Source organism: Coregonus lavaretus (assembly GCF_964263955.1).
Source record: "Coregonus lavaretus genome assembly, chromosome: 2".
In the NCBI taxonomy this organism is placed as follows: Eukaryota; Metazoa; Chordata; class Actinopteri; order Salmoniformes; family Salmonidae; genus Coregonus; species Coregonus lavaretus.
The window spans coordinates 46,126,980-46,270,006 of record NC_139989.1 but is presented as its reverse complement, the minus strand read 5'-3'; the positions used below and the strand labels follow the sequence as shown (position 1 = coordinate 46,270,006).

Below are 143,027 nucleotides of genomic sequence, written 5' to 3'. Positions count from 1 at the left end.
TAGGAAATAACTGAATACTGAATGAGTTTTCGTTTCACCAGTAAAATGTGTCTTTATTCTACGTATAATAGGCTATTGGTTACTTTGCAAGTTTGGTTATGGGAGTACTATATATTAGTGAGGTTAGGAGTTTTTCCTGGTCAACTGGTCAGTATATTAATAATAACACCTTTCCTATTTGCAGTGCCCTCCCACTCTGAGGACCCCCATGACTCCCAGAGGCCAGTGATGTTGGCCATGCAGCACTACAACTCCTCAGGCCTGGCTGCCCCCCATCTCCTCCCCAACCAGACTAGGGGGGTGGAGGGGGTGCCGGCCATGGCCTGGAGGGCAAACATCACAGAGAGGCCCATGTCTCCCCCCAGTAACCCCACGGCAGCCGGCCTCTCCATGACCCTGGGCATCCTGTCCAACATCGTGGCCCTGGTCATCCTGGCCAAAGCCTACGCCCGCCTGCGCCGCCGCTCCAAGGCCACCTTCCTGCTCTTCGCCAGCTCCCTGGTGGCCACGGACTTTGCCGGCCACGTCATCCCCGGTGCCCTGGTGTTGAGGCTGTACTCAGCTGGGTCTGCGACTGGGCCCTTAGCTCGCGCTGCCACCGATGCCCCCTGCCAGTTCCTAGGGGGTAGCATGGTGTTCTTCGGCTTGTGCCCATTGTTCCTAGGCTGTGCCATGGCTGCTGAGCGCTGCCTGGGCGTCACACAGCCCCTGCTCCATGCCTCACTGGTCACCACGGCTCGCACCAAGATGGCGCTGGCTCTCATCTGGCTGCTGGCTCTGTGTGTGGCCCTCCTGCCCTTCTTCAGGCTGGGGGCCTACACCTACCAGTACCCCTGGACCTGGTGCTTCATCAGGGTCCTGGGAGAGACTCAGGAGACGGACGTGGCCTTTGTCATGCTGTTCTCTGGACTGGGCCTGGCCTCTCTGACTGTGGCCCTGGTGTGTAATACCATCAGTGGGGTCACGCTGGTGCTTGCCAGACTGCGTAAGAAGTGTAAGACCTGCTACCGTCGCTCAGCCAAGTCCCACGACATTGAGATGGTGGCCCAGCTGGTGGGCATCATGATCACCTCTTGCATCTGCTGGAGCCCCCTGCTGGTGAGTTGGAAAGATCAGTTCACTGAAGCTCACAATTCTGCATGAATCAGTGGAGGGGTCAAAACTATCTTTATTGTGTTCCATTCGGGAATTAAGGTCTCTTTTCAATCCTTATCATGGAAATTGAAAGGCAATGCTCCCATGTTAGCGGGGACTGCATTCATGGTAAACGCTGCATATGTCTGCTCAATTGGAAAATCCCATATGAAAAAAGATTAGTACACTACGGTATCAATCAGGGCTCTCCAACACTGTTCCTGGAAAGCTGCCGTCCTGTAGGTTTTTGCTCCAACCCCAATCTAGCACATCTGATTCTAATAATTAGCTAGTTGATAAACTGAATCAGGTTAGCCTCAACTGGGGTTGGAGTGAACACCTACAGGAGGGTAGCTCTCCAGGAATAGATAACCCTGGTATAAATACTATCTTAACAGATAGTTTAACACTTCTGCTTTTTTATGTAACCTGTAGGGAACACAATATGGTCTATACTTGGCATGTAGGTTTCTCACTTATGGGTGTCACAAATTGGGCTATGGGGGAGAGGAATGGGTAGGGTATATGCAAATTAAATACTGTCGTCTTTACTATAGTAAAAAACGTTTCGTGTTTTTGCGGACTGTAGTGTTTTTGTGGACATCACGGTGGTATTTACTACAGTGTTCTTTTGCGGATAATACTGTAATATTAACTGTAGTATTCTACAGTACACTACAACATTCTATAGTAAGTACAACACATGATTCAGGGATACTACAGATACTACAGAATTCTATAGTAAACTGTAGTAATTTTTCATGTGGGTTACATTTACATTTCTATTGCGCAATCTGTAACGCTTCAGCGATACAGATTGAATAGAGCCCTTAATCTTCATTCACTGAGATACTGAAATGGATTTGACTTCAACTATGGAAATGAAGAGTTAGAGCTCTATAATCTGAAATGATCCAAGTCATCACCTACCACTGAGCTGTGATAGGAATGACATGCTCTTCTGAATGTTCATGCATCCCATTCTCAGGCTGTGTGAAAGTGCATGGTGATTTATCATCAAATAAGAATGGTGTACATCAGCACTTCATGTAATCCTTATAAATAATAGTAATGTTCATAATTGTTTGTGGCTCGGAGGAATGTAAATATCCAAGATATTCTGACCTATAATTGTTTATTAATTATTTCAATTTAACCCTTATTTTACAAGGTAAGTTGACTGAGAACACATTCTGATTTACAGCAACAACCTGGGGAAAAGTTACAGGAGAGAGGAGGGGGGATGAATGAGCCAATTGGAAGGTGGGGATGATTAGGTGGCCATAATGGTATGAGGGCCAGATTGGAAATGTAGCCAGGACACCAAGGTTAACACCTTACTCTTACGATAAGTGCAATGGGATCTTTAGTGACCACAGAGAGTCAGGACACCTGTTTAACGTCTCATCCGAAAGACGGCACCCTCCACAGGGCAATGTCCCCAATCACTGCCCTGGGATCTTTTTGTTTTTGACCAGAGGAAAGAGTGCCTCTTACTGGCCCTCCAACATCGCTTCCAGCAGCATCTGGTCTCCCATCCAGGGCCAACCAGGACCGACCCAACCTGCTTAGCTTCCGAGGAAAGCCAGCAGTTGTCTGCAGGGTGGTATGCTGCTGGCTAAAACTCAAAAGCATAAAATAATATTGTAAAAATTATCTGCTAACAAAAGTAATTCATCCTCTCAGTACATCTCCAAGATATTCTGCCCCATAAACTCAAAGGCCTGAAATAATATAGAAAATCTCTGCTAAGAATCCAGTAATAATTCATCCTCTTTTTGTATACCTTCTGAAATAGACACTTTCAGTTCCCAGTCATTAACACTTAAAACACATGGAAAGACAGGGTGCACTGCGCCAAGGGTATAAATGAATAGTCATGGTGGGCCATTGTATTGACTAGATGGAATAAATTATAAATGATTTAAGGGCATGCCATTATGAAGGGCTTGAATAGCCCTGGCTATTTCAGATTGGATTTCTGAAAGTCAGTGGTGCGTCAGAGTGGCTGACATTGAGAATGTTAGCCCTGACAGGCATCGTAGCTTCTCTCCTTTTCCAATATTCTGGGAAAGAGGAATATTAGCCAACAAAAATAATTTCATACAAACACATGATGATGGTTTGATGATTTTACTAAGAATTTGGTATAAACGGTTGATATGTCATATCAATTATTCAGGTCCACTATAAAAGTAACTATTCATTTTGACACATAAACTGTGAGGAGTGAAAGAGGACAGACTATAAACCATGCTTCAAATTATGGTGGCCTGTTACTTGTCACCACTGGGTCTGTTCAAACTTAGAGTAGCCTTGAGCAACCCCCCCCCTCCCCCTTCTCCCTCCCCAAAAGTATCCATTGTTCTTTATTTAGAACATTATGTGCATTAAAAGTGTCTATTCATGGATTTCTCACCTGGAAGACATTAAGCCCATTAATGTTAGTAGCTGACCTGTTGATTTGCACAATACTGCACAAAAGTTGGGCCCAAGTATAATTACTAATGTGTGTACTAAATAGGAAACGCTTAGCATTTATTTTTACTGTTGGGGAAATGTGAGAACCATTAAAGAGGCATTGTTTGTGCTTAAAATCTCTTAATAAGCTGTGGCTAATTGTTATAAATATTGCAATAAAGATTTATCATGCTACAATTGAGATTTTAGAGCCTGTGATTTCTTACATCAGTAAAGCTATTCATAGGAACACGTAATGAAGATGCATTTTGACTGCTCCATTTATTTATTTATTTGTTCGTATGTGGCATACTACAGTGGCAGGTAATGTAGTTATATTACTAGCAGTGTATGCAGATTGATGCAAACATATCTACACCAGCTGAACATCTCTATATCCTGCATAACCACTGTAAAATACTTTGCTAAACTAACCTAGGTATCTGTGTTCCTTGCAGATCTTTGGCCTGATGTCAGTCACACGGTCCTACAGCGGTTCCATAGGCAGTGACCAGGACACATACAGGAGGTTGATGGTGATGGGCGTCCGGCTGGCCTCCTGGAACCAGATCCTGGACCCCTGGGTCTACATCCTGCTGCGCCGGGCCGTGCTGAGAAAGATCTACCGCATCACCAAGAGCCGAGCCAGCTTCAAGAACAGCACCTTCCGCCACTGGGACATCAGCTCCTTCCAGAACTCTGAGAAAATAAACACTGTCAACAGGATCTGAGGGAGAAGAAAAGACAGACAGAAAGAGACTTCTTATCAGGTCCTTTGTTGTTCTTGGTGCTTTATTTACCACCCAAGGAGAAAACGGAACATCCAGCAGTAGGATCTACAGCAGTGTTGGTGTATCACACAAAAGGAAATACCCATTGCCTATAAGACCTATGTTCCTTTATTGAGAACTGTGTGGGTCTGCCTGACTGTGAAAGTCTATGGGGTTTGGGATACATCATCCTCCAGATCTTGGATCTCTTTCAGATTGATTTCATTGGCCAGTAAGACCTGATTTTGACTGTTGTGTGGTGAAGTCTCATAATTCGATGAGAAACAGCCAAACCAGACTATACTCAAACAAAGAAAATGTCATAAACGGATTTATAACAAAAAATTCTGACCAAGTAAGGACAGTATGCCTCACCTGGATACTGGACACATAGCACAGATAATTCTGGCCATGGAGAAAGGCCTGTTGTAAAAGTGTCTGGTAGGTCACGCAACATGAATCTTTCTCTGTGTATATAACAGTACATGAAATGAAACTGCCTATAAGATCTCAACAACAAACATCTCAAATTATATATATATATATATATGTATGTGTGTGTGTGTGTATGTGTGTGTGTGTGTGTGTGTGTGTGTGTGTGTGTGTGTGTGTGTGTGTGTGTGTGTGTGTGTGTGTGTGTGTGTGTGTGTGTGTGTGTGTGTGTGTGTGTGTGTGTTACTGTCAGTGTTTTTTGGAGTTCATACTTTGTTTGTTTGTGGAAATGTCAAAGTGCACTTTGATACATCATGAAGTCAGTGGCACTATATCAAAGCAAAGTAAAGGCTGTGCTTTTACCTGTGCTTGAAGATGTGAAAGACTTACAGTATGTGTCAAACCTGTAATGCTATTGATGTGTGAATTGTGTGTGTGTATTTATTACTTCTATTGTTTCCCCAATTGTCTGGGGATCTAAATGAAGTTAAGTGTTCCAAAAGCTATCTAATAAAGTTTGTGTTGCCTGTTACCCTTTTTTTACTGAAAAACACATATGATTTTATTTTACTTCAAATGAAACCACAAAATGGCCTGTCAGGGTCATAACACCATGGTGCTAATCCCAGGGGAGATCAGAGGTGTGGAAAATGTCATCTGACAGGGTGAAGTAGAACAGAAATGATCTCAGTATAGGTATGAATTGATGCAAGTTTTCACTACTCCATCAATTGCAATAGTTGTAATGAAGGTTACAGTGAGGGAAAAAAGTATTTGATCCCCTGCTGATTTTGTACGTTTGCCCACTGACAAAGAAATGATCAGTCTATAATTTTAATGGTAGGTTTATTTGAACAGTGAGAGACAGAATAACCACAAAAAAATCAAAATGTCAAAATTTTTATAAATTGATTTGCATTATAAAGAAGGAAATAAGTATTTGACCCCCTCTCAATCAGAAAGATTTCTGGCTCCCAGGTGTCTTTTATACAGGTAACCAGCTGAGATTAGGAGCACACTCTTAAAGGAAGTGCTCCTAATCTCAGCTTGTTACCTGTATAAAAGACACCTGTCCACAGAAGCCATCAATCAATCAGATTCCAAACTCTCCACCATGGCCAAGACCAAAGAGCTCTTGCACTTGTCATCTCCCGTCTGGATTACTGCAACTCGCTGTTGGCTGGGCTCCCTGCCTGTGCCATTAAACCCCTACAACTCATCCAGAATGCCGCAGCCCGTCTGGTGTTCAACCTTCCCAAGTTCTCTCACGTCACCCCCCTCCTCCGCACACTCCACTGGCTTCCAGTTGAAGCTCGCATCCGTTACAAGACCATGGTGCTTGCCTATGGAGCAGTGAGGGGAACGGCACCTCCGTACCTTCAGGCTCTGATCAGTCCCTACACCCAGGCGAGGGCATTGCGTTCATCCACCTCTGGCCTGCTGGCTCCCCTTCCTCTGCGGAAGCATAGTTCCCACTCAGCCCAGTCAAAGCTGTTCGCTGCTCTGGCACCCCAATGGTGGAACAAGCTCCCTCACGACGCCAGGACAGCGGAGTCACTCACCACCTTCCGGAGACATTTGAAACCCCACCTCTTTAAGGAACACCTGGGATAGGATAAAGTAATCCTTCTACGAAGGTTTGCTGTGTCTGTCAGCGTAGTGTCCAGAGCATGGAGGCGCTACCAGGAGACAGGCCAGTACATCAGGAGACGTGGAGGAGGCCGTAGGAGGGCAACAACCCAGCAGCAGGACTGCTCCCTCTGCCTTTGTGCAAGGAGGAGCAGGAGGAGCACTGCCAGAGCCCTGTAAAATGCAGCAGGCCACAAACGGTCAGAAACAGACTCCATGAGGGTGGTATGAGGGCCCGACGTCCACAGGTGGGGGTTGTGCTTACAGCCCAACACCGTGCAGGACGTTTTGGCATTTGCCAGAGAACACCAAGATTGGCAAATTCGCTACTGGCGCCCTGTGCTCTTCACAGATGAAAGCAGGTTCACACTGAGCACATGTGACAGACGTGACAGAGTCTGGAGACGCCGTGGAGAACGTTCTGCTGCCTGCAACATCCTCCAGCATGACCGGTTTGGCGGTGGGTCAGTCATGGTGTGGGGTGGCATTTCTTTGGGGGGGCGCACAGCCCTCCATGTGCTCGCCAGAGGTAGCCTGACTGCCATTAGGTACCGAGATGAGATCCTCAGACCCCTTGTGAGACCATATGCTGGTGCGGTTGGCCCTGGGTTCCTCCTAATGCAAGACAATGCTAGACCTCATGTGGCTGGAGTGTGTCAGCAGTTCCTGCAAGAGGAAGGCATTGATGCTATGGACTGGCCCGCCCGTTCCCCAGACCTGAATCCAATTGAGCACATCTGGGACATCATGTCTCGCTCCATCCACCAATGCCACGTTGCACCACAGACTGTCCAGGAGTTGGCGGATGCTTTAGTCCAGGTCTGGGAGGAGATCCCTCAGGAGACCATCCGCCACCTCATCAGGAGCATGCCCAGGCGTTGTAGGGAGGTCATACAGGCACGTGGAGGCCACACACACTACTGAGCCTCATTTTGACTTGTTTTAAGGACATTACATCAAAGTTGGATCAGCCTGTAGTGTGGTTTTCCACTTTTAATTTTGAGGGTGACTCCAAATCCAGACCTCCATGGGTTGATAAATTTGATTTCCATTGATAATTTTTGTGTGATTTTGTTGTCAGCACATTCAACTATGTAAAGAAAAAAGTATTTAATAAGATTATTTAATTCATTCAGATCTAGGATGTGTTATTTTAGTGTTCCCTTTATTTTTTTGAGCAGTGTATATGGACGAGCGATGTCAGAGCGGCATGGAATAAGATACAGTAGAATAGTATAGAATACAGTGTATACATATGAGATGAGTAATGCAAGATACAGTGGGGAAAAAAAGTATTTAGTCAGCCACCAATTGTGCAAGTTCTCCCACTTAAAAAGATGAGAGAGGCCTGTAATTTTCATCATAGGTACACGTCAACTATGACAGACAAAATGAGGAAAAAAAATCAGGAAAATCACATTGTAGGATTTTTAATGAATTTATTTGCAAATTATGGTGGAAAATAAGTATTTGGTCAATAACAAAAGTTTCTCAATACTTTGTTATATACACTTTGTTGGCAATGACACAGATCAAACGTTTTCTGTAAGTCTTCACAAGGTTTTCACACACTGTTGCTGGTATTTTGGCCCATTCCTCCATGCAGATCTCCTCTAGAGCAGTGATGTTTTGGGGCTGTCGCTGGGCAACACGGACATTCAACTCCCTCCAAAGATTTTCTATGGGGTTGAGATCTGGAGACTGGCTAGGCCACTCCAGGACCTTGAAATGCTTCTTACGAAGCCACTCCTTCGTTGCCCGGGCGGTGTGTTTGGGATCATTGTCATGCTGAAAGACCCAGCCACGTTTCATCTTCAGTGCCCTTGCTGATGGAAGGAGGTTTTCACTCAAAATCTCACGATACATGGCCCCATTCATTCTTTCCTTTACACGGATCAGTCGTCCTGGTCCCTTTGCAGAAAAACAGCCCCAAAGCATGATGTTTCCACTCCCATGCTTCACAGTAGGTATGGTGTTCTTTGGATGCAACTCAGCATTCTTTGTCCTCCAAACACGACGAGTTGAGTTTTTAACAAAAAGTCATCTGACCATATCACATTCTCCCAATCCTCTTCTGGATCATCCAAATGCACTCTAGCAAACATCAGACGGGCCTGGACATGTACTGGCTTAAGCAGGGGGACACGTCTGGCACTGCATGATTTGAGTCCCTGGCGGCGTAGTGTGTTACTGATGGTAGGCTTTGTTACTTTGGTCCCAGCTCTCTGCAGGTCATTCACTAGGTCCCCCCGTGTGTTTCTTGTGATCATTTTGACCCCACGGGGTGAGATCTTGTATGGAGCCCCAGATCGAGGGAGATTATCAGTGGTCTTGTATGTCTTCCATTTCCTACTAATTGCTCCCACAGTTGATTTCTTCAAACCAAGCTGCTTACCTATTGCAGATTCAGTCTTCCCAGCCTGGTGCAGGTCTACAATTTTGTTTCTGGTGTCCTTTGACAGCTCTTTGGTCTTGGCCATAGTGGAGTTTGGAGTGTGACTGTTTGAGGTTGTGGACAGGTGTCTTTTATACTGATAACAAGTTCAAACAGGTGCCATTAATACAGGTGGAGGACAGAGGAGCCACTTAAAGAAGAAGTTACAGGTCTGTGAGAGCCAGAATTCTTGCTTGTTTGTAGGTGACCAAATACTTATTTTCCACCATAATTTGCAAATAAATTCATTAAAAATCCTACAATGTGATTTTTTGGAGAAAAAAAATCTCAATTTGTCTGTCATAGTTGACGTGTGGCTAAAGTGACTAAGATACCGTATAATAGTATAGACTACAATATATACATATGAGATGAGTAATGCAAGATATGTAAACATTATTAAAGTGGCTAGTGTTCCATTTCTTAAAGTGGCCAGTGATTTCTAGTCTATGTCTATAGGCAGCAGCCTCTAATGTGCTAGTGATGGCTGTTTAAGAGTCTGATGGCCTTGAGTCTGATGGCCTTGAGATAGAAGCTGTTGAACTTGAACTCTGTGAAGCATTTATTTGTGCTGTAATCTGAGGTGCAGTTAACTGCCGATTTCTGAGGCTGGTTAAATCTAATGAATTTATCCTCTGCAGCAGAGGTAACTCTGGGTCATCCTTTCCTGTGGCGGTCCTCATGAGAGCCAGTTTCATCATAGCGCTTGATGGTTTTTGAGACTGCACTTGAAGAAACTGACTGACCTTCATGTCATAAAGTAATGATGGACTGTTGTTTCTCTTTGCTTATTTGAGCTGTTCTTGCCATAATATGGATTTGGTATTTTACCAAATAGGGCTATCTTCTATATACCAACCCTACCTTGTCACACAACTGATTGGCTCAAACGCATTAAGAAGGAAAGAAATTCCACAAATTAACTTTTAACAAGGCACACCTGTTAATTGAAATGCATTCCAGGTGACTACCTCATGAAGCTGGTTGAGAGAATGCCAAGAGTGTGCAAAGCCTTCATCAAGGCAAAGGGTGGCTACTTTGAAGAATCTAAAATCTTAAATATATTTTGATTTGTTTAACACTTTATTGGTTACTACATGATTCCATATGTGTTATTTCATAGTTTTGATGTCTTCACTATTATTCTACAATGTAAGAAAATAGTAACAATAAAGAAAAACCCTTGAATGAGTAGGTGTGTCCAAACTTTTGACTGGTACTGTATCTGTGACAAGAAAGCCAAGGATAGGGCACAACTGAACTCTCAGTCTGACTGTATAAAATCTCAGTCTGACTGTATAATATTATTTACTGTGATTCATTTCAAGAGGCAAAGTGTCTATCAGAGCAGCAAGCATGTATAACTTGACTATGGGAGAAAGGCCCCCATTCAATATCAGCTGTCTGTAAAACCCTGCATCTTGATTTTAGGAGTTCTCATAGGCAATAGACTCTTCATTATACTACAGTTACACCTAGTGAATTTTTTGGGGAGAGCAACAGCACAGATGTCACATTCCCAAGAGCTGCAGAGAAATCCAGAAAAATACATACTTTCCTATAGTCTACTGATCTACATTTTATCTTCATCGTGGAAATGAATATGTATTCGTTCCAATGACTGTGACGGAAGCACAAGCATTCTTGCCAATCTGTTCCCCATCAAATTGTAACATTTAATCGAAACAGATTCTAGGCCCATTTACAGGGATATAGTCTGAGACAGATATGAAAACAACAAGCAGTCTATTAAAGGCTCAAGGTTTAGATTTGCTTGTATAGTAGTAGGTAACAGTACAAAAGACATTGACACAAGTACACAAATGGATTCTTAGATCTTTGCTCCTTTCTAAAGTGAAACAGTGCTTTCACAGGACTAGATATGTTGCTGACAGTTACACAAAACGGACAAAAAACAATTACAAACATTGCTTCTTCATGAAAGAAAAGAAAGAACGCTTAGCCACTGCATTCAAACATAAATAGTAAATATTTTATTAATACAAATATAATGAACAAACATATAAACGCAACATGTAAAGTGTTGGTCAAATGTTTCGTGAGCTGAAATAAAAGATCCCAGACATTTTCCATATGCACAAAAAGCATATATCTCTCAAATTTTGTGCAGAAATTTGTTTACATCCCTGTTAGTGAGCGTTTCTCCTTCGCCAAGATAATCCATCCACCTGACAGGTGTGGCATATCAAGAAGCTGATTAAACAGCATGATCATTACATAGGTGCACCTTGTGCTGGGGACAATAAAAGGACACTCTAATACGTGCAGTTTTGTCACACAACACAATGCCACAGATGTCTCAAGTTGAGGGAGTTTGCAATTGGCATGGTGACTGCAGGAATGTCCACCAGAGCTGTTGCCAGAAAATGTCATGTTTATTTCTCGACCATAAGCCATCTTCGTTTTAGAGAATTTGGCTGTATGTCCAACCGCAGACCACGTGTATGGCGTTGTGTGGGCGAGCGGTTTGCTGATGTCAATGTTGTGAACAGAGTGCCCCATGGTGGCGGTGGGGTTATGGTATTGGCAGGCATAAGCTATGGACAACAAACACAATAGCATTTTATCAATGGCAATTTGAATGCACAAAGATACCGTGACAAGATCCTGAGGCCCATTGTCGTGGCATTCATCCGCCGCCATGTTTCAACATGATAATGCATGGCCCCATGTCGCAAGGATCTGTACACAATTCCTGGAAGCTGAACATTTCCCAGTTCTTCCATGGCCTGCATACTGACCAGACATGTCACACATTGAGCATGTTTAAGGATGCTCTGGATCGATGTGTACGACAGCGTGTTCCAGTTCCCGTCAATATCCACCAACTTCTCACAGCCATTGAAGAGGAGTAGGACAACATTCCACAGGCCACAATCAACAGCATGATCAACTCTATGCACGAGGCAAATGGTGGTCACACCAGATACTGACTGGTTTTCTGATCCACACACGCTATAAAAAAAAAAAGGTACCTGTGAACAACAGATGCATCTGTAAACCCCCTTCCCCCCTCCAATTTGCCAGTTACCCACGGATATGTATAAAAGGGGCCTGCAAGAAAGTGGTAAATAAGAGGGCTGTTTGAAAGGGGGTCATATAAACATTGCCTCATATTTTTAACAGGTATTATAAACTGGGTGGACGCAACGACGCAACGCGGAGTGCTAGGACACAGCCCTTAGCCGTGGTATATTGGCCATATATCACAAACCCCTGAGGTGCCTTATTGCTATTATAAACTGGTTACCAACATAATTAGAGCAGTAAAAATAAATGTTTTGTCATACTGATGCTATACAGTCTGATATACCACGGCTTTCAGCCAATCAGCATTCAGGGCTTGAACCACCCAGTTTATAACAGACCGTATACCACTGGAATGACAAAACATTTATTTTTTACTGTTCTAATTACATTGGTAACCAGTTTAGAATAGCAATTAAGGCACCTCAGGGGTTTGTGGTATATGACCAATATACCATGGCTAAGGGCTGTATCCAGGTAGCCGTGTTATATTGGCCATATACCACAAACCCCCTCGTGCCTTATTGCTTAAATATACCACATCTTCTGTCTGAAATGTGTATGTTGTGTGTGTGTTTGGTCACATACTTTAATGGAATACGCAGACATCGAATGATACCTCAGTTTTATCCTGGATAAAAAGACCACGGTGAATAGAGTTGTGAAATAATGATTTACAGTAGCTATGTCATTTGGGGAAAGTGGCGTTTGATTATCCTACAGTCCGGTACTGACTCATGAACTAGCTAGCTAGCTATTAATTTACATTTCAGACCAGACAGACATCGAAAGGTGAAACGGGATTGGCTACTTTCGTCCAATTAGCTTTCAGAATTTGCTGTTCAGCTGTGTGTAGTCATCTCTGCTCCTCGGCGAAAGAGTTGGAGTGAAGCGTTGCTGAATTGGTAAGTCTAGAGGTATGTTTCATTTGCTGGGTTTTATAACGATGCATATTATATTCAAATTTATGAAATGAATACTACCGTCCCTATGAACATGAATTTAGCAACTATATTACCGGTAACACTAATTTGGCGTTGTGCGAATTGTGTCGCAAGCTAACGTTAGCCTAGCAGCCCTCTTTGTTCAGAACAGAAGGCTTCCTCAGCTCGAACCACAAGCAAGGCAGCATGCTAGTTACCTTACGTTATATTATGGGGGAAAGTATTTGCAAGGTATGTGGCTAGGAATTGAAAGGAAATGCAGGATTTGTCCATCGTTTATATATTTTTAGATTGCCTACGTAGTTATGCCTATGGCTTCAGTGAAAGTGCTAGTCAACGTTAGTTAGCTAGATAACGTTAGCGACAATGCGAGGACACGACCATCTTGGCTAGCCACGCTAGATAGCTAGTTCCATCTCATGAAACGTTATCTAGCTAACTGGCTAGTTATCACAATATCATGGCTATCACCTATGGTATTTACATGTAACTATCTAGGTAGACCCACATATAGTTAACTGTCTAATCGTGGTGTGACTAGTACAGGGGGCATTTTCCATACTGGCGCACTGAATTGAGGCTTGAAATTAAAATGGCGGTTGGAAGGATTCTCTTAGCCAGCAGATCCTACCCACTTGGTTACAGATGCACTAGGGTCAGACAGCCTTCCATTTACATTTACATTTAAGTCATTTAGCAGACTTCCAGCGAATATTAAGACACCACAGAGCCTGCGCAAGATATTGCTCTGAAAACATGCCTCAAACCAGGGATCAGAAATGTGTATGCCGAATTGTCGCATTATTGAACAACAGGTAGATTTTCCAGAAAACTATCATTTTCTTCCTCATGCTAGGTAGCATAAGCCACAGCATCCATTTTGGAATATCAGTGTCAGCCAATCGGCTACGTTGTTGTTCAACGTGACATACCATTCCATAATGGCTACTGCTAGCTAGCATGAGGACAAACATCAGTTTACTTAAAATCAAGCAGTCTTTCAATCTTCTTGGTGTAACAGTTGTGATAATGGGACAATTTGGAGTACAACACAGTTATCATCCCAGGATTGAGATGTTTTCCCAAGCCAAAACTCAGGCCGGGCCTGCAGTGTCTTAATCTACACAGGAAGCCTGTCCGACCCTAGTGCCATTAAGCAAGCGGGTTGGATCTGCTGGCTAGGCCCTGGGTAGACAATAGTCTGATTAATCAGGCTGTAATACACAATTAATTGGTGTATATACAGCCTGATACATTTCTGTGCAAAACCATGTAAGTGTTGCTTACAGGCCAGACTGTTGAGTACAATTAGGCTACATTTAAACTTTACTGCTTGTCTGTGTGCTTTGTCCTTCAGCTGCTTGAAATTTGAGACCATATCAACAGAAAAGTATTGTTTACCCAACTTTTTAGAGAGCTGTAGGTATATGGTACGTTCAGCACCTATGTAAAGTTAGTTTTATATTGGATATTTGGTTTGCTCTCGTCAACAGGGTTCGCACAAGGTGCTTGAGGTACTTGAAATTGAAGTACTGGAATACCTTCAAAATCAGACATTTTCTCAAGTTGGTACTTGAAAAGTACTTGGATTAAAATGAGAGAACAAAACATTATCAAATATGTTTATAAAAAACCGAAACGTCACATCAATAGCCAAAATGGCAGGAACATTTCGATTCAATCCTGCCTTTTGTGCGTATGGAACATTTCTGGGATCTTTTATTTCAGCTCATGAAACATGGGACCAACACTTTACTTGTTGTGTTTTTATGTTTGCTCATTGTAGTTTACCCACCCTTTTTTACCACTACATCACTGGACCCAAACCAACCCATTCTGTGTTAAGTGCAAAAAAATGCATCAGACTTTGACATTACGCGCATGGGTGAATCAGCCCTGAAGAGCCACATGAAGGGGGAAAGACACAATGCTGCATCCTGCGCTGGCAGTTCTACAGGGACTCTTCCCTCTGCAGCAACCTCCAGAGCTTTTTTGACACTCGCCTCATTCACCGGGCACCCTTCTGGTGGCCGTTCACATGCCGTTTTCCTCACACAGCCCTCCCGACCGACGACACTAAAGCTGCCAGTCAATAGCTACAAAAGTGTTTTGCTTCTAAGTAGTAGATTCCCAAATGCCCAATAAAAATACAATACAGCCATTACGTTGGAATTGTGTAGTAAATTATGCCAATAGGAAATGTGTGTTCACCAGTAGGCATGTCCCAAAACTCTGCTCATCGCTACTCAAGTTAGGTCAGTACTCACTTACCACTCATGTATGTAGTGAAACAACATTGAGTAGAACTTGTGATGAATAGTAAGTTGTTTTTTTCATGAGGTTGTGGCGATATACTACGATCTGGTGGCGACTAGAAACAATTGCATAATAGGAACTATTACAAATTGAGGGTCCTTGAAAATAAATATTAGTACTTGAAAGTCCTTGAATTTGACTTTCCGCTGTCTGTATGAACCCTGCATCAATAGCTATTGAACCAAGCATGCCATGAAAATGGTATATGCTGAATCAGGGGAGGATGGAAAACAATCAACACCTTTTTTGTGAGAATTTTATATTTTGTCTGTCTAAATTTCCCAGTCTGTTTCTGCCATAGCTCCCCTAGTAATGTAATAGTATCTATGTCATAAACCCTCAAAGTGCCAGAATAGTATGATAATGGCAGCCATTTTGGTCAGGGAGAAATCCAAACCAGTCAGTTCTCAGTACCGTTGTCTTCTTTACCCCCATCGCTAGTTGTAGAGGGAATGTTTGAATTTAGAAAATGCTCCTTAAATTAAATCCACTGTTGCTCCATGAGATAATCCAATAATGTATACGCCGCCATCTTAGAGTATCTTTGTCTTCTCTCATTGATCAAAGCAGGCGAGTGTCATTCAAAGCGACGCTTTATTTCCTAGTAGATCACATGACGTGCAGAACTTTTTGGTGGACACCCACCTGTCTTGAACAATGAGAAACAAAAATACTCTAAGGTGGCGGCGTATACATTATTGGATTACCTCATTGAGCAAAAATTAATTAAATTTCATAACGGCGCATTTTCTAAATTCAAATGTTTCTCCCGCAACTAGCGATGGGTTTGGAGAAGACTATTAAGTTGAGAATTGAGGAAGTTATCGCCTTAAAGGTTAGTTGAAAAATTGCTCCTGACACTTTTCACAAGCTAAGGTGTAACGGCTGTATGGAAGCATTCACATATCGCCGCCTTTACAATGTGTGGCTAGTTTCCTGAATGGAGGGATTTTACATTTGATAGAAATTGTTAGTTTGGTTGTGTGCATTGGATGACTTCTCAGCCAGGTTTGCTGTCAGAACTGAGCGGGTCAAGCCGTGGGGGACTGCCAGTTTCTAATTAGTGTCAACTGCAATGAACCATTAATAGATTTTAACTGCAGGGCACTCGTGTTAAATCCATTTTGGCTTTGGGACTGTCCATGGACAGCAGGTCTGTCTGGTTACTGATACCCTTTACCACATCATTCTGAACTGTACGCTGGCTCTGAAATGTTCATTTCACACTCACGGCTGACTGAAGAAGGATGTTTTTAGGTCGGCATTGCTCTCCGTGAGTCATACTGGTATACAGGGGCAGTAGCCCAACTTATCTTCCTTGGTAAAGCTATGTTTTAGTTACTAACATATCTGGCATCTGCAGAACTGATTCATAATCAAACTGAGTGAATCAGTGTTATGAAAGTAGGTTTTGTTGATGCCCTGAAGGATTGTTCTACAGTTGTCCTTGCTCTGGCACTGCTTCAGCCCTGGTCCAACTTTTCCTATCTTTATTTTTGGGAGGAGGAATGCGACTGGTGTCCTGCTTATCATCTGTAGGCCTACTTTTGTCCCAAACTGAGACAAGTTGACAATGATAAAGCTGCCCATTTGAAATCAGCAATATTGATATTGGATCACTTTTGGCGCTGGGTTTTATACAGTGAGGCTCAACATGGGATAAACGTGGTCCTCTGTAGCTCAGCTGGTAGAGCACGGCGCTTGTAACGCCAAGGTAGTGGGTTCGATCCCCGGGACCACCCATACACAAAAAAATGTATGCACGCATGACTGTAAGTCGCTTTCGTCTGCTAAATGGCATATTATTATATTATTATAAACATTTTGACGCAGAGGCGCAACCATGTCCAATAACAATGCTCATTGTCATACCCCCCCCCCCCCCCCCCCCCCCCTTTCGAGCCTACTGAACACAACCCAAGTTTGCAACAGGCTGCAGTAAGAACAACCTTGTTGCTGCTGGATCAGCACATCCAGCCTATGGGCAATTCCATGGTATTGGAATTATGCTGAGACTCCTACTGTGTAAATTGTTTGAAGCAGTCATTGTGCATAGTTGGTTTGTTAAACTTAGAAATCAATGGTGTTTGTTTGGTATACATTTTAAAGTGAACAATCAGTCTCCCTGTGATTCAGGATAACAACCTCTCCCTCAACGTGATCAAGACAAAGGAGACGATTGTGGACTACAGGACAAAAAAAGAAGTCTGCGCATGCCCCCATTCTCATCAACGGGGCTGTAGTGGAACAGGTTGAGAGCTTCAAGTTCCTTGGTGTCCACATCACCAACAAACTATCATGGTCCAAACACACCAAGAGGGCACGACAAAGCCTCAGGAGACTGAAAAGATTTGGCATGGGTCCTCAGATCCTCCAAACGTTATACAGCTGCACCATCGAGAGCATCCTAATTGGTTGCATCACCGCCTGGTATGGCATCTGCTCGGCCTCCGACCGCAAGGCACTACAGAGGGTAGTGCGTACGTCCCAGTACATCACTGTGGCCAAGCTTCCTGCCATCCAGGACCTCTAACCAGGCGGTGTCAGAGGAAGGTCCTAAAAATTATCAAAGACTCCAGCCACCCTAGTCATAGACTGTTCTCTCTGCTACCGTGCGGTACCGGAGCGCCAAGTCTAGGTCCAAAAGGCTTCTTAACAGCTTCTACCCCCAAGCCATAAGACTCCTGAACAGCTAATCATGGCTACCTGGACTATTTGCATTGCCACCCCACCCCAACCCCCTCTTTTACGCTGCTGCTACTCTGTTTATTATTTATGCATAGTCACTTTAACTCTACCCACGTGTACATATTACCTCGACTAACCGGTGCCCCCGCACATTGACTCTGTACCGGTACCCCCTGTATATAACCTCCCTACTGTTATTTTATTTTACTGCTGCTCTTTAATTATTCGCTTCTTTTTTTTTTTTTTTTTTTACTGCATTGTTGGTTAAGGGCTTGTAAGTAAGCATTTCACTGTAATGTCTACACCTGTTGAATTCGGCGCATGTGGCAAATAGAATTTCATTTGATTCCGTTAGCTTGGAATATCCCCTCTTGTCATGCAAAGCCACCCTTCACTTTAGTAAGGAGCATCCTTAGGGATTTCTTTGAACAGACCAATGTTCTGTTACCCTTAAATACCATGTTTTTATATTATCAATAAAATCACGTCTGCTGTTCCAGGGAAATCTGGCATTTTATTGCTTTGCTCATTTTAAACGTGTCCCTTTGTTCTCAGCAGAACCAAGGAGCAGTGTTGGTGTTCTGTCTCAGGAAGACCTGTCCTTGTATCACTGCCATATACACACGTTTGAAGACTCCAAAGCAACTATGGTACCTCTTTTCTTATACACTCATTTTAAGGAACGTTTAGGCTGTTTTGTGCAATCAGTTTCTATTTGGTAGTGAACATGGAGCACTTTAATTTTACTAGCCTCACCACTATAATCATTTGCCTCTGCAAACGATCAGCTGTATTTGTCTGACACATAATCTTCTAAATCAATTATAAGTTAACAAGGACACAGCGGCATTAAATAATTGCAGAGCTGTAGCGGCATACAAGTAGACCTAAATAAAATCATTTCCATCAAATGTCCATTGTAAGGGTAATTCAGGTTGCTGCCAGACAGAACTGCCTTGGGCATTTGGAACACATGCTCCTGCTTGCACTTGATTGCACTCCTCTAATTGGGCATGGCTCTCAACCAGCAGTAGTCCCCAGATACTTATGTAAGGACAGTGAAAGCTGACTAAGGGAAATAATCCTTGTTAGTCATTACTGTATATTGAGAATTACAGTGGGGTGAAGGTTATCACATTGACTGTTTCTTCCTATCAAAGCCACTTACTGCAATTTGTAAGTCGCTCTGGATAAGAGCGTCTGCTAAATTACGTAAATGTAAATGTTACTGACTACAATTGTGACCTGCTGAAGTCAATTCCTTAAAATAACTCTCCTCTGTTCCCGTCCAGCCTCCTCCCCTGCGCCACCGCTCCATGCGTATCTTCATGAACGACGACCGCCACGTGATGGCCAAGCACTCCGCTGTGTACCCCACACAGGAGGAGCTGGAGGGTGTGCAGAACATGGTGTCCCACACGGAGCGCGCCCTCAAGGCTGTCTCCGACTGGCTGGATGAGCAGGAGAAGGTGGTCAAGTCTGAGCCAGACGGAACAGAGTCCGATAAAGAAAGGTAATGGAGGGGGAAATTGTATTCCAAATGGTGCATGGTGTACAAAATGTCAGTTGCACCATCATGGCTGGGGTGTTGTTGGTGAAGGCAGCATCACTTTCAGCTTTGAGTTTCAAAAGTAATTGACCTGAGTACCCATGTCTCCTCTCCTTTGTCAGTGAGCCCAAGGCGTCGGAGCAGGCCACACGGTCCCTGCGTGGGGTGATGAGGGTGGGCCTGGTGGCCAAGGGCCTGCTGCTGAAGGGGGACCTGGACCTGGAGCTGGTGCTTCTGTGTAAGGACAAGCCCACCATCACCCTGCTGAAGAACGTGGCAGACAACCTGGCTGTGCAACTCAAGGTGAGTCCATTCACCTACTGGTGTTTTCTGTGAATTAATATTCAGTTGGCTTTGTGAAGTTGAATTGATTATTTTAAGAATATATTCTCCTGCATCATTTCTGTTGTGGGGTGATGAATGAGTTTGGGAGGAATAGTCACAACTGAATTCAGTGGCAAATAGTTATTTTGTTATACTTGGGTGTACATGACCTTGTCTGCTTGGCGGGATAGCCACATGGCTATTGTATTAACAATCCCTCCTGTTCTACCTGGCAGACCATCACAGAGGACAAGTATGAGGTCACTCAGGTCATCCGTGAAGCCACCATCGTGATCAAGAGCACCAAGGAGCCTCCCCTGACCCTGACTATCAACATGACGTCCCCCCTGGTCCGCGAGGAGGTGGAGAAACAGGCTGCCGGAGGTAGGCTGCCACACAGGGGCAGACGGTTCACTAGCGCCCCCTTAGGCAGGGAGACTAAATAGGCAGGCAGCCAGTCTAGACAGATATTGTTTATTGGGCCTTCAATGGAGCTAGGGGATGTGAGGGAACTGTCATGTAATGAAAACATGCTATGTTTATAGCTCTTTAGACTCTCGTAGTTCCATGTAATGTGATGTACATTTTTGATGGCCCAATACACAGTATAGAAAGGATAGTTACTGACTGAAAAAGGTTTTCTATTCCCTATGGAGTCCAGACATGAACTATATGAAGGCTTACTGAGAATAACAAAAAACAAACACCACTTTGTTTGCATGTTTTCTACTGAACAATGATGAACGGTTTGCATTGCAGCAAAAATGAGTTGCAAAGTGTTGTCAACTGTTCTGGTTACTAGACCCAGCAGTGTGCTATTGACTGATGTTCATCAGCAGGGAGGACACGGGTTACAGATAACGCCAGGGGCTTTTTGACTCTGCATGGCTGAATGCCACTTCACCCAGTCACAGTCAAAATCAGGGAACAACTGTGATCGCAGTCTTTGTAAATCCAATCCATGGGGGTTGCTCTTTGGTTTGTCCGAAGCAGAGGGAGTCATCAGTTCAATAATAAATGCAAGAAATATCTACAGTGCCCTCTGTAATTATTGGCACAGTGAAGCGTTTTCTTCTTTTGGCTCTATACTTCAAAAGTTTGGATTTTAAATCAATGACCGTGAGGTTAAAGTGCAGACTGTCAGCTTTAATTTGAGGATATTTTCATCCATATCGGTGAACCATTAAAAAAAGTACAGCACTTTTTGTACATAGTCCCCCCCCCCCCTCCCATATTAGGGGAGCAAAAGTATTGGGACAAATTCACTTGTTTATTGAAGTAGTAAAACGTTTAGTATTTGGTTCCATATTCATAGCACACAATGACTACATCAAGCTTGTGTCGTTTTGGAGTAACCTTTATTGTAAATAATAGAATACGTTTCTAAACACTTCTACATTCATGTGGATGCTACCATGATTACGGATAATCCTGAATGAATCGTGAATAATTATTTGAGAAAGAGACTCACAAATATCATACCACCCCCAAAATGCTAACCTCCCCTGTTATTGTAAGAGGTTAGCATGTCTTGGGAGTATGATATTTACCCGTCTAACTTTCTCACTCATCATTATTCACCATTCATTCAGGATTATCCGTAATCATGGTAGTATCCACATTAATGTAGTAGTGTTCAGAAACGTATTCTATTATTTACAATAAAGATGACTCCAAAACGACACAATACATTATTTACAATTAATTTCTATTGGGCACAAAACAATCTGAAACACAACCAAAACAAACAGCAAATGCATCCAACAAATTTGTAGAGTCACAAGCTTTATGTAGTCATTGCGTGCTATGAATATGGGACCAAATACTAAACTTTTGACTGCTTTAATACACAAGTGAATTTGTCCCAATACTTTTGCTCCCCCAAAATGGAGGGACTATGTACAAAAAGTGCTGTTATTTCTAAACGGTTCACCCCATACAGATGAAAATACCCTCATCTGACAGTCTGCAATTTAACCTCATAGTCATTGTTTGATTTCAAATCCAAACTTTTGGAGTGTAGAGCCAAAAGAAGACAAAATGCTTCACTTTCCCAATAATTACGGAGGGCACTATATATTATGGGAAAGGGTAATAGTCAGTGGCGGCCCATGTTCCTCTCAGACGTTCTAAACAGGGAGTTGGATGTACCCACCAGGCATCAACCTAGCCTTATCTATAACTGTGTCAACATTGAAGGCCATCAGTTTTGCTGCAGTGTGGACTTGTTTTGATAATTTTGTGCATCTGATTCTCTCTGTCAAGCCTTCTAGTTTGTCAATTTTTAGGGACGCTGGACCTTTGACCAACTGGACGCTCTCTGTCTCGGAAGGGGCTAAGCAGTACACCCAGTAAAGGGGTGAAGGGGAGGGGCTCTACCTCTCATTGTGATAGCAAAGCACTCAGACTTCATAACTGGACTGAGGCATACGAGTTGACATTGAGTTAACATAATGGAGACAACCTCCCTTTTGATAATTTACTCCCACTGTAATCTTACATCATACACATTTTTCTCCATATAGTCCTACCGGGAGTGATCTTAAGAAATCACCCACTTAACAGCAGTTTCTGAAGTGGGTTGAAGTTACATGTCTTTAGTGTAATTGCAGTTTCACTGGGAGGTTCAGACCATTAGTTCTCCAGGTGGGGGGGTCCCCCTCCCCTTCCCCGTCCTGCCTGTGGTTTGGGAAAGCTGCCTGCTCCCCCTGGCCGTGTGACAGAACCCCCCTTGGTCAAACTGTACCTTGTCTTCTTATTCCACCCGCCAATAGAAACGCTATCAGTCAACGATCCCCCGGATGTTCTGGACAGGCAGAAATGCCTTACTGCCTTGGCGTCTCTTCGCCACGCCAAGTGGTTCCAGGTTTGCATCTTGTCTTTATTTGTCTTAAAGTAGTTGAGTTTTTTTCATTTGACGCAGTTTCTTTCTTTGGTCGTTTTCTGTGTTTTTAATTCTTAAATGTCCTTTCGAAGTGTATCTATCACCTGTAGTAGACTTCTTACTTTATGGTTTTTATAGCGTTTCCAAGGAAACCTTTGTCATTACCTTGTAGAGATGCTCTGCTGACTTAACAGGTTTGATTGCAGTGTCATTGAAAATGTTCAATGCTGCTTTTAGAAAGGACGTTCAACAATCCCCTCAAAGCAACCATTGTCTTAATTTTGATCAGAGATGTGGAACTAACTTGCTACACTCGGGTGCAATATTTCTCAAATATTATCAGTCTATCAATCGACAACCCTTTTCTGTACCATCATATTGTGTTGAGGTTGATTCCTCGTTGTGGACTACGTTGATTCTTAGTCATCATAGTGAACTGTCTCTCGCTCTTAACTGTAAGCGCTCCATCTCTGCAGCCTGTTCTTGTAGAGTGTGTAGCCACCAATCCCCCATGCTCTGGCTGTTTCAGCTTTCTGTGTGCCACAAAAAAGGAATATTGCACCTTAGTTAGAAATTTACATTCACTAGTCAGTCTTCTGGGGCCTCATTTATAAACGTTGCTTACGCACAAAATATGCCCCAAAACATGCGTGTGCCAATTTTTGCTCCAAAGTTGGCATTTATGAAAACTGAACTCGGTGTGAGAATGGGCATATTTCCTATTTCATTTACACGATCATTGCAGAATAAATGCACCTTTTCTGACTGTCGTGATTTCATAGGCTACTTGCGAAATAGCCTAAATGCCTACAACAAGTTAGTATAGGCTACCATTCTTCCCATCTCTCATTTAATTGGACTTACGTCACAGTAGTAAATAGATAAGCTATTTCAAGTATTTTCTCTGTGAGCCATTCCAAAGCGCAGTTTAACTGTAGAACACTCTTCACCTTTTCATTGACGTTTGTAGGCTTACGTCTGAATATTGTAATGTCAAATTTTTCGTGAAGACAATATTTCATTTAGAAGCATAAGATATATAACCATTGCATTATACATTTCTCAACTTTTCTGGCCATGTTAAGATGGTTGAGTTCATATTCCTGAAGTAGCCATACAACAAATTACCATGACACATCTCTCATTTAATTGGGCCTATTAGACGGGCTATTATAATGTCAAGTTTTTGCTCTGCATCCAACAGGAGAATTTAACAGGTGAACAGACAGTTGACCTTTTGCATTGAAGTTTGTAGGCTACCACTATAAGTAGGCCTACTGTAGTTTTCATTTTTTCCAGAGTAGACATTGTTTCAGAATTCGCGGGCAGAGCTACATATTTAGGTTTGGAAAAAAGTAAATGCAAAACATTATTGCATTCAAACTATCTGTTTACAGGTCCACAACAATTTGCAATTGTTTTTGTCTTTCAGAAACGGTCAGATACAGCAAATGTCCCTGCAAAAGAAAACATTCTGCCAACACCAAAGACATTTGATTACGTTCGCTATTGCTATTCCCTTTAGATACTGTCTTGGCCTAATTCCAATATTAGTATACAGCAAATAAGGGCGTTATTGTCACCATAAAATGTGATTTATGGGCGTTTTTAGGTGGAGTTATACTGCTTGTTCACTCCGGTTAACGTGCACACTTTTTTTTTATGACAGGTCTGATTTATAACGGGGAAAATGCATATGTTTGTGCGTGCGCAGTCTTTTTTTTTCTTTTTTCTTTTTTAAATGGTGCAGATATTTAGTGTTACATTTACACAATGGTTATAAATGAGGCCCCTGGTGTACCCCATACAATAACCCTTAGAGCTGCTGTAAGGTATCACCACTCATTAAACTAAACAGATAGTAAAAACTGTCCTTGTCCTACATTTTTCCCTTTCAGCATTTGGCTTTACATTGACTCCCCTTCTCCCTCTAATCATTTATCAGAATCACAAGTTGAGACATTTGATACGGAGCTGCAAGAAGCACAATTGCTCAACAATCACCACTCTAAGGACATCTGTCATGCCTATTACTGTACCACTGATCAAATCTGCTTTCTACTTCACACAAATGGAGTTGTATATTAAATTCAATAACCACATCTGCAGACAGAACAAATATCAGATTCATGCTGCACTCTTCCCATACTGTACCACAATAATGACAAAGCAGAGCCGTTAGTCTGTGTGGCTTTTTGATGTAGCTGCTTCTTCATGTTTTTGTGAGTTCTTGTTTGACTAAGGCTCCCTCTCCCTCCTCCCCCTCCCTGCTTGTGTCTCCAGGCCAGGGCCAATGGGCTGAGGTCCTGCGTCATCGTCATCCGCATACTGAGGGACCTGTGCTCCCGCGTCCCCACTTGGGCCCCACTGCATGGATGGGTGAGTCACCAGCAGCATTGTCTGCCAGCTGGTTCTTCTAACGCCCCCTGACTCCTGACATTTGGTTTGAGAAATGTCATCATAATTACAGTGGTCAGATTTGATGTGTAAGATAGGAATTTAAGGGGCTTTGTACATCAAACTGCAACAATTTCTTAATTACAGCTAGTTTTAGCCTTTTTATCCAATTTGCCAAACATCTGGACAAAATTAAACCATTAACATTTCTTCGCTTCACCCTTTATAGCCAATAGAGCTGCTGTGTGAGAAGGCAATCGGCACAGGGAACCGGCCAATGGGGGCAGGAGAGGCTCTGCGAAGAGTTTTGGAGTGTCTGGCTTCTGGAATCCTGATGGCTGGTGAGTAGTCTCAAAGAGCGGAGACGACATGCCCTCCCACCTTTGTCCCTCTACTTAATATAGTAGTAATTCCACATCACAAGCCAAAAGATGTCATAATTTGCCTGTGTGTTTTTAGATGGAGCTGGAATCTGTGATCCATGTGAGAAGGAGCTGACCGATGCTATTGGCCACCTGGACCTCCAGCAGAGGGAGGACCTCACACAGAGTGCACAGGTGAGTCACGTCTACACCTACGACAGGGTGTGAATATGGTGGCTGTTCGCAGCAGTGAATGGAAAAAATCACCACCTGTTTCTGTTTTCAGCATGCCTTAAGGCTGTCTGCCTTTGGACAGCTTCACAAAGTGCTAGGGATGGACCCCCTTCCCTCCAAAATGCCCCGGAAACCCAGGAGCGAGACCCCCATTGACTACACAGGTAGGCCAGGCTGCAGACATTTTACATTTTAGTCGTTTAGTACACACTCTTATCCAGAGCGACTTACAGTGAGTTTTTATTTTATTTATTTTTTATACTTCATACTTTTTCATGCAGACATGTGCATACCATTTAGTGTCCATATTTTGGAGAGGCTAAACAGTCCCTGTGTTTTTGTTGCAGTCCAAATCCCCCCCAGTACAACCTACGCCCCACCAATGAAGAGGCCCATCGAGGAGGAGGAAGGAGGGGATGACAAAAGCCCAAACAAGAAGAAAAAGAAGCTGCAAAAGAAATGTAGGTGTTGCTGACTAAGTTCTTCCTGTTCAGCACAGTTCTTCGGTGTTAGCATGGAAATTCGACTATTCTGTTTAATTTCCCCCTTGGCTTGATCAAAACAATGTATTAAAACATTTAGTAAGTGGCAGTGTTTTTAATCCTAATATTCACTCCCCCCAGCCCCAGATGAGAAGTCGGAACCTCCCCAGGCCATGAATGCTCTGATGAGGCTGAACCAGCTGAAGCCTGGCCTGCAGTATAAACTCCTCTCCCAGACTGGCCCGGTGCACGTACCAGTCTTCACCATGGCTGTGGAAGTGGACAGCAAGAGCTTTGAAGCCTCAGGCCCATCCAAACGCACTGCTAAGCTTCACGTTGCTGTCAAGGTGAGTGGGTGTATATATGTTCTAAGCGTTTGGTGTTTTGTCATGAAATCGGAAGATTGAAACTATTGTCTGCTGCGCTTCACATATTTTACTTTACAATCTTCTGCCTGGCCCAATCATAGGTCCTCCAGGACATGGGCCTCCCAACAGGTGTGGAGCTGAAGACTGCTGAGCCAGTGAAGACTGAGGAGGTGGCAACGGCCATTGTGGAGGACGTGAAACCCTCCATCACTCCCATCGCGATGGACACCGCAGCCACAGGGGCGGACAGCGTAGAGGCCACAGACGGTGCAGAGGTATGGGTCCTCACTCTGAGTAGAACTCAACACAATGTTTTTGGACATGGCTTGGTTTTGATACCAGTTTCATGTTTTGGTCTTGTTTGCAGAGAAATTACAATGTCTGTCTCTCTTTTTCTTAGAGTGCTCGTCAACAGGGACCAATCCTGACAAAACATGGGAAGAACCCTGTGATGGAGCTGAACGAGAAGCGACGTGGCCTCAAGTATGAGCTCATCTCAGAGACCGGAGGCAGCCACGATAAACGCTTCGTCATGGAGGTAAGTGTCTCAGGAGTGGAAGAAGTGCCCATCCACCCTGCAACCAGACTGATGCCTTTTAGGATCTATCCAGCTGCTTCAATGAACGGAGAAGTTCACTTTATATGGACCAAATCTAAATTGTATGTACATTTTATAGAGGTGTCTAGATACTTTTTTTTGTTTGTTGCGATTACACTTGGTTTTGAGAAACGTACCCCTGCATCACTATACTGAGAGCTTTGTTGTTTCTAAAAATACATTTGGGTGTTTTTGGAGCTTTGTTCATGTTTATCTGTGGCCCCCATACTGCAGAACGAGCAACAAGGAAGTCTATTGGTGGGGTACGTTTCTCAAAACAAAGTGAAATCCATAAAAAAACTTTATGGACACTAACAAATAAAGTGAACTTCTCCTTTTTAAACATTGACAACAACAAAATGAGCTTGGCTTTGACACACATTCTTGGTCCCATGCTTTATCCTGTTCTTGTCTGAGTCTGTGTATTGACCTGTCTTGTCCCCAGGTGGAGATAGACGAACAGAAGTTCCAAGGGACAGGCTCCAATAAGAAGGTGGCCAAGGCCTACGCTGCCTTGGCAGCCCTGGACAAACTCTTCCCAGAGGGCTCTGTGACTGAGGCAGCCAAGAAGAAGAAACTCCCAATGGTAAGATTCCCTATGCCTTACTGTAAATCTTTGCTTGCTATTGTTTGTCAAATATATTAACTGAGTAATGATGGTTTGCTGCTGACCAGTCGGTCCATTCAGTCTTCTCGTGTTTTCTCCAACAGCATGGGTTTGGCATGATGGGTGACCCGACTGGTGACCTGGTAGCCACTCCCAGGGGCAGAGGTAGAGGGCGTGGCAGGGGGAGGGGCCGAGGGTTCAATAATGGTGGCGGCTATGGTCAAGGTAAAACAGCTATATTCTACCTACAGTGCCTTCAGAAAAGATTCCCACCCCTTTACTTTTTCCACATTTTGTTGTTACAGTCTGAATTTAAAATTGATTCAATTTATATTTTGTCACTGGCCTACACACAATACCCCATAATGTCAAATTTTTGAATGACTACCCCACACATAAAATTATTTGTTAGGTTCCTCAGTTGAGCAGTGAATTTCAAACACTGATTCAAACACAAAGACCAGGGAGATTTTCCAATGTCTCGCAGAGAATGCCACCTATTGGTAGATGAGTTAAAATAAAATAAAGCAGACATTTAATATTCCTTTGAGCATGGTGAAGTTATTAATTACACTTTGGATGGTGTATCAATAAACCCAGTCACTACAAAGATAGGCGTCCTTCTGAACTCTGTTGCCAGAGAGGAAGGAAACCACTCAGGGATTTCACCATGCGGCCAATGGTGACTTTAAAACAGTTACAGCTTAATGACTGTGATAGGAGAAAACTGAGGATGGATCAACAACATTGTAGTTACTCCACAACACTAACCTAATTGACAGTGAAAAGAAGGAAGCCTGTACAGAATAGAAAATATTCCAAAACATGCATCCTTTTTGCAACAAGGCACTAAACTAATACTGCAAAAAAGTGACAAAGCAATTCACTTTTTGTCCTGACTAAAGTGTTATGTTTGGGACAAATCCAATACAACACAATACGGAGTACCACTCCATATTTTCAAGCATAGAGGTGGCTGCATCATGTTACGGATATTCTTGTAATCGTTAAGGACTGGGGAGTTTTTCAGGTTAAAAAATAAACTGAGTGGAGTGAAGTACTGACAAAATCCTAAAGGAAAACCTGGTTGTCTGCTTTCCACAGACACTGGGAGACAATAGCAGGACAATGACCTAAAACACAAGGCCAGATATACACTGGAGTTGCTTACCAAGAAGACATTGAATGTTCCTGAGTTGCCTAGTTACAGATTTGACTTAAATCGGCTTAAAAATCTATGGCAAGACTTTAAAGTGTCTGTCTAGCAATGACTAACAAATGACCAACAACCAACTTGAGAGCTTCAAGAATTTAAAATAATGCAAATATTGTACAATCCAGGTGTGCAAAGCTCTTAGACTTACCCAGAAAGACTCACAGCTAAACGCTGCCAAAGGTGATTCTAACATGTATTGACTTGGGTGTGAATACTTATGTAAATGAGATTTCTGTATTTCATTTTTTTATGTGCATAAACATGTTTTCTCTTCGTCATTATGGATTATTGTGTGTAGACTGTCAGGAAAACAAATACAGTTAATCCAGTTTGAATTCAGGCTCTAATACAATAAAATGTGGACTAAGTCATGGGGTATGAATTACTTTCTGAAGGCACTGTACATGTCATTATAGTTTATATTAATGTGTATTCTGTCCCTGAATTTACTTGAAATACCTGTAAATGCTGTTCTTCAATATATTAAATGGTAGGCAACATCTCACGTCAGCTAAGATGTAATGGTTGGTTTGTTTAACTCCTCAGGTGGCTATGGAAGTTATGGATATGGGAACAATGGAAACTCTGGAGGCTATAGTGAGTATTGATTTTCCCTTATACTTATCTTCCAATCCATGGAATAGTCTTGCGACTCCTAGTCTTTGGTTTTTATTTGATATGTCCACCTTTATAATGAGGACACTACAAGAGGGGTTCTCACTCTACTCGCGTTGTAAATATTAGCAGAAGTTCAGTGTGGTTTGATCAGAGCACAACATGCTCAGCCATCTTGGAGGAGAGTTAGTGGCATACATCGTGGTCCTTTGTAGCTCAGCTGGTAGAGCACGGTGCTTGTAACGGCAGGGTAGTGGGTTTGATCCCCGGGACCACCCATACGTACAAATGTATGCACGCGTGACTAAGTCGCTTTGGATAAAAGCGTCTGCTAAATGGCATATTATATTATTATTATTATCTGGAGGTTCCCAACAATACAAGACCTGGAAAAGTTATTTTTTAAATATTTTTGTATCTATACTCAAAGTATATTATTTGTGTTTTGTTTGTCATTGAATGTCATCTAAACAAACTACCTAAGAAGGAACCTGAGTGCTCTTATTCATTTTACATTTTAGTCATTTAGCAGACGCTCTTATCCAGAGCAACTTAGTGAGTGCATACTTTTTTTTCATACTTTTTTTATTCCTGGTTCGATTATGATTTTACATTTCTCTGCTTTGTTAAGCCACAGGACTCAATCAATCACTTTTTGACCCCCCCCCCCCATATGAGAGACCCCCTCCTACCAGCAGCCTGTTCTGAGGAAACACCTTCTTGAGCGTGACAGGAGCAGAGAAATCTAAAAGTCCAACAAACAAAAAAGCTGTTTTGAAAACAATTTGACCAAGTCATTGACACATGCCACTTTTTATGGCAAAAAACAAACCAATCTAATTTTATTTTTCCTTCTCTGCTCTGTCTCATTCTTTAGGTGACTTTGTCTCAGACTGCTATGGCTACCACGAGTTTGCGACATAGATCATCCCAATCTTTTAAATCAAAACAAAATGTAGAGAAAGAGGAGCAAACTATAGTGTTCCCGCAACATGAACTCCAATCACGCCCCCGGAAAAAACGGTCCCCTTTGCTTACCCCCAACGACTCATGTCCCAACGCCTAGAGAGATGGGAGGCCAGTGAGTGCATGTTGCCATTGGTCACCTTCCATCCCCTCTGCCAACCCTCGGACGTACCTGGACAACCGGATATGCCAAAAGCCACAGGCACACTTTCCCAATAGATTGCCTTCCTTAGTGGAATTGAGACCAGATCATTATGGAGAACTGTGGTTGTCTGATGGATAATGGCCCACCATGATGTCATGCACATTGGAGTGGGTCAGACTGTGGAGATTGATCCCATTGTGGCCATCCACAGAGTTCTGTCTCGAATGTCTACTCACAAAAAAGTTAAATTTCTTATGATGTGAACAGCCTTTTATTTCATTTTGTTGTCTGAAAATGTATTATCAATCATCTCATTGTTAGGCAGTTTTTTTTATTTAGCAGTTTATGGGATCATAAGGCTGCTTTGAATATGTGCAGTTTTTTTATTCTAATGGCAGAATTGCTAAATCATGTCTATTGATGCATGATGGTTACATGCTAGTCTTACCTTGAAAATGACAATGTTCACAATGCCCCTCATTTACCTCACGTGAGGCTCCTTTAGGCATGAAAGAACCACGGTGTTGTTGATACCTGCACAAGACTAACTTTGACATTCTGCATTATGATTGTGAAGGAAAAAATATAAAGTCTTGTATGTTTTTTTAAAATAAATAAATGTGATATCCCATACAATAATGTGGTACTACAATTTTAGTGAAACACTTCACTTTCTTGAAAATGCTATGTATTCATCTTAGTGCCTTTACAAGCATGGGTGTGACAGCAGTAGAAATGTCTACAAACCCCCTCTTAATCTAATGCCTCTTGCTTTTAGATTACTACAATAGTGGAGCAAATGGTGGAGCTGCAGCTGCTGGCACCGTTACTGATGGCCCTGCGGCCAGCACTACAGGCGTGGCAGCTGCAGGAACCTACGGTTCATACTACCAGAACGATGGAGGCTACTCCACCCCTCCTCCAGCCCCCAAAGCCCCTGTCAAAAAGGAGGCCAAGTCACCCTTCCCTGGACCGCCAGGAGTTGGTGGGGGGGCCCAAGGGGCCTACCAGACCACCCCTGGCCAGAGTGCCTATAACCAGTATGGCCAGGGCTATGGGCAAGGCAATAAAACCTTCAATCAAAACCAGGCAGGAGCAGGGGTTTATCCTTACAGCACTGCCTACCCCAGCCAGGTGACGGGCAGCGCTGTTGCCAGCCAAGACTACAATTACGAAGGTTAGATGGATTCTCGGCAAAGGGGAACACAAGTACACCGTAACCTAAGCTGTTTTATCGACAGTTTCACTAATCCACTTCCTCTTTTCCATAGGTTACGGAAATCAGTCAAATTACAACGCACAGGTAGGAGCCAACCAGAGCTATGGTGCAAATCCAGCTCCATACCACAACCCAGTAGGATACGGCAGGGGAGACCCCACCATGAACTACCAGTACAGATAGACTGAATCCGCCCTCGGCATACCCCCATCTGAGCCCCACAGTACCACCCCACAACCCTGTCACAAGCCTTCTCCAAAGAAGCGATGGTGGCTGTCCTATGATCCATGGTTTTTCCATGTCTGCGTGCATTTTTTTTTTTTTTTTTTACTTTAAAGTAATAAACTGGATTTATTAGTTGGCAGCTCCTCATGGCTGAATCAAATGGTCTATTTCATCAGTTTGGCCAGTGTTAAATGTTGTATTTTCTTTTCTTTGTATGCACTCCACCAATTCCCCCCACCATCACCACCACCCCAAAAGAGGGAATGGCACAGTTATGATTTTATTTCTGTCCATACGCAAACAGTTAACTATGTTGACATCTAGTTGTTTTTGGCTGAGAATTTGTTTAAATTTTCATTTTACAATACAATGGGCCTGGAGCACTGCTTGCTTGTTGAAGTATTTGCTTGTAATTTTAGACATTTATTTTTCAATGTTTTACTTGACGTATTTCTGTAGTTTAATTTTAACAAATAATGTAGGAAGTTACTAGAAAGACATTTTTAAATGTCAATCACATTTCTGGTCAAAGTAGATTTGGGGTGGTGGGATTATTTTTTCTCATAACCGTGTATAAGAAAGTGTGGTGTTTGTATCAATAAAGGACTTTTATTTTGGAGGAAAGTACATTGTTTGTGTGTTGACCAAGCATTTCACTTCATGAAAGATGGTCTCTACTAACCTTATGTTCCCTCCCAGATATCGGAAAATACATTTGAAGCCAACATTGTGCAATGAAATTGTCCATTTGGAGACGCTGCTATCCAGAGTGACTTAATTAGTGCAGCTTAAGATGGCTAGGTGGGACAACTGCATCTGTCAAAGTACATTTTTCCTCGAAGTAGCTATCAGCAAAGTCAGTGCTAGTAGGGAAAAGTCAAGGGCAGGTGTTATTTCACGAGTCAGTGTTTGCAGTGCTGACAGCCTCCGTGGCAGAGGAGCGCAGTCTCAGTTGAATGACCCATCTTGAAGCATGACTCATTAGGGACAAGAAGATTGCTCTGAGATGAGCGAGTTGGTCAGAGACTGCACGCTCAAGTGTTTCGAAAAGATGGGATACCAGTCTGTAGTTTGATGTCAGAAAGGTTGAGTATTGGTTTCTTGAAGAGGGGAGAGACTGGCCATTTTGAAGTCTGGGGGGGTAGCTGCAGCCAGTGGTCAGGGCTGAGTTGAGGAATGGGATGTCTGGAGGACGGGATAGGGTCGAGTGGGCAGGTTGTCAGGCTGCCGGACAACACTGGTAGCAGCATTTCATCTGGAGAGAAAGGTCATGGCGTACGGTAGCTCTGTGTGGGTCCAGTGGACTCAAGGTTGAGTGAATGAGTAGTGGACGTTCTCAACCTCCTTTTCAAAGTGGTTGACAAAGTTGTCCGCGGAGGTGTTAAAGGCAGAAGCTTGAAATTGAGTGATAAGTGGCTTTAGCGGCGGATACAGAGGAAGTGAGGATAATGGGTCCTTCGGAAGTTTAGTTTTCTCTGTTTTCACTCAGCTGCCTACGTAAGTTTTATTGATTGTCTAAACATGTTTTTAGTAATTCTGTAATATGAGGTTGATCATGTTCAGCTGTAGCCTGAATGAGGTGAACGTGGTGGATTGTGATGAAGTGTCATGCTCCGACAATTTAATCAGAAACCGGGATATCAGCCTATTCCCTTACAATGCTGGGGCTTCTGATCCAGCTCTTTGGTTTGTGACCAACTCCTACAAATTACATGACATTAAGTGTCAAACAGATTGGAGGAATCTATGAATCGGGTACTTGAAGTGTTAAAATGTGTATTGATACAACAAGGAAAGACAGTTTACAACCAAGTAGTACTTGGTTGGGTATCAACTGATTCCTCATCAGAGTTGTCTGTGGTAATTGTTTGTGCCACAGCCCACTGAAAGCAGAAAAGCAATGGCATTACATTCCAAAATGGTTGATTCGATTAATACCATTTACAGTCTAACCAAAAGGCCTTTCCATTTGTGGTCAGCATACTCTGCTTACCCTATTTTGAGCTGATCTGGATGTCTCCCTCTGCCCCTCTCTTTCTGCTTCAGCACTGACTGTCAGTCTCGAGGAGCCACGGTGGGATGCCAGCTAGGTGTTTGTACCTACAGATGGAGTGGAGACGGGCTCTGGTACCATCACCACATCAGGAATTACCTGCTCAGTCTTGATGTCTTTCGATGGAGTCGGAGGAAGCTTGGAAAAACGCTGGACTGTCAGCGTGATCATGTTAGCCACCACCAAACACCGTTCTATGTCTGCTATGAAGGTCTCGATTTTATGGCTATTTTCCAGGGGGAACAACTTTGTGTAATCGTCGTACAGCATGCCAGGTATCTTGTCATTTGTGCCATGAATCTGGTGATACAGTTTTGCCAGATCTCACAAATGCTCTGCTCATATGAGCTCTTGACACGAAGCCCAGAACCAAGGTAAGCAGGTGTTCAGCTATAGCTTTTGGTCTGTGATCTGTGCTTCAGGGTAGATCCTCCCTACAAATCTGCACAATATGTATTTGAGGACAAACTCATAGCTAAAACCGCATCTTGCAGGGCTAGTTTGTTTCCCCGGTGTACCAACAGTCTCTTATGGACAGAAGTTGAAGTTACAAATTCTACAACTTGCCTTGGTTCAAGACGGAGGTTGGCCATCATTTTCAATACTGTGACTCCTGAAAATAAATCTAGCTTGCTCACAACACAATCAATGAGCTGCCACTCATGCAAGTCTATGATTTTGTCTTTTTGGGTGTCATCGTAGATCTGAATGAGCAAGAGAAAGACATTGCACCTCACAGTGTCTGAGTGAACCAGCAAGACCTCTTCTTCGGTTGGAGTCCTATTCCTAGTGGCCTCTGATAAGAGGCTGAGGGTAGTGCTGACTGTTACAGGGAGACTGCTGGGACCCTTAAACACATTCTTAACTTTAGCTGTGATCTCCGCAGTAATGGTGTTGACCAGGTGTGCCACCTGTGTTTAGTTTGTAAGTCAGGAGTTTAGTAGTGCCAAACAGGTGCTCTAGCTTCCTGAGCATTTGTTTGGATGATCTTCTCAGCAGTAGGTATGGAAAACTAGAGGTGCATTCAACAAGGCTTCCGTTTCCAAACGCTAACTATGTTTGTTTTCAACAGAGTTGAATGTTCAATTTCTTTGCAAAACTGAAATGGATGCGGCAAGAAGAGCAGTTGTGCTTGCTGCAGCTAGAGCAATTGTGGATGTTTTATTTTATTTTGGTCCCCATCTAATTTAAGCACTGCTTCCCCTACTAGCAGTCGCTATTGATGGGATTGAAGATGATTCCGGGAGAATACAATCTCAAACTGTTAGCTAACGTTAGCAAAAAGTAACGGTCAACATCAAGCTAACAGTGTTTTTTTAATATGTTAGCTAGCGTTCGCAAATGTGAACGCACCTCATGCCTGAGCGGACTTCACAGCAACACTGAGGTTTTCCAGTACAGTCAGCACCATATCCACGGCTGTCACTCAGGGCCTTTATAGGAAAGTTATGGGGATTGAGGTTTGATTGGCCGAACTGCCAAGCCATTATGGCCGAGATCAGCTTGGTGACAAGGGCTACCACCACCTCAGATGGAGACTTCAGGCTAGAGCAGGACTCGTAGGCCAGGGAGTGTTTGATAATTATCAGAGCTCTTTGGACCATAATGTTGGCCCAAAGAGCTCTGATAATTATCAAACGCTCCCTGGCCTACGAGTCCTTGGTCGTAGATGCTGGGTGGATCCAGAGATGATAAAGACAAGGCTGATTATGCAGATAAGAGGTATGAAAAAACAAACATGTGAACCTCCCAACTACAATTGAGGACACTAGGTAGGCTATAACATCTGTTACATTTTTCTGTAAAATGATGCAAGTAAAAAATATAACTACTAGAGAGTGAATGTGGCTCATAGATTAGCTTGACTTGTTCCCCATACTGGTGTCGTGGTCATCACTGGAGGAGGATATTTCACCTCTACCTCAGCCTGATTTTTCATTTAAATCATTTTAGGTGTTTGTACACCTCTCAAACATGGTCTCGGAGCATTTCGTATTATTCTGCACGTAGATCCGAGACACTCCATTTAGTATGATATGCTACGTTTCGTATGGTATGTATTCATTTGTGGATGTCCCCTCAAAATAACTCCACACACAGCCATTCATGTTTAAACCACTGGCAACAAAAGTGAGCACACCCCTAAGTGAAAATGTCCAAATTGGGCCCAATTAGCCATTTTCCCTCCCCGGTGTCATGTGACTCGTTAGTGTTACAAGGTCTCAGGTGTGAATGGGGAGCAGGTGTGTTAAATTTGGTGTCATTGCTCTCACACTCCCTCATACTGGTCGCTGGAAGTTCAACATGGCACCTCATGACAAAGAACTCTCTGAGGATCTGAAAAAAAGAATTGTTGTTCTACATAAAGATGGCCTGGGCTATAAGAAGATTGCACGGTGGCTAAGACCATACAGCGGTTTAACGGGACAGGTTCCACTCAGAACAGGCCTCGCCATGGTCGACCAAAGAAGTTGAGTGCATGTGCTCATCGTCATATCCAGAGGTTGTCTTTGGGAAATAGACGTATGAGTGCTGCCAGCATTGCTGCAGAGGTTGAAGAGCTGGGGGGGTCAGCCTGTCAGTGCTCAGACCATACGCCGCACACTGCATCAAATTGGTCTGCATGGCTGTCGTCCCAGAAGGAAGCCTCTTCTAAAGATGATGCACAAGAAAGCCCGCAAACAGTTTGCTGAAGACAAGCAGACTAAGGACATGAATTACTGGAACCATGTCCTGTGGTCTGATGAGACCAAGATACACTTATTTGGTTCAGATGGTGTCAAGCGTGTGTGGCGGCAACCAGGTGAGGAGTACAAAGACAAGTGTGTCTTGCCTACAGTCAAACATGGTGGTGGGAGTGTCATTGTCTGGGGCTGCATGAGTGCTGCCGGCACTGGGGAGCTAGAGTTCATTGAGGGAACCATGAATGCCAACATGTACTGTGACATACTGAAGCAGAGCATGATCCCCTCCCTTTGGAGACTGGGCTGCAGGGCAGTATTCCAACATGATAACGACCCCAAACACACCTCCAAGACGACCACTGCCTTGCTAAAGAAGCTGAGGGTAAAGGTGATGGACTGGCCAAGCATGTCTCAAGACCTAAACCCTATTGAGCATCTGTGGGGCATCCTCAAACGGAAGGTGGAGGAGTGCAAGGTCTCTAACATCCACCAACTCTGTGATGTCGTCATGGAGGAGTGGAAGAGGACTCCAGTGGCAACCTGTGAAGCTCTGGTGAACTCCATGCCCAAGAGGGTTAAGGCAGTGCTGGAAAATGATGGTGGCCACACAAAATATTGACACTTTGGGCCCAATTTGGACATTTTCACTTAGGGGTGTACTCACTTTTGTTGCCAGCGGTTTAGACATTAATGGCTGTGTGTTGTTATTTTGAGGGGACAGCAAATTTACACTGTTATACAAGCTGTACACTCACTACTTTACATTGTAGCAAAGTGTCATTTCTTCAGTGTTGTCACATGAAAATATATACTCATATTTACAAAAAGGTGAGGGGTGTACTCACTTTTGTGAGATACTGTAGTTGCGATATCTCTGCATTCAAATTGCCATCGAAAATGCAATTGTGTTCAATTTCCGTAGTTTATGTCTGCCCATACCATAACCCCAACGCCACCATGGGGCACTCTGTTCACAATGTTGACGTCAGCAAACTGCTCGCCCACATGACACCATACACGCTGTCTGCCATCTGCCCGGTACAGTTGAAACTGGGATTAATCCGTGAAGAGCACACTTCTCCAGCATGCCAGTGGCCATTGAAGGTCAGCATTTGACCACTTTAGTCGGTTACAACGCCGAACTGCAGTCGGGTCAAGACCCTGTTGAGGACGACGAGCACACAGATTAGCTTCCCTGAGACGGTTTCTGACAGTTTGTGCAGAAATTCTTTGGTCGTGCAAACCCACAGTTTCATCAGCTGTCCGGGTGGCTGGTCTCAGACGATCCTGCAGGTGAAGAAGCCGGATGTTGAGGTGTTGGGCTGCGGTTGTGTTGCCGGTTGGACATACTGCCAAATTCTCTAAAACGACGTTGGAAGCGGCTTATGGTAGTGAAATTAACATCCAATTCTCTGGTAACAGCTCTGGTGGACATTCCTGCACTCAGCATGCCAATTGCACGCTCCCTCAATTTGAGACATCTTTGGCATTGTGTTGTGTGACACAACTGCGTATTTTAGTGTCATTTTATTGTCCCCAGCACAAGGTGCACCTGTGTAATGATATGCTGTTTAATCAGCTTCTGTCAGGTGGATGGATTATCTTGGCAAAGGAGAAATGCTCACTAACAGGGATGTAAACAAGTTTGTGCACTAAATTTGAGAGAAATAAGCTATTTCTGTGTATGGAACATTTCTGGGATCTTTTATTTCAGCTCATGAAACATGGGACCAACACTTTACATGTTGTGTTTTATATTTCTTTTCAGTATACTTCCATCTTTGGTACAGCTATCCATCTGGATTTCTGTCTGTTTCCATTTGTCGTTTTTGAATCTCTCAACAAGGAAGATGTGCAGTAATTTGTTTTTGTATGAAGTAAAATTGTATTATATTTAAATATTCGTTCCAATTCCAGGCAAACACGTTTATAGTCTCCTTTTGTGGGACAATTCTGTATGATTCTACTTCCATTTAAACTTCACCTACCTACAGCAAGCACAATATTTCCAAGATACATCAGATCAGTCATTCAACTATATCCATTCATGTGAAGTGCTAATCATTCTCATCCTCAGTCGCAATTCAGTCACTGATAGTACATTGCATGCAATGCATGGGATAAATCAAGTGTGTAGGGGATTTTTTAAAATTCTTCAAGATGTCAATTCGGGTATTAATTTTCGCTTGTTCTGAGGGGTTTACGGTATTTGAAAATACTGGCTCTTGTATTCCAGTACTTTCGACATATGCAATAATGAGCTCACTACCGGTCTCTTCGGCTTCGCTGTGACAAGCATGGCTGACACTGGTCTTGTAGAAACACTTCTTCGGCGGGTGGAAAAGGTGGACGGTGGTCTCGACAGTCAGGATGTTGCGACCAGTCTTGGGGTGGACCACCAAGCCATCGTCGGAGCTGTGAAGAGCCTACAGGCACTTGGTGATGTGAGTTTACCTGCCGGTGTTGAAGCGGAAGTTAAGAGACCGTCCACTGACTGTGTTCATTCGGCAGACTAGGACAGGTGACGCTTAAACCGACTAACAAAAACTTAAAACTGACCCTTACCTTAACCAAAACCTCATTTTAATTCTGAAATGAAATATCGGTTTGGGAGTCAAGCGTGTCCATATAGCCCTTTCATGTTCATTCGATGATGATGGGCGATTGGATAGGAAAGTGATGCAATAGGGACGTAAACGGGATCATGTTAGCCAGCTAGTTAGCAACCTTCTATTGTGAAGAATAAATAATTGTAGATCATGATGTATGTGTGTATATATATATATATAACATTTAGCTACCCTTATTGAATACAGTCACAATGCTATTACAGACTTGCGTCCCTGTCAAGAGACACAGGGCAATCCAATCCAATCCAACAATGCAATGGTGACTACAATCCAATGCAGTGGTGACTGTTCCACTGCACTGCTAGTCAGCAGACTTGACCAAAAACTTGTAGACATTTGCCTTAATGATGATTCAATAAAAGCTATCTACCAACGTCTGATACGCCTAGCTGGCTACTACTTGTATAGGATGGTAATTGAATGTCAACATTGAGAAATTCGACTGAGCTAATAAATTGGGAGCTGTTATTGTCACTGGATGTAAAACATTTTCCATGGTAAACGTATAATATGCAGTGATAGCTAATTCATGATGTGTACACCAGTCAGACCTTGAGAAGATGAGAAATGCGTGGTCCTCTGCTTCAAGGCTCCATTATGATTTTGATCATGGTTGTTTGTTTCCCTGCGCAGGTTATCTCAGCTGAGCAGCGCTCCTCGAAGCACTGGGAGCTGACTGGGGAAGGCTGTGAGATAGCCGAGCAGGGCAGCCATGAGGCCCGAGTCGTCAGCTCCATCCCAGAGGAAGGGATGCCTCAGAGCCAGCTCATGGTGAGAGGACCTGCAGGGTGCCTGGATAAATATATACCATGATGTTGTTGTGATGTTTATTTGGATGAAAAACATAATGTAATGAAAGTTGAGCTTTACATTGTGATTTTGGGTCATAGCAATACAGTATATGCTCTCTACTTGGAGCATGGAGGCAGTGTTTACGGATTGTTTTGTCTCTGTCTGTTTAGAAACTAGCCTTTGGGAAGGTGGGTTTCAGCAAGGCCATGTCCAACAAGTGGATCCGTCTGGACAAAGGCCACGAGGGCGGCCCCAGGATCTTCAAGACTGTGAGTTTATCTTCACATCTGACTAGGTGTGCTTTGTGATTGAGTGTTGCTTTTATAATGGAGAAAATAAGTATGACACACACAAACATCAATCTCGTGTGTGTGTGTGTGCGCGTGTGTGTGTGCGCGCGTGTGTGTGCGCGCGTGTTTGTGTGTGTACCCAGGTGGAGAGCTTAGAGGACTTGGTGAGGGACAAGTTGCTCCTGGTACAGAAAGGCCAGGCGTCTCAATTGGAGGAGAAGGAGAAGAATGAGCTGAAGAAACGCAAACTGCTCTCTGAAGTGTAAGAATCAGACCTGTTGATAATATTTGACTACTGTGAAAAGTATGTGAAATGTTAAATATAGGCCTAACTGATATCTACCAGTAGATGGCAATAGATGGCATTCAGCAGTACAACACTGTGTTCACTCATCTGGCATCCAGGCATGTTCAGGATGCCCCAGTCACAACTAGCCTCAGCATAGTCCAGCTGGAACTTCATACACACTCCTATTTCAGCTTATTAATCATGCTGATGATGTTCTCTGACTTGTTGACCCCTAAATCTTTAGTTGAATAACAGCTGAGAAATTATATAAGATTTGGATTAGAATATAAATTCTGTCTTACATCATAGTTACATCCTACTTACATAATATTCACAGATCAGATGTGAGTCAATGTTGTCATCTTGTCTGAGTCGAGATGTCTAGTTCACCCAATGATACAGTTGAAGTCAGAAGTTTACATACACCTTAGACAAATACATTTAAACTCAGTTTTTCACAATTCCTGACATTTAATCCTAGTAAAGATTCCCTGTTTTAGGTCAGTTAGGATCACCACTTTATTTTAAGAATGTGAAATGTCAGAATAATACTAGAGAGAATGATTTATTTCAGCTTTTATTTCTTTCATCACATTCCCAGTGGGTCAGAAGCTTACATACACTCAATTCGTATTTGGTAGCATTGCCTTTAAATCCTTTAACTTGGGTCAAATGTTTTGGGTAGCCTTCCACAAGCTTCCCACAATAAGTTGGGTGAATTTTGGCCCATTCCTTCTGACAGAGCTGGTGTAACTGAGTCAGGTTTGTAGGCCTCCTTGCTCGCGCACACTTTTTCAGTTATGCCCACACATTTTCTATAGGATTGAGGTCAGGGCTTTGTGATGGCCACTCCAATACCTTGACTTTGTTGTCCTTAAGCCATTTTTCCACAACTTTGGAAGTATGCGTGGGGTCATTGTCCATTTGGAAGACCCATTTGCGACCAAACTTTAACTTCCTGACTGATGTCTTGAGATGTTGCTTCAATATATCCACATAATTTTCCTTCCTCATGATGCCATCTATTTTGTGAAGTGCACCAGTCCCTCCTGCAGCAAAGCACCCCCACAGCATGATGCTGCCACCCCCGTGCTTCACGGTTGGGATGGTGTTCTTCGGCTTGCAAGCTGCCCCATTTTTCCTCCAAACATCACGATGGTCATTATGGCCAAACAGTTCTATTTTTGTTTCATCAGACCAAAAAGTGCTATCTTTGTCCCCATGTACAGTTGCAAACCGTAGTCTGGCTTTTTTATGGCGGTTTTGGAGCAGTGTCTTCTTCCTTGCTGAGCGGCCTTTCAGTTTATGTCAATATAGAACTCGTTTTACTGTGGATATAGATACTTTTGTACCTCTTTCCTCCAGCATCTTCACAAGGTCCTTTGCTGTTGTTCTGGGATTGATTTGCACTTTTCACACCAAAGTACGTTCATCTCTAGGAGACAGAACGCGTCTCCTTCCTGAGTGGTATGACGGCTGCGTCGTCCCATGGTGTTTATACTTGCTTACTATTGTTTGTACAGATGAACGTGGTACCTTCAGGCCTTTGGAAATTGCTCCCAAGGATGAACCAGACTTGTGGAGGTCTACAATTATTTTTCAGAGGTCTTGGCTGATTTCATTTTCCCATGATGTCAAGCAAAGAGGCACTGAGTTTGAAGGTAGGCCTTGAAATACATCCACAGGTACACCTCCAATTGACTCAAATTATGTCAATTAGCCTATCAGAAGCTTCTAAAGCCATGACATCATTTTCTGGAATTTTCCAAGCTGTTTAAAGGCACAGTCAACTTAGTGTATGTAAACTTCTGACCCACTTGAATTGTGATACAGTGAATTATAAGTGAAATAATCTGTCTGTAAACAATTGTTGGAAAAATTACTTGTGTCATGCACAAAGTAGATGTCCTAACTGACTTGCCAAAACTATAGTTTGTTAACAAGAATTTGTGGAGTGGTTGAAAAACAAGTTTTAATGACTCCAACCTAAGTGTATGTAAACATCCAACTTCAACTGTATATATACCCTAACCCTGTGTTTATATACAATATTGAGTTCACCCAAACAGACTACACGAAAATGTCCACTAAATGAATGCACCAGCTAAAAGACCACAAGCACTTTTCTGGGTCCAGTGAGGCATGATCCCAGTGGTGAGGTTTATACTGTACCTGGTGATATTAATGTTGGCTCCGTCACTAGCTCAGGCCATTGTTCCCTGAGGTAAATCTCTCTCGGTCTCGCTCTCTCTCTCGTTTGCTCTCTGTATATCTGTGCCCTAAATGGCATGCTTCCAGTGCCAAGCTTTGTTCGGTTTTAATATCACAAATGGACAGCAGTATGAGAACTCAACCCTGCGATGTTCCCCGCGTCCAGAGTTTAGACACCCTGAGCAACAGATTGTTGATTGTCTACTTCCTATTTGCTTAATAGTGTCCCAATCCCCAATGTTCACCAAAATAAGACCTCTTGTGGCCTTTTGTGACTCATCTGATATAACACATTCAAATGACCACATTTATGAAGTTTGAATGAGAATTATTGTATTTAGTATTTATTTCTGTGAATTTTAGGACGGTCAAGTCGTACTGGATCACTAAGGGCAGCTGTTTCAGCACCACCATCACCAAGCAGGAGACAGAGCTCACCCCAGAGATGATCGCTAGGTGAGTCCTGCTCTGCTTTGCCTTTCCTGTTAAGTTTGTCATGGTCGCTCTATGATTGCTTAGATGGACTGGGGATTCCTCATTCTGTATCTCTAACCTGGACGCTGCTGCTAAGGACCCTGTCCTAAGGCAAATGTATGTTAGCCTAAAGTGGTTAATTCTCTCACAGTGACGTCTGTGTCATTTCTATTCATATCACTGCCTGTTCTAGTGAAATTGGCAGTGTTTTCATCAGGTACCGCACATGATCCAATTAGTTTTACCTGGAAACTACAGTCTCTCTCAAAATGCAGCTGATCTCTTGACCAAGTCTGGTTTTCATGTGATTGTCTGAAACAGTTTGTTAGTTCTCATACCCCAAAACAGCTTAATGAAAATGCACCATCTCCTGGTCTGCAATATCACATGAGGGGATTTGTCACAGAACTGAATTCAGGTGTCCCAAAAATTAAATGTGTTTTTGTTTATTTGCCTCCACGTTTTATCTGCACACAGACTTTGCTTGTGTTTGGCATATACACTCATTAATTTGATGTTCTCTAGAACATATTATATGTTCTCCTCCAAATTGACCTTTCTCTGGTCGGTGACAGTGGGAGCTGGAAGGAGAAGAAGTTCAAGCCTTATAACTTTGAGGCCATGGGTGTGGCCCCAGACTGTGGCCACCTGCATCCACTCATGAAGGTCCGCACGCAGTTCAGACAGATCTTCCTGGAGATGGGGTGAGTGTCCTATCCTCTATTCTGCCCTTGCAGGACACCATCAGTATATACACACAGTACCCTATATCTAAGACCTGTGTGTACTCACTCTTCCTGTCTTCTTCAGCTTCACTGAGATGCCCACCAACAACTTCATTGAGAGCTCCTTCTGGAACTTTGACTCCCTGTTCCAGCCCCAGCAGCACCCGGCCAGAGACCAACACGACACCTTCTTCCTGTCTGGTGAGCGACTGGGTTTCTCTGTGTGTCTGGACTTGATGCCCAGATAAGATACAATGGTGCATTATTGATGATATGCTGAAAGGGAAATGTGATTTCCCTAGCTAAAACCGACTCTAGATTTACATTAGATATAACTCACCTGTTTTCATCATATACCATCAGTATTATTTCCAATTAACTATTATATTTCTCAGACCCAGCTCAGGCCCATGAGTTTCCCCAGGACTACCTGGAGAGAGTGAGGAAGGTCCATTCAGAGGGAGGCTTTGGATCACAGGGGTGAGAGCTAATCTTCCACACACATGCATACGCATGCATTTACACGCACACTCACCATGACCACAACCTGTTCTATTTTTAACGCTGTCTGTGTTTGACAGGTACAAGTATGACTGGAAGATTGAGGAGGCTCAGAAGAACATCCTCCGTACTCACACCACAGCAGTCAGCGCTCGCATGCTGTACAAACTCGCTCAGCAGGTAACCCACTATATACATTTTTTTCATGAATTAGAAAGCAATTGCATGAGGGTGATGTTACATTCTAACTGTGCAGCAATTGAGCAACTTTCCTCTGTAACTATTTCAAATGTACATTTCTCTCTACCAGGAAAAGTTCACCCCTGTCAAGTACTTCTCCATCGACAGAGTGTTCCGTAATGAAACTCTGGACGCTACCCACTTGGCAGAGTTTCACCAGATTGAGGGAGTGGTGGCCGATTATGGCCTTACCCTGGGTGACCTCATGGGCATCCTTCATCAGTTCTTCAATAAACTAGGTGAGGGCTCTACCAGTCAGGGTTGGGGCAATTCCACAAATTCAATTCTAATGCAATTATCTCCCAGGAAATGTAATTCAATTCAAATTCCATGTCAGTCTTTGAATTAAGAGAAAATTCAATTCCTCTTAATTCCAAGAATTCAATTCCAAATGCAATATTATCCCCAACAATTCCACAAATTCCAGTTCGAAATTCAATTCCTTTAGGCTTTCAGGATGATCATGTCCCTGTTCAGACAGCCTAGCTATAGTGGAAATATCGGAATACAGATGGAAGTGATTCAAAACAAATCCTACAGTAAGTGTTTCATATTATATGCATTAATGCCATTAACTGGGAAATATTTAATTCCAATTCAATTCCAAAGATGAAATGTTTTTACAATTTCAACCCAATTCCATAACTTGAAGATTTGTTTTACATTCGAATGTAATTCAACGTACATTCTCATGAATGAGTGAATTCAAGAATTGAATTGGAATTTCAAATGAAATTGGAATTGACCCCCACCCTCCTACCAGTACCTCATTTCTTATTTGATTATTATTATTATGTATTTATTTTACAGTGGGTTCAGTTGTCTGTACTGAAGTGGCCTCTAATGCATCTGAATGCCTGTAGTCCAACATGAGCTTATTTCTCTGTCTGTCAGTTATAGTATTTCTGAGAAAGTAAATATTTTTTCAATTTTCTCCAGGAATCACCAAATTACGCTTCAAACCTGCCTACAATCCATACACCGAGCCGAGCATGGAAGTGTTCAGCTATCATGAAGGTACAGTTCTTGTGAATATCCTCAAACCCTGGCATTTGTCACATTTGAGTGATGTGTGTATAAGCCTTGGGCTTTTGTCTCACTCTCAAACCCAAAAGCCCATAGATGATGCAGTCCTATCCACACTGAATCCATCTTAATTTGTCCATTCCTGCTCTCTCCAGGGCTGAAGAAGTGGGTGGAGCTGGGGAACTCTGGGGTGTTCAGGCCAGAGATGCTGCTGCCTATGGGGCTCCCTGAGGGGGTGACGGTCATTGCCTGGGGGCTGTCTCTGGAGAGGTGAGTCAATGACAAAGAAACACACTGCTCCTGGTGATGTAATGGAATTGACTGACCGACATTTGTCTAATACAAGAGTGGCATTACACAACCCCTTCTGCCTGGCCTGGCCTACCCCACTTCCACTCTCGCTGACCCCTGTCTCTAGCGCTGGGAAGTGCCAGGGACCTCACGATACAATATTATCACGATACTTAGGTGCCGATATGATATGTATTGCGATTCTCACCATTTTCACAATTCTATATCTATTGCAATTCGATACTGCGATTTTATGTTCCAAACATACACTGTGTACAAAACATTAGGAACACCTGCTCTTTCCATGACATAGACTGACCATGTGAATCCAGGTGAAAGCTACGATCCCTTATTGATGTCACTTGTTAAATCAACTTCAATCAGTGTAAATGAAGGGGAGGAGACAGGTTAAAGAAGGATTTTTAAGCCTTGAGACAATTGAGACATGGATTGTGTATGTGTGCCATTCAGAGGGTGAATGGGCAAGACAAAATATTTAAGTGCCTTTGAATGGGGTATGCCAGGCGCACCGGTTTGTATCAAGAAATGCAATGCTGCTGGGTTTTTCACGGTCAACAGTTTCCCGTGTGTATCAAGAATGGTCCACCACCGAAAGGACATCCAGCCAACTTGACACAACTGTGGAAAGCATTTAAAGTCAACATGGGCCAGCATCCCTGTGGAACGCTTTTGACACCTTGTACAGTCCATGCCCCGAAGAATTGAGGCTGTTCTGATGGCAAAAGGGGGGGTGCAACTCAATATTAGGAAGGTGTTCTTAATGTTTGTTGTACTCCGTGTATGTCTGCTGCAGAGAGACGAGAGAGCATGAGAAACTGTTAGTATACTGGAATGGGACATGGGATTTCAGTAGGAAAAAGTGTCCATAATGTGAAAATACACAATGTTATGCCTGTAATCCCAGTGTGATTTCCCATAAAGGGGTTAAAGGTGGACAGTAGTGCGGTGTCTGGTCAGTATCTGACATCATGTCCCCAGATGTGCAGCCATGCTTCTAGCACACGCCACCAGTCTGTTGGCCCACATGTTGACATGTTTACTTCTGGATTGTTATATCTGAGCAATGAGCATAAAACACCATATTGCCTAATGAGCCTAGAATAATGGTTTCTTCAAATGCAGGTCAGAACTGACCATTTAGATATATTTGTGCTCTACTGCGGGTGCTTGATCCCTGGTGACACTGAGGAGTTGTATCTATGAGAACAATCACTGCTAATGGTTATAGTCAGTGAGCAGGGAGGGACCATATCATCTACTCTGTGTAACCCCCTCCTCCATCTGCTCTGTCCATACAGACCTTTTCTCTCTATTTTGTCTCTATCCCTGTTTGTCCCCGCTTTCTCTCTGCTCTCTTCTACCTCTCTTTATAATGTACTATGTCATCTTCCTGACACTCTTTCCTCTGCCCTCCTCTGTCTCCTCCAGGCCCACCATGATCAAGTATGGTATCAACAACATCCGTGAGCTGGTGGGACACAAGGTCAACCTACAGATGGTCTACGACAGCCCTGTGTGTCGACTGGACTCTTAGATTCTGTTCAGGCTTCCTCTTGGACAGGCTCACATTACCATACACATCCCATCCAAGGCCTGTGTCATCAGGACCCCTTTGCTCCCTAGTAACCATATGAACACTGAACAATCCCATGAACCCTTAATGTACCCTGGCCAGAGACTGCCAGAGAGACAGATCTGTCTGTTTGAGAGGGAGAGAAAAAAGAGAGGGAGGGAAAGAGGACTTACTTTTCTCCTTATAGCTTGTCTGGGATGCTAGCTGGATTATTGCCATTGTTTAGCCACGTGATACACAGGTTATACTTTAAACCTATTTTATGAAACATAACTCCTCTTTAGTCCTAACCAGCAGCTATGCATGTGCTGAGGGGTAGTGCTAGTACTGTTTCCTCTGCTGATGTGTGCACTACATCAGAGCATAAGAAACTTCACCAGTGAGTCTGTTTTTTAATTTAAATGTTAGAAAACTGCACAGAGGCTACCTTTTGAGCTCCCATGGAATGAAATGCTTGTACAATAAAGATGCTAACTTGAAGCCCTTTAGCCTTCCATACAAAACCAACCAACTCTGTGCTGTGTCCACTCAGTTCATGAGACAAATTAGAAATGGTCAAATAAAGATGTTTGAAAGTACCACGATTTATGTTGTCAATCTAATGTAATCACCACTGGTAATGCTGAGTGTTTGTTATTCTGCTCTAGCTGTGCTAGGTCCGGTTTTAACCTGTCAGAATAACATTCTTGTTCTCCTTGTTGTGGCTGGTGCGTAACGTGGTTTGGCGTGTTGAATGATGTGTGACAAGATTTAACCCAGAGGATTTAGGAGTTATTTGTGTCATTCCAGTGAATGTGGGATTACGAATCACCTTCATTGCCTCTAAATCTCATGTCATCGTACACAGGGTAGTCTCTTAGCTTTGTGTGTGTACCGTGTGTACAGGAGATAATTAGTTTAACACATTAGAGCACTTTGGTTGTAAGTGTAACCTAAAATAATTTGCTATGGTACTGAATGGTTTGCAATGATACTAAATAAAGATTCAAGTCTATTCCTGTTAGTTTGTTTTAGGCAATGGCACGTTGGATATCTTTTTTGCTGGTAGCCTAGTTCATTCCCAATCCCTGCAAGATTCTGAATAAATGTGCTGTTGTGAAGATGAGATGTTCTATACTTTACTGTTATGTATAATGTAAGTGTTCCGTAGTCTGAATCACAGACTGTACGTTGTAATGCAAATCAGTATCCTGCTGAGGAGCATTATTGAAGTTGTACTTCAGCCATGTGTAATCCCTTCACTGGAATTCTTTTTCTTGAAAACTTGTGCTTCCTCCAATGAACCTGGCACAGCAATGTCGTGGTACATGCACATCTTCCTGAGCATCCTGTGCTGTCTTTAGACACTTACATGGAACTGAATTTCTGAATTCGGGAGTCTTTAAAAAACCTTGCATGCTATTGAAGCTGACTTGAGTGCCCAGAATAGATGCTGTTGAAAGTTTGTGATAAAGAGAATGTTGTTGTGTGCTCTGCCAAGACTGGGAAATCTTGTCGGCTGCAATAATGGACAGACAGGATTAGGTGTTGTTTCCTTAATCAATTGCAAGAACTCCTTAAGTCTTTCTGTTCGGCTAATCTTTCAACGTCTGGAAATAACATTTTAAACCAGAGTCTGGGAGTCCAGCTAAGGGTTCCCCAGAACAAAACAATCTATATACAGAACAGATCAACCAAGTTTCTCTGTAGAACCTCTAATTCTAGTTGGAACATACTTTTGGATGCAATTTTTTCCTACCTGGTCCTAACTGTCACAAGAGTCCTAACTATCTTCACAAGCACTGGGATATAAAAAATGCTTCATAGGTATTTGAATCCAGTTTTATATGCATATTTCAACTTATATATTTTTTAATCCTGCGCAATCTGATCCTGTGTGTTCACCTGCATCATATCATGTTTGCACTTTCTAACTTGCAGAAGTTACACTACATACCCAAATCAATAATAACAGATGTAATAGCCATTAGTTTGAACTCAGTACAAATATTTACTACTTCAATGAACATCTCAGCTTTGATGTGGTACTGTAAAATTGTAGTCCCTTTTCATATTATGTAGGTACAGACCGGAAAGTCAAGTTTCTTAGTTGGCACAACCAGTGGACAAACCCATTAGCTGGTCCTTAATCTTGTTCACCCTCATACTCTCATTCTGGGAGTCATTTTGCACACAGTTCCACATATATCACCATGCATGCAATGATTTGCATTGATCAGAAAATCAATCATTTTGTCAAGTCAATGATTAATACATTTAGGAGTTCTCAAAACATGATCTACCAAGTCATGAGACTTGCTGAAATCTTTATTTAAAGTAGTTTAGTTCAGATTTAGTAATAAGCAGTTCCCTTGTTTAGCCTTCACCCTATAGGTCTCATTATTCCCCTTTGATCTTGAAATGAAGCAGCTCAAGATTTTTATTACAGAGGAATAGTAGTTTTTAGAGGCCCCCAAATCTCTTCATGTTTTGATGGATACTGAAGCCGTATTTAAATGTTATATAAGAAAGGGGGCTGGTGCAGGCAGGTGACTGTGATAGGTTTGGGATGAGACATGGCAAATCCTTTTCCATGGGATCAGTCTGGATCATTTTGAATGTGTTGCACGTCTTTAAATCATCTTCTCATGGCAATAGCCACTGATTAACCCCTCTCCTGCACATGGTCCATTCAGTAAACCATGGGTTCTTAAACTTTTTCAGCTCGAGCCCAAAATTAGAAATTGACCGTCCTCCCATGACCCAAATCGTCCTCCAACGACCCAAAATAAGAATAAATAGTGTGTGATTGTAGATGTATTCTCATAACTTGCAACCCACCTTTCACATACCCAGGGCCCACTCAGGGTCCCAACCCATAGTTTAATTTAGAAACCCTGCAGTAGACAAATCTCAGTGTCAATACAGGATGATACTGTATAGCACCAGCATGAAAGTAATCTTCAAACTCTCCTTTGTCAAGCTTTGGTTGCTGTGGGGTGTTAACATAACAACCCATTTAGTTGTCTTGTTAATAATCTTAAGTAGGTCTGTTGAGTCCTGTGACGTGCTTGGTGTAATCAGAACCAACCAGTGACCACAGGGCTGGAAGGAGGTGGTGCTGGCTCCTTTCAGATCTCCCTGGGGAGGGAGTTAGAGTGCCCAGGCCCGGGGTTGCTGTCTATGGCCAGGGCAGCAGGGCTGTTGTTGTTGCCAGTGCCATGGGTGGGGAAGAAGGGGATGTAGGGGATTAAAGGAAACAGCAAAGGGCTGCCCGGTGGGCTCTCATCCAGGGGCATGGGGAAGCCCACATCATCTGTGTCCCACACGTGGAAGGCATTGTGGGTCAGGACTATGGGAGGGTGTCTGGGAATGAAGCACTGCGGGTTTCTGTTCTTCTCTAGGTCCTCCTCAGTAGGGCCAAGAAGACATTCTGATGAAAGGGGTTAAACAGAGGGGACACAGGAGAGATAAGCACTTTTGCTTCATGACTGGTGCCCCTGATCATCTCTAATGTGTTAGCTAGTCATGTTGCCATTTTGCAAAGAAAACCTAGGCCTAAGCCTATTTGTCACAAGTTATCTGGTACACTTATACATTGCGATGGAACAGCCTAACAACTACATAGATTAGTTAAATTTCCACCTGATTTTAAAACATTTTAAATTCCTACCTGTTATATCAAGGGCCAGGTCCTTGATCAGATGTCCAACAATAGCATAGGCGACTCCTACCACTACCAGTGCTGCAATCAGCAGGTACACCACTGCCTTTGGCAACGGAATGAGGTCCCGGACCGCCGGTTTATACTCCTTGTACAGCGGCTCTTCCGTCCCGACTAGTACGTCGAATTTGGAGACTAGTGGGGAAGCATGTGCCTCATCACTGAAATTAAAACTGGTGAAATTGAGGGCATTCATTATGGAAAAGTAGCCTAAGCGATATAGCTATAATGATGATAAACGCGCAGATGTCCGGAGATGAGGCAATGTTTCCCCCCCCCAACACCAAGACCAGGACTTGATTGGTGGTGATTCTTGTATCCGTGCAACGCTCAAGTCTCAAATTCATTGATGTCTCAGTTCGAATGATCCTAAAGGAGATTGAAAAGCATGAAACATGTATATATGTTAATGTCTCAGTGGAGTTGGAGGTGAACACAACTCCACCAAATGTAATTTTCTTTTATGGAGATATTACTTCCAAACAATTTCAAAATGTTGACAGTACAAGCGTTAGCCGCATACCTTGATTTTGGACGATTTTGGACGACTGCTGTTTTGATTAAACAAACTGGCTTTGCTTTGATTAAAAAATAAAAAATAAAAAATAAAAAATTTGAGAAAATATAACTTTTTGATGTCTATCTGAAATTAATTTCCATGTTCAGAAGTCAATCCCCCTGGAGTTTTCCTTCGACGCGCTTCTTTGTCATCCCTCTGTCTCTGTCCTTGGTGCTTAAGTGAACCCAACCAACTTTCACGCTCTCAAATAGTAAACCGTAGTATTCCTAGACCGCCCACTGTTCAACACTAAAGGGATAAACTTTAACCCGCCTCCACTTAAACAGCCAACTCGTATCAGCTAGATGTAGTTGATAGTGTGCCCTTAATTCTATAGTTGATGGATTTACATTACCAAGAAATGTTGTCTCCTTAAATTTACTAAGGAGGCATGGCGTGAAGATTCTCATGCGAATTAGAACCTTTCCAGGAGATAGTTAATCGACACACGATCGCATGTAGTGGGCCTATTTGGTTAATCCATGTTGTTTAGGAAATACTGAAGAGCTCTTCATATTCAATATAAGCCTACTATCATCTTTGAAACATGTAGTTGTTCACCTCCACTAGATTATTTTAGAGGGAATATACTTCTCCATCCACTGGGCATAATTCAGGGCACAGCCCTGCCCTTTGACCTTCAATGCTTTCCCACCATAGACAGGATTAACTAATTGTAAGCAGATTTTGAAACTCATCCTCATGAGCCAAATCCTAACTGGAAATAAGGACATAGTTCATGGCCTCGATGTGTCAATGTAGGCTGTCCCTATCAAATAAATATATTATTATTTGGCTCCCTGTTAAAACTAATCATTTCTACCAAAATAGGAGCTATGTTGGTTCATGTTCAGTTACAGACTTCTATTTCCTTATGTAGAGAGCAGGCTTGGGCATGTATAGGGATTTATTTTGTTTCATAATTCCCTATTTCAAAGCAGCAGTAGACATGCAAAGAAGCAGAATCTGAAAAGATTAGAGGTTGTATTCCCTTTATGAGACAAGCCTTTATATGCCTACCCCATTTCCCTCATTTCCTGATGGATTTAAACTGCTAGAGCCACTGGAAAACCTCCAGAGATTATCTCCTGAACTTTGAGGGCGTTTTGTTCTGTTGGTTCAATATATCTACATATTGCAACAGAACGAGGACTTCTCACATTGTGTATGCTTCATGTACACGTGTGTGTGTGTGTGAATGCACGTGCCACCTGCTTTCGTTCATGCGTGCCAAAAGCCGAGGGAAGTATGGGTGCTGATGGTGCTGCAGTATAAAAGTAGTGCACTGGGCCTTTACTAGTCCTGTATTAGCTGACCGACATAGCCGTCTGTAGCACTGGCAAAAATGATTTTTCAGCATTTAAATGTCAAGCGCGCTATAACACTGATCTTCCACAGTCCGGATTGAATCTGCTTTACTGAGAATGGAACTGAAAGGACACTGCATGGGTTAAATTACCGCTGAGCCCCTGCCAGGTCAAATCACTGTGCAGATGACCCTGCCAAATACCCTTTTCCCAGTGTTTGCTATGGAATTATTGCAATACAACACCAATCATACAGTTGAAGTCGGAAGTTTACATACACTTAGGTTGGAGTCATTAAAACTTGTTTTTCAACCACTCAACACATTTCTTGTTAACAAACTATAGTTTTGGCAAGTCGGTTAGGACATCTACTTTGTGCATGACACAAGTAATTTTTCCAACAATTGTTTACAGACAGATTATTTCACTTATACAGTGGGGAAAAAAAGTATTTAGTCAGCCACCAATTGTGCAAGTTCTCCCACTTAAAAAGATGAGAGAGGCCTGTCATTTTCATCATAGGTACACGTCAACTGTGACAGACAAATTGAGAATTTTTTTCTCCAGAAAATCACATTGTAGGATTTTTAATGAATTTATTTGCAAATTATGGTGGAAAATAAGTATTTGGTCACCTACAAACAAGCAAGATTTCTGGCTCTCACAGACCTGTAACTTCTTCTTTAAGAGGCTCCTCTGTCCTCCACTCGTTACCTGTATTAATGGCACCTGTTTGAACTTGTTATCAGTATAAAAGACACCTGTCCACAACCTCAAACAGTCACACTCCAAACTCCACTATGGCCAAGACCAAAGAGCTGTCAAAGGACACCAGAAACAAAATTGTAGACCTGCACCAGGCTGGGAAGACTGAATCTGCAATAGGTAAGCAGCTTGGTTTGAAGAAATCAACTGTGGGAGCAATTATTAGGAAATGGAAGACATACAAGACCACTGATAATCTCCCACGATCTGGGGCTCCACGCAAGATCTCACCCCGTGGGGTCAAAATTATCACAAGAACGGTGAGCAAAAATCCCAGAACCACACGGGGGGACCTAGTGAATGACCTGCAGAGAGCTGGGACCAAAGTAACAAAGCCTACCATCAGTAACACACTACGCCGCCAGGGACTCAAATCCTGCAGTGCCAGACGTGTCCCCCTGCTTAAGCCAGTACATGTCCAGGCCCGTCTGAAGTTTGCTAGAGTGCATTTGGATGATCCAGAAGAGGATTGGGAGAATGTCATATGGTCAGATGAAACCAAAATAGAACTTTTTGGTAAAAACTCAACTCGTCGTGTTTGGAGGACAAAGAATGCTAAGTTGCATCCAAAGAACACCATACCTACTGTGAAGCATGGGGGTGGAAACATCATGCTTTGGGGCTGTTTTTCTGCAAAGGGACCAGGACGACTGATCCGTGTAAAGGAAAGAATGAATGGGGCCATGTATCGTGAGATTTTGAGTGAAAACCTCCTTCCATCAGCAAGGGCATTGAAGATTAAACGTGTCTGGGTCTTTCAGCATGACAATGATCCCAAACACACCGCCCGGGCAACGAAGGAGTGGCTTCGTAAGAAGCATTTCAAGGTCCTGGAGTGGCCTAGCCAGTCACCAGATCTCAACCCCATAGAAAATCTTTGGAGGGAGTTGAAAGTCCGTGTTGCCCAGCGACAGCCCCAAAACATCACTGCTCTAGAGGAGATCTGCATGGAGGAATGGGCCAAAATACCAGCAACAGTGTGTGAAAACCTTGTGAAGACTTACAGAAAACATTTGACCTGTGTCATTGCCAACAAAGGGTATATAACAAAGTATTGAGGAACTTTTGTTATTGACCAAATACTTATTTTCCACCATAATTTGCAAATAAATTCATTAAAAATCCTACAATGTGATTTTCTGGATATTTTTTTCTCATTTTGTCTGTCATAGTTGACGTGTACCTATGATGAAAATTACAGGCCTCTCTCATCTTTTTAAGTGGGAGAACTTGCACAATTGGTGGCTGACTAAAACCTTTTTTCCCCCACTGTAATTCACTGTATCACAATTCCAGTGGGTCAGAAGTTGACGGTGCCTTTAAACAGCTTGGAAAATTCCAGAAAATTATGTCACGGCTTTAGAAGCTTCTGATAGGCTAATTGACATCATTTTAGTCAATTGGAGGTGTACCTGTGGATGTATTTCAAGGCCTACCTTCAAACTCAGTGCCTCTTTGCTAGACATCATTGGAAAATCAAAAGAAGTCAGTCAAGACCTCAGAAGAAAAATGGTAGACCTCCACAAGTCTGGTTCATCCTTGGGAGCAATTTCCAAACGCCTGAAGGTACCATGTTCATCTGTACAAATAATAGTATGCAAGTATAAACACCATGGGACCACGCAGCCGTCATACCGCTCAGGAAGGAGACGCGTTATGTCTCCTAGAGATTAACGTACTTTGGTGCGAAAAGTGCAAATCAATCCCAGAACAACAGCAAAGGACCTTGTGAAGATGTTGGAGGAAACAGGTACAAAAGTATCTATATCCACAGTAAAACGAGTCCTATATTGATATAACCTGAAAGGCCACTCAGCAAGGAAGAAGCCACTGCTCCAAAACCGCCATAAAAAAGCCAGACTACAGTTTGCAACTGCACATGGGGACAAAGATCATACTTTTTGGAGAAATGTCCTCTGGTCTGATGAAACAAAAATAGAACTGTTTGCCCATAATGACTCTCGTTATGTTTGGAGGAAAAGGGGGTGGCTTGCAAGCTGAAGAACACCATCCCAACCGTGAAGCACAGGGGTGGCAGCATCATGCTGTGGGGGTGCTTTGCTGCAGGAGGGACTGGTGCACTTCACAAAATAGATGGCATCATGAGGAAGGAAAATGATGTGGATATATTGAAGCAACATCCCAAGACATCAGTCAGGAAGTTAAAGCTTGATCGCAAATGGGTCTTCCAAATGGACAATGACCCCAAGCATACTTCCAAAGTTGTGCCAAAATGGCTTAAGGACAATAAAGTCAAGGTATTGGAGTGGCCATCACAAAGCTCTGACCTAAATCCTATAGAAAATGTGTGGGCAGAACTGAAAAAGCGTGTGCGAGCAAGGAGGCCTACAAACCTGACACAGTTACACCAGCTCTGTCAGGAGGAATGGACCAAAATTCAGCCAACTTATTGTGGGAAGCTTGTGGAAGGCTACCCGAAACATTTGACCCAAGTTAAACGATTTAAAGGCAATGCTACCAAATACTAATTGAGTGTATGTAAGCTTCTGACCCACTGGGAATGTGATGAAAGAAATAAAAGCTGAAATAAATCATTCTCTCTACTATTATTCTGACATTTCACATTCTTAAAATAAAGTGGTGATCCTAACTGACCCAAGACAGGGATTTTTTACTAGGATGAAATGTCAGGAATTGTGAAAAACTGAGTTTAAATGTATTTGGCTAAGGTGTGTGTAAACTTCCGACTTCAACTGTATATAAGTTTGACCCAGACACTGCGTCAAAGTCGCCAAAGCAGATTAGGCCACTGCACATGTGAAGCATGATAGCTCTATTGACTGTGGGGAAGGGGAGAAAACACCCCTAGAGTGCATAAAATTTATAGAGTTCAGGTCTCAGACTGAAGACCCTATAGCTTCCTCAGTCTGTCACACCATCTGCTCTGCATCATCCTGTTCACCCTTCTGGTGCTAGGTGTTTTGTCTATTTTAGGAACTGCCTTACATGAAATTCAGCCCTTGGTTTGACGTTGTTTTAACTTCTTCCCAGCTCCCCCTCTCTTTTCTGTATTTTTTTCAGTTTGCTGATCACTTCTGTTTAAATCCCACTGGCATAACCTTAGTAGGCCTAATCCCCAGATATCAAAACCTTTTCACATTGTCTGAGCTCAGATTGGATGCACTTTAAAGTTTGTTTGATCACACAAAGTTCATCCTGAAAATACCACATCTCTGGTGCTCTCTCTAAATGTTTTCCCCCACTGTCTTGACCAGACCCCAGCCTCACAGTTTACATTTAATTTGAATATGTCATATGTTTGATAACATTTGTTTGTTTGAGAATGATTTGAAAGAATATGCATTAAATCATTCAGAATGCGTGCGGGTGCGTGATGCATTATTGTTCTGAGTCGACTTTGACACTAGTTGAACAGCTGACCATTTCACAGCACGTGTCCTCCAGAGCGCATTTTCGCGCGCATTTTTCGAGTTGGCCAGACAGTTCTGACGAAAACCTTTATGAGACAGTGCAACTGAATAATATATATTTTTTTTGGTAAGTAGCCAGCAACAGTATTTTGTTGTTTCCAATGGAGTTTCGCTAAATATTCCTAATATTTTGGTTACCACCACATGAGTTACCCTTGACAAAACTCTGTGGAGACTGGATACCTACTTGGTTTTGTCATGATCAGATCAGACTGAGGTTAGCTTTATGCCTAGCTAGGCTAGCTGGCTAGCATAGCCTAATGTAACGTTAGTTGAGTCAGAGAAGGTTAGAGAAAGTGGTTTTGGTTGAGATGTTACAGAATTAGCTAACTTCCATATCGGTTGCATTTATTTTTCCTATGCACCATTTTGCTCATAGAAAATGTCCCAGCTCTTCTTTGGAAAGCCAGCCCCTACCTCTCAGTCTACACCAAAACCCGGTCATCATCATCCCTCATCACCCATGGTAAATGAAGGAAAAAATTAGAATGTCCAGCTCAAACTTGGGCGGCAGGTAGCTTAGTGGGTAAGAGCGTTGTGCCAGTAACTGAAAGGTCGCTGGTTCTAATCCCCGAGCCAACTAGGTGAAAAGTCTGTCGATGTGCCCTTGAGCAAGGCACTTAACCCTAATTGCTCCTGTAAGTCGCTCTGGAAAAGAGCGTCTGCTAAATGACAAAAAAAAAAAAAAAAAAAAACTCTGAATGACTGATATCTTGCACCTGTGAATCCTTTGCTACTTATTGTTGACAACTGTATGCTTTCAGAAAATGTTATGGTTTGATTGACATTTCTCCCTGTATCCGTAGGACCCTGATAAAGGACATGGGCCAGACCAGGACATCCCTGATGAGACATTTTCGTTTGTGACACTGGACGATAGCCATGGACAGCAAAGGTATGGAGTTACTGGGTTTAAAGTATTATTCATTATGTGTTCTGTTCAGTATTTAACGTTGTTTTTTTTCATGGAAGTGAGGACTCCGGCATCAACATTTCAAACATCTCCGATAGAGGTGATGTACACAACAGTACTTCCAGCGAGCTCCCAGGTGAGGAGACAACGAATGTTGTCAGTTCAACGATAGAGGAGATAGGGAAGAAGGCCCAGGATCTGATAGAGAGAATCAACCAGAGCCGAGCCATGGACCAGGAAATCATGACCACCTTCGAGAACAAGTTAATTAATAAGGTATCACTGTTCTACTGTTGAGTAAAAAGCACATGGTCATATTTTTCTGTAGTTAAAAAAGAATGCATTGAGATTGAGTCTTAATGTTTATGTGGAGGAGTGTGACTGTGACTAGTGTGTATCTGCGTGTTTGCCGCCCTCCCCAGGTGAGTGAGGTGTGCCAGCAGGTGAAGGAGCAGATGTTCAGCAGCTATGAGGAGCATGGCTGTGGGATGGAGGCTAATCTGCAGGAGCTGTCTGAGGTGCTGGAGAGGAGCAGTCAGCTCAGTATGGAGCTGCAGGGAGCCAGTCAGACCTTATCAGCCATCAACAACAGCCTGCAGCAGACAGCTGAGCACTGACATCTACCCAGCCATTAATTTATTTTAACTGCCTTATAGCATCCCCACTTCTGGGAGGTCTAGCATAATTAAAGCAATGCCTTGTGTTTGTTTGACTGTGGTATATGTAAACTAGAACATAAAACAGTGGTTGTAAACTGAGCAGGTGTTGGAAGAAGCTTTTGTTTATAAATTATTTATTACATAACTTGTGTGGATATTTTTGTTCATACCTATCACCATGTGACCAAATAGCATTATAGAACAATATATTTAATGGGCCAGAATATTTACTTGTGCCCAGTTTAGAATCCAAAACATTCACCTTAATGCATATGGGTCACATATGCATTAAGGAACACAGAGAACTTAATAAAAAAAAGTTTTTTAAATAAATAAAAATACTATAGTAAGTGCATATTAAGTGCCAAATAAAGTAACAGGGTGGACCATAACAGGGTTGACGACATCTTAAATCAGCCATAAATTCCCTTGTGACGGGGAATGGAAGCTTGTGTGCAACAGTGGCAATTGAATGCAAGCTTCACCCAACAAATTAAATTGTTAAAACATTTCTAGTCTGTCTATCCATGGTAGGTAACAGGGTTGACTTGTTATGCTCGACCCACTCAGTTTTCCATCACAAAACACCAGAAAATTGCCAAAAAGAGTAGAACCTACTCACCTTCTTTTACACTATTTGACTTAATGTTCAATGTTTAGAAAAAATATATAAAACGAGTTCAGTTCACGTAACAGGGTTGACCTTAAAATGTACAGATATAAATTAAATAAATAATAATCTTCGGGAATGACCTTGTCAAAGCAACAAAATAACTAGGGCTTTACAATGATGGCGAAAACTTGGGAGACATTTTGGGGTTAAGTGAGTTAAAATCTTCCAGAAGTCACAGAGTGCACAGAGGGACATGTCAACATGCTGAATCTAGGCAATTTAGCAAGTCTTTATTCATAATACAAATCAGATTTATTGAATTCTCCATGTGGTCTATATTAAAGAGCACTTCATTTCATGTAACAGGCTTTTAAAAATCAATATTGGCGTACAATTTATATTTAAAATGTCAAAGGGACCCAAAAGACACTTTGTGGAATATCCCCCCCCTAAAAAAGCAATGGCATGATTATTTAAACTGCTTTAATATAACTTATATTTGACTTCAATTGATTTAACTTATTTTTTAAAACTCTAACAGTAAATGCAGTATACATTATTTGGCATTCAATGACCAATAATTGGTCATTAGTACCATCACAGTTCTAACAACTCAGGACATACATATTGATCTTGACCTCATTTTAAAATGTTTGTCCAACAACCATTTTACTACAATTTCTGTGAGGAAACAAGCTATTCATTCTGAACCATCTTAACTTCCACCGTATAGTGAACTATTACAAACACATTGTAGTCCGAAATTGTGCAAAACAACCAGTAAGCACTAGGGTTTTATGACAAAGTAGAAAAATAGCTTTGTTTTTATAAATTGAAATAATTACACTCATGAATTGTCCATGAGACCAATGATAGACTTGCCTTTAAAACCCTACCTGGTCTTTTGCATAAAATACTGGTTTGCCGGACACAGATTAAGCCTAGTTCTGGTCTAAAAAGCTATTTCAGATTCTCCATAGAGCATGCTTTTTAGTCCAGGACTAAGCTTAATATGTGTCCGGGAAACCGGCACTCAATGTGCATATTCTCAAGAGACAGGAAACATTAGCGTTAGTGTTACTGTAGATGACAAGCAGTCAAAGCAGTGTAGAACTACTTGTCCTTTGCTTAAGGAACAGATTGACTTGAGGTTTCTGTTAGTGGTCTGTTTGAGCACTAGCAGCAGGCTGTTAGTTATTAACAGTAAAAGACTGTAGTCCAGTGATGGCTCTGCCCAGAATCAGGGCATGGATGTCATGGGTACCTGGAACACAAAGAAAACAATATAAGGAACCCTGTGGAACAGTGCTGATGCTAAAGTTGAGTAAATATATAAGAAGAGACTGTTTTTTTCCTTTGAAAAAATCTTGGAAAATTCAATGGTTTCCCCATGTGACCAAGCAGACCTATTTATTTATTGTAATTACATTTACTGACCTCTACTGGTGAGGAAATATACCATGATTTGCTTCCACATCCATAGCATTGACACATCCATATCATCTTAGACCTGGTTATGGCCTTCTTTCTCCTCACCTTCGTATGTGTTGACGGCCTCCAGGTTCATAACATGGCGGATGATGTGGTACTCGTCAGAGATGCCGTTTCCTCCCAGCATGTCTCTGGCCTGCCGGGCAATGTCCAGGGACTTCCCACAGCTGTTCCTCTTCAGCATAGAGATCATCTCAGGGGCTGCCCTGAGGGAGGAGAGAAGAAGAAAAATATGAGATAAGTCTCCTCCTCATGTTCTAGTCACTCTGAAACAACCAGAAATTGTAGTTCCCCTATGGTGTGTGGTTCTTTGTTAAAAAGTGGATTGTCACACTACAAGATGATTATGTCACATCATTTCCAGTTCCCTCTTACTTCTTGGCGTCGATGAGTCTCCCTAGCTGTAGACAGGCCTGCAGGCCAATGGTGATCTCTGTCAACATGTCGGCCATCTTTTTCTGCATCAGCTGGTTTCTGGCCAGGGGCACTCCAAACTGGATTCTGAGATGAACAAATATCATGAGTAGCAGAATATCTTAAGTTCACTCAGAAAGGCTGAGAAGACAAAGTAAGATTGAAGAGCTACAGACTATTGCTCGGTCCTTCACATCCAAAACAACATCTCATACCAATAGTAGCTGCAGAATCCTCACCTGTCTAGTGTGTACTGACGGGCCGTGTGGAAGCAGAACTCTGCAGCACCTAGTGAACCCCAGGCGATGCCATACCGGGCGTTGTTTAGGCAACCAAAGGGACCCTAGAGCCAAAGAGAACAGACAAATATTTATAACAACAGGATTAAACAACATAAGGAGGTCTGGCCATCCACATAAAAGTCAGTACATGACAGTGGTATCCTGGCCTCTACTCACCCCCAGGCCAGAGACTTTGGGCAGCAGGTTCTCCTCAGGAACCTCCACTTCGTCCATGATGATCATGCCGGTGGCAGACGCCCTCAGGGAGAACTTGCCCTCGATCTTGGGTGTGGTGAAGCCCTTCATACCGCGCTCCAGGATGAAGCCACGCACCTTCCCATCGTCACACTTGGCCCAGACCACAGCGATGTCTGCCACAGGGGAGTTGGTGATCCTGACGAAGGTGAAGGAGATGAGGGAAGATATAGCAATTTAAGGAGGAGCCATTTTATCAGTATGCTACAGAGTGAGCCTGGTTTCTAGGGCTATATGAGGACAGTTTCGCAAAAGTTTCACAAGACGTGATGGTAAAATTGAGCAGAACCACGTACTCAATGTCAAACTAAGCATTTGGTTGAAGTTGTGGAAGCTGCATTCCCCCAGAGGAAACAGTGTTACATAAAATATCTAAAACCTGAACTACAGGCCCAAGTTACCAATTAACATTTATTTATTTATTCAGTGTTAAGCTTACGCAATTGTGAGGGCCAATGCACTCAATGGTTAAGAATACAACCAAAGTCCAGTTCAGTGCTCAGTCACTGCTGACTTCTCTCAGTTCAGAATCATAACACTCTGTGAAACCTGAGTAAATGGCAACTGAGGGAAACCTAATATTCATGCACCTAGCATTAATATATTTGTGAACAGCACCACCCTGTGGACTAGTACAGAGCGAAATGTTGTTAACAATTTATACAAGAGCCAAACCGCTTGATCTTGGGTTTATTATTTGAACAAGACGTATAAAAAAAAAAATACTCTAATGAATATAAAATCGAATTAAGATTTCTGTATAATAGAAAGCACATATTCCTATTCTTCCGAAATTTTGGAAGTAGCCTATTCTTGACGTTTCATTAATAGGTTGCCTTTTCAATGAGCAGAGGAATGCATTCCAAGGTGTTGAGATAAAGGTAGCATTCATCAATGTCTGTAGGTGTTTGTTCTGTTATATGATCCATTGGCTATTTATAGGAAGCAATTCCAAAGTTCTTCGCATGGGCTCAAACTCAAAACCAAAACACTGACTACATCACAGTACATACACTACCGGTCAAAAGTTTTAGAACACCTACTCATTCAAGGGTTTTTCTTTATTTGTACTATTTTCTACATTGTAGAATAATAGTGAAGACATCAAAACTATGAAATAACACATTTGGAATCATGTAGTAACCAAAAAAAGTGTATTTTATATTCTTCAAATAGCCACCCTTTGCCTTGATGACAGCTTTGCACACTCTTGGCATTCTCTCAACCAGCTTCATGAGGTAGTCACCTGGAATGCATTTCAATTAACAGGTGTGCCTTCTTAAAAGTTAATTTGTGGAATTTCTTTCCTTCTTAATGCGTTTGAGCCAATCAGTTGTGTTGTGACAAGGTGGGGGGGTATACAGAAGATAGCCCTATTTGGTAAAAGAACAAGTCCATATTATGGCAAGAACAGCTCAAATATGCAAAGAGAAACGACAGTCCATCATTACTTTAAGACATGAAGGTCAGTCAATACGGAAAATTTCAAGAACTTTGAACGTTTCTTCAAGTGCAGTCGCAAAAACCATCAAGCGCTATGATGAAACTGGATCTCATGAGGACCGCCACAGGAATAGAAGACCCAGAGTTACCTCTGCTGCAGAGGATAAGTTCATTAGAGTTACCAGCCTCAGAAATTGCAGCCCAAATAAATGCTTCACAGAGTTGAAGTAACAGACATCTGAACATCAACTGTTCAGAGGAGACTGTGTGAATCAGGCCTTCATGGTCGAATTGCTGCAAAGAAACCACTAAAGGACACCAATAAGAAGAAGAGACTTGCTTGGGCCAAGAAACATGAGCAATGGACATTAGACCGGTGGAAATGTGTCCTTTGGTCTGGAGTCCAAATTGGAGATTTTTGGTTCCAACCGCCGTGTCTTTGTGAGACGCGGTGTGGGTGAACGGATGAATTCCGCATGTGTATTTCCCACCGTAAAGCATAGAGGAGGAGGTGTTATGGTGTGGGGGTGCTTTGCTGGTGACACTGTCTGATCTATTTAGAATTCAAGGCACACTTAACCAGCATGGCTACCACAGCATTCTGCAGCGATATGCCATCCCATCTGGTTTGGCCTTAGTGGGACTATGATTTGTTTTTCAACAGGACAATGACCCAACACACCTCCAGACTGTGTAAGGGCTATTTTACCAAGAAGGAGAGTGATGGTGTGCTGCACCTGGCCTCCACAATCCCCTGACCTCAACCAAATTGAGATGGTTTGGGCTGAATCGGACCGCAGTGAAGGAAAAGCAGCCAACAAGTGCTCAGCATATGTGGGAACACCTTCAAGACTGTTAGAAAAGCATTCCAGGTGAAGCTGGTTGAGAGTGCCAAGAGTGTGCAAAGCTGTCATCAAGGCAAAGGGTGGCTATTTGAAGAATCTTGAAGAACACTTTTGGTTACTACGTGATTCCATGTGTTATTTCATTGTTTCGATGTCTTCAATATTATTCTACAATGTAGAAAATAGTAAAAATAAAGAAAAACCCTTGAATGTGTAGGTGTTCTAAAACTTTTGACAGTAGTGTACATCAAGGTTCCCCTAATGCCTGCTATCCAGCTACACACAGCACTGTCCAGTCAGTCCTGAAGTCCTCATGCTCATTGGGTGATGAACTGTTTCCTTCACTATGTAGTAGGGCAGGGAATTGCCAGGGACCTCTCGCTACGCTATTACCACGATACTTAGGTGCCGATACAATATGTATTGCAATTTTCATGATTCTATATGTATTGTGATTCAATACTGCGATTTTATTGCGATTTTATATTCCAAACATATTGCTCACTACAGTGGGGAAAAAAAGTATTTAGTCAGCCACCAATTGTGCAAGTTCTCCCACTTAAAAAGATGAGAGAGGCCTGTAATTTTCATCATAGGTACACGTCAACTATGACAGACAAAATGAGAAAAAAAAGTCCAGAAAATCACATTGTAGGATTTTTAATGAATTTATTTGCAAATTATGGTGGAAAATAAGTATTTGGTCAATAACAAAAGTTTCTCAATACTTTTTATATACCCTTTGTTGGCAATGACACAGGTCAAACGTTTTCTGTAAGTCTTCACAAGGTTTTCACACACTGTTGCTGGTATTTTGGCCCATTCCTCCATGCAGATCTCCTCTAGAGCAGTGATGTTTTGGGGCTGTCGCTGGGCAACACGTACTTTCAACTCCCTCCAAAGATTTTCTATGGGGTTGAGATCTGGAGACTGGCTAGGCCACTCCAGGACCTTGAAATGCTTCTTACGAAGCCACTCCTTCGTTGCCCGGGCGGTGTGTTTGGGATCATTGTCATGCTGAAAGACCCAGCCACGTTTCATCTTCAATGCCCTTGCTGATGGAAGGAGGTTTTCACTCAAAATCTCACGATACATGGCCCCATTCATTCTTTCCTTTACACGGATCAGTTGTCCTGGTCCCTTTGCAGAAAAACAGCCCCAAAGCATGATGTTTCCACCCCCATGCTTCACAGTAGGTATGGTGTTCTTTGGATGCAACTTAGCATTCTTTGTCCTCCAAACACGACGAGTTGAGTTACCAAAAAGTTCTATTTTGGTTTCATCTGACCATATGACATTCTCCCAATCCTCTTCTGGATCATCCAAATGCACTCTAGCAAACTTCAGACGGGCCTGGACATGTACTGGCTTAAGCAGGGGGACATGTCTGGCACTGCAGGATGAGTCCCTTGCGGCGTAGTGTGTTACTGATGGTAGGCTTTGTTACTTTGGTCCCAGCTCTCTGCAGGTCATTCACTAGGTCCCCCTGTGTGGTTCTGGGATTTTTGCTCACCATTCTTGTGATCATTTTGACCCCACGGGGTGAGATCTTGCGTGGAGCCCCAGATCGAGGGAGATTATCAGTGGTCTTGTATGTCTTCCTTTTCCTAATAATTGCTCCCACAGTTGATTTCTTCAAACCAAGCTGCTTACCTATTGCAGATTCAATCTTCCCAGCCTGGTGCAGGTCTACAATTTTGTTTCTGGTGTCCTTTGACAGCTCTTTGGTCTTGGCCATAGTGGAGTTTGGAGTGTGACTGTTTGAGGTTGTGGACAGGTGTATTTTACACTGATAACAAGTTCAAACAGGTGCCATTAATACAGGTAACGAGTGGAGGACAGAGGAGCCTCTTAAAGAAGAAGTTACAAGTCTGTGAGACCCAGAAATCTTGCTTGTTTGTAGATGACCAAATACTTATTTTCCACCATAATTTGCAAATAAATTCATTAGAAATCCTACAATGTGATTTTCTGGATTTTTCCCCCTCAATTTGTCTGTCATAGTTGACGTGCACCTATGATGAAAATTACAGGCCTCTCATCTTTTTAAGTGGGAGAACTTGCACAATTGGTGGCTGACTAAATACTTTTTTTCTCCACTGTATATGTCTGCTGCAGAGACAAGACAGAGAATGAGAAAATGAGTTTTGATCAGTCATGGAAATAAAAGTGCTAAAAATATGTTGGCTCACTATTTAAAATGGAGAACAAGCTATAGGATGAAAAATACCAGAGTTTTGGTGCAGGTACAGCTGACTAAAACTATCTAGCAAAAAAAATAGTATACAGTGAGGGAAAAAAGTATTTGATCCCCTGCTGATTTTGTACATTTGCCCACTGACAAAGACATGATCAGGCTATAATTTTAAAGGTAGGTTTATTTGAACAGTGAGAGACAGAACAACAACACAAAAATCCAGAAAAACGCATGTCAAAAATGTTATAAATTGATTTGCATTTTAATGAGGGAAATAAGTATTTGACCCCTCTGCAAAACATGACTTAGTACTTGGTGGCAAAACCCTTGTTGGCAATCACAGAGGTCAGACGTTTCTTGTAGTTGGCCACAAGGTTTGCACACATCTCAGGAGGGATTTTGTTCCACTCCTCTTTGCAGATCTTCTCCAAGTCATTAAGGTTTCGAGGCTGACGTTTGGCAACTCGAACCTTCAGCTCCCTCCACAGATTTTCTATGGGATTAAGGTCTGGAGACTGGCTAGGCCACTCCAGGACCTTAATGTGCTTCTTCTTGAGCCACTCCTTTGTTGCCTTGGCCGTGTGTTTTGGGTCATTGTCATGCTGGAATACCCATCCACGACCCATTTTCAATGCCCTGGCTGAGGGAAGGAGGTTCTCACCCAAGATTTGACGGTACATGGTCCCGTCCATCGTCCCTTCGATGCGGTGAAGTTGTCCTGTCCCCTTAGCAGAAAAACACCCCCAAAGCATAATGTTTCCACCTCCATGTTTGACGGTGGGGATGGTGTTCTTGGGGTGATAGGCAGCATTCCTCCTCCTCCAAACACAGCGAGTTGAGTTGATGCCAAAGAGCTCGATTTTGGTCTCATCTGACCACAACACTTTCACCCAGTTCTCCTCTGAATCATGCAGATGTTCATTGGCAAACTTCAGACGGCTCTGTATATGTGCTTTCTTGAGCAGGGGGACCTTGCGGGCGCTGCAGGATTTCAGTCCTTCACGGCGTAGTGTGTTACCAATTGTTTTCTTGGTGACTTTGGTCCCAGCTGCCTTGAGATCATTGACAAGATCTTCCCGTGTAGTTCTGGGCTGACTCCTCACCGTTCTCATGATCATTGCAACTCCATGAGGTGAGATCTTGCATGGAGCCCCAGGCCGAGGGAGATTGACAGTTATTTTGGGTCTCTTCCATTTGCGAATAATCGCACCAACTGTTGTCACCTTCTCACCAAGCTGCTTGGCGGTGGTCTTGTAGCCCATTCCAGCCTTGTGTAGGTCTACAATCTTGTCCCTGACATCCTTGGAGAGCTCTTTGGTCTTGGCCATGGAGGAGAGTTTGGAATCTGATTGATTGATTGCTTCTGTGGACAGGTGTCTTTTATACAGGTAACAAACTGAGATTAGGAGCATTCCCTTTAAGAGTGTGCTCCTAATCTCAGCTCGTTACCTGTATAAAAGACAACTGGGAGCCAGAAATCTTTCTGATTGAGAGGGGGTCAAATACTTATTTCCCTCATTAAAATGCAAATCAATTTATAACATTTTTGACATGCGTTTTTCTGGATTTTTTTGTTGTTATTCTGTCTCTCACTGTTCAAATAAACCTACCATTAAAATTATATACTGATAATTTCTTTGTCAGTGGGCAAACGTACAAAATCAGCAGGGGATCAAATACTTTTTCCCCCTTATACAGTATCTCACAAAAGTGAGTACACCCCTCACATTTTTGTAAATATTTGAGTATATCTTTTCATGTGACAACACTGAAGAAATGACACTTTGCTACAATGTAAAGTAGTGAGTGTACAGCTTGTATAACAGTGTAAATTTGCTGTCCCCTCAAAATAACTCAACACACAGCCATTAATGTCTAAACCGCTGGCAACAAAAGTGAGTACACCCCTAAGTGAAAATGTCCAAATTCGGCCCAATTAGCCATTTTCCCTCCCCGGTGTCATGTGACTCGTTAGTGTTACAAGGTCTCAGGTGTGAATGGGGAACAGGTGTGTTAAATTTGGTGTCATCGCTCTCACACTCCCTCATACTGGTCACTGGAAGTTCAACATGGCACCTCATGGCAAAGAACTCTCTGAGGATCTGAAAAAAAGAATTGTTGCGCTACATAAAGATGGCCTGGGCTATAAGAAGATTGCCAAGACCCTGAAACTGAGCTGCAGCACGGTGGCCAAGACCATACAGCGGTTTAACAGGACAGGTTCCACTCAGAACAGGCCTCGCCATGGTCGACCAAAGAAGTTGAGTGCACGTGCTCAGCGTCATATCCAGAGGTTGTTTTTTGGAAATAGAGGTATGAGTGCTGCCAGCATTGCTGCAGAGGTTGAAGGGGTGGGGGGGTCAGCCTGTCAATGCTCAGACCATACGCCGCACACTGCATCAAATTGGTCTGCATGGCTGTCGTCCCAGAAGGAAGCCTCTTCTAAAGATGATGCACAAGAAAGCCCGCAAACAGTTTGCTGAAGACAAGCAGACTAAGGACATGGATTACTGGAACCATGTCCTGTGGTCTGATGAGACCAAGATAAACTTATTTGGTTCAGATGGTGTCAAGCGTGTGTGGCGGCAACCAGGTGAGGAGTACAAAGACAAGTGTGTCTTGCCTACAGTCAAGCATGGTGGTGGGAGTGTCATTGTCTGGGGCTGCATGAGTGCTGCCGGCACTGGGGGGCTACAGTTCATTGAGGGAGCCATGAATGCCAACATGTACTGTGACATACTGAAGCAGAGCATGATCCCCTCCCTTCGGAGACTGGGCCGCAGGGCAGTATTCCAACATGATAACAACCCCAAACACACCTCCAAGACGACCACTGCCTTGCTAAAGAAGCTGAGGGTAAAGGTGATGGACTGGCCAAGCATGTCTCCAGACCTAAACCCTATTGAGCATCTGTGGGGCATCCTCAAACGGAAGGTGGAGGAGTGCAAGGTCTCTAACATCCACCAGCTCCGTGATGTCGTCATGGAGGAGTGGAAGAGGACTCCAGTGGCAACCTGTGAAGCTCTGGTGAACTCCATGCCCAAGAGGGTTAAGGCAGTGCTGGAAAATGGTGGTGGCCACACAAAATATTGACACTTTGGGCCCAATTTGGACATTTTCACTTAGGGGTGTACTCACTTTTGTTGCCAGCGGTTTAGACATTAATGGCTGTGTGTTGTGTTATTTTGAGGGGACAGCAAATTTACACTGTTATACAAGCTGTACACACTACTTTACATTATAGCAAAGTGTCATTTCTTCAGTGTTGTCACATGAAAATATATACTCAAATATTTACAAAAATGTGAGGGGTGTACTCACTTTTGTGAGATACTGTATATATATATATATATATATATATATATATATATATATATATATATATATATATATATATATATATATATATATATATATATATATATATAAATATATAAATAAATAATCGCCCATAATAATATTGCAATATGTAACTGTATCGATTTCTTCCCCCATCACTACTATGTAGTGAAATACAGTCTCCCAGTCCTACTCACCAGGTCTTGGAGCCGGTGAGGGTGAAGGTGCGGCTGGAGGGGTTGAACTTGGCCCGGGTCTCCATTCCACCGGGGTCACTGCCGTGGTTGGGCTCAGTCAACCCAAAACAGCCCAGGATCTCTCCACGAGCTGGGAGGTAGAGGATGCATTACAGGACAAATACACCCAGATATAAACAGGATTGTGCTTCATTTAAGATGAGGCCTAGGGGATGTGGATGTCCCCTCCTCCTTACCCAGCCTGGGCAGCCACTTCTCCTTCTGCTCTTCGGTACCATATGCGTAGATAGGGTGCATGACCAGGGAGGACTGCACACTCATGACAGAGCGGTAGCCGCTGTCCACCCTCTCCACTTCCCTTGCGATCAAACCGTAGGCCACATAGCTCGTCCCAGCACAGCCATAGCCTGGTCAAAGTGTGGAGGGAGAGAGGTCACATCATAGGCAATAACCTCCAAACAAACAGTAGGCCTATATTAAAAGGGAATTAAGTGAATTTACATTATCTATCCAGTTATCTAATTTACATGATCTATATTTGAGTGTTTCTGGCATCACACATATAGTTGATTCTGAAAAACAAATAGTCTTTAACTGTCTGTGATCAAAATGATCAGTCAATTTCACAGAAAACAAAATCACTCTTAGAAAGCTTTCAGAGAATGATATAACCCCCGGGGGGCTTACAGGTACATTATCCATTTCAAATCATACGTTTATAAAACATGTACCTGTAGGCTGCCACTCAAAAGAAAAGTAAGAAATACATCCCCTTCCCGTCCCGCTCATCAGTTTACAGTCAAGTACATTTGTCCAAGCCTCAATTGTTATTTGACTAGCACCATTCATTCTAGCTGTCGATAATTCTAATGTTATAACTTCTAATAGTAACTGTATCCACTGGCGAATTGGGAGAGTGAGGTGATTGCCATCTAAGAGCCAGTAATCGTCTCTGATTGATTAAGATTCAAGGAGCTATCATCGTTAGGTAACATAATATATGCAAAGCATTTAATATTTACATTAATGCACTTCGCACTTGTACCTTTGCCCCAGAAGCATTTAACTGCAGGGCACTCCCACAGCATATGGTGTTGGGGCCAATTTCATCGTAAAACGTTCCCTTGGAGTTAAATGCAGTCTGTGAACAAACTTTTGATGGTTCGGATTACGGGATGCCATATTTTTCCATATTCTGTTCCAGTTAAAGGGTTGTTCAGATTCAACAAGATCTGTGAACCAAACTTTTTTTAATAGCTAGCTCAGAATATGAGTTTTCCAAAAGTTGTTTATATATTATAGAGATCAGTCTTTTTGGGAGCCCAGATAATTTATTTATAAATCCCATCATTGGATGGTTTGGTAGTTGGGTTTCCCAAGGGACTCCATAGGCCAGCATAGCTGACCTAAGTTGTAAATATAGAAACAAGGATTTACCTGGTAATGTGTAATGTATGTCTTTCAAATCTTGGAATGTTCTTAAACCATTACTGTCCATGATATCGGCAAGGCCGCCCTCCAGATCGCAAAGGTATTGACTCACCTTTAATGGTTGGGCCCAGGACACCCAGCTCCCCCATCTCTGACACAATGTCCCGATGGAACACTAAGCGAGACAAAACAGGCAGCATGTTATGATGACACGGTTTGCATAACTGCCAAAATTCATAATATTGACATTCCATCTTAAAGGGCAAAACTGATCCTTAAGGGTTCCTTCCTAGGTTATTGGCATAAATAGCCCAATGGGCCCTGCCTGGGTGATGGTGTGTCTCAAGAGTCAGACCCACCTTCGTTTCTGTTGGCCATCAGAATGCGGGGCATGAGTTTGTCCTGACAGTAGTCACGGAACGAGTCTCGGATCATGATCTCTTCCTCAGTCAGCTGACCCTCCAGCTCCAGGCCATCCCGCCAGTTAAACTGAACCTTGGCTGGTGGTTCAGTAGAGGGATCATAGAGCAGAGAAGCACAATTGAATAGTCATCAGACCCCAAAAATAATAGAAGGGCAATATATGTATGACTGATCTGAAATGGAGTTGATATCGACATACGTGCTTTAGTCTTCTTCTCACTAGCTTTCTCTGCATCTGTGGAAACAAGGTTACACTTGAAGGACAGATTGAGTACTTCCCCTGACAAAGAGTTGCACCCCTTCTCAAAAAACCAACACTCGATCCCTCTGATGTCAACAACTACAGACCAGTATCCCTTCTTTCTTTTCTCTCAAACTCTTGAGCGTGCCGTCTTTAGCCTACTCTCTAAGCTATCTCTCTCAGAATGACCTTCTTGATCCAAACCAGTCAGGTTTCAAGACTGGTCATTCAACTGAGACTGCTCTTCTCTGTGTCACGGAGGCTCTCTGCACTGCTAAAGCTAACTCTCTCCTCTGCTCTTGTCCTTCTAGACCTGTCTGCTGCCTTTGATACTGTGAACCATCAGATCCTCCTCTCCACCCTCTCCGATCTGGGCATCTCCGGCGCGGCTCACTCTTGGATTGCGTCCTACCTGACCGGTCGCTCCTACCAAGTGGCGTGGCGAGAATCTGTCTCCGCACCACGTGCTCTCACCACTGGTGTCCCCCAGGGCTCAGTTCTAGGCCCTCTCCTATTCTCGCTATACACCAAGTCACTTGGCTCTGTCATATCCTCACATGGCCTCTCCTATCATTGGTACGTAGACAACACACAACTAATCTTCTCCTTTCCCCCGTCTGATAATCAGGTGGCGAATCGCATCTCTGCATGTCTGGCAGACATATCAGTGTGGATGACGGATCACCACCTCAAGCTGAACCTCGGCAAGACGGAGCTGCTCTTCCTCCCGGGGAAGGACTGCCCGTTCCATGATCTCGCCATCACGGTTGACAACTCCGTTGTGTCCTCCTCCCAGAGTGCGAAGAGCCTTGGCATGACCCTGGACAACACCCTGTCGTTCTCCGCTAACATCAAGGCGGTGACCCGATCCTGTAGGTTCATGCTCTACAACATTCGGAGAGTACGACCCTGCCTTACACAGGAAGCGGCACAGGTCCTAATCCAGGCACTTGTCATCTCCCGTCTGGATTACTGCAACTCGCTGTTGGCTGGGCTCCCTGCCTGTGCCATTAAACCCCTACAACTCATCCAGAATGCCGCAGCCCGTCTGGTGTTCAACCTTCCCAAGTTCTCTCACGTCACCCCGCTCCTCCGCACACTCCACTGGCTTCCAGTTGAAGCTCGCATCTGCTACAAGACCATGGTGCTTGCCTACGGAGCTGTGAGGGGAACGGCACCTCCGTACCTTCAGGCTCTGATCAGTCCCTACACCCAAACGAGGGCATTGCATTCATCCACCTCTGGCCTGCTGGCCCCCCTACCTCTGCGGAAGCACAGTTCCCGCTCAGCCCAGTCAAAACTGTTCGCTGCTCTGGCACCCCAATGGTGCAACAAGCTCCCTCACGACGCCAGGACAGCGGAGTCACTCACCACCTTCCGGAGACACTTGAAACCCCACCTCTTTAAGGAATACCTGGGATAGGATAAAGTAATCCTTCTACCCCCCTTACCCCCCCACCAAAAAAATACATATTGTAAAGTGGTTATCCCACTGGCTATAAGGTGAATGCACCAATTTGTAAGTCTCTCTGGATAAGAGCGTCTGCTAAATGACGTAAATGTAAATAGAGGCATGATGATTGTAAGAATGGCTTTGTAAAACTGCTACCATTGTGTTCTCATGATGGCAAGGTCATTATTGGGTAATGTTATACCCTTTTGTGCAGGCGCTGCTGATCCCTGTGATCTTGATGCTGAAATGATGGCGCATCTCTGGGGGTTGACCAGCAGACGGCACACAGCGCTTCTCAGTGCCATGATTGGTAGATAGATTTCTATGAGAGAAAAACAAGGAGGAAAACATTTAGGAGCAAATAATCCATAAAACAATGCAACAAACCCTAATAGTTGTCATTTCAAAGACATGATAGGTTATAACTTTCAACAACCATGTCATTTGTGTATATCAATGATGTCGCTCTTGCTGCTGGTGATTCTCAGATCCACCTCTACGCAGACGACACATTTTGTATACATCTGGCCCTTCATTGGACACTGTGTTAACAAACCTCCAAACGAGCTTCAATGCCATACAACACTCCTTCCGTAGCCTCCAACTGCTCTTAAACACAAGTAAAACTAAATGCATGCTCTTCAATCGAACGCTGCTGGCGCCCACCCGACTAGAATCACTACTCCCGACAGGTCTGACCTAGAGTATGTGGACAACTACAAATACCTAGGTGTCTGGTTAGACTGTAAACTCTCCTTCCAGACTCACATTAAGCATCTCCAATCCAAAGTTAAATCTAGAATCGGCTTCCTATTTCGCAACAATGCCTCCTTCACTCATGCTGCCAAACATGCCCTCGTAAAACTAACTATCCTACCGATCCTTGACTTCGGCGATGTCATTTACAAAATAGCCTCCAACACTCTACTCAGCAAATTGGATGTAGTCTATCACAGTGCCATCCGTTTTGTCACCAAAGCCCCATATACTACCCACCACTGTGACCTGTACGGTCTTGTTGGCTGGTCCTCACTACATATTCGTCGCCAAACCCACTGGCTCCAGGCCATCTATAAATCACTGCTAGGCAAATCCCCGCCTTATCTTAGCTCATTGGTCACCATAGCAACACCCACCCGTAGTATGCGCTCCAGCAGGTATATCTCACTGGTCATCCCCAAAGCTAACACCTCCTTTGGCCGCCATTCCTTCCAGTTCTCTGCTGCCAATGACTGGAACAAACTGCAAAAATCTCTGAAGCTGGAGACTCTTATCTCCCTCACTAACTTTAAGCATCAGTTGTCAGAGCACCTTACCGATCACTGCACCTGTACACAGCCCATCTGAAATTCAAATAAAATCAAATCAAATGTTATTGGCCACATGCGCCGAATACAACAGGTGTAGTAGACATTACAGTGAAATGCTTACTTACAGCCCTTAACAAACAATGCATTTATTTTTTAATAAAAAAAGTGTTGAGAAAAAAAGAGCAGAAGTAAAATAAAATAACAGTAGGGAGGCTATATATACAGGGGGGTACTGGTGCAGAGTCAATGTGCGGGGGCACCGGCTAGTTGAGGTAATATGTACATGTGGGTAGAGTTAAAGTGACTATGCATTAATAATTAACATAAATTAGCCCACACAACTACCTCATCCCCATGTTGTTATTTATTTTGCTTATTTGCACCCCAGTATCTCTATTTGCACATCATCTCTATCATTCCAGCGTTAATACTAATTGTAATTATTTTGCACTATGGCCTATTTATTGCCTTACCTCCATAACTTGCTACATTTGCACACACTGTATATATATTTTCTGTTGTATTTTTGACTTTGTTTGTTTTACCCCATATGTAACTCTGTGTTGTTGTTTTTATCGCACTGCTTTGCTTTATCTTGGCCAGGTCGCAATTGTAAATGAGAACTTGTTCTCAACTGGCTTACCTGGTTAAATAAAGGTGAAATAAATAAATAAAAGAAATACAATTGAGAGAGAAGGTGGCTCAACCAGAGAAAGCAACTAGCAATTTGACCTCATGTAGCTGTATAGGATAGTTTGAGAGGTGAAATAAGTCATGATTAGTTTCGAGAATGTTGAAAGAACGATGTGGTGGTAGGCAGACAAGTTGTTACAAAAGATAACATTAGCATTAGCTAGTAGCTATGCTAACTCTTTATAGCTAGCTAAATGTCGATCTGCAGGCAACTGAAATTACAGCAATTAACTCAACTCAGTGTGTGTTGGCCACGTTAGTTGAGGTTAAAATGTTAGTTGCGATAACTAAAAAAGCTAGCTAGCTAGCTATTTAGCTAGTTGCTACATGCAGATAAATTAATACTATTAGCTAGCTTGATAGCCAGTCAGTCAGTCAGTCTTGCTCGACTATCAAGCTGGAAAAGCATAGTATCGAGTTTGTTTACAGACTAGACACGAGCCCAGGCTTACTGTTTCATCAATGTCCCAAAGATGTTGGCTAATTTCAATACATAGACTGACCTGTAATTTACAGTGCTGGAGATAAGTGACCCAGTGCTCCGTAGTTCTTCCCAGATTGACAAGGTAAAAGAGGACAAACGTCAACACAGGCACCTGCGTAAAGTAGGTCAGGAATGGTTAGGTTCTGTCGCCATTTTGAGTGTGGCAAATGGAGGTTAATCCACATTTAGAATGATAAAATAACATTTTCATGGAATGTCTGAAACCAAATGTAACTGATAGTGGGAAGTAAATTACTATGAACTGATAGTGGAAAGTAAATTACTATGAACATCTAATACATTTTTTGTTGTTGTGCAAAAGCATTGTTAGTTTAGTTTTTCTCTTTTCATCACTCACTATGGTTGCTTTCTAGTGTCTCTCCATGCTGTCGCGTAATGTTTTACTAATCTCTGATAGGTTAATTAATGGGGGCGTGCAGATTCAAGGCGTGGCTATGAGAGGGTTTTGTTCATGCATTGACCTCATGTTCATAACTATTTTCAGAACATATTGACAGTGGTGGAGAAAGTACCCAATTGTCATACTTGAGTAAATGTAAAGATACCTTAATAGAAAATGACTCAAGTAAAAGTGAAAGTCACCCAGTAAAATAGTACTTGGGTAAAAAATATTTGGTTTTAAATATACTTAAGTATCAAAAGTAAAAGTATCAATCATTTCAAATTCCTTATATTAAGCAAACCAGATGGCACAATGTTCTTGTTGTTTTTTTATTGGTGGATAGCCAGGGGCACACTCCAACACTCAGAAATGATTTACAAACTAAGCATTTGTGTTTAGTGAGTCCCCCAGATCAGAGGCAGCAGGGATGACCAGGTATGTTCTCTTGATAAGTGCGTGAATTGGACCATTTTCCTTTCCTGCTAAGCATTCAAAATGTAACGAGTACTTTTGGGTGTCAGGGAAAATGTATGGAGTAAAAAGTATATTGTTTTATTTAGGAATGTATTGAAGTAAAAGTAAAAGTAGTCAAAAATATGAATAGTTGTTATGTGAATTATTTAACAAACTATTTCATTTTCTCTGTGCGTCTCCCAAAAGGTTGTAAGTCTTTTAGGATTTAAGTAACGGCCAGAGTCCCGGTCTGCATAGTCAGAGATATTTATTCATTGAGAATTCTGCCATCACAATTTCAGAGTCCATCTTTTATACTCATACGTCATACAAAAATAAATCCCTCCCCTCTGTAGGTGGGCTGTAATTTTGCACTCTAAAACTGCTCTACTGACCTTCAGTTCACACACACACACACATATACACACATGCATACACACATACATACACACACACACACATATCCTACTCCCTGCTTTACTCAGTTATTGCCGTTCTCACAATATTCTGCACCATGTTTTCATAACAGTTTCTCCCCTCCCTAAATTGGGAGGCCTCTTTATCTTAGTTTCTCAGTTGTCTTTGTTGTCTGGCCTAACTCTTACTCACATTGCTAAATAGTGGCTCAATGCCATAGCCTTTACTGGTCCTACACTCACACATTTCTAACACATTATACACAGTTTCAGGGTGTAATAATTAGTCATTAATAATTAATCTATCAATTCCACCCTTTGACTAAATATTACACACATACAAAATATATGTTGTTATAGAAATGAATCACACTCATTGAAGTATATAAGTTGGTTTGCATATAAAAACATTACAGGTTCATCAGGGTTACCCCATGATTAAAAGCGTAACGTTACTTTTTAGCAATGGTAACTAGTACATCATACTTAAAACGAGACTTTAATACACAAAAGATCATTACAATAACTTTTAAACTAGAGATTTATAGTTCTAGGAAAACATCCAGTCTCAAATTATCTGGATCGTCGTCATCCTCCACCAAGCCTGGTAGGTCATATCCTTCATTCCTTAGGTCGGAGTCCGGGATTGGGCCGTATCTCACCATCTGTTGGGAAACCGCCTTGCTCACCAACCCTCAGACACAGGGAATAAGACAACATCCACAAAGAACAAGTATACCCATAGAAGCTATAACTTCACCCAGAATAGTTACAACAATAGTTTTCCATTTACCAAATATGTTATCAAACTAACCGTTTAGGGAGCTATCAATACCAGAGTTCTCAGCCAGTTCGTTCGCCAGCGTGGTGAGTCCCTGAAGCGCTTTGGTCATGGACCCGTCCGGTGCTGTATTGTTGGGGATGAAAGTACAGCACATAGATCCAAACAGAACACAAACTCCATCCCGCTCAGCCAAAAGCATATCTAAAGCTATTCTATTCTGCCATGTCATTAAGCTAGTTTGCCTGCTGTCTGCTCAGCTAATCCCTTTATTGCATCATGAGTGTGGTTTATAAATCTTTGCTGGTTATAGTACATATAATTTATCCAACCTACGCTTTTATTAATTGTTGACCACCAGAAAATACTTGATTCAAACCCAGCTGCGATTTTATTCCTAGCTTTGAATTCTTCTGGAACCCCTCGAGGTACTCCTATCCCATCAATATATATCCTTTCATCAAAGGATCCCGGGAGGAGGTCCCACTTTCTACGTGACAACTCACCAGTCTCTGACACGTTTGATTGTTTGCGTATGTAGGTGAGTTCACAATCTGTTATCACCACACAACCATCAGATGTCAGCACGGGCCTGGTTTTGGTTCCTAAAATCCTCTGGCTGCAACAAAGAGGAGAGATTAGTCATGGTCTCTTTAGTTGTGACATTCTCTGTGTGGGAGCAGGAGCTAAGATGCCCAACCCTGTATCCTATCTTACTAGTCCTAGAAAAACAATAAGAATCCCCTGAGACTTCAAACGGAGGCAACCTAGGTCGGGGTGACTTTGTTATCGGGGGATACAGATAGTGCAAGTTACTACAAGACTCCTTCACCACAGCCCCGGTCTGACTACCTCCCTCAGAGAGGTTTACAATATAGGGTGCCCCAGTTGAAGAGGATATCTCACTTGTTCAGGTCTGTAACCTGTTTTAGCGTAATTCAGACTTTCAGACAGTACCTACCCTTATATGGGTCGCACTGCCATTTCTGGTAATTCCCTACTTTCACAATACTACACCTGTCCTTAAACTGTGTATGGAGATTGACATATCCCCCCTGCTTGGTATGAGCAACTACATAGTCCCAGGATATACATGGTGACATACATATGGTGATGTCCTTCCCTACAGTCCCTAGTACTTCCCCTTTCCCTACGTCTAGTTGTCTCCTATGCCTTCATAGACTGTGTTAAGGTATTATTTTATCAACTTGTTGTTAGGTTAACTACTACTTCTGGCGGATCAGGAGGGTTTGAGTGTGTTAGGAATATGGCCCCCACAATCAGACAGCTACCTACCGTCAGGAGACCTGTGAATCCCCACCCTCGCCCTGAGAACATGTCAGACGCCAGAGGCCAACCCATTGCTTCACCTTCTATCGAACTCACACAGGGATGATCAGACAGGGTAAGGGAATCTTCGTTAAGGAGCCAACCCCCGAGCCCTAGTGGTGATTAGTTCTTTCTCCTAACTCTGTGTTTATTCGTCAGGTGTAACTGGGTTTACCTTTTTGCAGTGTGTGACATGCACCCAGATGGATCTCTCAGCTATTCTGCTGGCAAAGGCAGTAACCAATAGGACTTGGTAGGGCCCTTCCCAACAGGCCTGCTTCCAGTTTTTCTTCTTTTAGGGACTGGATGCTCACCAGTCTCCTGGTTAGATAGAGTGGGTCACCTTCTCCTTTAGTTCACCTGTGGGGCACAGAACCTCTGACATACGGGTGTGGTTAATAAATTATCTTCTCACGTGTTCTGCTAGCGTGCTCTCTAGTTCTATGTCTGCCTGTCTGGTCCTGCCAACTGTGGCATTCTGTAAGGTCTTCCAAACACTTTCTCAAAGGGGGATAACCCATCTTTATCTGGGGTTACTCTAAATTTCTTTCCTTCACTCCGTGATAACTATATAAAATCCATTTCCAATTGCTGGAAAGGGTACTTAGCCGGAGGATACTCACCCTGAGGTGCCCTTTGTCTGCTCTGGTGATTATTTTGAGCACAGATAACACATCTTGAACAAAAGTTATTTATTTTTATTTTTATTTTTTTAAATAATTAGTAATCCCATGTGCAACAAAGTGTTGTCTAATCTGTTCTACCATCCATCCCTCCTTTTGACACATGTCACTGCCCATGTGTCAATATTACCACCTATCTAAACAATCACTTAGGTAATATTGGTAATTTATCATCCAATTGCCATCCCTTATTTTTATTTATTGGTAAAATAAACTATCTTAAAGTCCTCCTCTCATGCCTTTAGAATTTACCAGTGTGGATGATTAATTAACACCAGAAAGTTAAAACAGAGTTCAGAGGCAATTGAAATTCCATCCCATAGTATACCAAACATTACCATTATTCTAAATATTTAAGAAATGTTACTTATCCCAAGTGTTCATTAAGTCCTCATGACATTCATTCTCATAAGAAATCATATATACCCCAAACTCAGCCCAAACCGAAAAACTCCATAAAAGTCACTGTGCGTGCTCCTCCAAGACCTATCACCCTTGACCTGCTGAAAACCCCCCAAAATTGAAACAACAACCCTTTATAAACATTATACTAGGTGTGTTGTTTTTTATTTGAAAACCCCAATTAAAAAACAACAACCAAACAGCCTACAGTTTCTTAACTGGTGCCCTTTCCTTGCACAGTAACTACACGGTTCCTCACATTCTCTAGCAAAATGTCCCGTTTTGTCACAATTGTAACACTTCCACTCACTCCTGTCTCCACTATTACCATTTCCTTCTTGTCTGTCTTTGCTACCGTAACCTCTCTTCTCTCCTAGGTATTGACTAATAGTCTCACTGTCTCTAATTCAACACAAAACCCCATCATCAAATGTACTCCCAGCAGAACTGAAAAAAACTAAACAGACTGTGATTTCCAGGACACTGCACCTTTGTTTCTGGCCTCACTATCTCCCCGGGAATTGGCCCTCCCTCAAGGTCCCTCCCAATCTGCTCTTGGTAAACTGCAAACCTTTTATTGCTTCTGATTTCATAGGGTATTGCTTCTGATATGGCCTATGATTAGATTTGGGTATCACCTGTACTGGAATTACCCCTTTTATTAATCCTACGTCTGCTGGACCCCGGGACCACAAATGCTCTGGAACTTATTTTAAGTCTGACTCCTGTTGTTCTGTCAACAGGTATTCCTCTCCTCAGCATCTGCCATTCTCATCTAAATGTACTATCTGGATGGGCTGTGTTGATCGCCACTCACAATATTGACCCAATCAGTGATCCTCTTACCCTTGGATACCCACTGGCCCATGTCTTTCCAGTACTCTGCTGGCTCCTTTGCTAGGGACACATATGGGCTCCATCTTTCCCTGAACTTTGGGGCCCTAGTTCCACCTCCACTGCTGCGTGGGTGTTGTCATAGTGAAACCATTTCAAGGCTATAGTCCTTTCTGTGGTTGTAAATAATGCTTCCTCATAGATTGCATCTGGACCTGGGTGTTTGCTATACCAGAGAGTACAGTGTAGGTCATCGGGGGACATTTTAGTGGGGCCTGGTACTACATCATCAGCAAGTTCCATCAAGGTTCGGGGAATATCAGTTATTCCCCGCCTTAACAAATCTTGCCTATACCAATAACATGGCTCCCCTTCCCCACAGACCACCATATTGTCTCTGACTATGTGTACTTTCATTCCCCTCTCAGTGGAAATGACAGCCACATTCAATTTAGTCATTACATCACGTCCTAGTAAATTTACCGGACACAGCTTAGATATCAGGATGGGTATGGTTGCCTCTCCTCCTGATTGGTCATGTTTTAGGGTTACTGGGGCTGATAACCTTTCAATAAATTGATGACCAGAGGCAGATCGCACTATGATTTTCTCCCCATCAATCCTGACTCCATCTGGCTTGTCTGTTGCACAGATTGCTGTCCTGCAGGCTCCCGTATCACAAAGGAATTTAATTTTCTTACCCATTACTGTCAATGTCAAATAAGGTTTCTGTTCCTGTTGAAGTGCTAAGTCAATAGTAGCCAATTCAAACACCTCACAATTTGGATCAAAGGGTTCCTTAGTCTTCCCCTCACTAGAGTCTACTATTTCTCCCTCAAGGACTAGTCACGCCTTATCTTCCTCTTCCTCACGCTCAAAGCTGGGGGATGGACTTCTCTCTCGCTCTTCTCTCTTTTCTCTCTTTTCTCTCCCCGGTTTCCCTTCTTGCCCTCTCCTTTATGTTTGCAGCGGGAAAAGTTATGGCCTATCTTGCCACAGTATTTACACGGGGCCTCACATTCTTTGGCGAAGTGCCCTCCCTTGTTACAGTTAAAGCCCCTATTCTCCCCCCCCCCCCCCGTGGCCTTCACTCTTTCCTGCCTTATCTCCTCTCTCTCCTAAGTTTCTAGTTCTACCCGCCATCTCTCCCAGAGTGGCAATTAGTTACTCTGCATCTTCCTCTTCTTTCTTGGCTCTGTCCTGTCTGTTATTCTGCTCATGATGGATTGCATGTCTCTCTGAGGCTATTACACAATTCAGTTATTTTCCCAACATACTCTCCGTGATCGGCCCATGGCAAAAGTGTCCTCTGGGCATCCCCTGAAACCCACTGCCCTCTAACGGCAGCCCAAACCTTACTATTCCTGTTTTGGGGTGGGTCATTCCTTCTACCGCTCTGGCCACGTCCTCTGTGTTCATGGCCTGTCTGCTAAATGGCATATTATTATTATTACTGTATACATCTAAGGTTGCTGGGGCCCCTTTCATTCCCCGCCAATAGATTAGGTAAGGCTTACAGTGGGTACTGGCCCCCTCCTACTCTCTCTCTCTCTCACTGCTTCTTTCTCCTTTACACACCTTATGTATCTGTTTAAGCATGGATTTGAGTTTATCTGCGTCTAGACGTCCCTCAAAACCATACCTCTCCCTCCACCTGGTTACATAATGGAGATTTCATCTATCCCTGGATTCCATTTTAATTACATCAAGTATTTCTCGTCCCCAGTAAATTCTGGGACCTCTTGTGAGGATTTGCCCCCCATGGTTGGTACTGTTAAAAATCCCTTAGCCACCTCTTCTATATAACAAGTCAATTTAACAAGTAATTCAAAATAGCTTCACACAACAACACCTTGAATCACCCCTTCCTGTATATGTAATCTTGACTAGTCCCCCAGAGTTATCTCATACTTTACGGAGGATTTTATCCCCACAATGTAATCTTGATAATTCCTGACAGTCTCATACAACAGGAATGGGTTCTCCCTCCTCTATACAACCACCTGGAATTATTCATAGGATGTGACTTTTGAGCAAACATTAGGTCTCACACGTATACAACCTTACATGATTATTGGTGTTATATCGGTAACCTGGAGTTTATAAGGCTCCAGAACTGACAATTGTTTGTGACTTTTGACTTTACTAATATTTTATTTCTCACACATGCTATTTTAATTCCTTCTGGTGTACTTTTTGTATTTGTTTAACTCGGATTATTTGTTGACTGTTCAATCATCTCTTACAGGTTCCATCCCATAGGTGTACTTTTAATAGTTCCAACACCGGGTAGTTTCTTTTGGTAATGGCCTATTACCGTGAATCATTACGGACCCACCAACAGGTTGACTAGTCCCCCAGAATTATCTCCTACTCTACGGAGGAGTCTATCCTCACAATGTAATCCTAATAATTCCTGACAGTCCCCTACATTTCACTTAAAATGGCTACGCATTGATCAATTTGCTACTTTTCAATATTTTAGCAAGTTCTCAAATCAATTTCACCAAGTAATGAATAAAGACTACTGACCTTATCCTTGCAGCCGAGATTCAATGTAGGTTTGGATTCCGTCACCGTCTCTGTCATTAATCAGGTGTCCTCTGGCCTGTTTTAACCCTTAATGTCAAAGTGCAGGACTTTCTATTTCCGAATGTATCATTCGCCCGTCGACGGTTTTCAGAGTTACCTGGAATGACAGAAACAGGGTATTGGAGTCCGGCTCAGAAGGACCAAGCTGTTATGTGAATTATTTAACAAACTATTTCAGTTTCTCTGTGCGTCTCCCAAAAGGTTGTAAGTCTTTTGGGATTTAAGTAACGGCCAGAGTCCCGGTCTGCATAGTCAGAGATATTTATTCATTGAGAATTCTGCCATCACAATTTCAGAGTCCATCTTTTATACTCATACGTCATACAAAAATAAATCCCTCCCCTCTGTAGGTGGGCTGTAGTTTTCCACTCTAAAACTGCTCTACTGACCTTCAGTTCACACACACACACACATATACACACATGCATACACACATACATACACACACACACACACATATCCTACTCCCTGCTTTACTCAGTTATTGCCGTTCTCACAATATTCTGCACCATGTTTTCATAACAGTTTCTCCCCTCCCTAAATTGGGAGGCCTCTTTATCTTAGTTTCTCAGTTGTCTTTGTTGTCTGGCCTAACTCTTACTCACATTGCTAAATAGTGGCTCAATGCCATAGCCTTTACTGGTCCTACACTCACACATTTCTAACACATTATACACAGTTTCAGGGTGTAATAATTAGTCATTAATAATTAATCTATCAATAGTAAAGTAAAGTAAAGATACTACTTAAGTAGTACTTTAAAGTATTTTTACTTATGTACTTTACACCACTGCATATGGACCTGTGGCCCCATGCATTTTCCACACTTCAATTTTTTACCATCAAGCTGATAAAAACTTTTGTCATTTATCATAGCATACATTAACTTGACTATGACTTGGAATGTTGCCTGTAGATAACAATTGAAACATTGAGTCACATGAGTCTGATTACTTGAGCAACCACTTTCATGACTTTGCCCTTCTCTCTGGAGCACAAAAGGAGAATAATTGTCATATTATTCTAAGATGTTGGCCCTGACTTTACCAGCAGAGTGCGGCACATTGACATTTGTGTAATGAGCACAATGTAACATGCACTAATATGATAGAGTATAATAGAGCTATAATACTCTACAAAGCTCATTGAAGGTTTGTTTCTGATTGTTGTTAATTAAATGTGCAAAGAGATGTTGATTCCAGACATGCACCTCCCCATCCCACATGTAGAAAACGATCTATAATTCAATGAGAATTAAATAAATGAATCATTGAAAAAAAGCACTTAAATCCTGTGTGACACCTGGCAGAAGCAGTGTGCTGTTGAAAGGCCCTAAGGAATCCTGTAGTGAGATGCCCATTTAGTTAAGACCTTCAAGGTACCAGCCATGGTGACACAGAAAAAAAACAGATATGGTGTGTAGTAGCCTGCTGTCAGGCTGAATTATGAATGAATGAATATAATCTATAATCAATAGTCTCTTGAATTTTTACCAGGCCAGTCACACATTGAGTTTGAACAATAGCCACGTTGATATGGTGCCAATGTGTCATGAAAATGTAATTGTTTGCCAATCATCGGAGTTGGATAGATAGGCACCAATCCCAGCTTTCTTCTTTCTTTTGAAAATAATATTTTAGCTTGACTGCACGTCCAACACAGTTCTTACAACTTTTTTTGTGTAGCTCAATTAATCAGATAAATTAGAAAACAAATTACTGAGCAAGTAGGCTTAACCTGTATCGTACTCCTAGTCCCTTTTCACAGCGGCTTTTCTACTCCAGTCCTGACTGGTATTTAATATTTTAGGAAATCTTGCAGCTTCTATTCTTGACACACTGTATCATACTGTATAAAACATGTCCCTGTGATCTGCATATGAAAATAAATACATAGGCTATACTGTATGTGATATGGTCACGTTGATTTACCGTTATAATAGCAGTGTGTCATCGTGCTCCCACCCACGTCCAGTGATTCGTCTATTTGCCCGTCATTCAAAGTTTGTTGGCATTCGTTGGTCAACTTTTTAAACCAAGGAACGTCTCGCTAAATGTTATGAGTTTGGTTCAGAGTTGGAGTGGACTTCAGCGCAGTAACCTTATCGGTAGGCTATCCATTTGGACTGGAAATTATGATATATGTAGTCTTACAATTTTAGTTTACAAGTGGACTCACTAATTCATGATGGAACTGGAGGGTGAGAAACCGAAGTATGGTAAGTTGTTAGCTTGTTTAGTTTATATAGGTTACCATATCTCTTTAACAGCGCTTTCACTGTCCTGGGATAGCAAGCCGACCAGCCCCATATAGTTTCGATTTCATATATCAAGAGGACTGGATCGTGGAGTGCAACATTTTATTGGTGTGTGCTGGATGCACGTAACAATTTAACTCAGCATTTGGCTACTGCATATTTCATTTACCCCATTGAAGTAGCCTAACTCAATCAACTTTTTGCCTGTCTCCTTTTCAGAGAATAGACGAATGGAAATTGACTCTCACAATTTGAGCCATCATTCCCATGCATAATCGGGACTGTTGGTATATGCTTCTGTTTTGGGCTAGCCTACAGATTGCATTCGATTAGCCAATGTTGTTGTTGCCTCTCGCACACTCCCACGCCCAGGTCTCATCCCTGTGCCAAACAATGAGACTGCTGAGAAATTAGTGGTATAAGGGCCTACAACATTCCATACAATAAATGCACACTTGTATGCAAATGCAAATACTGTAGCCTATCTCAAATTATCATACAATATGATTCTCAAATAGACGGTGGGATTTTAAGTTTCTTTCAATTCTCAGATTTACTTTACAGTTTAACCCTAATAGCAAACTACATGCTTACTACTGATTAACTGAAAATATTAGTGTCCCTACTCAGCCTTTGCATGTCCAGATGCTACATTCCTCAGCCTGGTATGGCTCTCTAGAGAATGACTTACCAGCTTTGTGACAGAGATATGACCACCATCCAAATATAGATTAGTTAATAAATAAATGCCTCATGGTAGGTCTGAATCTGAATTTAGAGAAGATTCTGTGTGTATTGTTTCAGCTATTGTCAACAAAAACCTGCTATTCCCTGCAATATAAAGGTGTTGGTAGGTTAATGGATCCAAACAATTGTTGTTCATGTAAAGGAAAGGGTTTTCATTGAAGATATGTTCTCATAATACTTTAATGTATGCTGCCTAAAAATAGCAAGAATCTGCTGGAGTAGGCCAACCTCTGTCAAAATGATACAGTCTGACTCCATAGTTGTAATTTGGACTTAAAATATATACCTCCAAAATGTGTTAGTAGTGGCACACCCAGTCATATGGCAGGGTATGCTACTGCCACCTGCAGTTATAGCATTGGAATTCTAGTACAGCATAGCATGGTGAAAACCAGTAGAAGAAAGAAATGATGAGATTCACTCCAAATTGAGACTTCCCTGCAGCATCACCAACATCTGGAACCCTTTGTTGTAAGCTAAAATATTGTTTTCAGGGTCAACTCTGTCCACAAGATGTAGAAACACAGACAGATTTTCTTGTTTTCACTGTTTGTGTTTTGGTTTTATGTGGGGTTTGCAGGGCCCTGTGAAAAACATGGAGGAGGAATAAGGCGAGTTTGATGGTTGACTTGTTAGCTGTCTCCCCTCTCCAGCTATATGAAAGCTGTTTTTCTTATTTCTTCCACACACAGCCTTTTCCTCCCTCTGCCTGTCTTATGATGACTCATTTATTATTTAAAACCCTCTCTTTCATTATCTGAGACTTTTTCCACTCTTCCTGGCACAATGCATACTCATTTTACAACCTTCAGTATAGGCTACTATTTTGTATACAGCACTGTTTGCCTCTTCCCTCTATACAGGATTTAGGAATGTGTTATAACCCTCATACAAACAAGCAGTCAGGTCAACACCAGAGCAAGATTTTGATGGGGTGAAAAGACAGTTGAGCAACAAACTGCATTGTGGGAATAGTAAGCGGTGACTTGGCAGGAAATACAGTTGAAGACATTCTGTGAAAAGCTGTAGGGTTAATGACTTCTAGCACTATATTGTGACTCAAATGACTCTCCCAAATGACTGTCAAATTCAGTGTAGTACTCTTAAATGAAAACAATGATGGAGGTGCAGATGTATTGGAATCTGAGCAGTAGGAAACATATTTAGTGATAATCAGGAATGATGTGTTTGTGTGGTTATAAAGAGTGTGATGATTGGTAGACAGAGGACTTATAGAGGCCCTTCATTTTTCTTCTTCATTGTAAGCTCCTTGTGCGTGTGTTTTGCAGTCGAATGAAGTCTTTCTGCATTTCATGGAAATCTGTCAGGGTTTCACATAAGAAGGCGAAGGACAAAAAACATAACTATGGGGAGTTTGACACAGGCTACCACAGTGCAGAAAGGAACAGCCCTCACTTGGTTTTAGATTGTATCGTTTTTGTGTTTATGAAGAAATTGTTTTCAATATCTCCTCCAGCATTGCTCAACATTCCTTTGACCCTGACTCTCCCATGTGCGAATGTTGTAGATGCATTCATACGGTTCTAATTGAGGTTTTCATGGTACAATAGGACTGCCTCAGAAATACACAGTGGGATTTAGGCTGCGATCTAACAAAGCCATGCCCAATTTACATAATGGAGTAATTTCAGGCCAACGTATATCAGGAAACCTCAATAACAGGGACACTGACAGGATCAGAGACATCCTACAACCCTGTGCAGTCTTAGATTATGTGTAATTATAAGACATATTTAGGAGAGTGGTTTGAAACTTGATCCAGAGTCTCTCTGATCTTTATTTCAAGCTCTGGCAAGGTCTAGCTACACTCTTAGAAAAAAGGGTTTCCGAAAGGGTTCTTTGGCTGTCCCCATAGGATAACCCTTTCTGGTTCCAGGTAGAACCCTTTTTAATTCCAGGTAGAATTATTTTGGGTTCCATGTAGAACCCTCTGTGTAAAGGGTTCTACATGGAACTCAAAAGGGTTCTACCTTGGACCAAAAAGGGTTCTTCAAAGGGTTCTTGTATGGGGACAGCTGAATAACCATTTTAGGTTCTAGATGGCACCTTTTTTTTCTAAGAGTGTAGCAATAATGTAGTTTTGTGCTATTCATGAACATTTAAATTTGAGGCCCAGTCCAGCTGTTTTCTATTACAACAGCTGTCATCGTGTTACCACTTCCCACATTGTCACTTTACTCAACAACTGTATTGAATGAACAGGCATCCCACTGGGCACACACTGGTTGAATCAACGTTGTTTCCATGTCATTTAAATGAAATTATGTTGAATCAACATGGAATAGACGTTGAATTGACGTCCGTGCCTAGTGGCATGCCCCTAGGGAAGGAGAAATGTTTCCCCTGCTAGACCCCATTATTGTTTAATCTGCTTGATCACAGTCTGGTCCAAACAGACTCATGTGACTTATTAACCCAGCAGCAGTTACGTTTTTGTTCCAGTCAGACAGCAGACAGCCTGAGTGTTAGAGTAAGTTATTAGGGTAAGTTATTAGGGTCATGGGGCCTGAGGAGAAGAGAAGTTATAGGACTACCCTTGCTGGGACCATCAGGAACCCCCATCTATTTGTGTGCCATGGCCTTCCTCTTTCAGACTGCTAGTATGGCTGTTGGACTTGGCTGCCCTCCCACAGCCTGTCTGGTCTGTCACTTCTGGATGTTTGGAAGGTGAAAAAAACCTATACTCTTTGGAATTCTGCATTGTTTTGTAGATTTCCGTAGCTGAGCCAGAGCAATGAGTAAGGGTTACAAAAATAGAGCACTATTTTGGAAAATGAGATTCATTTAGCAGACTTTTTGAGAATGTAATCGTGATTCCTTTGTCAATGTTATCAAAACGTAGCCAAGTAATCTAATTGACGTTGTCTAATGGGTTGGTGCTGAGGCTCTGGCATCTATCTCTGCTATGAGCACAATGGAGAGAACAACAAAGAGTGTTGAAAACTCACTATGAGGGAAACGGTCACAAATACTGCACCCATCAACACTCTACTACTGCACTTACTGTAATGAGAGACAGACTGAGGAGGGGAAGCTGCTACTATAGCCTACTGTGTTGATAGGACATCATGCTTCTCTTTTCTCAGGGGTATATGGTAGTCGACTCAGGAGAAGTGCATACTGTTTAAGTGCAGTGCTGTTCACCAGTCCCAAACAAAATACATTATTTCTGTTCTCTCCGGATATGTGCATACACACATTCAGCATGATAGTCATAATCTATTGCATAAATGAGCAAGAGTACTTTATATTCTGTAATACAGGCATGGTGGACAGATAAAGAATGTCATGGAAGGTTGACTTTATTTATGGACGTTTTCACTATGAGAGGAGGAGAGGCTAGGGAAGACGGATACTAATGAGGGGAAACTCGACTCAGGAAACACTAGAAAAGTTCCAAAGCAAATACCTGAAGGTCAGGAAAACCAGAAGCAAAACTGCCTTGGACCTTGTGTAGTACACTATACAATGAGCTTTCTTTCCACAAGAGAAACAGTGATACATCAATTTCTTTGTGCAGATTCTTGGGAAACATCTAGCTACAGTAGCGTACCCTAATAAAGTTATTACAACAACTGATGTAGCAAATAACATTTGTCCTGATAGTGAATGTAGTGAAGCTGAGGCCATAGGCACCCCTTTAAGAAAAGATGCATTAATGGATTAAAGCTGACTGGGCCTATGACAGCACACTCCCACTCACCTTGCTTCTCCAACAGCATACCACGTTGTGCTCTTGTTCCTAATGTACTGTTGTTTTTTGTATATATTTTCTCAAGCTTTAAAGTTGTTGTAGAGAAAATGTGACACTGAAATGTGGGAATGTATGTCATACTCCTATTTGTATTCAGTGGAGATCCAACTCTTGCAGGGTGAAATATCCTCCCTGTGCATAACCCATCGAGATGTTGAGACTGTTGCTGATTTGCTATTTTGTGCTGGTAGCTTGTAAACAGTCTGCTACTGTGCTTGTAATAATGGGGCCAGTAGGGTTTTACAGAAAATGAAGACAGAGGGAGCCTTTTCTTTCTCTCACTAACTTGTAATGAATGAAAAATTGGCCCTTACCAGAATGACATAGGCTATCCCATTGGCCAAAACAAGTGACAACACTGCCTGGAAAGAGTACGGGGGGATTCCAACAGAAGCTTCTCATCAATAGCCATTTTCCAGCTCATCATGAAACATACTCAATTTCCCCATAATCTGTCTGTATCATCAGCATACACAGCATCCCGTTGGGTTCAGACAAAGGCAAACTAATTTGAATTGTTATAGAGATTGCTTTTCATTGCTCACTGCTAAAAGTTTTTAAATAAAAATAGTCTAATATCCCCCTAGCGTGCAAACCTAGTTTAAGCAGAGGAAATGGCACAACAGGATGTGGTTATGGATATGTGGATGTCCAGCCAGGCTAGGTGAAACCACCCAATGTAATACAGTCATGTTCCCACAAGAGGGGAGAAAAGACCTATGAATATGACATGCAATAGCTCTGAGAGGACACACCTGGATATAACAGAGAGGAATAGGCGAAGTGAGAGGTTTTACTCAGCCCAAAATATGTCCATGAAAATAAGCCCACGAAGTGAGGTATTTTCTTATGGAGGTCAATGAGAGTGTTGAATTTGGTCAACAAAAAATGTAAGGTTACACTTTATTTTGATAGTCCATCTGTAGATGCTCTATCCAAATAAAGTGTGACCAAATGTAATTACAAATTTGCTACGTGAGGCTTATTTGATCAAATAGAAGTTTCATAATGGTTGGATCGTTAGGAATCTAGGAAAAACAATTGTCGGACAAGAAGAATATAGATTAAGTTCTCCGAATGGACAAGTAAAAAACAATCACGCAAAAATCACAATATCTAATATTAGGTTACTCCGATCAGAATTTGATCAGTGTCCTCCGGATGCAATGTGTTGCACACCGAGTATAATATTGTAGGCCTGCATTGACAGGCGTTGACGGGCCTTTACATCTTGCAGTCGCCAGATGCGTTTTTGAGATCAAAGCGAGCCAAGCCATGTGTGCACATTTGTTGATATTCATTGCTAGTTAGTGAGTTATTTGCCCAGTTATAGCTAATTTTTGGTCAGCAATGAAAATCCTGTAAAAGTAATGGTGTGTGCATCACCTGCGTGCCAGTGGGCTGTTGCCAGAAGAGAGAGAGAGAGACATTTGCGCAGCAGGTAAAATAATGATACACAACAGACTAACTAGATAGCCAATTCAAAACATATTGTGTAGTTTGGTTGGTTAACTCGCTAGTTGGGGTGGGCACCGGTAGGTGTGTGACACTTAAATAAATCATATCAATCATTAACTATTTAGCTATTAGAGCTCCTGAGTGGCGCAGTGGTCTAAGGCACTGCATCGCAGTGCTAACTGTCCCACTAGAGATCCTGGTTCGAATCCAGGCTCTGTCGCAGCCGGCCGCGACCGAGACTCATGGGCGGCGCACAATTGGCCCAGCGTCGTCCAGGGTAGGGGAGGGAATGGCCGGCAGGGATGTAGCTCAGTTGATAGAGCATGGCGTTTGCAACGCCAGGGTTGTGGGTTCGATTCCCATGGGGGGCCAGTATAAAAAAAAAACAAAAAAAACTGTAAGTCGCTCTGGATAAGAGCGTCTGCTAAATGACAAAAATGTAAATGTCATGTCCGATGTCCTAAAATAACTTTCCACCGGCACTCATGTATAATCGCAAATGGCCGACACGCAATTGATAATGGTGCACAGTTGATGAAACCAATGCTGCATACTCTGGTTGTAAAACCGTCTCTCAAGCGCTCAAAATTGGCTAGGATTCTCCTCTTTTCAATACTGGCCATGTAATTCTGACAAAGTTACAAAAATATTCCTACAATATCCTAATTGACAAGTAACTCCTATGCTGTCATGTTCTCCCCTGAACATGGAATATTTTAACCTTATAAATAGATAATCATCTTAGTTAGCTACCTCATCCACCTTAGCCATTTGATCCCTGGTTCATTGAATGAGGGAATTATTTTATAAAGACATAAAAAGTATTTGGTTGTAATTGTAATGTTGCAGGGGGCCCATCCATCCTCCAGGAGATTACAGGAGAGCTACTGGGTGTGCAGGCTTTTGCTCCAGCCCTGCTCGAACACACCACATTGTAAAAAATCAGCTGCTCAACAGGACCTTGATAAGCTAACTGGTGTGTTTGAGAAGGGTTAGATCAAAAGCCTGCAGCTTTCGGACAAGTAAAATATCTGTCCTACTTGGCTAAAAGCTATGTCAAGCCCTGATGGATTTAGCCATTGAGGGCTTCCACCATTTTTAAGTAGTCAACTGGGTGGGGATTCCTATGAGTTGGAAGCAATCAGCCAATGAAGAAGAAGAAAATGTACTACTTTAAAATGTAGATGCCATGCTGTCAGAGACACTATAATGGCACAGATACAAAGATGAGTCCTCTATCTATCTCTATGGCTTGTTGTTCACACGCTTATCTGCCCTCTCATTGGCTAGAATGATCCCTCTTCCTGCCTGCCTTCCATCTTTGAGGACATGTATTTCCATTGTTAGAGCGGTCACATGTCTATCTTGTCAATATAATAGACAATTTTTGGCTATAATGAACCGCCTAACGAGCAGCTTTGAATTAAATGCACCTTGTGTATAATCCATTGGGCAGAGGTGCGTTCAGTTTGCTTGAATGTTTGCTAAGCTGCAGAATGGTTTGTACTGAATTACACATTTCCCCAAAACGTTCTTGAACAGACTTTGAGGTACATTTGCTCCCGTTTGGTGGGTGTGGCGAGTCGTGCCTTGACGCAATGAGTGACATATTTAAAGGGCAGAGGCCATGATATAGCGTTCCCCAACCGACAATCCAACCCCCCTTTTCACCTGGTCGTTCAGTACATCACCGTTTCTGTTCAATTGAATATTCCAGGACATAAAAACATACTGAACGCAGCCCTGGTGTGACAATAATTTTTCAAACATAGAAGAAGTGAAGGTTAGAAATAAGTAAATAAGGCTGCATTTACACATTTGTCAAAAGGCCAATTAGTGGAAAAAATATCAGAATTGGGCTGGCTGTGTAAATGCAGCTTAAGATAGCTCTAGAAGTTAAATAAGGTATCAAAATATAGCTTTGTGTTCATTTGACAGTCAAAATAGCTTCAGGGGTGGAGATCTTGATTAATGCGCTCATCTATCCAGTATTATAACCAGCACACCTGAGTCTCATCAGCCTCCAGGGCACACAATTGGAAGCAAGCAAGGCTAGCAAACAGCTTTTTTGTTTTTCTCCCAAACACATGCTTTTGATCACTCCTGTGTTGTTTGCTTGGGATCCGCAAAGATATCCAGCAGCTCTTTCACAGAGGGGGGAGGGGAGAGTTAGTGTAGTGAAAAACAAGGAATTGTTTCCACCCATTTTGCCTCAGTTGTGCTCCACCCTTCCCTGTAGGTGAGCTACCTGACCAAACTCTGGGGAGAGAGCGTGAAAGAGGTAGAGAAAGCCAGGAACAAAGGCAGAGAGTGAGAGAGACAGACAAAAAGAGGTCTGTGTGGAGGGAAAGGGGAAGAGAAAGAGAGAAATGAACAGGTGGACCAGAGATCTGAGCTAGGCAGCTGTTGGGGGGTGGGAAACAGTGGGTGGACTCTGAGGAACAGGGGTGTGCTCAGAGCTGTTGCAGACAGGTCGGACAAGTTTTTCCCCACAATACCTGTCTTTCTCACACACACATTTTAAACACACCAGTTGGCAGGAAAAGGAAGTGAAGTAAAAAAGGGCTGAAGAAGAAGAGGGCGAGTTTTCCGCTCATTTATAAGTTGACTACCAGAAAGGAATTTAAAGATGCCTGAGGAGCAACCCTATTATGGAAAGCATGGTAACTTCTAATTCCTCAACCTTGGTTTTAGTTTCACTAGAGTTTGTGGTTTACCTTTTTCAACCATATGAAAACCTGTTTGTGTCTTTTATGATGGCTGGTTTGGTTGTAGCTTAAGTTTGTTCTTGAAGTGGGATAGAACTTTTGTCACTGCTGGAATTTTCTAACGAATCTGTCAGTTGGAGCTTGTTAAAAGGTGGTGTAATTTGTCTCTGGAGAAGAGCGGCACTAGGTGAAACTAGAGCTCTGGTATCGGCATTATGACAACATGGCTGAGAATGGGTGTGGGTTAAACCTGCTGATTTATACAGGTGTGTAGAGAAATGCAAGCAAACATTGTATCAGAATGTTTTCTCTCATTTATCACATGCTGCTGCACTGTGTATATATAAAGACTGGACTGAAAAATTGGCAGGAAACATTATTTGTTTTCAGCCCTGATAAAATATAAATTAATGTCAGCCATTGTTGTTTTGGGCAAATGTTTCCACACTTTGCTCCAGTCTACCTCCCCCTGCAAGCTGTCTCCACCATGTCTTTCAAGGGCACCTCAGGCTGATTATGCCCATTTAACACTAACATCCAGACTCTGTATCTCTGTACCTAAGACCTGCTGTGTCCAGTGGATTTATGTTCTCTGGGGGCAGGTCCACTATAATGCATGCTGCAATAGCACCCTGACCACTGCTCTGCATTATTAATGGCCGCCATGCTGAACGTCATACTCTATAGTCTCTAGCCTAGACCCAGTGGTTCAGCCTTCTTCTTAAGACTGTGATTATTGATGTTATGTGAGGTTGAGATTCACTATGGCTCAACTTGAGTACTTCTGACTGATTATGATAACCGTATCCTTTTCTTTCTCATCTAGGCCTAAATGTAGTTGACAATGTCTCCTTTTGGTCGTCTGAGGATTTAGAACTGGCAATGAGTGCATGATGTTTGATCATGAAATATCCACTCCCTCCTTGTACAGTAACCATAGTTAACCTTGATCTATGTGGGCTGATAGCAGATGCAGAGAGTGTACTGTCTCTGCTCCACCCAGTCAGCTCCTCCTTACCCCCTTTGGATCCCCAGGGTTCAGATCCAGGTTACACATTATATTGGGTGTGCCTGTATGAAAGGGGTATATTGTTCAATGGTTTATAGCCTAGTTTAATTTGGGGGATGTTATCAAGTTAAATCATGAAACATTAACAAGAACAAACTTTTTTTACCATACTTTTCATGTCATTAATCAACATTTACCTTTTAAGAAGTAATCAATACTGATGAAAAGGGTAATCTGTCATTTGTGTATCTTATATCCTCGGAAATCAAATGTAGCATTGGCTGAAGGAGACATACACACATTCACACTCACCACACATGCTGCTGCTACTGTCTATTATCTATCCTATTGCCTAGTCACTTTACTCCTACCTATATGTAGATCACAGGAGGCTGCTGAGGGGAGGACGGCTCATAATAATGTCCGTAATGGAGCAAATGGAATGGCATCAAACACATCGAAAGCATGTTTGATGTATTTGATACCATTCCACGTATTCCATTCCAGCCCGTCCTCCCCAATTAAGGTGCCACCAACCACCTGTGATGTAGATGGCTACCTCCATTACCTGGTACCCCTGCACATCAACTCGGTAGTGGTACATCCTGTATATAACAATGTTATCTTTTACTCGTTATTGTTATTGGGTATTCACTGTGTATGTATTCCTCGTTTCACCATTTCTATGTGTTAATTTTTTAAATGTTTTATCTTAACTCTTCATTGTTGGAAAAGGACCCCCAAGTAAGCATTTCACTGTTAGTCTACACCTGTTGTTTATGAAGCATGTGACAAATAAAATGTGATTTGATTGAATAGGTTGTGCCCACACAGTAGAGTCACTGACCTCTGGTGGCTGTGGTACTGCAGGTTCTCATGTTTTAGAAGGGCTGCCTAGTCACTACAAAGGAATTAGTTGGGTTGCCAGGCGTGTCTACTCTGAGGGAAAAGTAATCTGACAAACAGTAAATGGAGCAGAATGTCGATGCGTGGGCAATCCACTCTGTTTACCCCATGAAGTATATAACTAGGAGCCAGACTCCCTCACATGGAACAGTGTCTAGGTGCAAAGTGCATCTTGGATATTACATTTCTTCTGACAGCCCTGCAATGATACCAGTGTGTACACTTTCATTCAACTTCTACGCTGCAATCCATTTACCATCTGAAATGGTATTCCTACTGTGTGTTCTTTCCATCTAGGTGAACCAAGAAAGCATGACCCCACCTTCAAAGGCCCCATCTATAACAGGTGAGAGAGGATTGCCAGTTCATCCACAGCATGTAGTCAGGATGGCACATAATTCGCATCTAAAAACTACTGGTCCCATAACGTTTCCATATCTCCCTCTCTCTTTACTCTAGGGGCTGCACTGATATTGTATGCTGCATCCTCTTCATTATTTGCATACTGGGCTACGTTGCAGTGGGAATTATTGGTAAGTGAATGTGTCCTGTAGGCACAAACAAGCTAACCTGACCCCATATTAAGGACTTGGGTATACCCTGAGTGCTGGTCAGAGTGCTGGTCACCTAAAGCATGTCTGAGAGTGTCTGTGTGTTAGAGATGTCTGTATCATTGTTGTTGATGGTTCCCTTCTCCCCTAGCCTGGTCCCAGGGAGACCCCAGGAAGGTGATCTACCCCACGGACAGCAGAGGACAGTTCTGTGGGCAGGCAGGCACTCCTCTGGAGTAAGTTCGGCCCTCACCATTCATACAGTGGAATACATAACACACAAATAATCACTAACACTCACATGTGTTGTGTGTTGGTTGTCTCAATCATTCCACCCTGGTCATTCACTCTCTTTAAACCTGTCTTACCCAACACTGCTCTTGTGTTCTCTGAACAACTGGTTGTGTGTGTATTGTAGGAAGAAGCCCCTGCTGTTCTACTTCAACATCATGAAGTGTGCCAGTCCCATGGTGCTGCTGGAGTTCCAGTGCCCAACCACACAGGTGACCTGAACCTCTGTTGGTTTTCAGTTGATACATTCTTGAACACCATGTTATTTATGTATGCACTTGTATTATCTTGTCTCATTGTGACATTTCTTTTGCCATCAGATGTGTGTGGAGAAATGCCCTGATAAGTTCATGACGCTCCTCAAGGCCTACACCAATAAAGAGGACTTTAAGTATTATAAGAACTTCTGCAAGGAGGGTCTAGAGGGGCTGGTGAGTAGCATGTGAAGAGGAAACTGAGCTAGGTGGTATAGTAGTTTTCCAAAATCAACATGGCTGACAATGTCAAGATTCCTTGGTTTCCAATGTCACTAAAATGTCAAGAATGTGATGATGTGTTTTGTTCTACAAAAATAATTGTGTGCCCAGTGGCAGTTTTAGTATGAACAATTAAAACTTTGAATATACATTGCTGCACCAATGGTTGAGATACTAAGTGCTGGTTGTTCATGTGTGTTTTAGACTGTAACACAGATCCTGAGTTCTGGCCTGTGTCCTGCCATGCTGATGCCAAGTAAACCCTGTAAGTACGGCTCTATCCTGTTTACCTGCCCGTCTTCCAGACCTCTGTTCCTCTGAGTTGAACTCCCCAACCCTCCATCTAACCAGCCCATCCTCCCCATTTCCGGAATTCTAAAAAAGTGAAAGACATTGTTTTAGCTGCTCTCCCTCATTGTCCTGTGTCTTCTCCTTCACCACCATTCCCCTTCCTCCAGTCACCCGCAGGTGCTTCCCTGCCCTGGGCCAGAAGAAGGGAGGGGAGATCACTGTGGGAAATAACTCCAAGTTTGATGATGGGGAGGGGAACATTAGAGATGCCAAAGATCTGGTGGCAGGGGTCAAGTGAGTCCACAGATAAACCTAATTTGCATAATGTTTTCCTTTGATGGGTGCTAGTGCTACAATCAGTGTTGGTCACTGTATTGTCTTCTATAGGAATGCCACAGTGGTCATTGAGGCTCGACAAGTGGCCATGAAGATCTTTGAGGATTACACCCAGTCCTGGTACTGGATCCTAATGTAAGTCAGCATCTTCTCTTTGACACTATTGTGCAGTAATACGTTCACACTGGTCATTTACCACGCAGTCAACTGAATTCCAAAGCACTTGATACAGCGACGAGTCCGTAACGTAGCCACTTAAGTCTGTCTTTGTGTCGGTGTTCAGAGGGTTGGTGATTGCCATGCTCGTCAGTCTCCTCTTCATCATCCTCCTGCGCTACCTGGCAGGGATCATGGTGTGGGTCATGATCGTCATGGTGATTCTGGTCATTGGATACGGTAAAGACCAGTTAAACAGAAGGGTCATTTTGAGTTGTTTCTTAATGTTCAAATCTCTATATAAAGTCTCTATAATCAACAAAGCCATCACCTGTGTCCCTTTCCCACCTCCCTATCTAAATGCTGTACTTCCCTCTTGTGGCCATGCTCTGTATTGCACCATAGGCATCTTCCACTGCTCCATGGAGTATGTTAGCCTGAAGTCAGAGGCAGGCTCTAATGTCACTCTAAAGGACCTGGGCTTCCAGACAGACTTCTCAGTGTACCTGCATATCAGACAGACATGGCTGGCCTTCAGTAAGTCTCCCCACTTACCTCCTCTCAACCTTACAGCAAGTGTGGCTCAGGAGGGATACAACTGGACCAATACATTAGTTATACTGTATATCACGAAGCAGGATCAATGTTAGCCAGGTAACTTTTCTAAACCCTTAGATATAATGCATTGCAGTGTTATCGCAAGCATAAACTGCTACTAAGGACCCCTAAATGGCTGTGACTGAATTCTCCATTTGTTTTTATGCTTTTTCTCCCTCCTGTTCTCTTAGTTATTATTCTGGCCATTGTGGAGATCATCATCATTTTGCTGCTTATCTTCCTCAGGAATAGAATCCTCATCGCCATCGCTCTCATCAAAGAAGCCAGCAGGTCAGGAAACGGGGGGGGGGGGGGGCTCTCTGCACTTACAGCCTCTTCTGATGAGATTGTATGGGAAACGGATCAATGAAGGCTAGATCATTGTGGTCAAAAGGGATGTAATTCATAGATGTTGGATAAGACATTTGTAGTCCTAAACTGTGATGTTTGGTTTACAGGGCCATTGGGCATGTGATGTCAGCCCTGTTTTACCCGTTGTTCACCTTTGCCCTTCTGTCCATGGTCATCGCCTACTGGGCTGTCACCGCTGTGTATCCTTCATGTTTGGAAGAAATGACTCATAGGCTTAAATAACTCAACATGCTCTTCTGAATGATGGATGTGTATTTGCTGGGATTTGTAGTTCTCTGGGTCATATTGTAGTCCTTGACAGTCTCTGGCCAGGTTCCTGTCCACCTCCAATCAGCCCATTTATAAGGTGTTCAATGAGACGGCCTGCGATCACTCCAGGAAAATCTGCGAGCCAGCTGTGAGTCCTGCTTTTCTGTTAGCCAATGCAATATGTCACCATCTAACAATTTGATCTTAATTGAAGAGACCTTGAACCATTGGATCATCACCATGATAAAAATGTATAGAATGTCAACTGTTGATTCTTCTCCCTCGGTCTCCTCCAGAACTTCAGCACCTCCAGTATGAAGGCTGAATGCCCAGATTCTAAGTGTCTGTTTGCCTTCTACGGTGGAGAGACGGTCTACCACAAGTACCTGATCGGCCTGCAGTTCTACAACGTCTTCCTGTTCTTCTGGTGTGCCAACTTTGTGACGGCTCTGGGTCAGATGACCCTGGCTGGGGCCTTTGCCTCCTACTACTGGGCCTTTGTCAAGCCTGACGACATGCCTGCCTTCCCTGTCTTCTCTTCCCTTGGCAGATCACTCAGGTGTGTGTGACTGTTTACGTTCCTGTTCCTAACCAAGTTGGGTGTTCAGATATGTACATGTTGCATATCTTGTTAGTGACATCTCCTCATCTCCCTACTCAGGTATCACACAGGTTCCCTGGCGTTTGGCTCTCTCATCCTCTCCATCGTCCAGATCATCAGGGTTCTGCTGGAGTACATTGACCACAAGCTCCAAGGTGAGGCATTGATACTGTATTTTTATTTTTTATTTTAGATACTTTATTAGCAGTATGTTGATATTAACACACAGCTATCATTGTATACACTCATCATACTATACACTAGTTGTATGAATGCTGTTTTTGTACTTGTGTTGGCTCTGATTGGTTCTGCCCTACTGTGTTATTCTCCCCTAAAGGAACCCAAAATAAGTGCACTAAGTTCCTGCTGTGCTGTCTCAAGTGCTGCTTCTGGTGCCTGGAGAAATTCATCAAGTTCATCAACAGAAACGCCTACATTATGGTGCGTGTACCAGCTGTTTGTGTTCACCTGCTATGCCCAATGTCATCCAGTTAAATGCATGTAATATCGGATATAATTAATTGTAGATGAGCTTTGTCACCTGGATCATCTGTAACCTTTTTAACTGTGGGAAAATGTTTGGTTTGTGCTTGATTATGAATTTGAGTGTCTGCTGCCTATAGGTGGCGATATATGGCAAGAACTTCTGCACGTCTGCCAAAGATGCCTTCTTCCTCCTCATGAGGAACATGATCAGGTGAGTGAGTGTGCCGTCTATTAATGTTTGTGTGTTGACTTAATGAATGTAACAAATGGACTATGATCCATCACAACGCATCACTGTTTGAACTTGCAGGGTTGCCGTCCTGGACAAGGTGACAGACTTCCTGTTGTTCCTGGGCAAACTCCTCATCGTTGGCCTTGTGGGTAAGTGAGTCTGTTTCTACAGGAAACATGATGAACAATAACACACTCAGTAGGGCCAGTCTTCTAGTGATTGTATTTAGTTTGATTACGTCTCACTGTTGACAACCAGTTGTGCTATTGGATGTGTGTCTGAGACAACTCTTCCCTCCTGTTTCCCAGGAATCTTTGCTTTCTTCTTCTTCTCTGGGAGGGTGAAGGCCTTTGAGAACACAGCCCCCAACCTCCACTACTACTGGGTCCCCATCCTGGTGAGTAGCATAGCCATGCTCAGGGTCTGCTGGGTTATGTACAAAGACATGTAGTTTAATCTATCCTCTAAATGTAGCTGAGTGTAACCTGTGTTGTGTATAGTAATGGTTGGAGTGTGTTTGTCTCCTCAGACGGTGGTGGTTGGTTCCTACCTTATTGCCCACGGCTTCTTCAGCGTGTACGCCATGTGTGTGGACACACTCTTCCTCTGCTTCTGTGAGTAACAGTAGAACCATCCCCCTCTTGCGTTACGCATTGTAATTCGCCCACAAACACAAGGTACCAGTGGTGAGAAGGTAAAGTGTTATGAGTGTACAGATTATGGTGTGCACAGTATACTCAGGAAATGGCTGCCTCGTGTTGGCAACTCTTTTACATCTCAAAGCTTTACTAAATGGCACGTTTTTTTGTGTGAAGTCAAGATGTCCCAATGTGTCTAAAGGTCATGTTGTCATGAAACGCCCTCATCTCCCTTTCTTCATTAACTCTTTCACTGCTAATGGTGTTGGGCTGCCACTAATTATCAATTGCATGATGATATTCTGGTTTTCTTCATAATGCGTTATTGATCCTAACCTAGCTATCTATGACTAGTGTTAACTTGCTTGTTGCAGGCATTGGGAAAGGTTGGGTGTTGATCTATTAAAATGTAAATGGGTGCTTTTGCTGGGAATTTGGACTGACTTTCTCTCCTTCTCTCCCTTTTCAATTCATATTGTTTTCCTCCATCTCCCTTACTAATGCCACCCTTCACCTTCATCCTGTTTTCCAATCAACAATCCCTTGACCCCATTTAACACACACAGGCGAAGACCTGGAGAGAAATGATGGCTCTCCGGCAAGACCGTATTACATGTCAGCTTCGCTCAATGACATTCTGTTGGAGAACAAGGCTGTGGAAGAGAGAGGGGAGCCAACCCAGTCCTCACCACATCAGCCAGACGACCAAGACGTCCAGCTGAAACAATAGCAGCCTCAGATGCAGGAGAAGGACGAGGAAGTTTAGGAGTAGTCGTAGCAAAGACACTGTGGACGAGATCTCCAACTCCACCTGCAGATCTGTCTTGTAGAAATGGGCATGCTACTGTTCATGATTGGTAGATTGACATCAAAGCCTGAATTTGGACAACAGTCAACTGCTTGACCAGTGTCTTTGCTTCTCCCTATATATATAGTGTGGTATTGTGCTCTTAATGGCTGGAGTTGGCAAATGATAGTTGTTTCATTGACTTGGAAAAAAGAGACCGAACCATAACAAACTATTCTAGGGATTCCACTGATGTTTTTGTGAACCTGTTGCAGTTCTGACGTTGATTTCCTGCTAGAAGGGAAACCCTGTCGGCCATAGGAAACAATGTGCCTAATTGACTAACTATCTGTTTTGGTCTGATGTATTGAACCTCCTACAGATATCACATTGTTTACAGTTAAAGTAGTCAAAAGATGGTGCTCTGCAATGCTACCACCATGTGAGGGAAGCGGCTCCATTTGTTCTGTAAAGCAATGCAAACAGATCCCTCATTGCCTTGAAATGTGTGCCTGTCAGCAAGGTCTGTTTGATGCACTGTCCTGGAGACTGACTCCTAGGCTCTATGAGCATTGACTGAATGCAGGATCTCTTTTCTCTCCCTTTATTCTGCTATTATGCATGTTGGTAGTATGTCTGCTATTGATTAAAGCTACCAGTCTTTCTGTTATTTGACTTTCCCCTTCACTCTTTCTGCATTGTATTGGTGTTGATGGGGAAACAAGCTAAGGTAACTAACTTCCTTTTGCTTTTGACTAGGCAAGCTTTACCAATTCTGTCAAAAGCAGGTCAATTAGATGTTTTGTAGGATTACATGTTAAATGACTTAAAGCACTTCTGTTTAACTTGGTGTTATCTTTGAAGCTTTGCTAATGCATTCATTGCAAGTTGGTTCTGATCTGGCTTGGAAATGTAACAATGTTTAAGTTCTCTTCTTTTGAAATCATTTCATAATTCTTTCTCATGACGTTTTCCTTGATTCTTCAGTGGAGGACCTGGAGAGGAACGATGGCAGTTCAGAGAGACCCTACCTGATGTCTGACCGCCTCCTCAAAATCCTGAAGAAGAAGAACAAGCCTGAACCAGCAGAGTAGAGCTCTCCCTATTGTGTGGATGAGGGCAAAAGCTCTGGTGTGTAATTGTGTATTGGAGTATGCCTTAAAGACTTGGTTGTCCAAGGACCTCATGCTGTCACTCATCCAGTACCTATGTGGCAATCTGTTGTGACAGAAGTCCAAACAATCGCTGCCGTCCTCTGTGGTCGAGTGAGGCGTATAAATCCCAAATTGAATTTTAATGCTGCATGCAGAGTGCTTCTTACAAGGACGTTTTTCCATTTTCATTCAGGTATTTGGTTTGGACTAAATAATCGTTTTAGTGTTTATTTGTAAGTATATTTTGATGACCTCATTTTCGAAAACCGGCAACCAAATGTGTTTTTTATTGAATATAGTTCTACGTTTACTATAATCAGACCAGCTGTAAGCCAATATGTTATGAGCATGCTTTGTTATGAATATTATTTGGAGTGTGTTACATGAAGGTGAGCACAGAACTTATCTATTAAGTAAAGTATTTTTATACATTTAGATGAAGCAGCACTTTTGTATGTAACCTATGCAATTATTTTAATTGTTGCAATATTTTCTCCGCTTTGTCATTACCAAAGCCATTAATACAGTACTGTTTGTAGCCCCTTTTGAACATGCTGTTAATCATGCCCTAGTAAACATCAAAGCTTGCTCTTGGTTATAATTGCCAGGGAATGAGTGGTAAAGGTATGAAATAAGATGGTGTGAGCCACAGTGAAGCTGAAAGCGGGGGGAATATGGTTTGTGGATCTGTTTTAAGTGCCTGTGGAGTTCTGAAACTTAAATAAAAAGTGTTTTGTACATGAGTCCTATGTGTGACTATGCCTGCCAGGGCAGATATGATTATTTAACTACAGAGTCCGTTATAAACAGTTTTTTAATGGTCAACTGTGGACCATCACGGCTCTCTGAATGACACAAGTAAAGCATCTATGTACAGAATGAACTGTTCTACAGACAATCATCAATTATATGTCATTGAAAGAACAGCTCAGAATAGCTCATTCTGCAGAAGGTGACAGTGATAAGGCATCTCCATACCTCTCTCAGTCCCAATGCTGGCTCTGTGTCAGTAGGTGCTTATTCACCTACTCATCTGGCTAAGAACCATTATGATCCAAGAGTCATAATCCAAGCATGACTGACTTTGTCTTGGCATTGTTCCAACAGGACGTTACATAAAACGTATACTGGTAGCATTTTTCAGTCAGTACAATTGAGTCATTGTATAACATATTAGAGATGACTCGAGATCAGGCTTTCGGGCATATGTTCAGGAATATGTTCAGTGACCTCACTTAGGCTTGTGATTATTTAGGTCATAACCTATGGACGTCTGTGGTTCCTCCATGGGACTCTATGATAGAACTGTGGCTGTATCCTGGTTCAAATACGTTTCTGTGAGGTGATGACAGAGCCAGTACACCTTCTCAGCTCACGCAATTCAGGAAATAACTTGATCCTATCCACTCTTAGAAAAAATGGTTCCAAAAGGGTTCTTCTGCTGTCCCCATAGGATAACCCTTTTTGTACATGGAACCCAAAATGGTTATACCTAGAACCTTTTAAGTTCTGGATAGCACCTTTTTCTTCTAAGAGTGTAGCCTAAAATATGCATTCATAAATGCCTGAATAATGCAAAATTGAATCTAATAGGTAGCCAATCTAAGTAGGAATCTAATAAGTAGGCCATTTATTGTGCCATCTATTGAAGTATTTTCATGAAAGGCCTTTGTGTAACAATATTTTGTAACCTACTATGAAAGGTCATCCCTTTTCAGTCCCTTTATTCCCACATTGAGTCTTCCCTCTGGTGCTCTGGTACGTCACGCTAGTCTTACAGCAAAATAATGGGGTGTTTAGTGCGTAAGAGGAGGACGCTTCCCCCAGAGGCAACTCAGTTTAATAGGGACAAAACTCCATCATTGTAATATAAATGATACTATTATTTTTCTCAACCCCTTTACTGAAAACGTAATCAAGTAGTCCAGTTTCTATTGGCTGGCTGGACCACATGATCGTATCACAGTGGCTTTTAAGTAACAACTAAGTGTGTATCTTTTTTGGAATCAAACAGGGTAACAATGACGGCGGGATGCTGGTGGCGGTGTGCGTCAGCACTGCAAAGGTCTGAGTCAATGACGGTATTATGGATTCCTCTCATTCTTGTCCCAGTGGACCTAGAGCGCTACAGGGTCATTATCAGTAGAGGTACAGGCCTTGAGACAGTCTGGCATGCACTGAATGTGGTGGCATCATGGTCTGGCTGCTTCAGAAATGTCAAGTGCCTGATGATGCTATTTAGGATTATATATAAAGGATTATTCCATGCAAAAATGCCACTGTTGGCTAGCACTTCCTTATACAAAATGCTTAGAGATTTTATCAAATGGCATTCAGTATGAAGTGATCTTAGTAATGTGTAAACTAGGAGTAATATTTAGTTTAGCTTGTGTCATAGTAAACATTGCAAGCTTCACTTTCAACAATCAGACTGCTAGCCATGCTGATGTGATCAACCACCAGACAATATCAGACATGCCACAGAATGCCAACAGGGAGGAGAGAAAGGATTCACTTTCTGTGTAATCATGACGAATGTTCAGACCGGTATTCAGCATGCAGTGTGACTCAAGCAGGCATGACATTGACAGCAAGTTGAGTGTCTCTTAGATAAATTACTGCTGAATGAAGTCAACTTTTTTTGCATGTAAACAGTGGCACGTGTAGAGGATCTTAAATGATGAATTTAGACAAAATAAAACGATACATTTATTTCCCATTCATTAAGGATTGAGACATTCTGCAGCTTAATCTGCACGATGGCATGGGTTATGGACTCATCTCTACATTAATCCATTTTTGAGATCTGAAACCTCTTTTTGATTTTAGTGAGAGTGAAATATCCTAAAATTCCTCTTTTCACTAATTGTACTGTTTTGGAGTGTTACATGATGTACTGTAATAAAAGGTTCACCATCCAACCATACAGTACACTCCACTGGGGGTTAGGGCACTGCTGAAACTGTTGCCAATTGCAAAACTTACAGTGACTGAAACGCAATTAGGCCACGAGACAAAGACGTGAGAGCAAGGCAGAAAGCCTGGCATATGCTTGGTACTGTACATATCTATATCATTAACAAGATTACAATCAAGAATAATGTGAACACACTGCAAATGTATGCAGGGGCCATGTGTTCTCAGCCACACAGGTCAACCACAAAGGTCAACCCTCAGTCACGACTCATGAGCCTCAGCTGTGGCAGCTCTTTCTCTCCACAGGTAGGATTCTGTATACTGTAAACTCCACCTAACGTTCAACCACATTCCACTTAACAACTTCGAAAGTCAAAGTTATGTCTAGCCCTCTACAAACGCCATCCTACGATGTCAGATGCCAATCGAACGTCTGACTGCTAAGACTGCCAATAAGGTTTAGAGGAAGACATTGTAATGGAGCCATGTAGGAGTGGCTAATGTAATCAATGCTCCGCCCCTGCTTAATCATTGCGTGCATCACTGTGAATAGTACAACCGCTAATCGGAATTTCACCAGCAGAACAGAGACAATTCAAACCAAATCAAATCAAATCAAATCAAATCAAATTTTATTGGCCACATACGCCGAATACAACAGGTGTAGACATTACAGTGAAATGCTTACTTACAGCCCTTAACAAACAATGCATTTATTTTTTCATTAAAAAAGGAAAATAAAACAACAACAAAAAAGTGTTGAGAAAAAAAGAGCAGAAGTAAAATAAAATAACAGTAGGGAGGCTATATATACAGGGGGGTACTGGTGCAGAGTCAATGTGCGGGGGCACCGGCTAGTTGAGGTAGTTGAGGTAATATGTACATGTGGGTAGAGTTAAAGTGACTATGCATAAATAATTAACAGAGTAGCAGCAGCGTAAAAATATGGGGTGGGGGTGGGGGTGGTAGGGCAGTGCAAATTGTTTGGGTAGCCATGATTAGCTGAATTGAAAACTATCTGAGAGCTGAAGTGTTTTACACACATTTGGGGAGTAACTGATTACATCAGTTACATGTAATCCGATTACAAAAAAAACGGTACCTGTAATCAGTTACCAGCAAGAATATTGTAATCAGATTACAGATACTTTTGAATAACTAGATGATTACTTCTTGGATAACTTTTAAATTAAGAAAGGATATTTGCGGGGGAAAAATGCACTGACACCTTTGTTTTCTTAATGACATTCAATTTGTAATTGAAACAAGGCACAAGTTGAAGTTTGTTCCATCTGAGCAAGTCTAATCACAAGTCAGAGACCACTAGGATGACACGCGTTTGATGGATCATTTTTGTTTTCTTCTAATGCCTCTTAAAGGGCTACTGCAATTCCTGATTTGGCCTCGTTCATTAAGAAACGCTAGCGGCCATGACTGAAGGCAAATGAGAGTTGTCTTGGGGGTGTGGTTTGATGTGGGTGTTTCTTGGGTATGTCTTTGCCATTCAATCACAACAAACAAGGACAGTAGTAAGCCAGTTCGAGTTGAAACATTTTTGAAAGAAAGCTGGCAACATGATTGCATCAAACATGTCATCAGGTTTGCTTGATTATGAGCTAGCTAGCTAACGTTAGCTCGCAGGGATCAAACCTGTCTTCAGGTGCAACGTTAGCTATGCAAATCTTCCTCTCTGTCACGTCTCCTCCCGTTGCTCCCCTCCGGCGCTCTGATTCGCCAGTCTACTGAGCCACCGGTCTGAGCACACCACCTCGGCAACACCAGAATGGAAACCCAACACACCCTAATCACCTCCAGTGCACCTGCACCTCATCATCTCATCACCACCCCTATTTAGCCCTGGACAGTTCTGGATGATGTTGTGTGTGATTGTTAAGCTTCGTGTTGTTTACGCTATCTTTGTTATTTCTCTTGCTCATTGTTAAGTAAACCTTGACCGTGTTAATTCCTGCGTCTGCGTCCTGCCTCTTCGTATACTCAGTACGCGTCACAGAATCACACATCAAACAAAAATGGATGCAGCAGGAGTTTCCCAGTGCCTCAACCAGCACCAGCAGCAGCTTGCCCAGTTGAATGCCGACATGCAGGAAGTGCTCCATACTCTGCATAATCTGAACAGCGCTCCGGTTCCACCTCAGGGAGTGGCGAGTGCCCCCAATCCACCTGTTCCCGTGCTATCACCCACTCCTGCGGGAACCCTCGCCCTACCGGAGCGCTATGACGGTAAAACTACTAAATGTAGCAGCTTCCTGCTACAGGTTTCACTTTATCTGGCACGTCAGCCTGGGGCATATCCATCTGACCAAGCCAGGATAGCGCTGGTGATTTAGCTTCTTAAAGGAAAGGCGCTGGATTGGGCCACGGCAGTCTGGGATGGAGAGGAGGCAGTGGCGCTTCCTTACCCCACCTTCCTCGCTAGGTTCAGGGCGGTGTTTGGTCATCCCACGGAGGGAAAGGACGGGGGTGAGCATCTCATCCATCTACAACAGAGAGAGGGGCATGCGTCCGAGTACGCTCTAAGTTTTCGCACGGTGGCGGCGTCTTCCGGCTGGATTGAGCGTGCTCTGCGCACGGCCTTCAGGAGAGGCTTACGGGAGGACATCAAGACGGAACTCGCATGTCGGGATGACGAGATGGAACTTGATACCCTCATCACCACGTCCATCTGTCTTGACGACATGTTGAGAGAGAGACGACGTTCCCAACACCTCCCGGAGCCTCGACGCTCACCCCATCTGAGCTATGGAAGCCGCCCTGCGTCCGAGTCCGCACCCATGGAGGTGGGCAGCACCCCCTACACCACCACGGACCACAGCTCTCCTGGCGGCTCCCTATCTAGGCGGTATGACTCCTGTCGCCGCTCCGTGAGTGTTATGTCAGCTCCTATCACAAAACCATTGTTTTTAGTTCCCATAACGGTGACTGGTTATTCCTTCTCTTCCATTTCTACCGCAATGATAGATTCCGGATCAGCGGGGAACCTTATAGATAGGGAGCTGGTCTCTGAATGGGGGTTGCCCACCGTGCCACTGCCATCTCCGTTACACGTCACCTCACTGGACAATAAACCCCTTGGATCAGGCACCGTTACGCATGTCACTCTCCCCATCACCATCACCATTTCCACACTACCGGAGCACCACGAGGAGCTGTCATTCCACATCGTCACATCACCCCTTCATCGGATCATCTTGGGATTGCCCTGGCTCAGACTACACAACCCCACCATCAATTGGAGCACCAAGAGAATCACAGCCTGGTCCACCTCATGCCAGAAGACCTGCCTGCCGGTGGTTTGTTGTTCCACATCAGTGGAGAGTCCGGAGTCCGCCCTCCAGCCCAACATTCCACGTGAGTATGCAGATCTCTCCGATGTCTTCTCTTCATTAAAGGCTATGTGTCACCCTCCTCACAGGCCCTGGGACTGCGCCATTGACCTGCTGGAGGGACAACACCCCCCGAAGAGTCGCATTTACCCCCTTTCCATGGCGGAGACTGAGGCCATGGAGAAGTATGTGGCGGAGACTCTGAAACAGGGGTTCATCAGACGCTCTACCTCTCCTGCCTCCGCCAGCTTCTTCTTCGTGGCCAAAAAAGACGGAGGACTGAGACCATGCATTGACTACAGGGGGCTGAACGCAGTCACCACCAAGTACCAGTACCCCCTCCCTCTGGTTCCGTCGGCCATCGAGCAGCTACGAGGGGCCCGGTACTTTACCAAGTTGGACCTGAGGATTGCCTACAACCTGATCCGAATCCGGGAAGGAGACGAGTGGAAGACTGCATTCAGCACTACCTTAGGACACTATGAATACTGCGTCATGCCCTACGGCCTTGCCAACGCACCTTCTGTGTTCCAGTCCTTCGTCAATGACATGTTCCGGGACATGCTGAGTAGACAGGTGGTGGTGTACATCGACGATATCCTGATCTACTCGGCTACGTTTGAGGAGCACGTCAGGGACGTCCGAGCTGTACTACTCCGCCTCCGGGAACACAGCCTGTTGGTGAAGGGGGAGAAATGCGAATTCCACCAACAGGCCATCTCCTTCCTGGGATACCAGATCAGTCCTCAGGGGGTGTTCATGGAAGGAGTGAGGACGGACGCCGTCAGGTCATGGCCAGTTCCCACCACCATCAAGGGCCTACGGAACTTCCTGGGCTTCGCTAATTTCTACCGGCGTTTCATCAGGTCCTTCAGCTCCCTAGCCGCCCCACTCACCTCTCTCCTTAAGGGTGGACCTCAGAAGCTGGCCTGGAACCCTGAGGCTGACGCTGCCTTCAAGAGGCTGAAGGAGAGGTTCACCACAGCGCCCATCCTAAAACACCCACATCCATCTCGTCCTTTCATCCTGGAGGTGGACGCATCGGAGGAGGGCGTGGGTGCGGTCCTCTCCCAGCGGCACGGTAAGCCAGAGAAAATGTATCCCTGTGCCTTTTTCTCTAAAAAGCTTACCCCTGCAGAGAGGAACTATGGAGTTGGAGACGGAGCTGTTGGAGGTGGTCCTCGCTCTGGAGGAATGGAGACACTGGCTGGAGGGCGCAGTCCATCCATTCCGGATTATTACTGACCACCGGAATTTGGAGCACATACGGGCAGCGAAATGGATGAACTCTCATCAAGCCAGGTGGGCCCAATTTCTCACTCGCTTCCAATTCATTCTGTCCTACCGCCCAGGATCCCAGAATGTGAAGGCCGACGCACTCTCCAGGATGCACCATACCGGAGAAAGGAAGGATCTGGGGGATCCTGCCCTCGTCTCTCATCGTTGCTCCTGTCATTTGGGATGTGGACGAAGACATCTGCCTGGCGGCTCAGGAGGACCCAGCGCCTGCCAACGCCCCTCTGGAGCGCGTGTATGTACCCACCAGTGTCTGTGACCGCCTGCTGATCTGGGCGCACACCACCCTTACGGCAGGGCTCTCTGGTATTACGCGCACCCTGCATTCTCTAGCCCAAGAATACTGGTGGCCCACCTTGGCTTCTGATGTCTCCCGCTACGTCAACTCCTGTTCCGTATGTGCCCAAACGAAGACCCCTCGGAATGCCCCGGCAGGCAAACTAGTTCCTCTCCCAGTGCTCAGCGACCTTGGTCACACCTGTCCATAGACTTTGTCACCGACCTTCCACATTCTGACGGCTTCACCACAGTCATGGTGGTCGTAGATTGGTTCTCCAAATCATGCCGTTTTTTGCCACTAACTGGTCTTCCTTCTGCTCTCCAGGTTGCTGAGGTCCTATTCCAACAGGTCTTCCGGCATTATGGACTTCCGGAGGACATCGTCTCGGACCGTGGCCCCCAATTCACCTCCCGAGTGTGGAAGGCTTTCCTGGAGAATATTGGGGCCACGGCCAGCCTCACTTCCAGGTATAGGCCTCAGTCGAATGAGCAGGTGGAGCGCATGAACCAGGAGCTGGGGAGGTTTCTTCGTTGCCACTGTCAGGGCCGGCAGGGTGAGTGGGCAAGGTTTCTTCCCTGGGCAGAATATGCCCAGAACTCCCTCGTTCACTCCTCCACGGGGCTCACTCCCTTCCAGTGTGTCCTGGGGTGCCCGCCCTGGCCCCTTGGACACCCAGCCAGACTGATGTGCCCGCTGTCGACGAGTGGTTCCACAGGGCCGGACAGGTCTGGGACGCCACCCATGTCCATCTCCAGAGGGCCATTCGTCGGCAGAAGGACCAAGCCGACTGCCCCTGAATTCCAGCCTGGGGATCGTGTCTGGCTGTCCACAAATAACAAATAACAACAAATAATAATGTAAGCATACTGTGTCCATAATAAGTATATGGGTTGTATGTTGGGAGCTTTTTGGAAAGAGCACAGTTAGAAAGATATGGCATATAGAAGCAAACCGGATGGACATCATGAAAATGATCGGAGAGGTTGAGAGTAGAAGAAGTTCAGGAGCAAAAAAAATAATATATATATATATATATATATATATATATATATATATATATATATATATATATATATATATATATATAATAGAATTATTGTAAAATTAACTGTGTCCATAAGGTGTAGATGGTAAGTATAGACCGGAAGTAGAGGCCTGGGCATTGTCGTTCACTAATTTACTCCAAGTAGGGAAAGGATGGCGGGGTTGAAAAGTGCAGTTTATACAGTGGGGAGAACAAGTATTTGATACACTGCCGATTTTGCAGGTTTTCCTACTTACAAAGCATGTAGAGGTCTGTAATATTTATCATAGGTACACTTCAACTGTGAGAGACGGAATCTAAAACAAAAATCCAGAAAATCACATCGTATGATTTTTAAGTAATTCATTTGCATTTTATTGCATGACATAAGTATTTGATACATCAGAAAAGCAGAACTTAATATTTGGTACAGAAACCTTTGTTTGCATTTACAGAGATCATACGTTTCCTGTAGGTCTTGACCAGGTTTGCACTCACTGCAGTAGGGATTTTGGCCTACTCCTCCATACAGACCTTCTCCAGATCCTTCAGGTTTCGGGGCTGTTGCTAGGTAATACGGACTTTCAGCTCCCTCAAAAGATTTTCTATTGGGTTCAGGTCTGGAGACTGGCTAGGCCACTCCAGGACCTTGAGATGCTTCTTACGGAGCCACTCCTTAGTTGCCCTGGCTGTGTGTTTCAGGTCGTTGTCATGCTGGAAGATCCAGCCACGACCCATCTTCAATGCTCTTACTGAGGGAAGGAGGTTGTTGGCCAAGATCTCGCGATACATGGCCCCATCCATCCTCCCCTCAATACAGTGCAGTCGTCCTGTCCCCTTTGCAGAAAAGCATCCCCAAAGAATGATGTTTCCACCTCCATGCTTCAAGGTTGGGATGGTGTTCTTGGGGTTGTACTCATCCTTCTTCTTCCTCCAAACACGGCGAGTGGAGTTTAGACCAAAAAGCTCTATTTTTCTCTCAGTAGACCACATGACCTTCTCCCATTCCTCCTCTGGATCATCCAGATGGTCATTGGCAAACTTCAGACGGGCCTGGACATGCGCTGGCTTGAGCAGGGGGACCTTGCATGCGCTGCAGGATTTTAATCCATGACGGCGTAGTGTGTTACTAATGGTTTTCTTTGAGACTGTGGTCCCAGCTCTCTTCAGGTCATTGACCAGGTCCTGCCGTGTAGTTCTGGGCTGATCCCTCACCTTCATCATGATCATTGATGCCCCACGAGGTGAGATCTTGCATGGAGCCCCAGACCGAGGGTGATTGACCGTCATCTTGAACTTCTTCCATTTTCTAATAATTGTGCCAACAGTTGTTGCCTTCTCACCAAGCTGCTTGCCTATTGTCCTGTAGCCCATCCCAGCCTTGTGCAGGTCTACAATTGTATCCCTGATGTCCTTACACAGCTCTCTGGTCTTGGCCATTGTGGAGAGGTTGGAGTCTGTTTGATTGAGTGTGTGGACAGGTGTCTTTTATACAGGTAACGAGTTCAAACAGGTGCAGTTAATACAGGTAATGAGTGGAGAACAGGAGGGCTGTCACGGTTTCGGCCGAGGCGGCTCCTCCTCCTTGTTCGGGCAGGTTTCGCCAGTCGTCGTCTCCGGAGTTCTAGCTGCCACCGCTCGATGTTTCTTGTTTGTTTGGTTTTGTCTGTTAGTCACACCTGTTTTGTGTTAGGTCTCATTTAGCACCCTATTTAGTTTCCTTGTTGTTAGGTTTGTGTTGTGTGTAATTGTTCGTGTCGTGGTTGCGCTACCCGTGTCGGTACGCTATTTTTCCTGAGCTTCCTCCTTGTTGTGTGAGGAGAGATTTACGCACCTGTGTGTGCGCTTGTAGTTACGCCTGTGTGCGTCTTTTTGCCTCCGGGCTGTTTTGGATTTATTTTCGTGCTCAGTAAAGTCTTGTTGGACTTACCCTCTGCTGCCTGCGCCTGATTCTACACCACACCCATACACAGCACCGTGACAGAATTACACACCATAGAATGGAATCAGCAGGAGCACCCGTCGACCCCATGGAGGAGCGTCTCCTTGGACACGAGCACCGGATCAACCGGATCGGGCACGCCTTGGAGGGCGTCATGGACACCCTTCGTCGATGGGAGACCAGCGGGGTTCCCATAGCCCCACCTATCGCACCATCACCTTCACCACCGGACAACCAGCCCGTCCATCGACCGGAACCCAGTGGGATTCGGCTCTCGCTCCCGAGGGCGTACGACGGCACCGCTGCCGGGTGTCAGGGGTTCCTCCTACAAGTGGAGCTCTACATTGCCACCATACACCCGGCGCCCTCGGGATACGAGAGCGTTTCCGCCCTCATCTCCTGTCTCACCGGCAAGGCGTTGGAGTGGGCCAACGCCGAGTGGAGGGGAATAGACGCCGCCACAGTCACCTATGCGGAGTTCTCCCGTCGCTTCCGTGCGGTCTTCGACCATCCACCAGAGGGGAGAGCGGCGGGGGAACGTCTATTCCACCTCCGACAGGGGATGAGGAGCGCTCAGGCGTTTGCGCTGGAGTTCCGGACTCTAGCGGCTGATGCGGGGTGGAATGAGAGGGCCCTCATAGACCACTTCAGATGTAGCCTTCGGGAGGACGTCCGCAGGGAGTTAGCCTGCAGGGACACTACACTAACATTTGACCAGCTGGTGGACATGGCCATTCGACTGGACAACCTGCTGGCGACCCGCGGACGTCCCAGGTGGGGGCCCCCCATTCCACCCTCCAGCGCCTCCGAGCAGTGTCCGATGGAGCTTGGAGGTGCTGGCGCTAGAGGGAGAAGAGGTAGGAGCCCGAGGGGGGCAGTCTCCTGCACCAAGTGTGGGCGCGGAGGGCACACCGCGGCTAGGTGCTGGGGAGGGTCCCCTGGTGAGGGAGAGAGCAGGTCATACAGTGGGGAGTCCACCCAGGTGAGTAGGCGCCCTACTTACCCAGAGCTTTCTGTCGTTCACATTACCTTACCTGTTTGTTTCCCACAGGTTGCACCTCGGTCCCAGCATAAGGCGCTAGTCGATTCAGGCGCAGCTGGGAATTTTGTAGACCGGAGATTCTGTGTTAAGTTAGGGATTCCCCTCCTTCCAGTCGAAAAACCCTTTCCTGTACATGCCCTAGATAGTCGTCCGTTAGGATCTGGGTTGATTGGGGAGGTCACAGCGCCACTTAGGATGATGACGCAGGGGGGTCATGAGGAGACGATTCAACTCTATCTTATCGACTCTCCTGCGTATCCGGTGGTACTGGGGCTTCCCTGGTTGATGACCCATGATCCTACTATTTCGTGGCGAGAGAAAGCTCTTAAAGGGTGGTCTGCTCAGTGTGAGGGGTTATGTCTGGGTGTTTCCGTAGGGGCGACCTCGGTGGAGAGTCCGAACCAGATGCCAGCACTGCCCATTCCTCCTGAGTATGAGGATTTGGCGCTCGTGTTCAGTAAGACCAGAGCGGCACAGTTGCCACCTCATAGACAAGGGGATTGTGCGATAGACCTCCAGACAGGAGCAGCGCTTCCGCGGAGCCATGTGTATCCTTTGTCACAGGAGGAGAAAAGGGCAATGGAGACTTACATTGCCGAGTCTCTGAGACAGGGATACATACGGGCCTCCACTTCTCCCGCGTCCTCGAGCTTCTTTTTTGTGAAGAAAAAGGATGGAGGTTTGCGTCCGTGTATTGATTACCGCGGTCTCAATCAGGTGACGGTGAAGTACAGCTATCCACTTCCTCTGATTGGGACCATGACGGAGTCCTTACACGGGGCAAGGTTCTTCACAAAATTGGATCTCAAGAGCGCATATAGCTTGGTGCGCATTAGGGAGGGCGATGAGTGGAAGACAGCATTTAGTACTACATCCGGCCATTACGAGTATCTCGTCATGCCATATGGGTTAATGAATGCTCCATCAGTCTTCCAATCGTTTGTAGACGAACTTTTCCGGGACATGCAGGCGCAGGGAGTAGTGGTGTACATAGATGATATTCTTGTGTACAGTGCTACTCGGGCCGAGCATGTAGCCCTGGTGCGCAGGGTATTGAGGAGACTGTTGGAGCATGACCTGTATGTCAAAGCTGAGAAATGTCTGTTCTTCCAGGAGTCAGTTTCCTTTTTGGGTTACCAGTTGTCTGCGTCAGGGGTGAGAATGGAGGTGGACCGAGTGTCCGCCGTGCGTAATTGGCAAACCCCAACTACGGTTAAAGAGGTGCAGCGGTTCTTGGGTTTTGCGAATTACTACCGGAGGTTTATCCGGGGTTTTGGACAGGTGGCAGCTCCCATAACGTCTCTTCTGAAGGGGGGTCCGGTGCGCTTGCAGTGGTCAGCTGAGGCGGACAGGGCCTTTGGGAGACTGAAGGACCTGTTTACCTCGGCCCCGGTGTTGGCGCACCCGGATCCCACTTTACCCTTCCAAGTTGAGGTGGATGCGTCTGAGGCCGGTATCGGGGCAGTTCTTTCTCAACGATCCGGTACACCACCTAAGCTCCGCCCCTGTGCTTTTTATTCTAAGAAGCTCAGTCCGGCGGAGCGGAATTATGACGTAGGGGACAGGGAGCTGTTAGCCGTAGTACAGGCCCTAAAGGTGTGGAGGCATTGGCTTGAGGGGGCTCAGCACCCTTTCCTCATTCTGACCGACCATCGTAACCTGGAGTACATTCGGGCAGCTAGGAGACTGAATCCTCGCCAGGCTCGATGGACTATGTTTCTCGCCCGGTTTGTGTTCAAGATCACTTACATCCCTGGGTCCCAGAACGGGAAGGCAGATGCTCTGTCCCGTCGGTATGACACGGAGGAGAGGTGCGTGGAGTCCATTCCCATACTACCGGAGTCTTGTCTGGTGGCACCGGTGGTGTGGGAGGTCGATGCGGAGATCGAGCGGGCGTTACGCACCGAGCCTAGTCCTCCACAGTGTCCGGTGGGTCGGGTGTACGTCCCGCTCGAGGTCCGGGATCGGCTGATTTATTGGGCTCACACGTCCCCCTCCTCTGGACATCCGGGTATTGGCCGGACGGTGCACTGCCTTAGTACGAAGTACTGGTGGCCAACGTTAGCCAGGGATGTGAGGGTTTATGTCTCCTCCTGCTCAGTGTGTGCCCAGTGTAAGGCGCCCAGACACTTGCCCAGGGGTAAATTACAGCCCCTGCCCGTTCCACAACGACCCTGGTCTCACCTCTCGGTGGATTTTGTTACCGATCTTCCCTCCTCACAGGGGAATACCACCATCCTGGTCGTTGTGGATCGGTTCTCGAAGGCCTGTCGTCTCCTTCCCATGCCGGGTCTTTCCATGGCCCTACAGACCGCTGAGGCTCTATTTACTCACATCTTCCGGCATTACGGGGTGCCCGAGGATATAGTGTCCGATCGAGGCCCCCAGTTTACCTCCAGAGTCTGGAGAGCATTTATGGAACGTTTGGGGGTCTCGGTGAGCCTTACCTCGGGTTACCACCCGGAGAGTAATGGGCAGGTTGAACGAGTCAACCAGGATGTGGGTAGGTTTCTGAGGTCATATTGTCAGGGCCGGCCGGAGGAGTGGGCGAGATATGTGCCCTGGGCCGAGATGGCACAGAACTCTCTCCGCCACTCCTCCACCCAACTAACCCCTTTTCAGTGTGTATTAGGGTACCAGCCGGTTCTGGCACCATGGCATGAGAGCCAGATCGAGGCCCCCGCTGTGGATGAGTGGGTGCGGCGCTCGGAGGAGACGTGGGACGCTGCACACGTCCATCTGCAGCGTGCCATACGTCGACAGAAGACGAGCACCGACCTACACCGCAGTGAGGGGCCAGTGTACGCACCTGGAGATCGAGTCTGGCTCTCAACCAGAAACCTGCCCCTCCGCCTGCCCTGCCGGAAGCTGGGTCGGCGGTTTGTGGGGCCTTTTAAAGTCCTGAGGAGATTGAACGAGGTGAGTTACAGGTTAGAACTACCTATTGATTACAAGAATATTAACCCCTCGTTCCATGTGTCTCTCCTCAGGCCGGTGGTAGCTGGTCCACTCCAGGACTTTGAGATTGAGGAGACTCCTCCGCCCCCGTTGGACATCGAGGGGGCTCCGGCGTACACGGTTCGGACCATCCTGGATTCGAGACGCCGGATGGGGGGTCTCCAATATCTCGTGGAGTGGGAGGGGTACGGTCCGGAGGAGCGGTGCTGGGTGCCAAGGAGGGACATTCTGGATCCGTCCCTGATGACCGAATTCCATCGTGGTCATCCTACGCGCCCTGCTCCGCGTCCCCCTGGTCGTCCCCGAGGCCGCGCGTCAAGGGGGGAGTACTGTCACGGTTTCGGCCAAGGCGGCTCCTCCTCCTTGTTCGGGCAGGTTTCGCCGGTCGTCGTCTCCGGAGTTCTAGCTGCCACCGCTCGATGTTTCTTGTTTGTTTGGTTTTGTCTGTTAGTCACACCTGTTTTGTGTTAGGTCTCATTTAGCACCCTATTTAGTTTCCTTGTTGTTAGGTTTGTGTTGTGTGTAATTGTTCGTGTCGTGGTTGCGCTACCCGTGTCGGTACGCTATTTTTCCTGAGCTTCCTCCTTGTTGTGTGAGGAGAGATTTACGCACCTGTGTGTGCGCTTGTAGTTACGCCTGTGTGCGTCTTTTTGCCTCCGGGCTGTTTTGGATTTATTTTCGTGCTCAGTAAAGTCTTGTTGGACTTACCCTCTGCTGCCTGCGCCTGATTCTACACCACACCCATACACAGCACCGTGACAAGGGCTTCTTAAAGAAAAACTAACAGGTCTGTGAGAGCAGGAATTCTTACTGGTTGGTAGGTGATCAAATACTTATGTCATGCAATAAAATGCAAATTAATTACTTAAAAATCATACAATGTGATTTTCTGGATTTTTGTTTTAGATTCCGTCTCTCACAGTTGAAGTGTACCTATGATAAAAATTACAGACCTCTACATGCTTTGTAAGTAGAAAAACCTGCAAAATTGGCAGTGTATCAAATACTTGTTCTCCCCACTGTATATAAAACACATGGGGGATTGGAAGTGATGCAGACAATTACATTGATAGAAGATACAATCTATCTGCAATATTAAGCTGATCCATCCCCCCCCCAAAAAAAATATATAACCTCCCTCTCCGCCTGCCCTGCAAGAAACTGAGCCCCTGGTTTGTGGGGCCATTTAAGGTCCTTCAGAGGATAAATGAGGTGTCATACGGGCTGCTGCTTCCCCCTCACTACCGTGTCTCACCCACTTTTCATGTGTCTCTATTTGGTCCTCTGGCGGATGCCGTCCCCCGGGGTACGTCTCCTCCGCCCCTGGACATTGACGGGAGTCCAGCGTATGCGGTGAGGGACCTGCTGGACTCCAGGTTCCGTGGGGGACGGCTCCATTACCTGGTGGACTGGGAGGGGTATGGTTCTGAGGAGCTGGGTTCCAGCTGGGGATGTTCTGGACCCCAACCTAATTTGGGACTTCCACCGTCGCCACCCTGACTGGCCCACTCCTCGGGGTCGTCCTCCTGGCCGGCGACGTCCAGCAGCTGGAGCCGCGCGTCCGGGGGGGGGGGGTTGTACTTTCACGTCACCTCCCGTTGCTCCTCTCCGGCGCTCTGATTAGCCGGTCTACTGAGCCACCGGTCTGAGCGCACCACCTCGGCAACATCGGAATGGAAACCCAACGCACCCTAATCACCTCAAGCGCACCTGCACCTCATCATCTCATCACCACCCCTATTTAGCCCTGGACTGTTCTGGATGATGTTGTGTGTGATTGTTAAGCTTCGTGTCGTTTACATTTACATTTGAGTCATTTAGCAGACGCTCTTATCCAGAGCGACTTACAGTTAGTGAGTGTATACGGTATGGTTTACTCTATCTTTGTTATTTCTCTTGCTCATTGTGAAGTAAACCTTGACCATGTTAATTCCTGCGTCTGCCTCCTGCCTCTTCGTATACTCAGTACGTGTCCCACTCTCACATTACACGTTAGGGAGAGGCTGTATATTTAGCCAGTTACATCGCAGTATCATAGGCTATGCCGCTATGATACTAGGCTATCAAATAATGTCAAAACTTAGCTACTTAGCAACAACACACCAGTCTCAGGATTGACGGTTGACAGCCCAAGTAGAAACTATCCAGGCCATTCCATAAACAACTTTATAGAAGCCCATTTTCACTAGAGTAGCTATTTCCCAAGCAAGGGCAAGTACTAACCACACGTCTTGTCTGGCAAAGAGGTTCCAGTGGGTGAGTTTGTTTTTGTGTGACCCGTTGCCCCAGGTGGGCGGGGTTTGCTCATTTTTTACCATTCCATTGGTCCTCCTTAGAAGAGGTCTTCGCTCACCGGGGCACCGGGCCATGCAACGCGAACTCGTCCAGTCTTTTCCCAGAAAACACGGTGCCACCACGTGTTAATAGGCAAAAGGGGGCATGAATTGTTGACATAATTGTTATCCATACCAAAACCTCAAGTAAATCATGACGCAGTCACTTACCAAACTCCGTTTTGGACGAGACTGACTTTATGACCAAAATGATTCTATTTACACTTTATAGTCAATTTTGACACTATAATTACTGTTTCTGACTCATATCGATGCCACATAGGCCGTTTAAAACCAGAGAAGTTGGTTCTAAGGGGCAGTTGATCTTTAAGAGGAAAGTAATCCAAAAGTAAGTAATCAGAGTAATCAGTGCATCAGTCATGGGCTGGCAGCCATCAATATAAATACAAACAATACTAATGATCAACATTAGCAGCAGCAATAGTACAAAGTACAAAATCTAAAGTATCATACTGTGTAATAACCTATACAATCAGTAATAATAATTACTGTGTAATAACCATACAATCAGTAATAATAATTACTGTGTAATAACTATACAATCAGTAATAATTATTACTGTGTAATAACCATACAATCAGTAGGAATAATGTCTTAATTTTCTTTCAAAACAAACTATTAGATGTCTGTTCTGGAAAGAATAGTTATTTGATAGGTTACAGAACCATACCTACCAAGAACAATGTTGTAATTTCTTTAACTTCCCATAACCTAATTTGTAGATGACACATTAATAACAGATAAATGGAAGGTCCTGACGCAAACAGGTGCAGGTCTAGAGTCCTGGCTGATATATGGTGACATATTAAATCGTAAATCAGATACAGTATGGATGTAATACCCCGCCTACAAACGTCAATGATTTTAAAGCACTATTTGGCAGACTTGGATTGAGAGGGTGACAAGTTGTTTTGTGAAAGTTCTCTGGAAAGGTGAGCATCTGTGCAAATGTCTGGTATTGCAACTCACTGAGAAAGACTCTCATTCCATTCCATGAGACACATATTACACAAGTAGGCCTACATTGTAGGCTTTGTTGGCATAGTCTTTCTGGGGTGACCAGGTCTTTAGTTTATGGGCATTGTGAGAAAGTGTGTCAATTTGATGGGCCATGTATTTGATGGGCCATGTATTTGATGGGCCATGTCTATACAGTAGAATTGCAATTCTATCCATGGAGGGAGACTCAGACTGCGAGTTAGACTTCAAAGGCCCATTGAAGGAACTTGTTTGGTCAATCTACAGTAATTCATATTTCACTCCTGAAATGAGTGTCTGACCTTGTGTGTCTTGGTTTGGCACTGAGTCAGGAAGACATCCTATTTTATAACTGACTTAATTAGCAACTTATTCAGTGGTTCGTTCCTCAAATGTTGCTCTCTCTGAAACATCAACCTCATTCCATGCATTTATGGCAGGTAGCTTAGTGGTTAAGAGCGTTGTGCCAGTAATCGAAAGGTTGCTGTTTCTAGTCCCCAAGCCGACTAGGTGAAAAATCTGTTGATGTGCCCTTGAGCAAGGCACTTAACCCTAATTGCTCCTGTAAGTCGCTCTGGATAAGAGCGTCTGCTAAATGACTAAAATGTCAATGTAAATTTGTCTTTGAGCTTGCCAGTGTTATTGCATGTGACGTTATCACTAAACACAAGCACCTGACTCTGTTTCCTTGGTCTGTGTCCTCGGTCTGTTGAAGTTTCTGAAGAGAACGTCAAGTAGGCCAGGTGGTTTAGTTGCATTTGTTAAACACAAAAGAAAGACATGGGAAAACCCAAGAAAACATTGGATCAGATGATTCAAATGACCAACAGCAGCACTAAGACATACTCTGTAGTACAATACCTTGCATTTTGTTGCAATTTTGAGTAAACAATTAACCTTGCTGGAAAATTATTTTAAATTAAAGTTCAAGTTCATATCAGACATTACACAATATTTGATGAAGAACAAGCTGTCCATATTGCACAATAGAAATACGTTACCTCAGCAACTTCAGCTGATAGGTTGAGAAATAGAGGAGTGCATTACAGTAATTCTCTGTAATGAGGGGGGCAATTAGGCAGAATTACTGTTTTGTCAGTGTTGGGGCTGCTTTGTTTACTGTTGTCCCCAGTGATGCACAAAAGATGGACCACCATTTCAAAAGATGACAGATGGGTCTACACCAGAGGAGGCTGGTGGGAGGAGCTATAGGAGGATGGGCTCATTGTAATGGCTGGAATGGAATCAATGGAATGATATCAAACACATGGAAACAGCGGTCCCATTCCAGCCATTACAATGAGCCCGTCCTTCTATAGCTCTTCCCACCAGCCTCCTCTGGTCTCCACATACACTACAGCCTTGGTAAAAGAGACCCAACAGATTTAATTGAACATTTTGTGGAGGAGAAATTTTTACTCTTATGGCTCTGTATGGAATTATACACTGACTGCACAAAACATTAGGAGCACCTTTCTAATATTGAGTTGCACCACCTTTTGCCCTCAGAACAGCCTCAATTAGTCGAGGCATGGACTCTACAAGGTGTCGAAAGTGTTCCACAGGGATGCTTCCCACAGTTGTGTCAAGTTGGCTGGATGTCCTTTGGGTGGTGGACCATTCTTGATACACACGGGAAACTGTTGAGCATGAAAAACCCAGCGGCATTGCAGTTCTTGACACACTCAAACCGGTGCGCCTGGCACCTACTACCATACCCCGTTCAAAGGCACTTACAGTTGAAGATGGAAGTTTACATACACCTTAGCCAAATACATTTAAACTCAGTTTTTCACAATTCCTGACATTTAATCCTAGTCCTCAGGGGCTTGATTGGGGACACACTTTTTCTTCAGCCCCAGCTGACACACCTGACTCCAATTATTAACTAATCATGGGCTTGCAATTAGTTTAATTAAGTGTGATAGCTAAAGGGCAAGGGGGGGAAGTGTGACACCAATCAGGACCCCGAGGACGGGAGTCGCTCATTCCTGATGTAGGTCTACATGTGAGCTGGAGTCCTTCTAGAACCACATACTCATGTTCACGGTTTGCTTTCCCTACTCCAGTCTATGAGGCTGGAACCCTACTGGCAGGACTTGTAACCATCATCTAGCCTTGGAGAATGCGGAGGGCAACAAGATCTAAGTGTTAGTCATCCTCCCAGTTGTGAAAAATATTTGTATGATGTAAACCCAAAACAAATCCATTATTAGAACTACAATATAATACATGTTATAGCTGTTCTATTTTAAACAGATGTCAACACTACAGTTCTGCACTGATAGTAATGAAATTCTATAGACAAAATACTCACCAAATATTATTCTATCTTTCAGCTACAGGAGACTCTAATAACAAGTCTCGAAAGTGGAGTCTCTAAGCTTAGAAAACTGCAAAGGACTACACCTACATCACAGAACTTCAGAGAGAAATGTTGAGAAGACTGGACTCTCAATTGGTGCTACTAAGGAGAATGATCCTGAGATCAGATGAACCAAGACTCCCTGAAGTGCAACCACCAACAACGGCTGAGCTGCTACAACTTTGAGGAGATGTCGCCACGCAACACAGGATGCAGTTAGCACACCTTTGAGCGGGGAAGGCACTTTCCCTTATGTCAGACTTGGTGGTTCCCGGGAAAGTGTGAAAAAACCTACTCAGAAATGTTGTTGAAAGAGGGTGGCGTACAACCAAACATAAATCATATGTAAATAAGGGAAGTCTGTGTGGGCAACAAACTTGTGTGAGAAACAATATTTGTGCATTCTTTATCTAGCATAAAGGCATCATTATTGTAATTTTGAAATGGTTTTAGAATTATTTACTAAACTGTTCTCTTTTCCTGGATATCTATGCTCCTGACGGTTTTCACTTCAAATAAGGAGACCGACAGGAGGGTATATATCCAGAAAGACAGATGGACTACCCTGGTGTAAATACAGTACAAATTACACAGATCAGGTCAAATAAAGTTGTATTAGGGAGATAAACAACAATACAAGGTAGTCTCTGCAACCTTCTCAAAATAACAAAAGCACAGTGTAAAGAAAACATTCTGAAAAGTACTGAACTAATATCATCCAGACGGAGGAAGAAATTGCTAAAAAAAACTACTTCAAATCAAATTGTCACATGCTTCATAAACAACAGATGTAGACTAACAGTGAAATGCTTAGTTATGGGCCCTTCCCAACAATGCAATAATAGAAAAATAATAATACGAAGAATAAATCCACAATGAGTGGGTAACAACTACCTTACTGTGATTGTTTGCAATTACAATGGTACAAAAAAAGACACAAAAATAGCTTCTTAGCAAAGAGCAATTTCTCCAAAAAAAAATTGCTAGGATTGTCTGGGAGGGGTCTGAGTGGGGAGGAGAAAACAGAAAACTAGATGTTATTGGCAGAGCGGTTTGGAGCACTCTTTCTTATTGGTCTATTTACTAATTTACCGCATAGTGATGTCACCAGGCAGGCCAAAACCCCATTCTACCAAAACAGGTTGAAATTTCAGTCGGTCATTTCAAACAGCTCTTACACTTAAAGGGCATTATCATAATTTTCACAATTTCACAGTATTATTCCAACCTCATAGGGTGGAAATATGTATAAAACACAGGAAAACACGTTTTTGACTGCACAGGACCTTTAACAAAGATGTTGGTAAATTTAGGTCATAATTTTGCCAAATGACCCAGATTGGCTACACATACAGTAACTATACTGTACAAAAATATAAACGCAACTTGCAACAATTTCAAAGATTTTACTGAGTTACAGTTCATATAAGGAAATCAGTCAACTGAAATAAATTCATTAGGCCCTAATCTATGGATTTCACATGACTGGGAATACAGATATGCATCTGTTGGTCACAGATACCTTTAAAAAAAGGTAGGGGTGTGGATCAGAAAACCAGTTAGTATCTGGTGTAACCAAATGTCACCATTTGCCTCATGCAGCGTGACACATCTCCTTCGCATAGTTGATCAGACTGTTGATTGTGACCTGTGAAATGTTGTCCTACTACTCTTCAATGGCTGTGCGAAGTTGCTGGATATTGGTGGGAACTGGAACATGCTGTCGTACACATTAATCCAGAGCATCATAGACATGCTCAATGGGTGACATATCTGGTGAGTATGCAGGCCATGGAATAACTGGGACGTTTTCAGCTTCCAGGAATTATGTACAGATCCTTGTGACATGAGGCCGTGCATTATCATGCTGAAACATGAGGTGATGGCGGCGGATGAATGGCACGACAATGGGCCTCAGGATCTCGTCACGGTATCTCTGTGCATTCAAATTGCCATTGTGTTCGTTGTCCGTAGCTTACGCCTGCCCATACCATATCCCCACCACCACCATGGGGCACTCAGCAAACCGCTCGCCCACACGACGCCATACACGTGGTCTGCGGTTGTGAGGCCGGTTGGACGTACTGCCAAATTCTCTAAAACGATGTTGGAGGAGGCTTATGGTAGAGAAATTAACATTAAATTATCTGGCAACAGCTCTGGTGGACATTCCTGCAGTCAGCATGCCAATTGTACCCTCCCTCAAAACTTGAGACATCTGTGGCATTGTGTTGTGTGACAAAACTGTACATTTTAGAGTGGCCTTTTATTGTCCCCAGCACAAAGTTCACCTGTGTAATGATCATGCTGTTTCATCAGCTTTTTGATATGCCACACCTGTCAGGTGGATGGATTATCTTGGTAAAAGAGAAATACTCACTAACAGGGATGTAAACAAATTTGTCCACAAAATTTGAGAGAAATAAGCTTTTTGTACGTATGGAAAATGTTTGGGATCTTTTATTTCAGCTCATGAAACATGGGACCAACACTTTACATGTTGCGTTTATATTTTGGTTCAGTATAAATCAAAAACAAGTTCAAGAAGATGCACCATAGACCATGCTTTATCAAATCACCCAAATCAATGCTCTCTGTCTGTCCATCTGTCTTCCAGAGTGTCCACTCGCTGTGAAGAATGAATTGGGGGAAACCGACTCCAACAACAAGCACTATCCAATGGAGGAAGCAGACTCTGGGACAGTGTGTGTGTGTTCACAATGTGTGAGAGAGAAATACTTTTTTTTAGAGTTCTGCCCTTATTTGCAGTAGGGGATAGTGGGGTTGAGGTTATTTTTACATTCAGCATCATTCCATCAAGGGAAATATTGTATTATTTCTAACAATTATATCTACATATATTTCAAGATGATGTGTATCCCTGGAAATAATCAGAATTCATATAAACATTAGTTTTTAAAACATAGCTTATCCAAAAAAAGTGGTCTCTTGTCACAACTTACCCCGGGTATGGGGTAAATTGAGCTGCCAACAGGTTAGTTAAGCCACCTACAAATATATGTGCTGAATGAAATACACTACCTTTTAAAAAAGAAAGAGACCATGTTTGTAAGCAGTTTTATTAACTCAATGATTTATTATTTTTTACATTGTTTGCAAACTGATATGTGACACGTATTAATGCCAAAATAACATGCAAAACAGAAAAAATAAAATACAAAAAAAGGCTAAACAGGTGGGCTCAAAATGACAAGTCGCCACCGCCTACAACAGATTTTACTTTCAGCATCCAGGTTTTTTCTTTATCATCACAAAAAACTCACTAGAAGATGAACTTGAAGAAGCAATGAGCTCGAGCTTCGATCAGATGATTATCCCCCCATGTAGTTTTTTGTAGGCAATATGCAAATACACACAGAAGAGCAGACCAGAGAACACACCCGTTATCTCAAGACCGCCCTCAAATAAGTAGCCTATTCTTCCAATACCGCCCCACTGTATAAAAGGTAGGAGTTTCAGGCAAGAACGCCTAGCTTCGCTTTGAAGGATTTAGCGATAGTGGCATTAGGTGCGGAGTGTAGTTCATTGATCTGCCTGTTGATCAGCTATGGGAAGCTCTTGACAAATGATAGGGTGTTACTTTGTATGCGGCCGCAAAATGTGACGAATAGTACGCAGATTAAAAATACATTTTATATTTTGTTTAACACATGTAGTTTAAAGAAATATGTTTCTGTAAAACATTTATTCATATCACAATGCAGCGGTAAACTTCAACTCCTTCGAAGCTTCAACACTTAGTTTGAACAAGATGGAAGTTTTCACACCATAAACGTTCTGCTGTGACTGACGAGATGGGAAAATGGGAGATATCAATGGTAGGCTAATACTTTTGTGGGTGTACGGCATGCTTTTAATTTAGAAATGATAGTTATCTCATTAGTTTTACTGTATTTTCTGAACTATAATGTAATGTAGGCTATTTGAATCATAGGCTATGCATTGTTTGAATAGAAAGTAATATGCTGTTAATAGCCTAATTTCTCTTCACACACCTGTGTGTCATAAATCAGACAGTGCGTGCTGTCTTGTCAGAGCGTTATTATAGTCATTTGCAACTATAGCACAATAATGGACTAAAGGAGCCTAACGTTACTCCTTATAATTCAAGGACCTTGCATGTTCTGTTTAGAGGCGAATTGGTTATGGCAGACAAATATTCCATCTAAACGTGAATCGATTCTTAATTGCGGTATGATTCTAGAAACATAAAGCCCTCTACTTTCATGTCACATCAAAATCATTTGGCAAATGCAAAATATAGGCTACACTTACTGTACACGGTTTAAACCGCTTTTAACACAGTTGCAGCAGACAGTATTTTTCAGTGACAACACTTTGTGGCATCAGTCTTCTGTTTACACACTTGTGTCTGGAGAAGCATAGGTAGTGGACTCTTGTCTTCCGTCTGTTTTCTGTAAACAAGCGCTGTAACATGGAAAATTATTTATCGCTTATATTAAACAGATACCTGAGAAGACAACGGTCCTTATCAGAGGAGGCTGGTGGGAGGTGCAATAGGAGGACGGGCTCATTGTAAAGGCTGGAATGGAATTCATTGAATTGATCAAACATATGGAAACCACACGTTTGAATCTGTTCCCTTTATTACATTCCAGCCATTACAATGAGCCTGTCTTCCTATAGCTCTTCCCACCAACCTCCACTGGTCCTTATGTTTCCTGCATGTTAACATTTAGAGCAGGGGTGTCAAACTCATTCCATGGAGGGCCTAGTGTCTGCAGGTTTTTGGTTTTTCCTTTCAATTAAGCCCTAGACAACCAGGTGTGGGGAGTTCCTTACTAATTAGTGACCTTAATTCATCAATCAAGGACAAGGGAGGAGTGAAAACCCGCAGCCACTAGGCCCTCCGTGGAATGAGTTTGACACATGTGATTTAGAGCAAGCGTCTGGGCTCTTAACAAAACTTCCCTGGCCAGAAGGTACTATCGTCAATAGGTAGTTGGCGTCTTTGAATGGGCTAATGTCCAGCTAATGAATAAGGCAGCAACACTGCAACATATTGCTATGCATGCATCTTGCATGGATGTAAAGTATATTCCTGCATTTACAGTGTATGCATATCTGTCAGTGAGACTATTATTTGCATCGTTGTCCTGTGTCAAGGTCTATTTATTCATTAGATAAAACTGCCTGAATGGATAAACAAGTATTAGGCCTATACCTGGTTTCCAACAATACGGTGATATCATAATGCTAACAGATTAATAGACGCTAACTGCTTTAGCAACTATTGACGATAGTATTTTCTGGTCGGGGCAGTTTTGTTAAGATCCCCGACGCTCGTTCTAAACGTTAAAACGCATCGCTTGTGGTATGGTATTGGAAACACAAGGATCATATTTCATATCGGCGAGACTTAAATTACTACTAATCTTTTAGGGTTAGTGTTCACACACGGCCATATCTCCACATTACATCGCTTGTTTACGGAAGACATTGGCGGACACTTGTGCTAATTAACTATCTAGCGTGCTCTGAAAACCTGTGCGTTAGCATGACTGGGGAGGAAGTGTAGTTCGTCAACTGGAGGCACACACAGCTTGTGGATCTGTGCAAAGCTGGGTACATTAAGTTATCTTATTTGAAAAAGTATTTATCGCTGATATGAAAGATAAGGTGCATATCGGCATGTGTTTCGAAACCTGGTTTGAAAGCTGTGATTATTGATGTTTCTAAACATTAACACAGCATGAAATTGTAGTTCACATGAAGCCAACTGTGGGTATAATGTAACCGCTGAAAACCCTACGTATGGGGAAGAAGGGTTTTCGAGAGCTATCCTGACGCCATCATTTGTATCATTATGTTTAGTCTCAAATATTGGACAATTCTTGTCTGTTTTGAATTTAGTTTGGTGCACCTAAGACTAATATAAAGATGTTACAGTATTGTATCCTTGCCCATATAATTAGGAACTCTGTGCCTTGGCCTCCATGTAGGCCTACAGATAATGACATGCAGTATTCCATAAAGGACAATGGTGTGACATTGGTCCCTCACGACACCGATAGTAGTGTCTCTTTTTCTTGGCCTGGTCTTTTGTCAGGTGTATATAATTAGGTTGTGACGCACGTCTGCCTGCCTTGTACATCAGTAACCCTCTGTAATTTAGGAGTTGGGTAATGATTATCATGTGTTCTGCCCACCATAAACATCTGCACGTCTGTCTGTCAGATGGCATATGACTTAAAATGCTTTGATCATACATGGATAATATCAGTGCCAATGTTAAAATCAGACTGTTTAGTTCAGACTGAGATGGGGAAAGCCTAAATTATATCAGAAAGTGGGTGGACCGATATGAGGGGCGTGTATTAGAACAGAGAGATTGATTGGGGGCTAGTGACAGAGACTTGCATATGGGACTGGCATAAGGACTGAGTGGGTGGAGGGATAGATTTAATAAGTTACATATTTTAAAGGGGATTTATGCTGATTTATTTACGATTTCTTTGATCATGTCTTTTAAATTATTTGACCCAGGTGCCATCTCTTTGTACCACACGGCTCTTGTCCTCAATAGGCAAGCTGTGTACCTTTTCATGTTGTTCTGTACCAATCCTCTTTGGCATACATTAGTCAAGCTCTTTGTCCTGCTAAATATGCCAACTATTGTATGAAATGTTGTAATGGGGTAAATCCATTTATATTCAATCACTTTTTGACAGCACGCCTTTTGATTTGAACGAAACCTTTCACACATATTTGCCCATTGTAGAAGTGCTCAGAAAGTGACTTTTTGGACCTGAATGCCAAAACATTCAAGAAATGAAGATGCTCAAAGTTGACCTATTTTGCATACCATGACATCCATGTCTTCATCACAAAAATATATATATATTTGTGATGAAGACATGGATGTCATGGTATACAAAATAGGTCAAATTTGAGCACCTTTATCTTTTGAATGTAAAAAAAAATAAATAAATGTAAATTATCTAAAATAAATAGATTATTTTGCATATGTTGTAGCTTAGCCATTATCTGAGGTTGTGTCCGCCATCAGTTGAGACACAACATGCTCTTGAATACAGGGTGGGTGTGGATGATTAACTTAATTTAAGGTAAATAATGTCAATTTTATTCAAGAAATTATCAAATAGTTTGACAACCCTGTTCAACCATTTATCTTTTCCAGTGCTGAAGACATGGATGTTTCATGGTATGGTGGGGTATGCAAAATGGGTAAACTTTGAGCACCTCTATCTCTTGAATGTTTTGGCATTCAGGTCCAAAAAGTCACTTTCTGAGCACGTCTTCCATGGGCAAACATGTATGGAAAGTTTTGTTTAAATCAAAAGGGATGCTGTCAAAAAGTGATTGAATTCATATGGATTTACCAAATGAACACATTGTTTCTCAGTAAGCATTGAAATCAGAGAAACTACCTGCCACTGAGTATCTCCATTTGTGTTCAGTGTTTTCTCTAATGTAAACAGTACAGTATTCTGAGAGGGATTTGAATGAAACCTTTAAAGCGAAAAAATCTAATCTCTATTTCATCTAAATCTAGCTTTGCTAAACCAACGTGTAAATATCATGAGAAGAAACTGTGATAGTGTGTGCAGATGCAAACATGATTTTGTCTTTTCAACAGTCAGCTGAATAACTGATAAACCCAAAGCGCTCCCTATATCACATAGACCTTCCAGGTGAGGTGTCTATATTTTGCTCACAAGGCAGGCATGCCTCTGTATAGGCTTACTGTAATGGACCATAATATCAATCTGGTCTCACAGCTGGTCATTATGGTCTGTAGGATCTGTCCTGTCAGTGGTCTACTGCCCCTAGACAGCAATTATACACATGAGCTGAAATGTCAGTGTTGCATGTGAGGTCCAGTTTGTTGACGTGTGAACCTCATAGCCTCATCATCACTGTGACTCAGGGGGGTTTAAGTGGTTTGCGGGTCACCTCCGCTTGTTTGTTAGTGGTCACCTATGGCTATTTTTACCTGCTAATGATTCACCTTTTGACCTCAGTGTTGTTTCCAAAAACAAAAATGAGGTGTCTAGTCCATTATGCTTCAATACAAGAGTAATAGAGGATTGAAGGAATTGAAAGGAGCTCCATGTCTCCCCATCTCACCGTGTGAGTTCCTCCTTCCCACCCAGAATCCAGTGCAGGAGTGGGGTGAGGAGTTTGAGGAGGGGGTGTTGTATGGGATCACCCTGCGTCGGGAGCCCGTCCAGATACCAGCCAGCCCCACCGAGGCCCGGCCATGCGCTGCCTTCGTCCAGTACCGGACCTGCAAGGTGCGCAGGCTGAAGGCAGCCACCCTGAACCGGCTGGTGAGCCACCTCCTGGACCCCTGCTGCCAGGAGCCCGACTACAGACGGATCTTCCTGTCCACCTACCAGACCTTCACCACTACCAGTGCACTCATAGAGCTGCTCTTCCAGAGGTGGGCCATATCATTAAGTTACAGTACTCATAACTGCTGTTACATTTTACCTGACCATTGTCTCAGACCATAATGCAGAAGCTATTTCACTGTTAAAATTAGACAGTATGAAATTATGTGAGCAGGTTGTTTGACCTCTATAGTTTGAAAACACCTTGACATTCTAGTTTTACTACTTATTAAAACCCATCTTCTATCAAGTTAATGTTTGGTGAAATGGCCTAAAAATGTCTATCTCCCTCTCTCTTCTTTTGCCTTCTCGTTTTCACCCAACTCTTTTGACACATTCCGAGTAATCACAGTAACAAATAAGATTCGCCAAATTTGATTTAGAATGTTATGTTGGACACAGATGAGCGGGTACATCGAGAGTGGCCGTTTTTGAACAACACCTCTCGCTGTGCATGCAAAGTCAGGTCGTTTCGTCAGACTGTTTTCTTTCTTTCTTATTTCCCTGACAAAATGATTATCTCAGCATCTTTGATTTAATGATAAGCACCCAGCAGGTAGTTAGCCATTACAGGTTTTACAACAACAACAATTATTCACCGAGTTTGGAGTGAGGTCAGTGTCAGGATAACAACAGAGCATAGAGACAGACCAAAGAAAAACAGTCTGAAGAAGAATGTGACCAACAGGACAGTGGTCCAATCCCAGTTTAGATGACTCTGACACTGTCTTCCTAATTGCTCTCACAGGGACAAAGTAGCTTTAGATGTGGACAACAGTGAATGTCACAGGAGGTGAGCTGGCTGCTTTTAACTGGATCACATTTATTTCCGTGAATCTGGAATAGGGAAGACATTGTTTCATCACATGTTGTTGTCTCCTCAGGCGTCTGTTGCCCCTGATCCAGACTTGGTTGGAGGAGTACAGTGAGGACTTCCGGGATCCTCCTCAGCACCCCTCCCTAAGGCTGCTGTTGGACCACCTTCACTGCCTGTCCTCCTTCTGTTCACTGGCCCAGTGCTCTGAAACTCTGCTTAATAAGTTCCAGAGAGAAGGTACAGGATTATCTCAATTCACTTGTTTTTCTTAACCTTTTCTGTGAATTGCCTTTGATTATTATACCATTGTTGATCCCCTTCTGTCATTCCTCTCTCCTTTAATAGAAATGGATACTGGTGGCCATTCTTCCCAGGCTGAGGTGAATCAGGAAGATGAGGGCTCAGGGGAGGAAGGCCCAGAATGGGACAGCCCACTGGATCAGGGTGACATCATGGACTTCTCAGTCACAGGCATCGCAGAACAGCTCACCCGACTGGACGCTGTAAGTGTCAATCATGGCAGATAACTTCTGGCTCTTAATATGCGTCCTCAGGAGTGGATCACTAACAATCTTCTTCCATTTTACCTTCCTTATCTGTGTGTCTCAGGGGCTGTTTGGGAAGGTGGTTCCCTACCAGTGTCTGGGCTGTGTGTGGTCCCAGAGAGACAAGAAGGAGAACCTTTCTGCCACCGTCAGTGCCACCATCGCCCAGTTTAACGCAGTCACCAACCGGGTCATCACCTCCCTGCTCTGCCGGTCCACCTCCCCCACCTCCAGCCCCACTTCCGTCCGCAGGGCCTCCAGCCCAGCTCAGAGGGCCTGCGTCATTGAGAAGTGGATCAGAGTAGGACAGGTCAGACACATCTAGTAACGTGGACCATTGAGGGATACATTTTCAAATCCAAGTGCAGCCTTACACATCGAAACGTCAACCTGTATCCTGGTTCTCAGCGCATTCAGTTGTAAGTAGTAAGTCCCTAGTCAGTCTCTAACTTGTGACTGTTTTCTGAAACAGGAGTGTCGGCAGCTGAAGAATTTCACATCTTTGAGGGCCATCCTGTCTGCCCTTCAGTCCAATGCTGTCTACAGGCTGAGGAAGACTTGGGCTGCTGTGTGTAGGTACGGACTGTACGGTCACACTGGAAGGGTTAGCTGAGTCATGAAGCTAGAGGGCCAATAACGTTGACTGAATATGGCAAAAAAATGAACAATAGTGTCCTTATCCTCTGCGAATTTAAGGCTCAGTAAAGAAATGATTTACTCCTAATTGACCTACATTATTAAACCAACCTTAGTTTGTACTTCATGACATAACTATGCAATAAAAAACATGTATTGTGTCAATGTCAAGAATAGTTTAACAATAATTTTAGGTCAACATGCCATGCCTTACCAACTCTAAATCCCTTTATTGATTCAAAGTTGCTAGTGGTGTCTTGTCTGAGTGTTATTTTTGGATTGATTCAATTGGTTTGTTGTTATTCAGGGACAGCGTGGCCATCTTTGATAACCTCTGTGAAACCTTCCCAGATGAGAACTGTGTGTTGAGCAACAGAGAGATCCTTGTGGAGGTAAGAATCCAATACATTTAAGGAAAATTATTTAACTGAATGTTTTACTTGAGTCTCCGTATGCTTTCTTTCTACAAACATAATGCAGACGATATGACACTGTTGAAATAATGACAATATGGAGTGTTTATTGTTTTAAGAGATGTCGATCTCTACTTACATCTTCAAGCACCTTGATATTCTACTTTTACGACTTATTAAAACCCATCTTCTTTCTGTCAAGTTAATGTTTAGTGAAATTGCCTAACGGTGTGTTAATAGCAAGCCATTGTCCCAAAGCAAAAGAGAGGGTGTTCTGTTTTTCTGTCAGCTCTGGGTGTTTGTGTCAATCTTCATTAGGTCTGGGTACAGTGAGAGGGCTCTAAAGTAATATTCTACATATTGCTCCGAATGTAACAACAAGCTGATATTTGCATCTCTGTCAACAAACACTACACTAATGACCTTTATTTCATTTTACTGTGTGGGTCCACCCCTTTTGTTCCTTAGCACAAAACTGCTTTTGTTCACATCTTGACATTTCCAACTGGTCATGTTTGCATGGATTTTAAAAGCTCAATATATTGTTTACATATTGAGATATGTTTATCTATTCTAAGAACAACCAATGTGGTGTTGACCACATAAGCTGGTAAAGGCAGTTCTGACCTAGACCAGATTTGACTGACTCTTTGCATATGCTGTAGGTCATTGCAGATGGGTAGACAGGTTGACAATGGAAGGCCATAAATGCAGACTGAATTTAGCTTATATTTGACCCCTGTTCAGGATGGAAGCCAACCAGCCATGGATAACATTTCTCCCAAGATATCCAAGAATTGTCCTATTGCCAGACAGATGGTAAGCAATACTTCAGAGAGAGATTGAGTAAGAGCATTGCAGACATGATATGTAGACATTTTATATATATATATATATATATATATATATACAGTGGGGAAAAAAAGTATTTAGTCAGCCACCATTTGTGCAAGTTCTCCCACTTAAAAAGATGAGAGAGGCCTGTAATTTACATCATAGGTACACGTCAACTATGACAGACAAAATGAGAAAAAAAAATCCAGAAAATCACATTGTAGGATTTGTTATGAATTTATTTGCAAATTATGGTGGAAAATAAGTATTTGGTCAAAAACAAAAGTTTCTCAATACTTTGTTATATACCCTTTGTTGGCAATGACACAGGTCAAACGTTTTCTGTAAGTCTTCACAAGGTTTTCACACACTGTTGCTGGTATTTTGGCCCATTCCTCCATGCAGATCTCCTCTAGAGCAGTGATGTTTTGGGGCTGTCACTGGGCAACACAGACTTTCAAATCCCTCCAAAGATTTTCTATGGGGTTGAGATCTGGAGACTGGCTAGGCCACTCCAGGACCTTGAAATGCTTCTTATGAAGCCACTCCTTCGTTGCCCGGGCGGTGTGTTTGGGATCATTGTCATGCTGAAAGACCCAGCCACGTTTCATCTTCAATGCCCTTGCTGATGGAAGGAGGATTTCACTCAAAATCTCACGATACATGGCCCCATTCATTCTTTCCTTTACACGGATCAGTCGTCCTGGTCCTTTTGCAGAAAAACAGCCCCAAAGCATGATGTTTCCACCCCCCTGCTTCACAGTAGGTATGGTGTTCTTTGGATGCAACTCAGCATTCTTTGTACTCCAAACACGACGAGTTGAGTTTTTAACAAAAAGTTATATTTTGGTTTCATCTGACCATATGACATTCTCCCAATCCTCTTCTGGATCATCCAAATGCACTCTAGCAAACTTCAGACGGGCCTGGACATGTACTGGCTTAAGCAGGGGGACACGTCTCCCACTGCAGGATTTGAGTCCCTGGCGGCGTAGTGTGTTACTGATGGTAGGCTTTGTTACTTTGGTCCCAGCTCTCTGCAGGTCATTCACTAGGTCCCCCTGTGTGGTTCTGGGATTTTTGCTCACCGTTCTTGTGATCATTTTGACCCCACGGGGTGAGATCTTGCGTGGAGCCCCAGATCGAGGGAGATTATCAGTGGTCTTGTATGTCTTCCATTTCCTAATAATTGCTCCCACAGTTGATTTCTTCAAACCAAGCTGCTTACCTATTGCAGATTCAGTCTTCCCAGCCTGGTGCAGGTCTACAATTTTGTTTCTGGTGTCCTTTGACAGCTCTTTGGTCTTGACCATAGTGGAGTTTGGAGTGTGACTGTTTGAGGTTGTGGACAGGTGTCTTTTATACTGATAACAAGTTCAAACAGGTGCCATTACTACACGTAACGAGTGGAGGACAGAGGAGCCTCTTAAAGAAGAAGTTACAGGTCTGTGAGAGCCAGAAATCTTGCTTGTTTGTAGGTGACCAAATACTTATTGTCCACCATAATTTGCAAATAAATTCATTAAAAATCCTACAATGTGATTTTCTGGATTTTCTTTTCTCAATTTGTCTGTCATATTTGACGTGTACCTATGATGAAAATTACAGGCCTCTCTCATCTTTTTAAGTGGGAGAACTTGCACAATTGGTGGCTGACTAAATACTTTTTTGCCCCACTGTATATATATATATATATATATATATATATATATAGTGGGGGTCATTGAGTTTAGCTTTCACTTCTTTCCATGCAACATTAAATGGACAGAAATGATAGCAGAATTAGGTGTATCTGAAAGTAAAACAAACAGGTTTATTATAAGCTGTTACCATGGGGGGATAGAAAGGGAAGGAAGGATCCTAGTATTGTCTACTCAGTATTTTGCGGTGGCAGTTTCTGCTTCTTGAGAAGTCACATGTAGCCCCCTTTCCACATCAGCTCTTAACCCACAAGAGGTTACATTGATTCCCCTAGAGGAAAAACATATTCAAAGACCGAGAGTCGTGTGGCAAGTTTCAAATGGCCACAGATTACTAAGCTATGAAAGTACAGTAATAATGGACCAAGACCTTTTCTAGCTTCATATACACATTCTCTAAAGCTGTGTTACTAGAATCCTCTGACATTCTCTCTTCTGTCTCCTGTTTCTGTACTGCTGTCTCCTCAGAGCACCTCCAGTGGGGTGGTTCCTTACCTGGGAACGTACCTGACTATCTTCACCATGCTGGACACTGCTCTACCAGATACTGTGGAGGTAAGCAAACAGCCATTGACACAGACTGCTATGTTATGGCAGCTACTTTAGGTTAATTCTATATTTACCTTAGCTGATTGCTATCTTAATGTTTAATATTGATAACAAATCTTACATATTGTCAAGTTTTTACATGTATTGTAGCATGTTGTGCCCTTTTTGACAGGGGGACCTCATAAACTTTGAAAAGAGGAGGAGGGTAAGTTGTTTTTGTCTTCGATCTCTAAGCCTGTAGGGAATGGGATTTTACGTAAAGAAAGCAAAAGATACAGTACAAGCGTGTCCAATAAATATTTCACCGATGTTATAGGACATGAAATGCATTGTATTGCTGGTACACACACCACCACATTTTAGGGGCACTTTGACATGCCGAGGGGAAAAGTGCACACCTTTGTGCTTAGGGATGTTGGCTTACTGCTCTAAATGACTCTGCCTCTCAGATAGTCTTTATTGGAGCCCCATGACTGTTAAACGTGTTGCTAGTTTATAACAAGTTACATAACAACCACACAGCTGACATGGGTTCATGATCTCCCTCTCTCTCTCTGCAGGAGTTTGAGATTCTCTCTCAGATCCGGCAGCTCCAAGCCTCCTGCTCTCAATACAACCTGTCCCATCACACCAGGATCACCGCCTGGTTACAGGGCCAGAAGCTGCTCACTGACCAGGAGAGGTGAGAACCTGTCCCCAACTGGTTTTATGGTAGAGCAATGAGGAGTTAAAGAGCTGGTGAGCTTTGTAAGGATTGATGGGACCTAATCATGTCTTAAAATGATGCCAGTAAACCCTTGTCCATGGAGATTTATAGAACCTGAATTGTCTCTTTCTAATATGCTGTATACACAAATGTACTACTCAAATGACATGTAAAACACAAATCCCATAATCCCTACCCTGGTTTTGCCTGTTAAGGAAATTAATAGAAAACCCATCTAGAGCTGGGGTTGACACAGGGCCGCAGTGTGTGCAGGCTTTTGAATCAGATGTGTTAGTGCAGGGCTGGAACAAAAGGCTGTATACATTTAGACAAGTCCACCCTGACTTCGGGGCTCATAAGTGTTTTCTATGTGTTCTGCCACAGCTATGAACTGTCCAGAAACCTGGAACCTCCAGGAGACCTCTGCTCCGCCAGTGCCTGGAGCCACCGTTCCCTCAGCAAGAAACTCTCCTCGTGCGTACTGAACACTTCTCTTAATAGCAGTTGCCATCTAGTTAATTTTTCTCAAGACAATAGTATTCACCCCATCTCTAATATATACAAATATTGTAACATTGTTGTGAATAAACAAGAACTATAAATGAACAATGACAAAATTCAGTATTCAAGGTTTTACTAGTGTACGTTGACCACATTTGTTCATTTTGTACAAAGTTCTAACTATGTTTGTGTATTTGCAGACTCCTGAAAGTGAGTGAGGGACCCAGCAGCAAAAGCCATGCAGACCAGATCAGTGTGTCATCTTCAGGGTCCAGTGGCTCTGAGATGGAGGACCTCTCCACCCCTCCCTCCACACTCAGACTGCAGGTACAGGGCTCTCCTTTCCCTTTTAGACATACCTCTGACTCGGTCTCTCGCTCTGTCAGTCATTGCTCACCCTGGTTAAAGCCGTTTCAAATGTTTTAATAGAACACACTGTACTACAAAACATCCTCTAGTTACACTTTACTAATACCAGTAGTTACACAATGAAGCAATTCAAAAGTATGTCATTATGTAGCTTTGTATACAATCTCCCATTCATAACAGTGATCCCCATTGACAGCCCATAGAAACTGATGTCCTTGAGAACTGGAATGTCAATTGACCAGATCCTTGTTAAGCCAAGCAGGAGTGGTGTTTGCTTAGCACATGCCTCTGGTGAAGCATGGCTCAATACTTCAGTTATCCACAAATGTGCTGAGGTCAATATCTCAGACAGACAAACCGAAAGACTAATTCATTATTCCCAATGGCACTCATGGATGTTTTGTCTCTCTCCCTTGTCCCAGTCTTTGTCCAGCTCCTGTCAAAATGTGGCAGATGCCTTAACCTCCTCCCCGGATGGCTCCACTCCCTCCAGTTGTCCCTCCAATTGTTCCTCCAGTTCTCAGCCTGACCTCTCTGCCCCTGCTCCTGTGGCTGCCCACCCTAAACCCATGCTGGCCTCTTATCACAAGCGCTCTGTGTCCATGACCTCCCTCCCGCTCTACAACAGACAGGTGGCTGACTCCTGTATAGTGAGGGTCAGTGTGGAGGCTGGCAACGGCAACATGTACAAGAGCATCCTGGTGAGCTTGGATTGGGATCTGGGGGTAGGGATTATCTTTGGGTTCAAGGCTGTTACGGAAATGTTTTAAAAGGGATCATTTGTATAGTACTCTAGCTTTGTACATTATATTTGGTTATGATGAAAACGAAGATAAGAACTGCAGTGCAGGTTACATTTGTCATTTAGCAGATGCTCTTATCCAGAGCGACTTACAGTTATTGCATTCATGTTAAGATGGCTAGGTGAGACAACCACATATCACGGTCTTAGTAAGAACATTTTGTCCTCAATAAAGATGTTATCAGCAAAGTCAGTGCTAGTAGGAAAAGAGAGATGGGCGGGGCGGGATAAGACTGACGTCTTATTTAAGATACTCTGGTTGGTTGAAGGGAGGTTTTGCAGCCAAACCCTTCACGTCCTCATTATTTTACAGCATGTTAACTGCTTTTTTGACTCGTGTGTCCTTCTCAGCTGACTAGTCAGGAAAAAACTGCCCAGGTGATCCAGAGGGCCCTGGAAAAACACAACCTGGAGCACATGACCTGCCAAGACTTCACGCTCACACAGGTGATCTCCCGGGAAAGAGGTAGTACACAATCAATGCTCTTACACAGTACATATGCCCACTCAAAAAAAGAGGCCACATAGTTTGGCATTAACTGTACTGAACTACAGTAGAAATATTACTGAAGATAGAACACTGACGATAGTGTTGTCCTTGAATGATTGACGAGGACTTTAATAGTGTACTCGTATGTAATATTCTCCTTTCTCATACCAACCCCCACGTCTTCTGTTTTTCAGAGTTACTCATTCCGGACAAAGCTAACGTCTTCTACGCAATGTCCACGTCGGCTAACTTTGACTTTGTTCTGCGCCAGTGTCCAAAGGGTCAAAAGAAACCACTGTGCGCTACTTCCAGCCTTGGATGTTATTCAAAGTAGACGCCATTCTATGGCAATGATGAGTTACTGCAACTCGAGCAAACCAAGGGGTGCCATGAGAGCAACAGGTGGAAGATAGTACTGTATGATGGCACTTTATGAAGAATACACATGTTGTGTATATAGGGTCTGAAGACAACAGCTTTGGGGCTACATTTTGAAACCCATTAAACAGAATGACCTTTTATTTATTGGTGGAGCGAACTCTACATGAATTGAACCATTGAACACTCAACATTTGTTTTAATGGGAGAGATGACTGACGTTTCCCAAAAGGGAGCGACAACCTGTGAGCCTTAAAAGGGAACGAGGTCAGATGGTCGGTGAAGGGCATGTGTAATGGACAGGCCTCGGACAGCAGCTTTCCCAACAGGAGACAGCCTGCCCCTGCCACCTGAGAAGTGGATGGGAATGTTCTCACCGGGATCACTATGTTCCCCAGGGTATCAGCCCGCCGTCATGGCGATACTGATTGGGGCCGTTCGTGCGAAAGGAGTGGCTGCCCTGACTGGCTGGATGGCATTCCACATTCAGTACAGTCAGCTGCTGTAGAGGGGACACTGACAAACCTTTAAGGACACAGACTGTCACAGTTATAATGATGGTGATAATAATGTGTGCGTTGTAAATTAATTGCATTTTAGTGTTAATACTTTGAGATTTATTGTTTTCTATTTATGTCTCTATAATGCTCTTGATGATTAGGTGGGCCTCAATTTTTTTAGACATTTTAGTCATTTAGCAGACGCTCTTATCCAGAGCGACTTACAGTTAGCGAGTGCATACATTTTCATACTGGCCCCCCGTGGGAAACGAACCCACAACCTTGGCGTTGCAAGCGCCATGCTCTACCAACTGAGCTACACGGGGCCTGTGTTGCCTAGCTACCCAAACTCCTTGCTCTGGCCAAACGCCACGCCCACGGACATTAGTTTCTTCTCCGCAATGAGTCTGGATCTGAGTACCTCCCCAATGATTGGTCCAAGAAACCGATGGGTTGGGCCAGAGCCAGAGCACACGTAGGTAAAGCGGCATTTGAAAATTCGTCATTGGCTTTGATACGCTAATGACAGAGAGATGATCCAACCGCTGAGGGGTGTTTTGTACAACACCCCTCATTTTGACGTCGCCACAAACGACTTCAATGAT

The 143,027-nt window shown here is 43.4% G+C and overlaps 8 protein-coding genes across 15 annotated transcripts in view; 6 read left to right on the top strand and 2 right to left on the bottom strand.

Annotated features, from left to right (window-relative positions):
• Positions 1–4,325, top strand: part of LOC311100688 (prostaglandin E2 receptor EP1 subtype-like) — a gene marked incomplete at both ends in the record, with an annotated part of 9,033 nt that extends 4,708 nt beyond the window's left edge. The window contains 2 exons of the mRNA XM_084141641.1: positions 185–1,098; positions 4,053–4,325. Of these exons, the coding sequence (XP_083997767.1) occupies positions 185–1,098; positions 4,053–4,325 (1,187 nt within the window). The remainder of the gene's footprint in view (positions 1–184; positions 1,099–4,052) is intronic.
• An 8,419-nt stretch (positions 4,326–12,744) lies between these two features.
• Positions 12,745–32,670, top strand: LOC311100567 (interleukin enhancer-binding factor 3 homolog). 6 transcript variants are annotated; one of them, XM_084141469.1, is made up of 19 exons: positions 12,756–12,812; positions 18,411–18,505; positions 19,148–19,368; positions 19,527–19,707; positions 19,965–20,112; positions 22,503–22,594; positions 24,896–24,991; positions 25,239–25,350; positions 25,469–25,566; positions 25,658–25,769; positions 25,953–26,066; positions 26,229–26,434; positions 26,557–26,730; positions 26,856–26,993; positions 27,499–27,639; positions 27,765–27,885; positions 29,423–29,473; positions 31,381–31,779; positions 31,874–32,670. In XM_084141469.1, exons 2-19 carry the CDS (start codon positions 18,503–18,505, stop codon positions 32,002–32,004), a joined length of 2,538 nt encoding a protein of 845 aa, XP_083997595.1. In that variant the 5' UTR covers positions 12,756–12,812; positions 18,411–18,502; the 3' UTR covers positions 32,005–32,670. The 6 variants fall into 6 exon arrangements, with proteins under 6 accessions (XP_083997598.1, XP_083997599.1, XP_083997595.1 ...); XM_084141471.1 differs by having other exon boundaries at positions 12,779–12,824; positions 18,414–18,505; XM_084141470.1 differs by having other exon boundaries at positions 12,787–12,824.
• A 6,383-nt stretch (positions 32,671–39,053) lies between these two features.
• LOC311100650 (phenylalanine--tRNA ligase alpha subunit-like) lies at positions 39,054–48,424 on the top strand. The gene is made up of 13 exons (XM_084141579.1): positions 39,054–39,227; positions 40,047–40,184; positions 40,376–40,474; positions 40,639–40,757; positions 43,359–43,451; positions 44,045–44,173; positions 44,280–44,395; positions 44,590–44,674; positions 44,776–44,875; positions 45,006–45,174; positions 45,875–45,952; positions 46,117–46,231; positions 47,702–48,424. The coding sequence occupies exons 1-13, from the start codon at positions 39,081–39,083 to the stop codon at positions 47,805–47,807; spliced, it is 1,494 nt and encodes a 497-aa protein (XP_083997705.1). The 5' UTR covers positions 39,054–39,080; the 3' UTR covers positions 47,808–48,424.
• A 1,699-nt stretch (positions 48,425–50,123) lies between these two features.
• On the bottom strand, positions 50,124–52,250 carry LOC311100767 (uncharacterized protein). The gene is made up of 3 exons (XM_084141729.1): positions 52,073–52,250; positions 51,499–51,918; positions 50,124–51,258 (listed from the first exon to the last, which is right to left on the bottom strand). Exons 2-3 carry the CDS (start codon positions 51,743–51,745, stop codon positions 50,957–50,959), a joined length of 549 nt encoding a protein of 182 aa, XP_083997855.1. The 5' UTR covers positions 51,746–51,918; positions 52,073–52,250; the 3' UTR covers positions 50,124–50,956.
• Positions 52,251–57,638: 5,388 nt separating this feature from the next.
• Positions 57,639–59,252, top strand: LOC311100740 (synaptonemal complex central element protein 2-like). The gene is made up of 5 exons (XM_084141702.1): positions 57,639–57,699; positions 58,012–58,098; positions 58,439–58,527; positions 58,605–58,821; positions 58,968–59,252. Exons 2-5 carry the CDS (start codon positions 58,015–58,017, stop codon positions 59,160–59,162), a joined length of 585 nt encoding a protein of 194 aa, XP_083997828.1. The 5' UTR covers positions 57,639–57,699; positions 58,012–58,014; the 3' UTR covers positions 59,163–59,252.
• Positions 59,253–60,082: 830 nt separating this feature from the next.
• LOC311100668 (glutaryl-CoA dehydrogenase, mitochondrial-like) lies at positions 60,083–76,476 on the bottom strand. 2 transcript variants are annotated; one of them, XM_084141602.1, is made up of 13 exons: positions 76,334–76,476; positions 74,964–75,170; positions 74,030–74,149; positions 72,333–72,368; positions 72,070–72,210; positions 71,823–71,885; positions 70,516–70,686; positions 70,280–70,409; positions 62,181–62,397; positions 61,962–62,065; positions 61,684–61,809; positions 61,354–61,514; positions 60,083–61,081 (listed from the first exon to the last, which is right to left on the bottom strand). In XM_084141602.1, the coding sequence occupies exons 3-13, from the start codon at positions 74,130–74,132 to the stop codon at positions 61,008–61,010; spliced, it is 1,326 nt and encodes a 441-aa protein (XP_083997728.1). In that variant the 5' UTR covers positions 74,133–74,149; positions 74,964–75,170; positions 76,334–76,476; the 3' UTR covers positions 60,083–61,007. The 2 variants fall into 2 exon arrangements, with proteins under 2 accessions (XP_083997728.1, XP_083997729.1); XM_084141603.1 differs by lacking the exon at positions 74,964–75,170.
• A 387-nt stretch (positions 76,477–76,863) lies between these two features.
• LOC311100601 (choline transporter-like protein 2) lies at positions 76,864–105,027 on the top strand. Of its 2 annotated transcripts, none has more exons than XM_084141522.1 (22): positions 76,864–77,152; positions 97,365–97,413; positions 97,527–97,600; positions 97,770–97,854; positions 98,037–98,121; positions 98,230–98,340; positions 98,590–98,650; positions 98,844–98,970; positions 99,064–99,147; positions 99,296–99,408; positions 99,574–99,705; positions 99,957–100,056; positions 100,224–100,316; positions 100,450–100,534; positions 100,683–100,945; positions 101,048–101,142; positions 101,325–101,428; positions 101,611–101,684; positions 101,784–101,854; positions 102,014–102,102; positions 102,235–102,319; positions 104,118–105,027. In XM_084141522.1, the coding sequence occupies exons 5-22, from the start codon at positions 98,068–98,070 to the stop codon at positions 104,222–104,224; spliced, it is 1,848 nt and encodes a 615-aa protein (XP_083997648.1). In that variant the 5' UTR covers positions 76,864–77,152; positions 97,365–97,413; positions 97,527–97,600; positions 97,770–97,854; positions 98,037–98,067; the 3' UTR covers positions 104,225–105,027. The 2 variants fall into 2 exon arrangements, with proteins under 2 accessions (XP_083997648.1, XP_083997647.1); XM_084141521.1 differs by lacking the exon at positions 76,864–77,152 and adding an exon at positions 86,271–86,425.
• Positions 105,028–128,534: 23,507 nt separating this feature from the next.
• On the top strand, positions 128,535–141,878 carry LOC311100613 (ral guanine nucleotide dissociation stimulator-like 1; the record flags this gene model as incomplete). The annotated part of the gene is made up of 17 exons (XM_084141540.1): positions 128,535–128,622; positions 132,943–133,232; positions 133,931–133,975; positions 134,067–134,236; positions 134,345–134,502; positions 134,609–134,854; positions 135,017–135,120; positions 135,488–135,572; positions 136,341–136,412; positions 138,596–138,682; positions 138,849–138,881; positions 139,237–139,358; positions 139,767–139,856; positions 140,084–140,210; positions 140,675–140,953; positions 141,406–141,520; positions 141,739–141,878. Exons 1-17 carry the CDS (start codon positions 128,599–128,601, stop codon positions 141,876–141,878), a joined length of 2,187 nt encoding a protein of 728 aa, XP_083997666.1. The 5' UTR covers positions 128,535–128,598.
• Between the last annotated feature and the right edge of the window lie 1,149 nt (positions 141,879–143,027).

Bases quoted from the DNA above. Each gene is read 5' to 3' on its own strand.
- LOC311100668 (XM_084141602.1), bottom strand. From the start codon at position 74,132: ATGGCACTGAGAAGCGCTGTGTGCCGTCTGCTGGTCAACCCCCAGAGA. The intron at 72,211-72,332 runs GTATGTCGATAT...CTGAACCACCAG, and splicing joins TGAGAAGAAGACTAAAGCAC to CCAAGGTTCAGTTTAACTGG. The intron at 62,398-70,279 runs GTGAGTAGGACT...CACCTTCGTCAG, and splicing joins CTCACCGGCTCCAAGACCTG to GATCACCAACTCCCCTGTGG.
- LOC311100601 (XM_084141521.1), top strand. From the start codon at position 86,392: ATGATGGAACTGGAGGGTGAGAAACCGAAGTATG. The intron at 97,855-98,036 runs GTAAGTTCGGCC...TGTGTATTGTAG, and splicing joins CAGGCAGGCACTCCTCTGGA to GAAGAAGCCCCTGCTGTTCT. The intron at 101,143-101,324 runs GTGAGGCATTGA...TCTCCCCTAAAG, and splicing joins CATTGACCACAAGCTCCAAG to GAACCCAAAATAAGTGCACT.
- LOC311100567 (XM_084141469.1), top strand. The intron at 26,067-26,228 runs GTAGGTGTTGCT...CACTCCCCCCAG, and splicing joins AAAGAAGCTGCAAAAGAAAT to CCCCAGATGAGAAGTCGGAA. The intron at 29,474-31,380 runs GTGAGTATTGAT...TCTTGCTTTTAG, and splicing joins TGGAAACTCTGGAGGCTATA to ATTACTACAATAGTGGAGCA.
- LOC311100650 (XM_084141579.1), top strand. From the start codon at position 39,081: ATGGCTGACACTGGTCTTGTAGAAACACTTCTTCGGCGGGTGGAAAAG. The intron at 40,475-40,638 runs GTGAGTTTATCT...GTGTGTACCCAG, and splicing joins GCCCCAGGATCTTCAAGACT to GTGGAGAGCTTAGAGGACTT. The intron at 44,174-44,279 runs GTGAGTGTCCTA...TGTCTTCTTCAG, and splicing joins CAGATCTTCCTGGAGATGGG to CTTCACTGAGATGCCCACCA.
- LOC311100740 (XM_084141702.1), top strand. From the start codon at position 58,015: ATGTCCCAGCTCTTCTTTGGAAAGCCAGCCCCTACCTCTCAGTCTACA. The intron at 58,099-58,438 runs GTAAATGAAGGA...CTGTATCCGTAG, and splicing joins ATCATCCCTCATCACCCATG to GACCCTGATAAAGGACATGG. The intron at 58,822-58,967 runs GTATCACTGTTC...CGCCCTCCCCAG, and splicing joins AGAACAAGTTAATTAATAAG to GTGAGTGAGGTGTGCCAGCA.
- LOC311100767 (XM_084141729.1), bottom strand. From the start codon at position 51,745: ATGAATGCCCTCAATTTCACCAGTTTTAATTTCAGTGATGAGGCACAT. The intron at 51,259-51,498 runs GTAGGAATTTAA...CCCTTTCATCAG, and splicing joins CCTGGCCCTTGATATAACAG to AATGTCTTCTTGGCCCTACT.